This window comes from Globicephala melas, chromosome 1 (assembly GCF_963455315.2).
Source record: "Globicephala melas chromosome 1, mGloMel1.2, whole genome shotgun sequence".
Classification (NCBI taxonomy): domain Eukaryota; kingdom Metazoa; phylum Chordata; class Mammalia; order Artiodactyla; family Delphinidae; genus Globicephala; species Globicephala melas.
The window spans coordinates 113,566,305-113,689,027 of NC_083314.1; the positions used below are offsets into that span (position 1 = coordinate 113,566,305).

Consider the following 122,723-nt stretch of genomic DNA (forward strand, 5'->3'; position numbering starts at 1 on the left):
GGATGATCAGACATCACCTGGGGAGTGGTGAAGGATGAGGAACCTGATCACATCTTGGAGGGGTGGGAGGGGCATGGAGTGGTTCTAGTTAGACTGACTTAGCAGGGTTCTTGCTAAAAGCGGATTTTACAAGAAAGTGCACATGTGAACCTAAGAGAAATTTTCAGGAGCCTGACCGAAGTCTGGCCAAGCAAAGAAACTTTACTTCGAGTGTTTCCAGTCACATTTGTTTTAAGAGCTTTCCCAGGGCTTTTTCAGACCCGGAATCCAGTCTAGAAGAGTCTAGTCAACAGTCCACTAATTTCATAGCAATTCTCCCAAACTGGAAGGCCTAGAGAGGGTACAAGGCTCATGCTTGAAAAATCTTACCCTTCCTGATTTCTTTGTATACAAAACTTAGAATAGGGCTTCCCTGGTGGCACAGTGGATAAGAATCTGCCTGCCAATGCAGGGGACACGGGTTCGATGCCTGGTCTGGGAAGATCCCACATGCCGCGGAGCAATTAAGCCCATGCGCCACAGCTACTGAGACTGTGCTCTAGAGCCCGCGAGCCACAACTACTGAAGCCTGCGTGCCTAGAGCCCGTGCTCTGCAACAAGAGAAGCTACTACAATGAGAAGCCCGTGCACTGCAACAAAGGGTAGACCCCGCTCACCGCAACTAGAGAAAGCCCGCGTGCAGCAACGAAGACCCAACACAGCCCACCCCAAAATAATAATAAATAAATAAATAAATAAAAATTAAAAACAAAAAACTTAGAAAGCTGAAGGAGAGGACTGCGCGCTCACCCGCTTCCAGGCACTTTACCTCCAGCCTGTCTCTTTTACCCCCGCGAGCAGAGAGTGGAAGCCGGGAACCCACGCACTCGCACCTCCCGGGTCCGCAGCTCCTGGCCAGCCCGAGAAACCCGAGGAGGGTGGAGCGGGTCACCTTACCGGTACAGGGAGGGAGCGAAGGGAGAGGCGCCCAGAGAACGGCGACACCGCCGGGCTCCTTCAGGTGGCCTCCTTCACCGCAAGTCCTGAAAGACGGCTCCAGAAAGGGCGTGGAAGGGAGCGGAGCGCTGCGGCGGAGGGTCACGAGTTCAATCGGCCGGAGGAGGGAGGATGCCAAAGGCTGCGGCTCCTGACCACCGGGCTCACTTCGGGCCCCGGGATGAGCTGAGCCTCAGAGGCTTCTAGGGCTGCTCACCGGCCGCGGACAGAAGGCCGCCCCCACGCTCACTAGCCGGCGCCCCGCTTCCCCTCCGCGCGCCGCGGCCGCAGGTGAACCGAGCCCCGAAGCGCCCGGAGGCATCAGGTGTCGTGGGAACGGCGCCCGCGGCGCGAAGGGAGAGCCCGCGACGTCTCAAGCCGTCGGTGAGACACGGCGGGAGGGTCGGGCCCCGGACGGCGGCGCCATGGAGGGGACACAGGTGGGAGCGGGGTGCGAGCTGCAGCGGTTCGGCCCCGCGCCCCCTCGGCCGCCCGCCCAAGGTCAGTGGCGGCGCCCCCCCGCCCGGAGTAGCCCGTCCTCAAGCTGCGGCGCCGGGAGACCCTGACGCGCCACCATCCCCCCAACCCCGGGAAGCCACCTGTGGGCGGGGCCTCGCTTGGGAGGTCTGAGAAAGGGGCGGCCGTCGGCCTGCGGCCGGGGGCCGCGGGAGGGGGGAAGCTCGGAGACACTCTGCAGCTTTCGCAGCCAGACTGTGCAAGCCAGACTTGACTCAGTGTCCCTTTATTAGAGGGTAGGGGGAGGATGGACTTGGGGCCCAAAGCCGGCGTCCCCGCGCTGGGCGAAAGCAGCTTCCAGCCGGGTTCGGGTCGTGTAAGGAGCTCGCGTCCCTGTCATCAACTGTGAGGCTTTTACTCTTTACACATATTTCTCGGTTTTCTTTAGTTTTCTGCAGTTCATTCCAGTTAAGCCCCTCCTCGCCGTGAATAAGGAACCTCGGTGTGTTTGTAGATTCTAAGACCAGACATAGTATCGCGGACTTTCCTGACCCGCGTCTCCACCGACCCTGCATCCTGCGCTGCCCCCCGGGTGGGTGTACAAGAGTGTTGGGCGACACTCTGTCAGCGGCTAGGGGTCTGGACAGTCTCAGTTTTTAAAGTGCACCTTCAGAAGGCCTTCTCTGACGGTAAACTAAGGTTTGCAGAGAGTTTAGCGGTCAGTCCTTGTGAATGAAATATCTTACGGTTCGGGACAGCTTGGTACGATGTGCTAAATAAATTAATTGTGGTTGGTTCTTTTTCTCTTTGTTCCTGTGGGTTACTGTTACACGGCGTGTGGCTAGTTTGTTTACAGTTTAATTTTACCTGTATCAAAATACAAAGGGCTGAATGTGACCTCAAATCTGTCATTCACCAACATGCTGTGTTATTAAGAGCTTCATTATTATGTTACTGTTCATATGCGAGTTTCCATGAACTCGCGTGAATCATCTTCCTTATAAATCCCACAGGTAAAGTCTCCTTAAATGCTGGTGAAAAATATACCTTTTTGAAGAAGGCAATAAAATGTTCTTGAGTGAAAATCCTAAGGGATTAACTTTTTTCTCTCCCTATGTCTTTATCTATGAGTTATTGTACTCGGACTTTGACAGGCATTTTAACACCCACGCCAGCCATACTTTAATGAGTTCTATCATAATTATTTCATTTTGAAGGTACTGCATATGCTACTGTAAATATGTTTCATGCTCCATTGACTCAGCAATATCCTTCTTTCTTTCTTTTCTTTTCTTTTCTTTTTTCTTTTTTTTTGTCTGCGAGGCATGCGGGATCTTATTTCCCCCACCTGGGATCAACCCGAGCCCACTGCAGTGGAAGCACGGAGTCTTAACCACTGGACTGCCAGGGAAGTCCCCTATCCTTATTAACCTTTTCATTCATCAAGAATTTTAAAACCTTCCCCATGGATAGTTTTTATAGCCAATATCTATTTTTGGAGATGTTGGGTTTGCCAAGAATGTTTGATTTCAGAACCAGATGTCGGATTCTAGACTTGGAAAGCACCTAAACAGTGACTTGTTAGATATTGTGTTAGTACAGTTTGAATCCTCCCCCCACCCCATCCCAGTCTCTGAGTAGAAGTTATAGTAAAAGTATCAAACAGAGCCAGCCTTACTATTCTATAAAAAAGAACTCTCCTCTCCGTGGTGGTTTGGGGTATTTCATTTTGAAAAAGTTTCCATGATATCAATATTAGCCTGAGGGAAAATCCAAGACAGTTTCCAGTTTCTGGAGTAACTTCTTTATCACTTTGGATAAGCTGACTATGAAGACAATAAAACCAACCCTATCCTCTGCAAAGGGATTTAAAAAAAAAAAAGTATGAAGTGCTTTGAAAAGTAAAATGTGCTACATAACTCTAAGGCCTTCAATAAAAAGCTAATACAAGTGATGTTGCTGATCGGGACTTGGACTTAAATTGAGATTCTGAGTTCTCCTTTTCAGACCTCCTTTGTAAGTCCCCTGAAGCTCACACTGTCTCTTAAGAACCTTGTTGGCTGTTTAGGAAGCTGCTCTGTCTGCTGGGGCTGTAGGGAAAGTGAGGCTGCTTGTTTAGTGTTAGACCCTATGCAAGGGTTTTATTTGCATTTTCTCACTAGAAACACATGAGGGTAGATATTCTTATTCCCATTTTGCAGAAGAGAAAACTGAGGCTCAGACAGGCTGAGTGACTTGCCTAAGGTCACAGAAGTGTCACATTGTAGAACCAGGATTAGAAACCAAACAGGATCTGGTTCTCTACATCAGCGGTCCCCAACCTTTTTGGCACCAGGGACCAGTTTCGTGGAAGACAATTCTTCCATGGACTGGGGAGGAGGGGGAGATGGTTCAGGCTGTAACGTAAGCAATGGGGAGCAGCAGATGAAGCTTCCATTGCTTGCTTGCCGCTCACCTCCTGCTGTGTGGCCCGGGTTCCTAACAGGTCCCCGGAGCTTGGGGACCCCTGCTCTTCATCACATCTTTTACCTTTAACTCAATGGTTTAAAAACTTTTTTTTGATAATCTGATGAAACGGTAAGTATCTCCCCAGGAAAAGTGGCCATATCCATATATCTACAAAATTTTGCATATAATTTCTGAGTCCAGCCTACTCTCTGACACCTTACCAGTGCTTTCAGGACACCCTGCTCTAACTATACCTGTTACTGAATGAGGCAGAAAGCATATAACATTCTCTATATAGGTACATATAGTCTTTTATTAATAGCAGCCCTTGAATTTGGTAGTTTTCAATTGGGTAAAAATTCACTCAGTAACTGAAACCAAAAGAAAAATCACGTTCTATGTTCTAACTGATTTTGTAAGCATCAAAAGTGCAGTTTATTTTTTTGTAATTGTAACCACATTCTTTTTATTTATTTATTTAAACCCCACATTTGTTTATTTATTTATTTTTGTCTATGTTGGGTCTTTGTTTCTGTGCAAGAGCTTTTTCTAGTTGTGGCAAGCGGGGGCCACTCTTCATCGCGGTGTGCGGGCCTCTCACTATCGTGGCCTCTCTTGTTGCGGAGCACAGGCTCCAGACGCGCAGGCTCAGTAGTTGTGGCTCACGGGCCTAGTTGCTCCGCGGCATGTGGGATCTTCCCAGACCAGGGCTCGAACCCATGTCCCCTGCATTAGCAGGCAGATTCTCAACCACTGCGCCACCAGGGAAGCCCCCTCTTTTTATTTTGTATTTAAAAAATTTTTGTTTTATATTGGAGTATAGTTGATTTACAACGTTGTGTTAGTTCCAGGTGCACAGCAAAGTGATTCAGTCATACATATACCTATATCTATTCTTTTTCAAATTCTTTTCCCCTATACGTTATTACAGAATATTGAGTAGAGTTCCCTGTGCTATCGATATCCTTGTCGATTATCTATTTTGTATATAGTAGTGTGTATATGTCAATCCCAACCTCCTAGTTTCTCTCTCTCTCCCACCTTTCCCCTTTGGTAACCCTAAGTTTGTTTTCTATGTCTGTGAGTCTGTTTCTGTTTTGTAAATAAGTTCATTTTATCATTTTTTTTAGACTCCACATATAACTGATACCACATGATATTTGTCTTTCTTTGTCTGACTTCATTTAGTATGATAATCTGTAGGTCCATCCATGTTGCCGCAAATGACATTATTTCATTCTTTTTTATGACCGAGTAATATTCCATTGTGTATATGTACCACATCTTCTTAATCCATTCATCTGTCAATGGATGTTTAGGTTGCTTCCATGTCTTGGCTATTGTAAACAGCACTACAGTGAACATTGGAGTGCATGTATCCTTTCTAACCATGTTTTTCTCAGAATATATACCCAGGAGTGGGATTGCTGGATCATATGGTAGCTCTATTTTTAGTTTTTTAAGGAACCTCCATACTGTTCTCCATAGTGGTTGTACCAAATTACATTCCCATCAGCAGTGTAGGAGGGTTCTCTTTTCTCCACAAGCCGGCATTTATTGTTTGTAGATTTTTCAATGATGGTCATTCTGACTGATGTGAGGTGATATCTCATTATAGTTTTTATTTGCATTTCATTAATAATTAGCAATGTTGAGCATCTTTTCGTGTGCCTCTTGGCCATCTGTATGTCTTTGGAGAAATGTCTATTTAGGTCTTTTGTCCATTTTTTGATTCAGTTGTTTGTTTTTTTAATATTGAGCCACATGAGCTGTTTGTAAATTTTGGAGACTAATCCCTTGTCTGTCACATCGTTTGCAAATATTTTCTCCCATTCTGTGGGTTGTCTTTTCATCTTGTTTAGGGTTTCCTTTGCTGTGTAAAAGCTTTTGAGTTTAATTAGATCCCATTTGTTTATTTTTGGTTTTATTTCCATTACTCTAGGAGACATTGAAAAAGATGTTGCTGTGATTTATGTCAAAGAGTGTTCTGCTTATGTTTTCCTCCAAGAATTCTATAGTTTCCAGCCTTACATTTCGGTCTTTAATCCATTTATTTGTGTGTGGTGTTAGAGAATGTTCTAATTTCATTCTTTTACATGTAGCTGTCTGGTTTTCGCAGCACCACTTATTGAAGAGACTGTCTTTCCTCCATTGTATATTCTTGCCTCCTTTGTCATAGACTAATTGACCATAGGTGTGTCAGGTTTATTTCTGGGCTTTCTATCCTGTGCCATTGATCTTCAAAGGTGCAGTTTAGAACAATGGTGCTTATTTGAAAGCTGATCTTTTGTCTGGACTTCATCAACTATCCTGCAATAGCAAAGAACATAGATGTTGCCTTCATTTACAGTTTTTTTTTTTTTTCCTCCTAGAGATGGCAAATCCTGAGGCTGTTATAAGTAGCTGCAGCTCTCATGAAGAAGAAAATCGTTGCACTTTTAACCAGCATACATCTCCCTCTGAGGAGCTTCTATTAGAAGACCAGATGAGGCGAAAACTCAAATTTTTTTTCATGAATCCTTGTGAGAAGTTCTGGGCTCGAGGTAGAAAACCGTGGAAACTTGCCATACAAATTCTAAAAATGGCAATGGTAACCATCCAGGTAACGATCTCAGATCATGAGATTAGCGAAGTCTACTTTTACTAACAAAGAGAACTATGGACAGTTTTGTTTTATTTTTTATAACTTTTAACTGTATGCATAATAAAGAACAATAATTAAGGAGATATGCAATCTTAAACCCTCCCACTTCAATATTTGTGAAAGAAGACTTTGGTTTTTTTGTTTTCTCTAACTCTTTTCCTTCTCATCTTTCATGAAGTTATAATTTTACTCACAATGTAATTGGTTTGCAGGAAAAGAAAATTTTAATATTTGGCTTCCAATCAAGAAGCTTAGCTGAAGGTTTCTAAATCAACTGTGGAAACTAGCTATTGCCCAACCAGAGGATTCTTTTTTTTCCCCTAGTTAGTTTCCTGAGAATTTCTGTCTCTTCAGAAACTTCAGGATTTTTGTTAAGAGTATTTGGATTCTCACGTCCCTGTGATCATGGGAGCCCTGAGGTGGAAGAATGTGGAGTTGATTAAAAGGAGTAGCATAGGTAGTGAAATATGAGACTTCATTTCAGGAGATGTTGAATCTCATTTCCTTGCCTTCTCTTAACATTTTGGGGGGAAATTATATTTTGTGATTCTTTATATATACTTATGATTTACTCTTGCGAAGGTATGTTTTCCTGCTGGTGAGAGTAACTATCTCTTGTTAAAAGCAAAGGGGCAAAAATAAAAGATTTTAATAGGAAAAATAGATGTGATACGTTTATTTTTATTAATACTTTCTCGTAATTTGGTGAAAAATGCATAAGTACATAAACAACTGGTATTCAAGGAGAATTTTTTTAACTCCGAAATTGCTAATCTTAACTGATAATTGAGAACAAATGCTTGAGGTGTTAGAAGCTAAGGCTATTTCTACAGTCATATGAAGTTGGTGAAATTCTTGCCTACGTTTCTGATGCTAGGTGTTGTGTAAAGGAAACTGACATTTGAGTGATTATTTTGTTCCAGGACATTATTTCATTTAATTTCAACAATACTTTTATTGGATAAATACTGGAATCCTTTGGTTTACAGAATAAGGAACTGATATTTATAGAGCCACGTGATTAGTACTGACTAGTACTGCCACTGGCGGAATCAAGACTTTAGAGGCACGTGTTCTCTCCCTCTAACATATCAACATAAAAATGGATGTTCAGTTCTCAGTATATTTGGCAAGCTGGAATTGAAATTCTTAACTTCCAGCTGATAATGTGGTGTGTCACAATAGTGAAAATATTTATCTGTGTTATTTCTGATAAGTTGGAGGGAAAGCCTGTGTCAGTTGAACATGAATATTTTCTACTTAGAATGATAGGTACCACTTGTGTGTTCACTGTGTTTCGGCCTAAACATTTTATATCATCACATTCAATTCTTAAAACAAATCAGAGTTAGGTAGTAGCATCCCCATTACACAGATGAAAACACAGAGGCTTAGTGAAGTAAAATAACCTGTCATAGTCAGGAAACTAGAAGAATAGAACTGAGATTCAAACTCAGATTCTATTCCCTCTAAGACTTATGTTCTTTTTTTTTTAATTTTTAAACATCTTCATTGGAGTATAATTGCTTTACAATGGAGTGTTAGTTTCTGCTTTATAACAAAGTGAAGCAGTTATACATATACATATGTCCCCATATCTCTTCCCTCTTGTGTCTCCCTCCCTCCCACCCTCCCTATCCCACCCCTCTAGGTGGTCACAAAGTACCGAGCTGATCTCCCTGTGCTATGCGGCTGCTTCCCACTAGCTATCTATTTTACGTTTGGTAGTGTATATATGTCCATTCCACTCTCTCACTTTGTCCCAGCTTACCCTTCCACCTCCCCATATCCTCAAGTCCTAAAAGATTTAGGAAGCTCATCTAACTTTCCTGTGTTTCCTAGGGTGGTCAAGAGGAAAATTGACTAACAGTTTAAGATGTTAAGCCTGTTAGTAATAAGCATATAAAAGGCATTTAGGTAAGTTTTTTTAGTAACTGAGGGTTTTTCTTAACTGTGATGTTTCCTTAATCTACATTGGAACAATCAAACAAATATTACATAAAGACTCTGTAATTGAGCAAATGAGGGTGACTTGATGACAGATTTCCTCTTTTCAGGGAAAAGACAGTGGTATTTCTGTTAAGTTGGAGATTTTGTGTCTGCAGCAGCAAAAGAAAGATGGCTATGATGATAGGCACCCTACTAAAAGTTTCATTTTCACACTGCCTGGCTCAGTCTCTGAATTATAGTAGTTCTCTCTGCCAGTCGTACTCTTGTCTGCCCCTAGGCCCTTGAAGGCAGGAACTGTGTCTTCTAGCTCGGTGCTGGCTTGTGAAGGTATTCATATATTTGAATGAATCGGTAAAAATACCTTTGGGAATTCTCTGGAGGCTTTTTAATCATCAGCTTCGATAGATGTAAAATCCCTGGAATATCAAGCTATCATCTTACTGAGATTTAAATAGGACCCAGCTTAAAGAGGCTCTTTAGAAATGAGAGTCGAGTTAGGTAGAGAGTGATGACATGTGTGGGATACAGGGCATATGTCACAAGGGGAGGTGAGAGGTGAAAAGATTGGTCTACTGTCTCTATTTTTCCCTGATCAGACCCTGGATACTTTGTGTAGCATGAGCTTGGATAGGTTAGAGCTTGGATTTAGTCTGTTAGACTTGGGTTAGAATTTTGACTATATACTTGCTACTGATGTGACTTGTAAAAATTATTTAACTTCTCTGAGTCTTCATGTATGCATCTGTAAAATGGGTGTATTAGAAACTATGCTGTGGTATTAGTATGAAGAAATTTCCTGCAATAGTGTATGGAACATAGGTTTTCAGTGTTGTTCCCCTTTTCCATATAAAATATATGTTGCCCCCCCTTACTCTGCTATCTAAGTCAAAATATATGTTCTAAACTTACAGCGTGCACACACGTGTGTGTGTGTGTGTGTGTGTGTGTGTGTGTGTGTGTGTGTGTGTATGGGAGAGAGAGAGCAAGAGGACAACTGAGTTTCATGTAAAACTCTGGGGTCAATCCTGCATGAATGTTAAGGATACGTTACGTTAATATATTTTAATTTAGAGATGAGTTGAAATAATATTTTTATTTTTGGCCTTATTGTCACAGTTTTGGTAATTAGACCTAGGAATATAGTTTGATTATAGGACTTAAACTTATGTAAGATATTTCTTAGGTTGTATTGTACACCTGCTTCAAGACCTTTTTGTTCTACAGAATTCATTTTGAACTCTTCTATTTGCCATTCAAGCCCCTGCACCATCTGACTCCAGTCTTTCTCTTCACATTTTTTCTCACTATTTCTCTCATTGAATTATGCTGGTGTCCTCAATGTCCCCCCAAAGTGCTAAGTTCAACTCGACCTTCTTGGCCTTTCCCCCGTGTTCCTCAAATGTCCCCTGACCAAGTTATGCACATATTTTAGGGTTTCTATTATTCTTTCTTCCTTAGAGAAACCTTCCAACTTCCTTAGTCAGTTACCTTGCTTCTCTGAGCTAAAGAACTCCTAAAGGGCTTCTCTGAACTCCTAAAGCTTTTGTTGGTAGGGAAAATGTCATAAGTGGGATCGTACATGAAAATAAATGTTGAAAGTATGCAAAATCACTTTCTTTTATTTTAAAACTAGAAACCCACCTTATCTTTAAGGACAAATTAATTCACAGCTGCCAAACTTTTAATTTCTATTGAATATATTCAGGATTAATTAGGCATTGAATCTTGAATAGATGAATTGATCATTTTGTAGAGAACTTTTATTTCATTACTTTTTGACCCTCTTACTTTTTCTTTTTTTCTTTTAAGCTGATCTTTTTTGGGCTAAGTAACCAGATGGTGGTAGCTTTCAAGGAAGAGAACACTATAGCATTCAAACACCTCTTCCTAAAAGGATATATAGACCGAATGGATGACACATATGCAGTGTATACACAAAGTGATATATATGATCAGATCCTCTTCGCAGTGAACCAGGTAAACAAACACATGCATTCTTCACTTGGGAAAAAGATTAGACTGGAAAATTGTTAGCAATGTACATAATAGAAACTGGCATTCAGTTGTACAAGGGTGAACATTTTTTAATGAAATATGTAAATGACATGTATAAAACAGTTAAATTTTTTTTAACGTTGCCAACAACCTTTAACAAAACTAGAAGTTGAGAAAAGCTTTTCTTTAGTAACAGAAAGACAGAAACTTTAAAGACTTAATTGAAAGAGTCAGAGCTAGGGCTTGGCATGAGAACCTCAAAGGTTTAAAATGATTAACCATGACCTTGGCTGTAAGTAGTCATTAAGTCTTCAGAGCTTATACTTTCAGGGACCCTTAACAAATAATGAGAATATTAACTTTGCAGAGTGTGTATAGTAACCAAGACCTGAAATTTCATTTAAAAAATAAGTAAGGCCTTTATGTCATACATGACAATGATTTTATTGTAATATTGATTAACTGCCTCAAAAAGGAAGCTTGTTTTTCATACAGATGATTCAAGTTTCTATTCAGAGTTTCTGATCAATTTGTTTTTGCTACAAATAGTACTTTCTCAAGTCCAAAATCTCCTATTTTGTGGGAATCGTTGGAAGCTTTCTTGAAGTCAGTATTTCTAACCTGAGTTAGTCTGTAGATAACATTTCAAAAACATTACAACTCTTCTTCAAAAAATTATTATAGTCCAATGATGGCTCTCCTTATCCTGGAGGCAAACTATGCACAGTGAGATAAAATACATATTTGTGACGCTAAGGCTTTCTGATTGCATTCAGATTACAAAAATTGGCCAGAAATCTATAGTAATAGAAGTAAGCTAAATATGTTGTTAAATAGAAATACGCCCTACAATTTGTAAGGTAAAAAATAGTAAAATGCTGGAGATATTCAGCTTTGACATTCTTGTTTTAAGATTATTAAGTTCATCTAAAGCTACGCTGAACCAAATTGGTAGTTTGGTTTTGGGCGGGAGGGGCGGGTAGAGGCAAGATGTAAACAGTTCATTAAATTCCTCCTAAAACATTTTTACCTTTTTTATATAGTAAGCCTAAGAGCAGTCTTAAAAATATAATATTTGGCAGTCAGGCCATTCTGTTTATCAGATTTCCGTGTTCTTTACAGAATTGCATGTAGATTCCTTCTGCTAGTATATAGGTAGATAATATTAATTGGGGTGGGGTTTACTTAGGGCAAGTGACTCCCTACCATCTTCTGAGCGCTATCAGGCATTTTATTTTATTTTTTTTTGAATTTTATTTTCTTTTATTTTATACAGCAGGTTCTTATTAGTTATCTATTTTATACATATTAGTGTATATATGTCGATCCCAATCTCCCAGTTCAGCCCACCACCACCACCCCCAGCCCCACTTTGCCCCCTTAGTGTCCATACATTTGTTCTCTACATCACTATCAGGCATTTTAAACTGAAGGTAAAAAGTGTCTTGAGGGCTTCCCTGGTGGCACAGTGGTTGAGAGTCTGCCTGCTGATGCAGGGGACACGGGTTCGTGCCCCGGTCCAGGAAGATCCCACATGCCGCAGAGCGGCTGGGCCCGTGAGCCATGGCCGCTGAGCCTGCGCGTCCGGAGCCTGTGCTCCGCAACGGGAGAGGCCACAACAGTGAGAGGCCTGTGTACCGCAAAAAAAAAAAAAAAAAAAAAAGTATCTTGATCACAATATTCATAAATAAAGTTTTAGTTGTTAATGAGGTCAGTTATTCTACACGATTCCAGAGAACTGAATAGAGAAAATATAGACTGATATGAAAGAAAGATCTTTGTTTTCTGTAAGGAAATCTCTTGATAGTTGCGGTGATAGTCACCAAGGAGAATGAACAGATAAGACAGTAGCTTCTCAGTCCTTAGAGCTAGTTCCATGACTAATTAGTTTTCCTGAACAGTAGAGCCCTAAAATGCCATCTAACTGCATAACCTCTAGGGTTCATCCTGATCCAACACTGGTTATAACAGCATCACTTTGGTTTAGTATATATGTTTATATATTTGAATATCAAAGACCTAGTTATTTTTATACTATGTCCTGGCTCTTAGCAATCAGTCATGTTTGGGCCATCTTTACTGGGTTCCTTCTTTCATCCGCCCCTTCAATTAAGGCAGTCCTCAAAGGTTTGTCCTTTTCCTACAGAATTTCCTCCTCTACACAGCCTCAGCCACTGCCAGGAGAGGTGACCCTGAACCATTTGCTCACACTGCTGCATGCAGACAGCTCACGAGCACCTCAGAACCACTCCGACCAGAACGGGTTCCTGTCCTCTTCCCACCTGCTCCCCAGACATGTTTCTCTTTCTGATCACTTGCTTAGATTTAAAGGTCTCAGGGTCTTGGAACCATTTATTCTTGCAGCTCAAACATAGTCTGTATATCCCTACTTCTGGTTGGCTTCCCTCCTTTCCCTCCCTACCATTTCTTGACTGTTTTCTAAAGGATTCATCTAAAATCACAGATTTGATTGCATAATACTCCTCATTTTATACATATAACAGTGTTAAGTGCCACATATTAATATATTTATTCCGGGAAGGTGGAGGTACATCCCAGGCACTCAGATGTTTGTGAATGAATGAAAGAGCTCAAAAGATTCATGTGTTGAGATCAAGTGATCACAGAGGGGCCACAAAAAATCCATCTATAATCAAGGAGCAATCGGTTTTAATCTGCTTTACTTTGGGTGCCACATTACTCAGGTAAGGATCTTTAACGTGTTTTTATATTGTCTTCCAAAGGGTGACCTGGGGCCCATGGATCTGCGTGAAAAACTACTTCCCTCAAGGCAGAGCTGCAGAGGCAAGTAGGGACAGATGTCCAGCCTGATTAATGCCCCACAGAGGCCATGGCCGGTTAGGTGCCCCATCAGTCAGTCCTACAGGTCACCTGCCTTTCAACAATAGTCCCACACCACATTCCGGTCCCAGAGTCCTCTGACTCAGGCTCCAGAGCTGCCCTTTAGCTGGACATGGTCCTGCCACTTGCCCCTGAACTGAAAAAAATGCATAACCTAAAAGCTGAGAACTATGTTTTATTCAAGGACATCGCTGCAGACTACAGCCCGGGAAGACGGCCTCTCAGATAGCTCTGAGGGACTGTTCCAAAGAGGGCTTTTGCTGAAACAAAACAAAACAAACAAACAAACAAAAACCCATGTAATGAAACATCAAAAGATTACTGCTAATCATAAAAAAACCCAGATATCTCAAATTAATGATTTTAGTGCCTTTCTATGTATGGGAAGATGCAAGAGCCTGGGCTCATGGCAGTTATTCCTTTGATATGCATCTTAACTATCCAGGACCAGTAATCTGTTTTTCTCCATCCTGAATTCCCCTCAGAGCACACCCGTGATGCCACTGCGGTGGCTGAAGGCTTGATGGCAGGCAATACTTATTGTTTATTGGAGTGGCAGGCAACACTCTTTGCCTACAACATCCATCTCCTGCAGGTGCTCAGACCTCCATGAGGAGCCTTATTAAGATAGCAAGGAAGTCTGGCCGTAGCATCACTTATAACGTTAGCATGTACCTGAAGCCCTGCACTTTGGATCTTTTGTGTCTCAAGGTCTTACAAGGTTTAAGACTCAAGTTTCTAAGGTAGGAGGTTCAGATCTTTAAGTAAGTCCTGTGGGGACTGCCTCACAAGGAGCGGGTGCTCAGAAGGGCTACAGGGCCCCATGTAGGTGCGACTGCTTCATGACCCCTGCTTGCCTTTCTGGCTTTACCTCCCAGTATACACATCCCCTATTCCAGGCACCCTGGTACTTTACCGCATTCAATAACTTTTACGTCTTTTTTCATTTAATGTACTGTTTACCTCTTACTCCCCGACACCCCAGTGTAAAACTACCAGTTTGACTCAGAGTAGCTTTATAAAGATTTAAGACACTTATTTCCTTGTATGGAAAACAAACAGCTCAAAACTGAATATCTCCAGCATTATACTATTTCCCCCTATATGTAGGACATAATGCTGTTTAATGAGTGATGCAGCTTAATTATATCACTGTAGATTTCTGGCTCATTTTCCCAATCCCAATGCTAGCAGAAAGGTTGGTGCCATAATCACAAATCGTATCCGAGCAACTTACCATCTTGGTGTGCATAGATTAGCTCTAGCGAACAAAGATCTACTATCACAGCGGTCCCTAACCTTTTCGGCACCAGGGACCGGTTTCTTGGAAGACAGTTTTTCTACGGACCGGTGGCGTTGGGGATGGTTCGGGCAGTAATGGGAGCAATGGGGAGCGGCAGATGAAGCTTTGCTCACTTGCTGCTCACCTCCTGCTGTGCAGCCTGATTCCTAACAGGTTGCGGACCGGGGGTTGGGGACCCCTGCACTATCACGTTATAGTGATTTTCACCTCACTGTTAATTTGACTGTGTCTCATACTGTTACCTGAAAACTGGGTTTGCCTCTTGGTGGATGTCACACCAAAAGACACAACCGAGCCAAAGGTCAGGAGAAGGAAGAATTTATTACTTGCAGCAAGTAAGGAGAACACCAGGGATCTTTCCCAAAGCAGTGTCTCCTCAAACAGCAAAATTGGGAAAGTTTTAAGCTAAGGGTACGTGTATAATCATGAAGGAGCTTGGGCGGTCAACAGAGTCCAAGTTTTAGTTGATTGAAGTCACGAGGGTCAGAAAAGGTTAACATCATCATCCCTTAGATTTCAGTTGACCTGGCAGTTAAGTGTTTTGGGCTAATCTTTACCATGGAAACAGAACTGGGAATCTTTACAATTGATGTATTATCTTTGCTGTTGTTACTTCTCTTGCCTGTTTCTGCATTCTATTGTTCCCTTAATATTATTAATTACTGAGACCTGTTCAAGGACCAACATTCGATCACAAAAAGGCTTAGGCCAAAAATGGCTTCTCTTATATCAAGAAAGCCATGCCTGTTCTCTTTCTCCAGGGACCTCCCCTACCCTATCTGCCTACAATACCGTTCTAAGTGCTGGGGTTAGAGCAGTGGACTTGATAAACTCCTTGCCCTGTGGAACTTACATTCTAATGGAGGAGATGGATTTTAAACAAGTTTAGCCAAAATCAGTTGATTTCCAACAGTGATGAGTGCTATGAAAAAAAAAATTAAGTGGCATAAAATATTAACAATGGACTCAGGATGGTCAGAAAAGACCTCTCTGGGGACTTGAAGTCTGGGGAAGAATATTTCAGGTTGAAGGAGTGACAACAGCAAAGGCCCTAGAGGCTAGAAAACATTTAGTATGTTTAAGGCAAGTGTGCAAAGGAGTAAGGGAAGGGCCAGGGATAGGGCTATAGGTCTCTCAGGGCTTAACAGGCCCTGGAAAAGAGCTGTGAAGTTTATTCTGAGAGAGAAGAAGCCATGGGGGGGCTTTCGGTAAGAGAAAATTGCTATAAAAGTGACCAAGCTGTGTTCTTACAAAGATAAAGATTTAAAAAATACATTATTTTTAGACAAAGTTTTGCTGGTTACCCTGGAACAATTTTATCCCATTTCCTATATTATGGTAAAGCAGAACTCTGACTTTATAGTAAATAGTTCAAAGATAAATAAAATTTATATTCACATTAAATGTAAAAGTCAGTTCCTAAACATAGTTCTTTAAAGGAGGAAAGAACCTGAGAATTTATTTAAGGTTAAATTAAGCCTTTAATTTTGCAGATAAGAAAGCAGCAGCTCATAAAGTCTATGACTTGCTCAAGGTCACAGAAATGAGACCTGAACCCAGAACTCTAATTAATTCAAGAGTGCTCTTTGACCTCTGCGGTTCTGGTGCACAGTAGCATGTTAATTACTCTGCATATTAGCGTGCAAGTCTCCACATGGACAGGAGGTGGGAACCTGCCGTTTCAAAGGCAGGGAGGGAGGGGAATCATGGCTTCACTTCCACCTGTCTGGATGTTCCACTTTTTCTGTTTCTCTTTTTGGTTGAAGTACTTGCAGCTACGCAACATCTCAGTTGGGAATCACGCTTATGAGAACAAGGGCACGGAGCAGTCAGCCATGGCCATCTGTCAGCACTTCTACAAGCAAGGAAACATCTGTCCTGGAAATGATACCTTTGACATTGATCCAGAAATTGAAACTGGTGATGTTCTTCTATAAGCTAGAACTTCCATTTTTAACTCCTTGATTTGTACTTATTTATAAATCAATTTATACTTATTTATACTAATTTCATCTCTGAAAACATTGATTTGGCCTGTGCTATTAGGTCATAGTAAGAACTTTATCAGAGTTGTGTCAGGTACTTCACTATAACTCATGATTCTTAAAACAAACAAACAAACAAAAACCCCCACAAAAACCAACGAGGCAAGTTTATTATTATCCTTGTTTTATAGAAGACTGAAGTGTGGCTCAGAAGGTTAAGTGATCTGCTCATGATGGAGCTAGTAAGAGGCAGTGCTGAAATTTGACCCAGGCCATGCCCTTAGCCACTTTATTCCACAGCCTCTCTGCTGGATAAGCCAGTTAAATAGACAGATATTGTCCTTATAAAACAGTTTGCTTGCAAATTCTTGATGTATATAAAACTCTCTCTGCTCAACAGCACTTCACTATTCAGTGTCTTTGGGGTAGGCTGGGCCTGGGGGGCCAGGCAGGGAATGAAAACCAGAACTTAGAATAGCACAGCTTATTCTTATTAGCAAAGTTCTATTTGCAGTTTGTATCTAAAACATTAACTTAGGTCATCGAGTCAAAAAGTAAGTACTTTTAACAATAGCCACTGGGACTTTTTCTTTGAGAAGAATAGTAAAGGGTATAGTACTGACTAGTGAAAATCTTCTAATATGCTATCTTCCTTTTTTAAAACAGTGTTTATTGAGGGAAAATTGTCAACATAATATTTTTTTAAAAAGATCCTTTAAACGTAGAAAATTTTATCTTAGACGCTACAGATGCTTCAAACATATGCTTAGGATACAAAAAGGAAGAAGGGCCTCAAAGTTTAAGCTTAAAAAGACAGAAAGGAAGATGACATTCTGTAGAAAACTAGTGAGATAGAGTTCAGATCTTTCTCTACCCCCATCCACTCCAGAAATGTTATAGTCACGTATTAAAAACAAATAAATCACTGTAACCACGTGGTATGGATGTTTAGCTTTAAAAATCTTAATTTACAAAAATACCAGAATCTGAATATCTAGTTTTAAACATATGATCCTTTCAAGATGCAGTTTTCTATATTTATTTTAGGCGCTATATTATGGTTTGTTCCTTTCTATGGCAGAATGTTTCTTTGTGGCACCAGATGAACCTTTTCACGTTGGAACACTAGAAGAAAAACTCAAGTTACTGCTGGACTTTCACAGGTGAGGGAACAGATGGGAGTGTAACTCATGTTTGTGTGTATACGTTTTCACTGCACTGAAGTCTCCTGTCTTCTAGACTCATAACAGTGGATCTGCAGTTTAAATTGAAGGCCATTAATCTGCAGACTATTCGTCATCACGAGCTCCCGGATTGTTACGACTTTACTCTGACTGTAAGTGTGGGCTGGGCTGAATTTGATTCCTATCTGGAGAAAAATAGTTTTATCTAGTTACAGGCTTATTTACTTGTATTAAGGGGTGATCAAATGTATAGGATGTTCCCATCCCACTTGGATGTGCACAGGGGAAGCATTGGTTCAGCTAGCTCTATTTGGTTATGAAGTAGTCCCTTCTTATCTGCGGTTTTGCTTTCTGAGGTAAGTTACCCTAGGTCAACCTCGGTCTGAAAATATTAAGTGGACAATGCCAGAAATAAATTTTAAATTGCATGTCATTCTGAGTAGCATAATGAAAAATTTCTGACCCTCCCCAGATATGAATCATCCTTCGGTCCAGTCTATCCTACCCGTGAGTCACTTAGTAGCTGTCTCAGTTATCAGATCAGTTGTCCCAGTATCACAGTGCTTGTGTTCAAGTAACCCTTATTTTACTCAATAATGGCCCCAAAGGGCAAGAGTAGTGATGCTGGCAATTCTGATATGTTAAAAGATTCCTTTAAGTGAAAAAGTGAAAGCTCTCAACTTAATAAAGAAAGAAAAAAAATGTATGCTAAGGTTGCTAAATCTACAGGAAGAAGAAATCTTCTATCCATGACGTTGTGAAGACGGAAGAAGAAATCCATGCTAGTTTTGCTGTTGCACCCCAAACTGCAAAAATTATGTCCAAAGTGTGTGATAAGTGAGTGGTTAAGATGGAAAAAGGCATTTAATTTGTACAAGACATTTTGAGAGAGCGAGAGAGACCACATTCACATAACTTGTATTATAGTATATGTTATAATTGTTCTATTTTATTATTAGTTATTGTTGTTACTCTCTTACTGTGCCTAGTTTATAAATTAAACTTTATCATAGGTATGTATGTCTAGGAAAAAAACATTGTATATAAGGTTTGGTATTATCTGCGGTTCCAGGCATCCACTAGGGGTCTTGGAATATATCTCCTATGGATAAGGGGTGGCTACTGTACTAACTTGTTTACTTGTTATTTATCTGTCTTCTGTACCTCAGTGTAAGTTCTCCGAGGGCAGGGACCTTGTCTTGTTCACCGCTGTGTCTTTAGTACCAAGGTCAGTGCCTGGCACAGAGTAGGTGTTCAAATACAAAAGGAACAGAGGTTTGTAGGCTCTGTATGGTCAGCTCTCAGCAGTCAGTGGCAGTCTGCTTAAGGTCATTGCCAAGGGTTCTTGCTACCCAGTTTCCTCACTGTGGATGTTTGTAGCCTTTGGGTTTTGCTCACAGTGCCTCCCTTGTGCTGCCTCTAATGCTCTGGTTAGCTTCCTCGCCTTCAGCCTACCCTATCACATCTATGTTCTCTGTCTTCCAGTTGCAGATGGAGCTTTTGATGCTCTCTAGGCAGCACAAGATGCCCCTCATGTGAGTTCATCACTTCACGAGGATCTGAGTCAGTAGTAACACAATGCTGTATCGGCATATGCAGGACAGCATTTGATAACAGCTTGCCTTCATGTGGTCCAAATTTCTATTACTTCAGCAGTAGTTTATATCAAAAGTTATGTCCACGATACTCAACTGATTGGCTGTAAGAAATCAAGTTTTCAGAAATGGAGGTTAAAAATATTTTCAGAATATAGGACAATGTAATAATTATGCATATTACTTAATAAGAAAAAGCACTAATTCTATAAGACTGTTTTTATTTGGGCTACAGATTTTGATCTTAATATTAACCAGCAAGTTATGAATTTTCAAAATTACTTGATTTTTAAAAAATTGAGCTATTATACACAGTCTTCTCTCTTCTCTATCTGTATCTCTGTCTGTCTGTCTGCCTCTCTCTTTCTCTCTGTCTCTCATGGAAAATGATACTTTTCAGAAGTCTTATAATCCTTAAAGGCTTTGGTCAACTGACAGCTCCTTCATGGACCCTTTTGTGATTCCTCAGTTAGCAATACATTCTGTGTTCTGAACTCCCAGATTTTGTTTTCATTTTTATATTTTGTATGTCTTACCACCTTCTCCTTTGTTTTAGAATTTTGTAGGTCTTTATCATCAACTCTACTAGACTGAAAGCTCCCTGAAGGCAGGAACCATTTTATCTTTTCATCCCTCAGAGAACATAGTAGGTGACTCAAATATTTGTTGATTGAGTAAACAAAACACTAGATCCTTTGTCATGACTCACTACATCAGTAAAAGCAACTTGGCCTTTAGCCACAATCAAATGTAATATTTTTGCCATTCTTGTAGAATTATCCCAAGCTATATCTGTGCAGTGTGGATTTAGCAGTGCATCTCACAGAACTGTGGTGGAACTTATATCCTATCAGGTAGTTTGATGATAAAAGCCATTAGTGCAACTTCATTGCCATAAGTAAACATGAACTGGGGCAGCATGCCTGATATAAAATGCAAGGTCTTTGGAGTCAGACAAGCCTAGATTTTAATGTCAGCTCACCAGTAAGTAGCTATGTAACTTTAGGCAAATTACTTAATTGGTTTGAGCCTCAGTTGTCTCATTTGTAAAACAGAATTAATGCCTACCTACCTGACAAAATTGTTGTTGAGATAGAAGATAACATATATGAAGGACCTACCAAAGTATATGGTATGTAGTAGATATTTGATTCATTCAACAGCTGTTTATTAAGCCTATCCTGTGTGTGCCCAGTTGGATTTATAATGTAAAAGTAGTGCATTAGCGTTCATTCATAGTAGTTTGATAAATTCTTTCATCCTGTATTTTGAAGCTCTTTATTAGGTGTATAAACATCTAGGATTCTGTGTCCACTTGAGCTGACTCTTTTATCATTATGAAGTGGCACTCATTAACCCTAGTCATATTCTTTGCTCAAAAATTTACTTTGTCTGATGTTAATATAGCCATTCCAGCTTTCTTTTGATTAGTGTTAGTATGGCATATCTTTTCCCACCCTTTTAAACTTATTTGTGTCATATTTAAAGTTGGTTTCTTGTTAGGCAGCATATAGTTGAGTCTTGCTTCTTTTGTCCAACCTAAAAATCTCTACCTTTTAATTAAGGTGCTTATTACATCATTTAAATTGCCTGTGATTGTTAATATGATTCCTCTCTTTTTCTGCCTTCTTTTGGATTGAGTATATTTTAGGATTCCATTCTATCGCATATGTTGTCTTATTAACTATAACTCTTTGTTTTATTATTTTAGGGTTTCTAGTACACATATATAACTTATTACAGCCTACCTTCAAGTGATGGTATACCACTACATGTATAGCATAAAAACCTGACAGTATATTTCCATTTCTCCCATCTTGGCCTTTGCGTTATTTTTGTCATACAATTTACTTCCAGATATAAACTGGAACAATACATTGTTATTATTTTCACTTTAAACAGTCAGTTATCTTTTAAAGCAACTTAAATAATTAAAAGTCTTTATATTTGCCCATGTAGTTATCATTTCAAGTGCTTCATTCCTTTGTGTAGCTCCAGGTTTCCATCTGGTATCATTTTCCTTCTGCATGAAGGGCTTCCTTTAACATTTCTTATAATGCAGATCTGCTGGTAATAAGTTCTTTCAGCTTCTATATGTCTGAAAAAAGTATTTCACCTTCATTTTTTAAGGATAGTCTCACTAGGTATAGAACTCTAGTTTGACTGTTTTTTTCCCCAGTACTTTAAAGATGTTGCTCTTTTACAAACTAAAAATACAAACAATACAAACTGCTGTCACTGCTAAGAAATCTGCTGTCTTCTTCATCTTTGTTCTTCTGTATGGGATGTATTTTCTCCCCTCTGGCTTCTTTAAAATTTTTCTCTTCATCTCTGATTTTAACAATTTGATTCTGATATGCCTTGATGTAGTTTTCGTGTTTCTTGTATTTGGGGTTCATTGAGTATCTTGGATCTATGGGTATATAGTTTTCATTATATTTGACATTTACTCAGTGTTATTTCTTCAAATATTTTTCTGTCTCTTTCCCCCCACTCTTCAGAGATTCCAATAATATGTATATTTGGGTACTTGAAGTTGTCCCACAGCTCTCTTTCTTTTTTTTTTTTTTTCAGTCTTTTTTTTTCTCTTTCTTTCATTTTGAATAGTTTTATTGCTGTGTTTTCAAATTCACCAATCTTTTTTTTGTCTGTACTATCTAATCTGTTGTTAATTACACCCAGTATTTTTTCTTCTTCATTTAAAGAATTCAGCTTCTTCTAAACCTTACTTAGATGTGATTGACATTAAGCCAAAATTTATTTAATGAGCACCTACTATTTGTAAGACCCTGAGACTTTTTTTGTGGGAAAAGCATGGTTTTTCCTTGGCAAGGATTTCTGACTCATTCAAATAATACTGAGCATCTTCCTTATGTGAGGCTGTGGGCTGGTTCCCTCAGCAGCTATGGAGATGGACAGACACTAGCAATGTCCTTGGTTGCTGGTCAAGGGAAGAAACTTACAGTCCAACATGAGGAGAAACAGAGTAACTAAACTTATTAAGTTTATTTGAAATCTTATATTTGAAGTGGTATCTGATTACCGCACACGAAGATTTTCAATAAAACTCATTTAAATGACAGACTTTAAAAGAACTTTTCTTTTTCTTTAGGACTTGAGAGAAGAGGCACCAAAAACAAAAACAAAACCCCCAAACCAGACTAATTTCCTTAGCTTGCCTTCTTGGTGTATGCAAGGGGAAAGTGGAAGGAGCTAGAAGGGGAAGACAATGGAAGAACTATGAAAGGTGTTCTGGCATGGCTTTGGTGCCTGGTGTCCCAAAATGGTTATCGTTGAAGCCAGACATGCTGTTGGTTCCCTGTGACCACACCTTTTGTAATACATATGGTTCTATAGTGATAAAGAAATCTGGTCCTAGAAGGAAAATCAAAAAAGCTCCATTTGAAATGTTTCAAGACAGAAATAATGAGCATCTGTGTTAGTAAGAATTACAACAACATTAAAAATCTATCCCTAGCTGAGGCTCTGCTGGAAGGCGGAGGAAAACATACTTGTACTCGCTCTTGCCCATTGTAAGAGGGCATCTAGAGGTGCTTAGAATGGGAAGGAGGGGGAAATTCTTTTGTTTTATAAGTGGTTCAGGGCTTGAATACTGTCCTGGAAGCAGGATTGTAGAGACTAAATGTTCTCTATGGAAGATCTAGTTCAACTTTCTCAGCTCACAGAGAAATAAAAAGAACTTCCCAAGGTTGAGCAGAGTTAGCGACAGGTCAAAGATGAGAGTCTGGGTCTCCTGTAACTTTGGAAGAATTGTTTCCTAATTAATGCATAGAGGCATCTTGGCTTTAAAAACTATAGGTATGGGCTTCCCTGGTGGTGCAGTGGTTGAGAGTCCGCCTGCCGATGCAGGGGACACAGGTTCGTGCCCTGGTCCGGGAAGATCCCACATGCCACAGAGCGGCTGGGCCCGTGAGCCATGGCCACTGAGCCTGCGCGTCCGGAGCCTGTGCTCCGCAACGGGAGAGGCCACAACAGTGAGAGGCCTGCATACCGCAAAAAAAAAAAAAGAAAAAAGAAAAGCTATAGGCATGTTTTTTACCCTTTTCCTGTTCTTCACAGATAACATTTGACAACAAAGCCCACAGTGGAAGAATTAAGATAAGTTTAGATAATGACATTTCCATCAGAGAATGTAAAGACTGGCACGTATCTGGATCAAGTAAGTGATGAATTTTACTAGTTTTAAAGATGGTTATTAAATAATATTAAATGGTTATTAAATTACTTGTCCCAAGGATGTGTGGAACATTAAATGAAAGAATTGGACCATACCCAAGTCCCTAATTCTCTGCAAGTAGATCAATTCATTGTAGTTGTCTGATGTTCCAAGTAATTCCCAAGTTATTAGTAATCACAATGGCTTTTCCTGCCTTCTCCATGTGCCCTCACTGGCCTATTCCTTACCAAAAAGAAAAAAATGCTTATAATCCCCCCAGCAAAAAGAAAATCACATATACTCAAACCAATGTTTATCGAGTGCTTATTGCATAAGTATAATACTTCCACCTACATCTTCCTCACTTCAATATTTTAAAATATCTTTGAGCTAGGTAACATCCCTATTTTTACAGATGAAGAAACTAAGGCTCAGTGAATTTTGGTGTGTATGGGGTCATACAGCCAGGGAGAAGTCAGGTAGGATTTGACCCTGAAGTATCCCACACCTTATAATTATCTTCTATCTAGGTCAAAAAAGTAGACGAAATAAGGAAAGGGTGCATTCCTAGAAATATGGACACAAACTCAGGTATAAACTGAGTATCACTGAGAATTTTGGAGCTGAACTGGATAAAACTGACTGGGAAGAATTGATCTAATTTCCTAGTCCCTTATATTGATATGTAGTGGTGTGTTGTGCTAGATTTTAATGATTAGGTCAGAGGGTCTCAGATTCTATTGAAAAGAAGCATCATTCTAAGTACCTGCTAAGATGCAGTTTCTCCAGCTTCATACAAGACAGTCTGTAGATCTGGGGGTGAGACCCAGGAATGTGCAGGGAATCCTTATTCAGACCATACTTGTATAATAATTGCTTTAGGGTTTCCTACTAATGGATTCACGAAGTTCAGATGTAGTAATGAGATAGTATGAGTAAATAAAATAAAATAAAATGTCTTCATTCTTTTCACTAATAGGTAACTTCAAATATATGAAGATCTTGAATCACAAACTTTTATTTCAATCACAAAGTTGTTTATTTGAAACACAAGCCTGTTTTGTCATCTGTAAACATTGTAATACTTCTCCACAAACTTGAGAATAGGGAAAATGAGAGCATATGAAGGTGCCTGGAACATAGGCTTTCTCTCAAATGTTTGTTTCTTGAATTTTAAGTTTTTCTGAAGTAGATTTAGTCCTTCGTGTGACAATTAGATGCCTCTTGACAAAATTATGGAATGCTTCATTTCAGAATAGTCTTGAGTTCTTTCTATCAGCATAGAGCAGTACAACTTGTTAAGTAAAGACACGCTCTGTAAGAGAGCATGTGACGGCCAGCCCTCTGCCCACCTCTCTTCACCTGGCTCTGCTTATGCTGGGAGGACTGATTCCCAGAATCTCTGCATGGGTGGCTCTGCCTTGTCACTCAGGTCTCAGCTAAAACCCACTGCCTCTTTGGTGAGGCCTTCCTTCATTGTGCGGTATAAGTGAACCTTTCTTTTCCCCATTCCCCCACCCAAAGCTCCCTCAGCAATGGTGGTCAAAATTTAGTGTTACCTAGAGAGCTTAGGAAAACACAGTTTCTGATTCACTGGGTCTAGGGTAAGGCAGGAGAATGTGCATTCCTAACAAGTTCCCAAGGGATGCTAAGAGCCACTAACACAGAGTGATGGATGCTGGAGACAGACTGCAAAGGTTTGAATCCTGACTTTGCCACTTACTGGCCGTGGAACCTTGGGCAAGTTCTGTGAACTCTCTGTGCTTCAGTTCTCACCTGCAAAGTGGGATAATCACATCTACCTCGTGGGTGTTGCTGTGAGGTGCAAGTGAGTTAAAACCTATAAAATTCTTAGAACTATGCCCGGCAGGAAATGCACTCAATACATGTTAGCTATTTGGATTTACTTTATTCATATCTCTTACTCCTGTCAGAAAATAATTCGTTCATTTACTTGTTCACTTTTTTCTCTTATATCGCTGGAGTAGAATAGAAGTTCCACAAGGTCAGGGGCTTCGTCTGTCTTGTTCACCCATTATACTCTCAACATGTAGAAACACACCTGATGCTTAATAAGTATTTTATACCTAGATAAGTATATTTAAATAGGATATGCAGGAACCCTAACGGTATTAAGAACAAAAGACTACAAGTTGATATATAAAGATCTTTGATGGATGGTTGTGATGATTTTTAAAAGAAGGACTTTTAGTCTTTAAATACTCATGGAAGAATCTGTATCTGAGCCTTTTCTCTTTGTTGTCTTTGTGCAAAGAATGCTTGAATTATTTAAATTATTCTAAACATAGTGTGAAGGATCCGTATAAAACTTGAAAATGCTTCTGAAGGATGCAGAAAGAAGACTTGAATCAATTAAAAGGCACACTATGTTTTTGGACAAGGGATTCAACATGATGAATATGTCAAGTCTTCCTAAATTAATCTATAAATTCAACGTGACTCCCCCCCAAAATTACCTGTAGGATTTTTATTGGAATTTGACAATCTGGCCCTGAAGAATATATGGAAATATAACAAGCAAGACTAGCCAGCAGAAATTCTAGGAAAGAGTAATGAGAGGTATTTTTCTTAGGCGTTACAACACACGAAAACGTCAGAAGGGTAAGATATGGTACTTGAATACAAACGGCCATGTGATACATGGTAAAGACGGCATTTCAAATCATTTGCTCTTTTAACTGGCAAAAATTAAAGAATATGGAGCAGATGTGGAGGTATGTGTAGGTATGTAAACTTTCATGATCTTTTTGGAGAGCAATTTCTTAGATCTTCTTTTAGAAAGATGCATATGCCTTACCCCAACAGTTCCATCTTTGGATATTCATCCACCTAAAGGATCACTTGCACCTGTGCACAAAGAGGACCTGGAGAATGATTTGTAGCAGGGAAAACCAGATTCCAATCCAAGTGTCTTTACAAATACAGTATTGTACATCTATACTGAAGTATGCAATGCGGCCATTAAAATAAATGAGGCTAAAAATGAAAAGAAAAATAAGAAGTATATGTCACCATATTAATGTTGCACTGCATAAGCAGGTAATCCACTTTCCTTCCAGTTCAGAAGAACACTCATTACATGATGATCTTTGATGCCTTCGTTATTCTGATATGCCTGGCTTCGTTAATCCTGTGTGTTCGATCTGTGGTGAAAGGACTTCAGCTTCAGCAGGTAGGGATCTCTGCTTTCTAGGAATGTGATGGACATTTTGATTGATAGAGAAATTCACCGTGCCTCCCTTCTTTTCCCGAAAGGAATTTGTCAATTTTTTCCTCCTCCATTATAAGAAGGAAGTTTCTGTTTCTGATCGAATGGAATTCGTCAATGGATGGTATATTATGATTATTATTAGTGACATATTAACCATTACTGGATCAATTCTGAAAATGGAAATCCAAGCTAAGGTAAAATTTTTTCCTATTTATGTCATTGTTAGTATCAGATTTGCATGAACGATCATTTATTTTTTCCAAAACGTTAAGAATTCACAGAGTAAATTATTTCTTTCAAACATTTTATTGAGTAAACCTGAAATAACAGTAACTTGTAAAAATCTAGTCCAGAAATCTTTTAGGCTGAGTTTTCCAAAGTGTGATTCACAGTCCTCTGCATCAGGATCATTTGGGTAGTTGGTAAATACCCCACGTTAGACCTATTGAATGTGAACTCTGGGGGTGGGGCCTGTGAATTCTTACACACACCAAAAGCCATACACACTCCAAGGTAACTAAAGTAAAAGGTGTTTTTTGTTGTTCTTACAAGAAATACCAGAATCTTCAACAAAAAGAGTCGGCTGGGGGTAGGTGGAGGGAAGTGAGGCCAAACTACTATTGTGTGAGTCCTTGCAGTTGTTCCCTTTGTCCATTTAAATGGAGAATATTCCCATTTTCCTACTTTTCCTATTTATGTACTACAAGATTTTCCATTTTAAGTTAGGACTAATCCAGCCTGGATATCAACCCTCCCCGAAAACAAAAATAAAAAACAAGACAAAACAAAACGAATACTGTTCAAACTAATCTTGTTCAAATTTATATTTTTCTAGCCTGACTACAACTAAATATGAGTATGATCCGTGGGGAGCCTCTTATGGTTCAGATTCCTGGGCAGAGACCCCAAATGCAATGGCTCAGTTAAGACAGGAGTTTATTTCTCCCTCATGTAATAGTCAGGGTGGATTTTATGTGCTGGCAAGTTGCTCAGCTCCACACCATTCAGGAATCCAAGTTTGTCCCATCGTTTTCTCTGCCGACCATTAAGGGCTCACCCAGACTGCATGATTGATGCTGGGTTGCCTCACAAACAGATTGCAACCCATGGAAGGGAAAACCTGGTATGGTAGTAGGTCTCTCACAGTCTTATAACCTGGCTCAGAATGGCAGCCTTCATTTCTGTTCAGTCCTACTGGATAGAATTTAGTCACATCTAACGGCAAGGGAACTGGGGGAGATAGCCCAGGCATGTACCTCAGAAAGAGAGAATGGGTTTAGGAGGCCATGGAGCAGCTGTCACTATATGTCAATGTAGTATATATCATTAGAATAGATGTTTAACTGTAGGGACCAAAAAATGAGGAGTAGGGGGAGATTTACAGCAAATCTTTATTTTTACCAACCTCACCTACCATTAACTTCAATGAGCCTTTAATGGTGTCCAACAATCTTTCTGCATTTTTCTAAGCTATTCATTTCCCCTGTCTTCTAGCTGATCATTTCATATTTCTTCTCTTTTGAAGCTTGTAATACTCCCTGCCCCATCCTCACTCTCAGCTGATGACCTCACTTCCTATTTCACAAAATAATGGAAACAAAATAGGAATTCCACAAATTCCCACTTCACTTATATACCTGCCAGCATCAGTGCCCATATGCTTTGCTTTTTCTCTGCTACTGTAGATATATTATTTAGGTTACTATCCAAGGCCAACTTCTCCACCTCCTGCCTTTCAGATGCCGTCCCTGCTTGCTTACTCCAGGGCATGGGTCCAGCTATTCTTCCTCCTTTTCTCATGCATCCTCAATTTCTCATTCTCTACCAGGACATTTCCATCAGCATGTTTTTTTTTTTTTTTTCTCCTTTCTAAAAAGGCAAAATCTCAAACTATTCTCCCTCCAGCTACTTCCCCATTTCTCTGCTTCCCTTTATACAGCAAAATACCTCAAAAGAGTATTTAATCCTGTTTCTGACTCTGCACTTCCCATTCCCATTCAGGCTGCCCTGCCACTCCAGGGCAATGTTCCAATGACCTCTCATGTTGCTACATTCAATAATCAATTACTTATCCTCATTTTGACCAATCAGCAGCTTTTAGCACTGCAAGCACGCCCTCTTTGTTGATGAACTTTTTCACTGGCTGTCACTTACCTGGTTTTCCTCCTAAATCACTGGCTGGTCTTCTGACTTTCCATTGTTGGTTCCTTCTCATCTCACCAACCTATGAAAGTGACAGTATTTCAAGGCACGGTGCTTGGACACCTTCTTTTTCTGCCACCGTCTTGGTGATCTCATCCTGTCCCATTGTGTTAAATAATGTCTATTTTCCAGTGATTTTCAAATCTCTATCTCCAGCTTGGAATTATTCCCTGAACTCCAGTCTCAAATATCCAACTGTCTATTCCACATCTCCACCTGGATGTCTACCTGGCCTCACAAATTTAACATACCTGAAACAGAACTCCTGAAATCTCCACCTCCACAGTCCAAACCTGCTTCTCCATGGCCTTTCTAAGTTCAGTTAATGGCAACTCTTTTCCGTTGCTCAAGACAAAAGCCATAGATTCATCCTCAACTCCTCTCTTTCACTAACCCCTCTCCTCCATATCTCATCCAAGAGGAAATCCTATTTGTCTCCCTTAAAAAAATCACCTCATCACCTTCACTGTTGCCATCCTGGTCCAAGGCACCGTCAGCTCTCATCTGCATTATTGCAGTAACCGTCTCACTCTTCCAACAATCTGCTCCCAACATATCACTCCTGTTCAGAGCCTCAATCTCCCCAGTCTATTCAGAATAAAAGGTAAAGTTTTTAAATTACACTCATGGGGCCCTAAACTACCTGCCCCCTCACCTCTGTGACTGCACACTCTCCCCCATAGCTCACTCCAGCCAGACTCACTATCTTGCGAGGTGCCCTCCTGCTTTGGGGCCTCTGCCCTTACAGGTCCCTGTGCCTGGAAATCTTCCACAAGGTTTTTGCTTGGCTTGCTCCCTCACTCCCTTCATGTCTTTACTCAAAGGCCACCTGTTCAGTGATCAGTCCATGCTATTTGAAATGCAACATACAGCCTTCCCTTATCCCCTCCCCTGAATTGTCTCCTCAGCACTTACCATCAGCTAATGTACTGAGGGTTTTGCTAGTTTATTTCTGTCATCTCTCTCTCCACACTAGAATATAAGCTTCACGAGGGCAGGGAATTTTGTTTGTTCACTGCTTTGTCCTTAGCATCTAGAACAGTGCCGACTCATTGCTACTCAACAAATAATTTTTGCCCCAAATGAATTTCTGCTACATAACTGATTATTTTTTCCACTCTGTTTTAGAGTCTGACAAGTTATGATGTCTGTAGCATACTTCTTGGTACCTCTACCATGCTCGTGTGGCTAGGAGTCATCCGATACCTTGGTTTCTTTCAGAAATACAATGTAAGGAATTCCACGGTCCTCCAAGCTGCTGGTATTTCTCTTTCAAAGTTATTGCACTGCTTTGTCTAAAGGACAGAGGGGTTCTAATGACGTCTCTTACTTTCCCAGCTCCTGATTCTCACCCTTCAGGCAGCGCTGCCCAACGTCATCAGGTTCTGCTGCTGTGCAGCTATGATTTATTTAGGCTATTGCTTCTGTGGATGGATTGTGCTGGGGCCTTACCATGATAAGGTACTGGTAAACAATTTTTTTTTCTTGTTGTTATTAAGCTCTCAGAGTAGTGCCAGTGGCTCGTTATCCTTTTAAAATAAGCTCCTTTTACTTTGTGGCTCAGCCTTAAAATGTTGTAGGTAATGTATCTATTGCCAAGTTTATAAATTGGTAAGGTAAGACCACCTTGAGAGGATAACTGATTCACTTGACTGCCTCAACTCCTTTTGTGGAATATGGCAGATAATTAAGTCTTTCTTACCGTCAGCGAAGTCAAACTTGCCAATCTGATTCATCGATATATACTAGAGTGGGCTATTTAGTTAAGTCTTATTGAAATTTGACTTTATTTTAAAAAGTAGTATAGGGAGAAACTTGAAGAAATATTGAATATTTTGTTCACCAGAGTTATAGTCTTGAGTGTAATGCCATCATCTTAAATGGCATGAACTTTAAAATGAGAAGCATGAGGATGCATGGTTGGGACCTGTGTTTCTCACAGAAGCATTTCAAGGATCTCTTTCTACCAAAGTAAATGGGAGGGTAAAGCTTGACTCAGAAAAGCACTGAAGGTGCAGACCAGCTCTCCTATCTTCAGTTCAGGCTGCTCCTATTAAGAGGAGCGTCTGAAGGAGCTGCTTGTTCCAAGAAAAACAGTAGGCATGTACATGTTACGTACATCACAAGACAAATGCCTGGAGGAATGACTCCATCTTCCTGGGTGTCTCCAATGTGTACATGTTATCAAACTTTGGTGTGATTTTCTCTTGTTAAAAAAAAATGCTTGTGGTTACCCCAGGTTATTTGTTTGAAGGGGTAACTTGAGATATCTAGTCCCACTATTTTTAATATGGTGTCATGATCAGTGTCTCCAATGGGAAGGAACACCTAGTAAAGTGAACTTTTCTTTTTTGTTTTTCCAGTTCCGTTCTCTGAACATGGTCTCTGAGTGCCTTTTCTCGCTGATAAATGGAGATGATATGTTTGCCACATTTGCAAACATGCAGCAGAAGAGTTACTTGGTCTGGCTCTTTAGCAGGATTTACCTCTACTCATTCATCAGCCTCTTTATATACATGATTTTAAGTCTTTTTATTGCACTGATCACTGACACGTATGAAACAATTAAGGTAGGTTCGTCAAGAACAAGGAGGAGCAGCATTTTCCTAGAACTTGCAGAGTGGCAATAAAATACAGTACCTGGGGCTTCCCTGGTGGCGCAGCGGTTGAGAGTCTGCCTGCCGATGCAGGGGACACGGGTTCGTGCCCCGGTCCGGGAAGATCCCACATGCCGCGGAGCGGCTGGGCCCGTGAGCCATGGCCTCTGAGCCTGCGTATCCGGAGCCTGTGCTCCGCGACGGGAGAGGCCACAACAGTGAGAGGCCCGCGTAACGCAAAAAAAAAAAAAAAAAAAAAAAAAAAAAAATACAGTACCTGAGGGGGAGGGGATCAATGGAATGGTAGTTTCTTCAGGGTAGAGAAGAAGGATCTCAATTTTAGATACTAAAAACAGAAATGAAAGAGAAATAGAATTTCTAGAATGTTGAAAGTTTTGTCTCTGAGTAATTGTGCTCTTTCAGACAGGGTTTCAAATAGTTTATTAGAATTATAAGGATCAGTAGATACTGAGTGAGTGAAACAGTCAAAATTTTGTGGGAGCTTTTAAAATCCACTTTTCATAAAAAAAAATTGACCTCTTCATTTGGAATGAACCCCTGCATGGGACTACCCCAGAGGCCTGGTCTCCAGAACAGTCAGGGGATTAATGTGTCAAGTATGAGCCATGTGTGTGTTACACAGTCAGAAACATGATTTGAAAAGCTGTTATTCATATTGTCACTCCACATTGAATATTTAAAAATCAGTTTTAGCCCTTTGAAATATGGAAAGGCAGAATAAATATCCATCTGTATTTAAATTTCTAATAACATTATACTGTTAGGTATACTATCGGCATAGACACTTCCACTTGGGGACTTTTCTTTCTGAGCATGAGAGGCGTAATGAAACATGATGCCATGCGAATGTAAGGAGAAAGACCATCAGGAGTTGATGGATTATGAATTGATAATTACAAATACCTTGCTCACGAAGCCCGGGTTCTGACTTCATTCTTACCGAATCAGATGTCAGGAACCGACTGTCCTCAATACTTGCTTGGCAGACTTGCTTAGAGTCACCAAGGAGACTGGGAAAGAAGGTAGTTGTACCTGTACAAATCCCTTTCCATGGTGCTCTAAAAATTCACTACCTTCAACTCTGCATGCAGAGAGCTATATATATATATTATTAGAGGGTGACATCTGAGGTCTCAAAGAATAACATGAGTTGACAGCTCTGGATGACACAAGCCTAAAACTCGTAGTTTAGATGTTAACCTGCTTCCATGGTCTCAGAGCACTTGTCAGATGGGCGAGTCCTTTCTGATCCTTGCTGGTCAGGGCCCATTCTAGAGATCTTAGACTCCCAAACTGATATAAATATTAGGCCTTTAAATAAATCTGTCTGTCTGGAAGACAGACTCCATAAGGGTGTGCAGGCTGGATTTTACCTGGAAGGAGCTCTCAGATTCAACATGCCCATCTGGGGTTGAATCAGACCCACAAAAGAGAGCAGGGCACTGCAGGATCCTAGACCCACTTTTCCTTAGCCAAACCTAAGACTGGCTCTAGAGGCTACATCCCCACGAAAATACTTGGAAGCAAGTAAACTATCCCTTTAGAAAAATCCCCACCTGTGTAGCTAAATGATCCACTTTGAATTTGAAATAAAGCTGTTTTCAGGGGACTTATTAATGAAAACTTTTTTTTTTTTATTCTTCTGTATAGCATTACCAACAAGATGGCTTCCCTGAGACTGAACTTCGTGTATTTATATCAGAGTGCAAAGATCTGCCCAATTCTGGAAAGTACAGATTAGAAGAAGAGCCTGCAGTCTCTATATTCTGCTGTTGTAAAAAGTAGCTATTAGGCTAATCTATGCCCTGGAGGGAACTATAATGTGTAGCTGAGTTGGGAGACAAAATGGATATTTTAAGATCAGATGTAGTATGTTTGAAGACTATTATTTTGAGCAAATTGATGGCTGTAATTCATCAAGAACTGTGTTTATATTTTAAAGCAATATTTAATGTCTTTGCAGCTTTAGGCTGGGCTTATTTTTTTTTTTAAACCTAACTTTGATGAGGGAAACTCTTGGATTCTTGTCCTGTTTATTTTTGCCATAGCTTTAGAATGTGTTTTCCATACCCTTCTCTACTCTTGCTTCCAGTTATTCTGACTGTGTCATCAGTGGAAACCATGCCTGAACTGACCTCAGACAACTCACCAACCCTGGCCTGGACCATTCTCAGGGGCTGTCCTTGAGAGAGAGGATGATTGCTGTATATCCAGTAATCATTGCATTTTAAAATCTCTTAAAGGAAAGAATAAGAAAGAAATAAACATCACCAGCTAACAGTCTTGTATTTGGCTATGAAGGACAACTGTTATTTGATACCGCTTTTAGTTCTGGAGCAGATCAGGTTTTTTAGTATAAGTTTTCTCTTTTCCTTTAGTGTTAAAGGACAAAGTTGAAGGAGTATTCTATACACCTATGAAAATTAAACTGCATACCAAATGCATATTCGATCCCACAAGGATTGTTTTATTGGTACTTGCACAGCCTTGTGAAAAGTGCATGATGTGCTGTGCCCCTCCTAGGCACATTCAGTCTCACAGAAAAGGGTAGCATTTTTTTCCTCCACATAAACTTCACTGTGAATATTGTTCTTGTCTGCCTATCCCAGAAAATTGTTGCATTTTTACTATTAGCCTGTCTCATGTTTTCTAGACTCTTTAAAAAATCCCCTTTAACATCGTAAATCAGTGAAAGTTTTATATGAAGGCAACCTGCTAGAGAAATTCAAGAAAAAGGTGTGTAAGTTTAAACTTCCATGTTAGAGTACATTATTGAGCAAAAGATTCTTCTGTTATTTGGTTATTGATCATTATAAATGTGAATCAGGGTACAGAACTCTTTGTACTGTCATATACAGAACAGAACATAGACATTTGAAAGGAACAAAGCACAGCACAAAACAATGACTATTACCACCCAGTGAGAAATGAGCCAGGATCTTTGCCATAAACAAATGATTTTTTGAAAGTGAAAAACATAATACCTATTGTGAATTAATTTACTAATTTAGAATTGTTAGATTTGGTGCCTAGAAACTATAATTCATATCTTAGTATGTGTGATATTCACAAATTTCAACGATCTGACTTCAACTATCCTTAAGTTTCATACTCCTCCCCTCTTCCCCATCCCCAGTTCCCTCAAACATGCAGGTGAAATCTTTCCTAGAGCCTTGCTATTTAAAGAGTGGTGAGTGGACCAGCAGTTCCAGCAACATCTTCTAGTTAGAAATGCAAGCCCTCAAGTCCCATTCCAGACCCACTGAATCAGAGTCCGTTTCAATACCATCCTCTGGCGTTTCATGTGCACATTCAAATCTGAGATACTTGGAGCTGCCTTTTACAACTATTTCTCCCTCTATAGTGTTTTATAAGAACTTACCTACGGTTTATTTTTTAAATGATACTTTTATGTCTATCAATAATATATGCATCACCAATTACAGTTATTTATGTACATGTATCTCTTCTCTACTTTGCGAAACTAGTTGTAGATTATTACAGATGTGAAACTGTTTACAGAAACTGGTCCAAATTAGGAGAGCTACTGAAGTGTAGCAGTGGTTAGTCATGTCTTAGCAGTGTAGTGGTGTGGTGAGAATAAAGGTTTAGGAGACTGAAAGACTGAATACAAATCTAGGACCTACTACATATTCTATGGGTGACCTCAGGGAAGTAACTTAAACCTCTCTGAACCCATGTCCTCATTTTGATAGGGAGATGACAGTACACAGAATGCTGAGCATTCAGTGAGATAACGTATAAATCAATCTTGGTACCTAGTGGGGCTCAGGGTTTCTTCTGGCCCCTTTGAAGCACAGGGCCCTTGTACATGGTAGATGTTCTTAATAAATGCAACGTTGACAATGGATTTGCCTTTTAACTACCCACTGGTAAGTTATTCAGTAGAATTGCCCTGCCTTTAAAAAACACTTATAACAAGAAGTTTGCTGATACAAAAAGATGTTATCCCAGTTTACAATCCCCTTCTAAAGGGACTGTGGTCCCTAGTGGAGTCCTAGTATTTTGAAGTTAAGGGTTGTCCCTTTATAGTGGCTTTTCTTTGAATTAAAAAGGCTTAAAAATTCTTTAGCATAAAAATTGTATATATAGATACTATATATAATATATATAGTATCTATATATGCTATATGTATAAATATAATATTTCTTATACTTCCTCCAACACTCTCCAATGAAGTCACAGTTTGCCTCTTTACACCATAGTCCACATCCTTCCCACAAGAACAGTGCTGTAACATTTCCTCTCCTTTTCTTCTAAAAAGGAGTCATGCCACCGTGGCACCCACCTGCAGGGACTGTGACTACACAAACGGGAACTTCCAAGCCTGTCTGTACCCAGTGGGCATCTCTGATGAAACGGACTCTAAAATAAGGCATTTGCCTAATAGCCTACTGGAAGTGATTTTCAAAAGGGGGCGTAAAGAAAAAATATGTTGGGACTTCCCAGGTGGTCCAGTGGGTAAGGCCCCGCGCTTCCAATGCAGGGGGCCAGGGTTTGATTGTTCATCAGGGAACTAGATCCCGCATGCATGCAACTAAGAAGTCCACATGCCGCAACTAAAAAGATCGTGCATGTGGCAATGAAGACCCAGCACAGCCAAAATAAATAAATTAATTAAAAAAAAATCTTAAAAAAAGAAAAGAAAAAAATGTTGCCTGCCATTTCAGTTTTACTAGGATCAAGCCATTAGCCACTACAGTCGCCCATGGACAGTGCCCCCTGAGGGGAATTCAGGATGGAGAAAACTAGGGAGCATTCTGGGCTTTGTATACACCTAGATAGTTAAGATGCATATCTAAGGGAAAATTTCAGTGACCCCAGATTCTTTTCATACATAGAAAAGCACAAAAATCATTAACTTGAGATGTCTGTTCTTTGTGATTAGCAGTAATCTTTGGATGTTCCAGGACATGTTTTTGTTTTGTTTTGTTTTTTCCCACAGCAAAAAAATTCAGGCATATCCTGGCTCCTCCCTTACCTCGCATCAGCTACTCGGAGCTATCTGATGGACTGTTTGCAGGGCTATAGTCCTCAGTAAGGTCCTTGAATAAAACTTAACTCACAACTTTTGAGTCGTGTGTTTGTCTTTCAGTGGACAGGGGTGTCAGTTATGTATGCTTTTATATACCTTACGTATTTCCAACTGCTTCAACCTGGCAGAATATTCTTTGCCTTGTTAAACCCAGAGACCTTTTAAACATTTGCTGATTGAAACAGCCTGGAACTCGCGGACTTTGCTGCTGCTGCTGCCACCAATAGGAATAGGCCTCCCTGGAAAAGAGGCTATTGGCTCGTCGGAACTTCCAAGTCAACATCACCCACAGCTGAAAGTGGCATTTGGGTAAGTGACCGCGACCCTCATCTCTAAGATTCATGTCCCGTTTCCGACAGGCGTCTTCCTTTGAAGTTCCGGGAGGGAAGAGCAGCAGTGGCTGCAGACCAGCACGTGGGCTTACCGAGTCCCAAGGCTCGGGTCTTGCAGGTCTGCGCCGTCCCTCTGTGCCCGCCCCGGCCACGTGGACACTCACTCCCCGCGCAGGAGGCCAGCTTCCCCGCGCGAGCTAACAGCGATTCGTTTCTCTTTCCCTTGTGCGCCCGTAGCACTTTTAACATCTCCGAAGCATGACCCTTGTCACAGAGTTTTGTGATCGTGCACTTCAGAATAAAAACACGTCAAAATGAATGAACTTTTCATTTAACGTGAAGTCCTGGAGGGAAAGGATCTGGTCTTTCTTATCTCGGTGCCCACAGTACTCAGCCCTAGGCTTGGCATTCAGTGAATATGGCCTGTGTCTTGAACGCATCAAAATACAAATGACTTTTAAAATGGGCAAAGGAATGGATGTAGGAAACAAGAAAAGAATGCCGAAATCAAGGAAAGAATGTAGAGTCAGGAGCCCCGCAGGGCAGGGAGTGCACAGCCCGGCCGCCCGGGGGCGGTGTGGAGGGCGCACCGGCAGCCCAGTGTTCCACCGCGTGGGCCCCTTTTGAAGGCGCTTCTACCCGGCCCTACAGCCCGGCCGCCACCCAGGAGGCCTCCTTCCCCCGTCGCTCCGGGCAGCACCATGGCTCGTGGCGTGGAGGCGCTGGACCTGCAGGTGTGGAGCAGAGCCTCAGGTCCGTCCCGGGGGCCTCAGTGCAGGTCAGTACCCCAGGGGCGATCGCCGTGGGGCCCCCCTCCATCCCACGGCCGTTCCTCTGGCGCCCACCGCCATCCCCTTCCCGGGCTGCTTTCCCCCACGGGTCTCCTGACGCGCGCACCTCTGCTCTATCTCCCACCGCCCGCCGCCTTCCACCTGCCTCCCGGGGCTCACAGAGGCCAGCTCGCTGACTCGAGGAAAAAGTGCCCCAGGGCACCAAGTTGAGACGCTCTCCTCAGGCTGCTCAGCCCGGGCGGGAGGCGACTGGGGGGAGGTGGGGACTCGGGGCGGGGCGGGAACGCCCGGTCACGAGCCCCTTCCTCGCCGGCGCGCAACGACCCGCCCGGCAGCCCGCCGCCGCCGCCGCCGCCGCCGCCGCCGCCCGAGGCGGGCAGCCGCGCCCGCGACTCGCCGCGCCTGCCAGAGGGCCGGGGTCTGCGCGCCCCGGGCGGCTGGTAGGAAGGGTGAGAGAGAGGCGCTAAGAGGAGGGGGGCCCGCCTAGGAGGGATCCGACTTCAGGGGAGGCGTTCCCGGCAAGGCTGAAACGCGTGCAGTGAACGGTTTCTCCTGCTCCGAATCCCGAGAGCCGTGGAAAGTTTTGAAGGCGCAGGCCTGGGCCGGCAGCCCCGTCCTTTTCCCCAGGCCAGGAAGCAGAGGAAAGACCAGGTGATTTCAGGTTAACTGTCAGATGAGGCGCCTGAGCTGTGTCTTTCTGGGTATTGGACTCTGGAGAAACCCTCATCAAGTGGATGGCTTTCCTGTTCTAGACTAGAGCTTTCTTGCTGCCTTGCTTATAGTAACTGCTTGCAGTTAGTTAAATCAGGCTGGGCTTTGCCTTCCGGAACAAAGAGGCCTTTTCCTCAGGTGGGAGGGTGATAGCGTGTTTAACCCCAATTCCTCTGCCTTTATGAAAAGGCGTACAGTTCAGCCCGGTGGCGCTGCCCGTGGGCCCCAACTTCTTGGTCAAAGCTCCAACCACCCAGCCGTGCAGCTGAGCCGGGGGCGGGTAGTGCGTACAAACAGGCCTTCGCTCCCCTCTTAAAGCTCGCAAAACAAATACAGTGGTGGGTGGTTAAACTTTCTTAAAATAGCGTGGAGACTTTCCTGCATAGCGCTCTCGGTATTAAATACAAATGAACTTAACGCTAGCAAGGAAAGCCAGAATTCAAGAGGAGGATTTATTTGATCTCTGATCACTGTCCAGATAAGTATTTAACGAATACTTATATGTTTTTTGTGGTATATGTTTTTTAGACTTTTGAAAGACCAATTTTGAATTAGAAGACAAAACTTTGGTGCAGCTTTTTTGGACAACTGGATACCTGTGAATGTCACCTCAAAATGACTGGGTATCGTGTAATTTATAAAGCATCTCTCTTAATGCTAAGTGTTTATTTTTAATAGAGCAGAGGGGTAGAAGTTATACACTGTTTCCATCTACCGTAGCCCTAAAATCACTGTCCTAAAAGGTAGGGAGCAAATTGACCCTGGGTTTATTTACTATCTTTTGCTTGGACTGATAAACAGGCTTGTGCTTATGGTAGGTATGGTGTGTATAAACTTTTTTTTTTTTTTTTAACTTGAATTTAGGTTTTTTCTTAGCACATTTCCTCAGGACTTAAATGGTTTTATCATGTCCAGTGAGTATCTTCAGAAGCTACCATTCTTAGAGTAGAGGAAACACACTTGGGTGTGCACATAAGTAGGTTTTGAACGGATTCTAATTTTAAATATACATATGTCTGGTTGTACAGTACCGGTGGGAGACAGGATTTTGTTTCGTCACACACTGCGAATGGAATAAGTCCATAAGAAAGAGGTAGGAGAGGTTGCCTATGGATGTTAGGATGCAAATTCTGATACGTAATGTTGAGGGAATCAACTATATGGTTCTCCCAGATGTGGGATGTGGACTTCACACTTCAGGACCCGCTCACCATCTCTGTGTCCCAGACGTGGGATGTGGACTTCACACTTCAGGACCCGCTCACCATCTCTGTGATGCACTAACCACACAGCACAAGTTTGGGGGAATCTGGTAGCTTCTTCCTGTTGAGTCAACATTCTCAAGATTTTAGCTCATCTTCCTCTAAATACTTTAAGGTGAGTTAAACTCCCATTACTGTGAACTCTCCCTTCTTCTTTAGCAAACCTTCTGCAAAGCAGGTTCTGTGGCTTGGATCCTTTAAAAACAGGCACATTTCCCACACGTCTCCTGGCCATTTCCATGCACAGGCCATCGTAATAGTGCCAATTGTATGTAGTCTCCTGCACATAAAAACAGGTAAATCCTGATGAAGTGTTTGAGGGGGCCATGTTCTTTTCTCCCAAGGAGAAAGGAGGAGCTCCAAGGAGGAGCATATAAATGTGTTGTTTTTAACAATAAACTAGTGCATATAACATGTCTTAATGAAGCAAGTAGGAAGAGTAGGGAGACAAATTTTATACAGAATGGCAGAGAATACAGAACTGAAAGTCAGGGATGATTGTATATGGCAGCTAATCACTTTGGCTAGGTCTCAGTGAAGTGAAACCCAGACTAAGACAATTTTTGAAACTTAATGAAAAAACAGGTGTCTTCCTGTGGCTACAGTTTTTAAAGTGGCCAAAATTGTGGCCAAAGAAAGCCTTTTTGGCTATGAAAATTAAATGTGGAGTCTTCTCTGAGGCTGAGCTGTTCTCTCTAGCTGAGGCCTGGAGTCCAAGCCCCACCTGTCAGTTCCCAAGAATGAGATCACCCTTCAGTGAGCTCTTACATCATGTGTTCTGGGCTTCATAGAGAAAAGTAATCTTATTTCCAGACCTCATTTTCTTTATCAAACTGCAATATTCTTTTCAGTATCAAATGCGTAAAGCCATGTTTTGGTCTGTTTACATATTTGTTTGCTTTGGCAATCTTCTGGGGTTTTTCCTTCCCACTTTCCTCTGCCTAACCCTAGCTGAGCTTTCTACTCTGTTTTGAGCTTGGACCCCATTTTCTCTTCCCTGGTGTGAGGAGAGAGCTTTCGGGATATTTCTTTCCCCTCAGTTGGGGGGACCGCTTCCTTTTTTCTCCTTTGAAGGTTGTATTTTGTTATCTCCCCTTGAATACATCTAGTGGTTTCAGCTTAAAAAATCCTGTCAGGCAAGAATTGGTGACTAGTGAGGCTAACTATTCTGGAAAATTGTCCTTGGTACAATTCCAGAAGACCCACAATTTAAGGGGTGAGCTTTAAAAAAAATCCCGTCACCTATAGCAACTAGAGGGAATTGCTAGAGATAGTGTGCATCTAGGGGTTCCCCAACTGGCCATGAGGTGGGCTTGTCCAAAGATAAGTTAAACTCATCCAATGGTTTGAGGAAAAATGATTAATTATAACTTTAGTTATCATTTTATAACTTTTTTTATGTTCCAATAAACCTTGTTTACAAAAGCAGTCTACTGGCTACATTTGGCCCTTGGTCCACAGGCTTTATACCTTCTTCTAATTTTACTTTTCCTCAGGGAGAGTCACCAGTATTATTGAAAAATTGAGCACTTATTGAAATTGAGCACTTAACTGAAAGTGTTAGAGAAAGCAAAATGTAAGGAATGCCGTAATTCCAGTCATCTTCTCCAGATTTAACTGCATGTGGAATCCTGTATTGCTTAGAAATGGAGTTTTGCTTTACTTTCCTCTCTGATTCAGGGAGCTGATGCTTCAGGATATGTTTTCATAGGAGGTATGACTTGTTCAGAACGAGCACTTTTAAGAGGTCAAGTCCTAGTTCTGCTTTCCTGCTGGCCTGAGGCAGCAAAGTGCTGATGAGAGATGATTTTATAGGAACTTGGTGGCACAGTTGTCTTTAGGGAAATTCCTGAAAGTTGTAGCATGCTCATCTTTTAAGGGTGGCTCCACAGGAAAATGAAAATCCCCTACAGTCTTTTTTCTGGGTATTTCTCAGAGTTAGAATGACCATGTCATTTATGTTCTGAGAGCTGTGCTGAGAAGGTAACTAAGGTTTCTTTCTTTGACCTTTTTTTTTCTTCTCTTTAACTTCCTTTAACTGGGGCCCAACTACCCAGAGCCTGAGCTATCTGAACATTTTTCTCTCTCTCATGAGATTAGCAAACCATGAGAAAATCAGTTCATTGTAGGAACTGGAGTGAAAAGAAAAAACAAAGAAAAAACCCATGTGGGAGTTTGGGATTGGGCTAAAATCTTCCATCCGCCAGATTGCCCTGGGACATTCACCCTACATGAGCATTGCTGTAGAAACACCGAATTTTAGTCTCTGAATTTACTTCCCCTGACTCTCCACTTCCCATCCACCACACACAAACTAAGGACAAGGAAATATTTGATTACCTGATATGTATTATTAGACTCTGTGAAATAGCTTATTTTAACTCATAATGATAACTCAAGAATTCATGTTAATCATCCAAAATCAAGAAAATATGGAAAACTTGAAGAAGAAAATTAAGATTACCTATGATACTACTTCACAGAGATTACCAAAAATTTTTTTTCTGGATTATGTACTTCTAGACTTTTAAAATATCTACATATAGAAATCAATGTCCACATTTTTGGAAAAATGAGATCTCAAGGTGTTTATTTTGTAACTTTGAAAAAATTTAACAGTATATCATAGACATGTTTGAGTCAACACAGAGTTACAAATAGGTTTGCAATGAACATTTTTGTAACCATCCTTTTGACTGGTTATTTAAACACTTGTAAGATAAATCCATAGACGTTTGATTCCTAGATCACAGATACTCTTCTGATCTCATTCTCTTCTACTGCCAAGTGCCCTTCAAAAATTTACATTTCCCTTCAATAGAGGTGTTTTTTTGCGTTATTGATAAATAAAATTTAAGATAGGTAGATTTTCACCATTCTGACTGTTAGTAAATTTGTTGTTAAACGTTCATTGGCCTGTTTGGGTCCTTTATATATAACAGGATAAATATTCAGTTGACTTTCTCTTATTAATAGTTTGGAACTCTCTACAGGTAATGGATAGTAAACTTTTGCCTGCTTAACTATATTGTAGACATTTTTTCCCAGTCTGTCTTTTAACTTTTTGAAGTCTTAATTTTTGTTAAGATCTGTCAGTTATTTTCATTGGCTTCTGAATTTTCTCATGCTTAGAAAGGCATGTTAAATTATATTTTTAAAAATTCTAAATCCTATGCGTCTATCAATTTTATTTTTTAAATGTGTCTAAGTTTTAGTTTTGCATTTGTTTTCAAGGAGGGCTCTAACTTTCTCTCTCCCCAGTGGATTGCAAGTTTTCATAACAATTCATTGAATAATTCATTCTTTGGAAAGACTTCAGGAATATTAATTGAAACAAAATAGGGTTTTTATCAGCAAACCAAGCAACTAAATTACCTAAAACCCTCTAATGTATCTTGGCTAAGCAAGACTTTTCAGTACATTTTTAACATAATTTTTCATGTCAGTTATTTTAGATTTTCTATTGTTTTGTTGTTTTTATTATATTTGTTGTTTTATTATTATAATTTGATCTCAGTGGGTACCGGCTAAGGAAAAGTTCACATAGTTGGGGTTGTCATCTTTTTCACTGATTCATTTCTTTTTTCCAAAAAATTATTCACTGAACACCTATTATGTGTTAGGTAGTCTGCTTTATGCTGGGGATATAGTCATAAGTGAGACCAGGCCTTCATGGAGTTCCCTTGTAGGGAAGACCGGCAAAGATTGCAGTCTCAGTTATGAAGGAAATTGATGAGAGAGGCTGTGGGAAAGGCCTCTTTTAATAGAGTGATCAAGGAGCCTGCTCTAAAGAGGTGCCACTTGAGCTGAGACGTGACGGTGGGAAGGATCCAGACATGCAGAGCTGGGTGAGTAGCAGTGGGGTAGATGAAACAGCAAGTGCACATGCTCAGGGCCAGGAAGGAGGTGTAGTGGGGTAGTGAGGAGGGGGAAGAGAAGGTATGGGAAGGAGTGGGCAGGAAACTTTCAGGCCATGGTAAGAGGATTGGATTTTAGTCTAAGAGCAGGGGGAAGCCATACGGGATAGGGAAGTGATGTCTGTCTTAACACTTTTAGAATTACCCCTCCGGCTACTATGTGGAGAATTGGGAAACTGTTGCAGTTGTCTGGTGAGAGTTGATGCTGCTGCTGGGACCAAGAAGACTGCAGATGTAGAGAGAAGGGGACCACTCCATGTTGTGTTTTGGAGGAAGACTTGATTGAGTGGATGTGAGGGTTGAGGAAAAGGGGAAATCAAAGCATGACTCTGGAGCAAAAGTTCCTGTACTTTGCTGCACATTAGAATCACCTGGAAAACTTATCAAACTCTCAATGCTCAGGGCTTCCCTGGTGGCGCAGTGGTTGGGAGTCCGCCTGCCGATGCAGGCGACATGGGTTCGTGCCCCGGTCCGGGAGGATCCCACATGCCGTGGAGCGGCTGGGCCGGTGAGCCATGGCCGCTGAGCCTGCGCGTCCGGAGCCTGTGCTCCGCAACGGAAAAAAAATCTCAATGCCCAGCTTATACCTAGGCATCAATTAAATCAGAATGTCTAGGGTTGGAAGCCAGACACTGAAACCTTTAAAAAATTCCCGGGTGACGACTATGCAGCCAATGTGGAGGACCATTGACAGAATGAGGGATTGCAGCTGAAACATGTAGATAAGAGTGTGTGATCAGGCGTTGAGCAGATGTGCAGAGAAGAGGGTGGAGGGTTGGTATGAGAAACCTATTAGTCATGTGGGTGGAGTTTCAAAGAAGAGGTCGGATAAGGGAGTCTGTTCAAGAGAGAGATTTGCCAGAGGTGCAAATGTGAAAGTCCACATCCTGTGGATAGTATTTAAAGCCACAGGACTCCATGAACTCTTCTAGAAGGGAGGATAGAGGATAGAAGTGCCCTGGACAGTCCTGAGGCACTCTGGCATCTGGAAGTCAGATGGAAGAGGAGCGAGTAAAGGAGAGCCAGAGAAGCCCAGTGAGGCAGGAAGCAAACTAGGTGAGTGGGATATCCTAGAAGTGGAGAGATGAGGTTGTTCCAGGGACGTGGTGGGTAGCTGGATCAAGTGCTACCAAGCCACCAAGCCGAGACCTGAGAAATGGCCGCTGGAATCTGCAGCCGGCGATGGTTCCCTCTGAGCGGGTTTAGAACGGAAACCCAGTGTTTGCTGTGGAGAATCTGAAGAACAAAAGTACCTCGAGGAAGTTAAATGCTGGATTCATTCCATCATGGCTTTACTTGCTTTTTCCTTTTCCTTTCAGTAACATTTAGAAGTCTCCTGAATTTACGGACTAGGATGCTGTGGTCTGCCAAAGTATCACACTGTTTTAAATAAGAGAAATTATGTTGGAAACATTTGTTTATTTGAATGTAACATTTTTTTCCTTCATTCGTGACCATCTTACAGGCCAATGCCCTTTAAGAAATATTAATTCAGGGATCAGAAGGAACACTGGACAAGGATTCTTATTGGATTCTTGGATCCAATTCTTATTCTAAATTGGATCCTTATGGTTGGGGGCAAGTCGCAACCTCAGGGCACCTTAGTTGCCGCGTTTGTAAAATGAGGAGATAGGAACAAGTAATGTCTAAGGTAAGGATTTCAAACTGGATGCATGTTAGAATCACCTGGGGAGCTTTTTAAATACCCCCATGCCCAGGCTGTGCCCATACCAATCAGGCCAGAATCTCTGAGGGGAGAAGCAGGGCATCAGTACTTTTTTGAGGCGCCCCCGGTGACTTGGTGTGCAATCAGGTGTGAAAACAATGATCTGAGTTCTTGTCTAGCTCTAATACTTTGAGTTGTTCTGTCCTGGGTATAAATACGTTCCTGGGGCTTCCTTGGTGGCACAGTGGTTGAGAGTCCGCCTGCCGATGCAGGGGACACAGGTTCGTGCCCCGGTCCGGGAAGATCCCACATGCCGCGGAGCGGCTAGGCCCGTGAGCCATGGCCACTGAGCCTGCGCGTCCGGAGCCAGTGCTCCGCAACGGGAGAGGCCACACCAGTGAGAGGCCCGCACACCGCAAAAAAAAAAAAAAGTACGTTCCTGCCTTAGACAAAATCAGAAAGAAGGGAGGAATGAATAGACACTGGGTGGCAGCTAGCAGTGTCTGTCATGGGAGGTCTCAAAATTTACCTTCCAGACTTCCTCTCACAGGAAGGGATTGAAGGATACTCTCCACAAAAATGAGGGAGTAAAGAAAGAGGTGGAAATGGGATCCAGGAAATGCTTCTACTTCTAGGACTGCTACATCAATACATGATACCTATATGGGCCTGATAGGAGAATGCAGAATCCAATTTAGGAAGGAGGTGAAGGGAATTCCCAAACTGATGGCTTTGAATAAGGGTTAGAAAGCAACCCATGTAGTTGGAACAGGAGGCTGAGGGCTCCAGGAATGATGTCCCTGGGAGAAGGGAGTTGACAGGATGCCCAGCTTGGTTGACTGTACTGAAAGGAGCTGGCAGATTCAGCTGGAGTTTCGTGATAAAGTCCTGGTTGGTATATGGAAAACCAAGCAAATGGAGAAAAAGGCAATTAACTCCAGAAAAAAATTTTTATAAGAGAGAATATAAAATCATAGTGTACTGGGGGCTTCCCTGATGGCGCAGTGGTTAAGAATCCGCCTGCCAATGCAGGAGACACAGGTTCGAGCCCTGGTCCGGGAAGATCCCACATGCCGCAGAGCAACTAAGCCCGTGCGCCACAACTACTGAGCCTGTGCTCTAGAGACCGTGAGCCACAACTACTGAGCCCGCATGCCACGACTGCTGAAGCCTGTGTGCCTAGAGCCCATGCTCCGCAACAAGGGAGGCCATCGTAGTGAGAGGCCCGTGCACGGCAACAAAGACCCAATGCAGCCAAAAATAAATAAATGAAATAAATTTATTTAAAAAAATATATATATAAATAAAAATAAAATCATAGTTGTACTAGCTCAACTCTGAAGAGTATTTGCATGTTCACTTCATAAGTTCTGAATGTTAATTTATCTGAATGTTTATTTATTATCAAATTTTTATTAAAACTTTGTTGGGACAATGAGTGGGGAGGTGAAACGTGTGTGTTGGCTGGGGAGGGCAGCCATAAGAGCTACATCCCTATTTTCCATAGGAGGATATAAATTGATAATATACTAAAGAGGAAAAAATAGTGAAATGGTATCATTTAGAAATGTTAAATAACAACATCAACAAAGCAGATAAAAGTGGTTGCCCCTAAGGGGCAGAAATCAGAAGAGGGGTTCATTATAGTCCATTTAAAATGAAGTACACACTTAAGTTTGGGGGGAAAATGACAGTGGGACCAGGTCATGCAGAGCTACACAGATGTCGGTTCCGAGAAGGCAGCCTGGTGGTACTGTTCACTGTGATGAGGATGCAGGAAGAAGAACAGATGTGGGAACTGGTTCACCCTGCTTCCCCTGCCCCATCCTCTGTGACTAGGAAGTGCTAGTTGTGGATTAGAAAAAACATTCTACTTCTAGTGCTACTACATCTGTACATGATACCTATACAGGCCTGATAGGAGAAGGGTTGCCTATCAAGATTATTTTCCATTTATTTGTTGGAGCTGGGGGAACAGACACCAATTTCTCTCTAGCTAAGGAGTTTATAATATCAGCTGGGATGACAAAAGAGAAACCACATCTCAGGTGTGGCTGCAGTTCTGAAACACTAGAATTAGTCCCAAATATTTTTGATAACTTATCCCCACCAGTTAAAAGAACATCTACTCTCTCTGAATGGGTATTTATTTGTATACTGTATGTAAAACCATATATACAATAGAACAGGTAAAATGAACATTTTAAGGGCTGAGATAGATAAGGATGTTAAGAAAAAATTGCTAAATGCAGTGACTTCATAATATCCTTATGACTTCACAGTATCATTACCTAATATCTTAGGTGCAATATATACACTTAGGGCAAGGTTCAACAGTAGTAGATTTAGTCAATACTATAAGTACTTTCTTGATAAATCTGGGTTTTTTTCTTTTCGGATCAGATTTGCTTTTCATCTCTTTTTAACTCATGGCCAACAAAGGTTGTATTAGGGTAGTGTTAGCTCTCCCATTTTCTTGATGTTAATTTAGGCTTATGTTAGTTCTACAAGGAGTCTAATGATTTGCAAGAATCTTTATGTCCATTTTGTGAGGGTTAGCTAAAGTGGATAATATACTCTAACAAATGCTTAAATGGGCCTATGTAAACCCTAAGTGATGGGAATCTGCTGGAAAGCAATGAGGGCACCATACTTCGGGAACGTGCACTCTTCCCCCAGATTGCCTTGTGCACCTAATCGAAATACAGGCATCTGGCTTTCTGACCACATGAGGGTATGTTAGGTGTATAATTCATACATTGTAGCTTGTAAATCTTAATTTACTTTTGCTTGGTTAATAGAATTAGAAGCCCTAGCCCTGTCTTCTCACATCCCATTGGATGGTCTTGCATACCCTACTTGTGTGCACGCACCCCACCTTGGAGGCCACTGCAGTAGAAAACAAACTTCCATCCCTCTTTTTGAGTAGGGTAAGGGTCATACAAGCTGAAAATCAGTAGCAGTCTGAGTTGGTTAGCTTATTTGCTAAGTAGATCGTGCTAATGGGAACAAGGTACCATCACTGAAACTGATGTGTGCATTTTTCTGAGGCAAAGGTCAAAAACCTTCACAAGTTCCTTGAGGTTAAGAATTTTCAGTAATTTGTTCAGTTTTGCTTTTTTCAAAACTTCAAGCTTCCATAGACTCTTTTGGTCATTGATTTGATAAAGCTGGAGTTGCCCTTTGGTCATATGATAGGCTTCAAATTAGCTGACATCACACAGTCCTGATTATCTAGGCAAAGAGTAGATTTTCTTAATAACTGATGGTAGCTCTGATGGGCTTCCTTCCTGACTTCTCCCCACAGTACCAGTGTCAGGCTTCCTTCCTAAGTCCAGCTTCTCTAGCTTTTATTTAGCCCACTGTGTGGATGACTTTCCATTCTATTCCAGATCTTGTTTTTACTCTTACAAATACTGTGTTTTTTTCCTTTGACATTTGGGTATTTGTGCCATATATTAAGCTGATACAAATCTATGTTTCCTATGGTTTCGTGAAACAAAAATAATCCATAAGAGTCGTGATTGCTCTTATTTATTTCCTGCAGTTTCAGTTGCGTGACTGCCCTGCAATTGATGGATCAGTGTAACTTAGATCTTCATGGATTTCTGTTCCTTAACTGTTTTTATGGTGTAGTCACTTCTCCTGGTTGTGTTCCCACCACTTAGCAACTCTCTGTCCTTTTCTAAACCTGTTGGTGATTTTCATCGTTTTTGATGGAAGTTGCAATATTCCTCCTGCTGATCTAATTCTTGCTTACCAAGTTGTGATTGCAGCTTTCAAGCCTCCTGTACCAAACATCCAGCCTGGTGCTCAGCCCTAGAAGGTGTTGGATAAGTATGTGTCAAATGCAGGAATATTTTAATGTTTTAGTCTTATGATATTGTCCTGTCTCTCTTTTGTTTTTTAGTGTTCCCTCTTTTCACTTGGCACTTTTTTTTTTCGGCACTGTTGTATTTTTGATATAGTGATAAGATGTGTGGTTGTGTGTGCACCTGTGCATGCCCATGTTTAATACCCTTCATCTACTGGGGAACTAGGGAAAACCCACAAATTGAGAAGAGTGGGGCAGTAAAGTGCCTTCAGAAATGTAGAGTTTAGAAAGCTTACACATTTGCATTTTCCTTGAGATACCAGAATTTTTGAACCAAACTATCATTAATATTTTTTCTGTATTTTTATCGTTGTATCATCAGTTGATCACATTTGACTAGTACCATCCTATATTTCAGCTATTGGCTCCTGCACGCTTGAGGGGAAAGGTTTTCATGCTAGCTTTTTCATTTTTCTTTTTATTCTCCACAGTGGTATGAGTACTGCAGCTGTTCTCTAAACACCTAAGTGAAAAACTTTGGGAGGTTTTTAAATAATTAGTGTAAATAATTTAATACAGTGAGTGATCCCCATGTGCATTATCTGCTACTTTGCCTTTTTTTTTCTTGGTCGAGACTTACCTTCCTAATCAGGTTTCTTAGGGTACTATTAAGAGCAGTTATCATTTCCTGATCATGGAGTGGCCATGTTAGTTGAGGAAACCAGCAGCTGGAAGAATTACTTGAAGCCTCTTGGAGCAATTGGGCTGCATCAATTCCCTTCTCTTTGTTCCAGGGCCCTCAAAGCATACTTCAATTATATCACTTGACACATTTTATTATACTTTTATCTCTTCACATCTCTCCCTTCCACTGGACTGAGCTCCTGGAAGGCAGGAAAATGTCTCTGTCAGAGCTTGGCTCACAAGGTGTTCACCAAGCACTTGACCTGCTACCCTGTGTTTCACGCCACTGTTTTCCAGGAAACAACTTCCTCTTTTCTTCAGTACAGTGTTTCTCACACTAGAGGCCGAGGGTATGTTGGGGGGAGGAGTTTCTATGCCTTTATTCTCAGGGTTCTATCACAACTTTTCAGATGTCCTTTTTATCTTACTAAATGAAAAGACATTGTGAATCACCAGGATGAATACATTAGCAACCCAGATCCACTGAGGTAATGGTGGTTAACGCTGAATTTGGTATCACTCAAACATGCCCGCGAAGCTTCCACAGGCATGTTCTCAGGGGTCTGAAGGTTCCTATTGGAGGATGTGGCTCTTAGGCACAGATAAGATGCCACCTTCTTCTTGGAAATGCCTCCCTTGATCAATGCTCTTCATCAAGTGCTCCGTAGCACCTGCCACTCCGTGTATTAGGACATGTTACGGGATTCCCCCTCTGGCTCTGAACCTGTCTCCCCAGAGGCAGACCCCTGCTTGCATAATACTCTGTATACTTATGGTACAGCAGCCACTGAGCTGTTTGATAACCTGTGAATTTGCACTCCCAAGTCTGTCTCTCCTACGGGACGCTGAGCATCTATTCAGCTTTGTGGCCGGAGCACCCAGCAAAATCGCTCAGCACAGGAAGTGTTCAGTAAGTTGGTTAGATGAAATCAGGAGGTAACTATAGCCGCTGCAGGGCAAACACATTTAAAAAGTCTTCTTATTCTTTTGAAATGAGACCCCTTTTGGTCATTGATTTTTCATTTTTTTTTGTTTTTCCCAAGGTTTTCTTATAGGTATTTTTACCTATATGTCTTTAAATATGGTAAGCATGGTTGTTTTCTAATCTGCGTCTGATTCTGATATGCTTGACCCTGTTTCTGCTGTTTCTGAAATTAGTTGACTGCTTCATGCTACTTGGTTTCTTCGTGGGCCTGGTATGTATTAGTACCTGTTAGTCAACGTGTTTTACAAGTTATTTGTCAGAGCTCCCCAAGTCCTAGGATGAGCGTCTGGAGAGGTCTGCATGTGTTTGCTAGGAGACGAGGGCAATTCCAGTCTGGAGCCCCCTGAACCAAGCAAGCTCACAGTGTAACATTCCCTGGCTCACCCAGGCAAGAGGCTCAAAGGGCTGGGTTGTGACCATCATTTCTCAGTATGGGTCCTTCCCTTCCTTTCCCTCTCCCTCCCTCCCTCCCTCCCTCCTTCCTTCCCTCCCTTCTTCTTTCCAGCAAAATAACCTGGCCTACTAATTCTGGAAATAGGAGGTCTAAATATTAACTTAAAAATAGAAAATCATTAACAACTGAGTATAAGGCTTAAAAAGTCTTAAAATGAGCCTTAATATAGTCTCTCTATTTTTATTTTTTCTTTGAGCTTCTTTTAAATTTGTTAGTCAAGCTAAATGACATAGGTCCTAAGTCAATATAAAAATGTCATTAAGATATTTTAGGTGAAAACCCCCAATTATAAAAACTTTCTAAGAAATGAGTAACTTGAATGATCGGCTAAACTTAATAGAGTTTATTCATTAAACTTACCATCAAGATGCTTCCTGTTTCAAGAAACAGAAATCAAACTTAAACAGGCTTAAGGTCCAAAGAGTGTTTATTGGCTCAGCTTGAAAGTCTTGGAATCATGACTTCAGGCACAGCTAGCTCCAGGAACTCAAACGTTGTCATTAGGCAATCTTAACTGCTCTTCTGTGTTAGCTCCACTCTTTGGCAAGCTCTCCTATGCTGGCTTCCAGGCGAGATGGTGAGATGACTTCCAGGAATTCTAGACTCAGCCTATGCTTTAAGTCTGTGATCCCCAAACTTTGCTGATTATGCATTCAACAGTAAAAGTTAAGCACATATCCCCAATGTGTATATATTATTTATAAATTATATGCTACTATAGACCACTGTTATTTTATATGGTATATTATTAGCAGAGCTCGTTTTTCTGTTTGTTTGTTTTTAAGATAAAGAATAAAATGGAAGTACTAGTATTTTGTATTCTCCTAGTGGATTGTTTTTCACGCCCCATTTTGGGGACTACTTGGTGGAAAGACCACATCTCTTCCATTGGTTATAATTACAGTCTTGTGACCACATTTCATTGGTTCTTTTTGGCCTAGCTTGAGTCATGTGCCCATTTCTGAGTCCAGAGTCCTTGAAATAGTAAAAGCAAAATTTTGCTAATATATAGGATGACACAATTATATGATTGGGCATAAATAGAGAGATGCTATTTTAACTTTAAAGATATTTATAATTTGGGATCTTATAATCACTGATCTATCATGCAAAAAAAAAGAGACATAATCCTTCTTTCAAGGATTATAGAACAGAGAGTTATAGAACAGAGATTCTCTATTTCCGTAACAATTTAATTCCATTAGTTTGTACTAAATTTCTGTGATTTCACACCTAGCATATCACAAAAGTATCCCACCTAGTTTTTGTTAGTACTCCAGTGACAAGTGAATGCTATCTGTTAGGATGTAGGAATTGACAAGTCTTGCAAATAAAATCCTATTTTTATAATTTTGGTAATGGCCACTTGGAACAAGATGGGTAGCTATACGTAAAGGCAGGTGATAGAAGGTCCTGAATCATTTTCAGATTTCTAAAGTGAAAAGGACTTCACTGGCTGGAGAGAGTTTTGCTTGTAAGAATGGGTAAAGCATGTGAATGGAAAGTATTAATCAGGAGCTTTCTGATGGACAGGCTCTTTTGTGTATTTAAAAATTAATCTTCTTTGGCAGAGATGCAATGGCTCATCTTGATTCTGAGGTGACAGAAGAATGTCTGAGAGAAGACCTGAAGTTTTACTTCATGAACCCTTGTGACAAATTCCGAGCCAGACAACAGATTCCGTGGAAAATGGGTTTGCAGATTTTGAAGATAGTCATGGTCACCACACAGGTAAATTATATTATCAGTTCATTTGTTCTTTTTCTTACCCCAGGATGAAACTGTTTTCCCATGTTCTGCCACTTGACTTTTGTCCTGAAAAGGCCACACTCATGTTCATAAACCTGTAAAATTATATTGATTCTGGAGGGCAGGTGGTAGGTCGAAGTTCAGTTTAGATGCCGACTTTGTTTTAATGAGGGACTCTGAGGTCATCTCTCACAGGTTCTGTAAATATAGATAGTACTAGATCTGAAGGGGGTGTGGGGTTTCTATATCTGAATGAGGCACAGGGCTCATGAAGGCTGCCCAGTCCAAAGTGATCTGTGTTCTTGAAATCTTTTATCTTTATTCAAATACATCTTATATAAATATACTTTGGAAATCTGCATTTTGGACTGTTTTGATTTTGGATTTATAGAATGCTAAGTTTTCTTTTCATCAGTAGCTAAGTGCTTAAGTAAATACTCCCCCACCTTACCTACGTCCCATCCCCTTTCCCAGGCACTATAAGGAGTGTCTAAAGACTACACTGGGACCTTTTGCTTAAATTCATACTGTTAAGCACTTTATTATCAGTTGTCATCTAGTTTTTGGGCCTGTGCTACTGAACCAGTTTTAGGGAGGCTTCTCTGTAGGTAACTATATTTGAAACATGCGGCCTTTTAAAAACAGTACTAATTTGGGATATTAGGCTCCATGGGAAAATAATTATTCTGTCATCAGTATAACAACTGTTTGTAAAGATGTGATTTCTGGAACACAAAAATAAATACCTTTCTAAAAATCACTTCTTTACAGTTTTAGAAATGAGAGAGGCGGCTCCTGCCATAACTGAAGTTGCATCTTTATCCTGTGTTCATAAAGAGGTCTTGTCACTGCATGACATGCTGTACCAGCTCATCACGTTTTAGGGTAAACAAGTTACTTCCAAAGAGACAAAGATGAGAGGCAGGGCCAATGTTAAATGTATATGCTTAGCTATTTTCTTTTTTCTTTTCTTTTTTTTTTTTTTTGTGGTACGCGGGCTTCCGTGGCTCACGGGCCCAGCCGCTCTGCAGCACGTGGGATCTTCCTGGACCGGGGCACGAACCCGTGTCCCCTGCAGCGGCAGGCGGACTCTCAACCACTGCGCCACCAGGGAAGCCCTATTTTCTTTGAAAATTGTTTTCATTTTAATTCTTGGTTTTGAAGTTTTAATTCTGGCAACCTGCCTATAAAGTAGGTGCATTGCTAGTGTGTTTGGAAGAAGGAGAAATAATGTCCCCTTTTGCTATTTGGTTAATTTTAATTTTTCCCCAATTACTTCTCTTGCCAAACCAGCTGTCATTTCAAGTTTCTGATCTATTAATGTTATTAAAATTGTAACTTACCTAGGCATAAAATACCATCACCCTCTTTGACTTACCTTTTTTGTCCTGCTAACTACTAAATCCCATGGAGTCTTCCTTCAAAACTGTATCTCTTTATGTTTTGCCATATTCACTATCTCCTCTCTAGCACAAACTCTTACATTGTTAGTTAATTAAAAATGTGTCTGAAGCACCTCATATGCTCTGCATTGTCTTGGGAGTATAAGCTGTGAATGTTACCACTGCTGACAGCTCACATGTAGCCTAGCCATTCCATGTGCCAGGCACAGTAAGTGCTTCATGTGTGTTAGCTCATTCCATCCTCACTGGAATCCATGAGGTAGGTTCAGTTTTTACCCGCTCTGTATGGATGAGGAAACTGAACCAAAAAGAGCTGAGTAATTTGCCTATGGCCATTCAGCCAGGAAGTGGCAGAGCCGGGATCTGAGCTCTCTGGCAGTCTGGCTCCAGAGTCTGCACTCTTATTCAAATACTGTTTCTTTCTAGATGTTGATCTTCAGAGTTTGCACTCGAGGAATACACATAAGTTAACTAGACTGCTTCTGGAATTCATCTTAGGCCTACCTTTTTTATCTCCATATGCACCAGTCCATTCAATACACGTCAGATTAATTTTTTCTTAGAATGCTTTTATTGTGTCTCTCCTGCTCAGAAACTTCTGTAGAGCCCTATTTTCCACAGAACAAAATTTTGACTCTGTGGCCTGAAATTCACAGATTTCCACAGTCTCCTTCAACTTGCCTTTCCAGCAGCTTTTCATCTCCTGTTTCCTCCCCACATCCCAGACAGATGGACCCACCCAGTGATTCTCATCCCTGCCCTGTTGTCTCTCCAAGTCCAGAGGGATTCTTTTTCTCCCTCATCATGCAGGTGCTATTTGAAGTCCACCTCCCCTGCAAGTCTTGCCTGATCACTCAACGTGTAGTTTTTTCTGGGTTCACCAGTACCCCTTGCTGGCCACATCCCTGATTTCACTTTTAATAGAATATTTCTGGGAATCGATCATTTACTTTTTTGTGTAACTGTACCCGGCCTCCCCTAACAAAATTGTGGTGGATTAAACTTGTGTTCCCCTGTAGGGTCCTTCTAATAAGTTTTGCTACTTGGGTGATATGTAATTGGAACAGATTTCTCAAATATCTTTCTTTCCTTCGAATTCCACTTTTCCCTCCTCCTCTTTTTCTGTCGCTTTTAGCACTCCATCCTCAAGTCTAATGGGATGGGTTCTGTTTTATCACGGTTGATGGGAAGGAAACTTTTTTTTTTAGACATTCCTACCCTGCATTCTGCAGTGATTTATAATCTTGAGAGAGGTGTCTACATTCTTTTGCTAGATCTGCTCTTTCTCTCCCATATTCTTTGTATATTATTAGAGTGGTGTCTTGTTTTTACCTGGTACAGAATATTTTCTCCTTCATTGATTTCATAATCAGGTCTTAAATTCACAATCTTTGCCAGGCTGCACTTAATGAGTAATTATTTTTCTGTCTTATAACCTCAGCAAATCTTAACATCTAGTTAGTGGGGCTAGAATGCACTTTTTTGTCACCCCCCTTTTTTTTTTTTTTTTTTTGGACGCTATTCCTTAAGCTAGAATCCTCCTCCTGTGTCTACCGGGGAACCGTTTCTCTCCCTCCTTTCTTTCTTTTTTTTTTTGCGGTACACGGGCCTCTCACTGTTGTGGCCTCTCCCGCTGCGGAGCACAGGCTCCGGACGCGCAGGCCCAGCGGCCGTGGCTCACGCGCCCAGCCGCTCCGCGGCATGCGGGATCTTCCCAGACCAGGGCATGAACCCACGTCCCCTGCATCGGCAGGCGGACTCTCAACCACTGCGCCACCAGGGAAGCCCCTGTCAGCCCCTTTTAAAAAATGAAATTATTTGACCAATCCTCCATCATCTCTTCACTCTTGCTCTGTAGGGGGTGTTTCGTTCTGCCATCGCAGGAAGGGGACCTCATGATCTCCCCCTCCAGGGTTTCTCTCCTCTGCTGAGAGCTGCTTGGCAAATCCTACCCCCGACCTTATTTGGGGCCATACATGTGGGTCTTTGCTTGTTCTGTGAACAACAGGATGGAGAACACTTCCTGTTCTTGATGCCAGATGGAGGTGGTTCCAAGCAGAGATTATACCTCCATGTTCTCTCATTCCCAAAATGGAGGTAATGAGCTTTGAGTCTACATAAGGTGGTAGCTTAAAATAGCAGCAAATTGAATGCTGCTGTCTTGGTCGAGTTATTCACTCCCCATTCACTTTTTGGGTTTCTTTAGCTTAGCTAGGAGCGTGGGAAGAGTGGCTCTAATATTCCCCACTTCTAGAGTTAAGTTGGCAGCATTTCAGTTTGAGAGGTTGTAGGCCATGTGGTCAAGAGAACAGGTGAGTCAAACAAACCTGGTTTGGATCCCCGCTCTCACACTTTTCTGTTTCAACCTGGATAAAGTATCTGACTTCAGGTTGCAGGTGTATAAAATGGGATGGACAGATTCGGTATTTGACTCTGACATTGTGATGGCCACTATTCCAGTTCCTGAGCCCAAAGTAGTGGAAAAAAGAAAAGAAAAATCCCTGTCCTTGTGGAGTCTAATATAATATCTCCCTCAGAGGGTATTGGGAAATTAAGTGAGACATAAAAGTTGTAAATTTTAGGCACAGTGCCTGGCACTCAGGACATAAGAGCTGTTATTCAGCACTATGCAGTGTCAACCTTGTCCACTTTGTATCCCCGCTTGGCACAGAATAAGCACTCAGTAAACTTCGACTGAAGAACTTGATTCATGTGTGTGTACCAGTTTTTTTTTTCATTTGTATGTCAGTATTTAATAAAACCCCCGAACAATCATGTGTGTATTGTTTCCCTGGTTTACTTTTTTAGCTTTTGGAAAGCAACGTGACCTTTCCTTTTCTGGCAGTTCCTACAGGCACCATTGATAGACATCACATGCTTGAAAGAATCTTCAGCCTTTGGTTACTTAGCTTTGAGCACAGGTTGGATGTTGTGGGACTTCTTATCTGATATTTTCCTTAGAATAGCTGGGTTAAGCAATGGCTCAGTCCTTTGACTTGGTATTTGAGGAATGTGATCTGGTGAGGTTCAGATGCTAAAGAGTGTCATCTACGTACATTCTCAAACAATAGTTGCAGGTCTGGAAAGCTGGCACCTAAATTCTTTAACAGGAGTCCTGAAGTCAGATTTTTCAGCAGATGGAACTCCTGTCACATAATAAAAATGACCTTGGATTTAGGCCTGGCTTTCATTCTAGTTAGGTGTCTTGGGCAGTGTAATGAGACTGAATCTCAGTTTCCACATATGTAAAGTGGGGTTAACAGTATTAACATTTTCATAAGATTGTTGTGTTAGTAAGGGAGATGGTGCGTGTAAAGCAGTTAGTACAGTGCCTGGAGTGTGATAATTGCTGAAAAGTGGTAACTATTTTAAATTATTTAGCCTTTTTAAAAAGTCGGGCAAAATTTAAAAGATAAAAAAAATACAGGGACTTCCCTGGTGATGCAGTGGTTAAGAATCTGCCTGCCAATGCAGGGGACAAGGGTTTGATCCCTGGTCCGGGAAGATCCCACATGCTGCAGAGCAACTAAGCCCGTGTGCCACAACTACTGAGCCTGCGCTCTAGAGCCCGTGCTCCTCAACAAGAGAAGCCATTGCAATGAGAAGGCTGCACACCACAACGAAGAGTATCCCCCGCTCGCCGCAACTAGAGAAAGCCCGCATGCAGCAACGAAGACCCAACCCAGCCAAAAATAAAAATAAATGAAATAAATTTAAAAAAATACAAATCACTAAAAAAATTATGTAAGTTTGCAGGTGCAAATTAACATTTGTTTCATCTGAAAGGTCTGGTAGTTGAACCATGGAGTGACAGCAGGTAACACAAATGTCAAGGTCATCTTGTTGAACTTGCTGGTTTCACACATGATAGCAGAGTCCCAAATTGTTTTGGTGACTTAGCATGGTGAAGGTTTGGGTTAAGTTTTCTGGACTCTCATTGTCTTATAAAGCAGATGAGGAGATAAAGTGGGTAGATGGGGAAGGGTGTGTGGGACAGTGTTTATAAGGGTCTGACTTCTGCCATGGCATGTGTGTGTCTGTATTTGTGTTGATGTGAGAAGGAGAGAGAACGACAGCAGCAGAGCACATGTGAGGGTGTACGTGTGAGACAGGGTGTGTGAGAGTGAGTGTGAAAGAGTATGTGACAGAGTGTGAGTTTGAGTGTGAGTGGAGAGAGAGGCTGTTTGTGTATGGAATTTCCTGGGTTTGAGGGGTAGACATTTAGTGCCTGCTAATTTTCCCTACTTGTTGGATTCCAAGAAGAAAACTTAAGGGCAGAAAGAATACATTCACTTCTGGTGAAGAGAGCCCTTGGCATCTAACCCTGTACTGTGATACAGTATAAGGAGGAATAAGTAGGAGTTTTATCACAAGAAGGTGGGTGCGTGGTGACAGTGTTTGGGTAGACATCATGGAGGTGGAGTGACCCCTGTTATCCTTTGTGGTGCTTTGATGCTGTAGATCTTGGAGACAGGAACTCTTAGGTGTAAATCTCATACGAGTTCTTGCAGAGCTAGAGGAATTGAATTCCTTTGACAACAATTACCTCTTAGCTGGAGGAAGTACTATACAGGCCACTTTTCAAAAATGTTCTTCAAAAGCCACGTGCAAAACATTGTTATGATTTTTTAAAATACTTCCAATTTCTAAATGTGAAATCATTTAGATTTAACTGTCCAATAGCAGTCAAGCACATGAATTAGTGGTTTACTAAGCACAGTTGAGCCTTGAACATAGCAGGTTGGAACCACACAGGTTCACTTATACGAGGATGTATTTCCGTAGTAAATACTACAATGCTACATGATCCACGATCCACGGTTGGTTGAATCCTCGAATTCGCAGGTCGGACTATAAATTATACTTGGATTAATCCCCGCATTGTTCAAGGCTCAAATGTCCATCAGTTTTGAAAACAATAAATTTGAAATGCAAGTATAAGAAAAATAGACCTACTGTATAGCACAGGGAACTGTATTCAATATCTTGTAATAACCCGTAATGGAAGAGAATGTAAAAAAGAATATATATATATATATATATATAATTGAATCACTTTGCCATACGTCTGAAGCTATCGCAACATTGTAAATCAACTATATTTCAAATAAATTTTTTTGAAAAGAAAAAATAGCAGAACTATAAAAAAAGAAAACGGAAAATGGATTCAGACATAACTGACTTGGATTCCTCCTTCCTCTTCTCCTTCCCCATCATTAAAGGCCAGTAAGGTTGTTAGTCGCTGGGAGTGCTCATTTCTTCTAATTTTATGCTATTTTGAATTGCTGATTTAGCTTGGTGAGGTTATTTCTGGGGGGAAAGAGTTCCTGTATTTTGACATTGATATGATTAGTAAAAACCAAAGCAGTGAGATTTTTCTGGCTGATGTTTTAGGTGAGGATTCACGATAATAAGAAGGCATTCGCCTCCCCTGGTAAATGGTAAAATTCATATACTTCTGTTTGATTTTCTTTCCTAGCTTGTTCGTTTTGGTTTAAGTAACCAGCTGGTGGTTGCCTTCAAAGAAGAAAACACTGTTGCTTTTAAGCACTTGTTTTTGAAAGGATATTCCGGTGTAGATGAAGATGAATACAGTTGCAGTGTATATACTCAAGAGGACACCTATGAGAGCATCTTTTTTGCTATTAGTCAGGCAAGTATTTTGTTGTGACTTACCTATACTTTGAGAATATGTTGATCCTTGACCTTGTTGTCTTAGCAAAGAAAAAAATTATACATATATTAACATATTCTGATTTAAGTTTTGCATAGTCTGCCAAAAGTTTATTGCTTTTTCTGTAGCTACATTTCCACACAATAGATTTTGCCTATTTTAAGTTTTTCTTTAAGATTTATGTTTGTATTTATCCCTTCCCACCCGCTACTATTGGGAGATTACCGCAGATCAAATAGCCAAATAGCTAAAAGTAGGCTTGTAATCTCAGAAGGTTTGATGAATGAGAGACCAAATCTAAGATTCTAGCATCTCAATTTTGATGTCTTAGCATTAATAAGCCTAGCTGAACTTTAAGAATATGGAGTAGGATATGATAATATTTGTGTCTAGGTAGTATTGAGAAACCAGATTGGTAGGCCTGAAGAAAATATTTAAAGGAGAGAAATTCTTATTCTTTCTTATTCATTCATTCATTCATTTACTCATTCAGTAAATATTTGGGTACCGAGTATGTACCAGGTACTGTTCTAGACATTGGGGATATAGCATGAATAAAACAGACAAAACTCCTGTCCTTATAGAGCTTAATTCTAGAGGGGAGAGCCAGAGAAATGAAAAGAAGTGAAAAATATAGTACAGAATGCTGACTCCTTGAAAACACCACCAAAACAAACAAACAAACAAACAAACAAAAAAACGCATGTTGGGAAGCAAGACTGAGCTCACTGCTAACAGTGGTAGCAGAGATGGTCCCTTGACCATTCTCCATAGGTTGTAGAGTGCAAAGTCTGGCTATAGATTTTGAAGTCTGGTTTAAGGCATGTCTTTCAATGTGAGGGGAGCTGGATAAGAACTGAGTAAAGATCATCCTATAATAGTTTAGGACTGGTGGGCATAACAAGATGAGGGTTTTGGTGGGGGATGTTCAGAGAGTCTTGGGAGTTATTAGACTACATCTTCAAAATGATCATCTATTTAAATGAGGTTTGGGGCTGTTCCTGAAGTAAATAATACACTTACTTGCAATTTTTATGTTCCTGGGCAAAAGTTTCCTGGAATAATAAATTCATATTAATGAAGATAGGGGCCAGTAAAGCCCTGGTAGTACAGATAGGCAGATGGTAAAGCTGTGTTAATGTAAGCGGTGGGTGTGGATGGCTTGGGTCCTCAGAGGTATGTTGAAAATGATAACTGGAATAAAGCAAGGGAGGAGACTGGACTGCCTGGTGGTGCCTGTGCACTGGAGATGGATGTTTGCAGTTTTCTTTGGGTGGTAAGGAAAGGCCTCATGGAGGCGGTAATATTTGAGTCAAGGTCTGAAGACGTGAACCTTGCAGATAGGTACCTGGGCTTCTAGGCGGAGGGAACAGCAAAGGCCCCAGGCAGGAGTGTGCCTAGAGAGCTCCAGAACTGCCTGGAGGTCAGTGTGGCTTTGGAGGTGGCGGGGTGGAGCCAGTGGCCAGTAGTGGGCTGGGAGTTCAGAGAGATAGGCAGGACCTTGACTTTGGCTCTGAGTAGGTGGGAGCCTCTGGCTGCACTTTAGTTTCGAGTTCTGTGACGCCGTGTGTTTCTGCTCAACCCAAGAAGATTACCTTGTGGTGTTTTACATTGGGGAGTTCTACTGAGGGATATGAGACAAACAATAAAAAATAGCTAAAAGTATATTCCATGTGCTGTAACTTCTGATGAAACTTGTTAAGCTCATAAATGTCTTTATTTAACTATTTTTAATAGTTTCATCGGCTAAGGAATTTATCTCTGGGGACCCTTGGTTATGGAGAAAATGAAGACAACAGAATTGGATTAAAAGTCTGTAAGCAGCATTACAAGAAAGGGGCCATGTTTCCTTCTAATGAGACGCTAAATATTGACAGCGACATTGAAATAGGTAATACAGTGATAATTTCATTATATTTCTTTATCATCTTCTGTGGTAAGAGCAAAAAACACCCTCGTGCGCCGGCAGCCCAAATGAAACAACTTTGCTTTTGTGACGGCTGACCTATCTGAGGCTTTAACGTTTGCCTGCAAAGAGCTTTGGCTCAGGAAACTATGGGTGTGCTGTGACAGGACCAGGAACATTTGTGCATCTCTTTGGTGCAACTCAAGATTTTTGGTTTTGGGGGGTAAATGCACAGGTGTTTCCTGTTTGTTTAATTTTTTCCCTCCGTGAGGGGGGGATTAGGCTTTTTGAAAAAAAATGAGACTGTATTTGTTAAATGAAATAATGTGAGTGAAAATGCTGGGTACTCTTGCTTTTATCATTTGTTAAATATGTTAATGCTCTTCAGAGATGAATTGTGATTAATAACTCATTTTCTCTGTTTGGAGATTGGCAAAAAGTTAACATGTAATCAAGTAGAATTGTTTTGCGACATTCTGTTAAGAATTTAAAAGCATTCCATATATAAATGCAAAGTATCTGACCTGAGGCTCGGGAGGTTTTGTCTTTCATTCAACAAACCTTTGGTGTACAGTTATCACGCCTAAAGCACTCCCTGTTTTATGAACTGGGGTTGCAGAGATTAACCAGTCATGGCTCCTCAAGGAGCTAACAGGTCAGAAATCCGGGTCCTAGTAGCAGTGTAAATTTGGAGTGGTTTTATTAAAAAGAGAGCTCCAGAGTTCATTTGACCATATTTCCTATAACCCGATTTTAAGGTGCCTTGGTAATACAATAGAAGAACATCCCTGTGAAGTAAAGGTTCTAATTCATTTCCCACAGGCTACCTGTTTAGAATCTTTTCAGGAGTAAATGTGTCCTACCCTCTTGACTCTAAAAGAAACAGCCCATAAGCCAGCACTTGTCAGGGTCCCCAGGTTGCTTCCAGAGACCCATCAGTAGCTTGGTTCTGTGGCCAGCAGCCTTGAAATGTCCCTTATCTTATTGCCCTGCAGGCTCTGCTATCCTGAGGTCTGTGTGGTAGTCAGTCTGCAGGGGCTGATCCAGTTTCACCCTGCATGTTTCTCCTGCGCTGTCAGCTGTGCTCCCCGCCGTGGGCAGTTCCTGTAACTGGGAGTACTGAGAGGTGGAGCTGAAAGCTTGTGCAGTGACCCTCTGCTCCAAAGGAGCCATGACCACTTGTCCTCTTAAAAATGTGAGCCTTAATTGGATGAATCATACGACTATTTTCCAGTGATTCATATGTTGTTTCCTTCAACTGATTTTTCTTGGAAAATTGATTAAAGAAATGTGGCCAAAGTCAGTATCAGTGGCTAGGCGAGACAGAGCAGAAAGCAGGATTTATTCCCTGACCATTGGACATTGGTGTCCTCGGTCATTTCCTTTCCATCATATGGAATATTTTTAACCAAATGGAGAGAAGTTGACTATTAATTTGACTTTACTTTAAGAGAGACTGTTGAAGCAAGCTAATTATATTTTTTGACTTATTAAATTAAATACAACTTATCAAAGAGAACTTTTTGATGTATCTATTCAAAAGGTGTAAAAAATAATCTTAAAAATGCTTGATACTGGATTTTAGACTTTCTTGTCTTGGACACATTGGAGGAAGCCTGCAGATGGTATAAATAGGGATTGAGTTTGTCTTCATTGGTGTGGCATTATAGTTTAAATAGGTGAATTAGCAGAAACTGTTCTAGATTACCTATTTATGAATTTTGTGGTATCTTTATGATTAAGAGAAGCATCCTTCAGTGTGCTCAGCGCAGAGATCTGCCTGTGTGCTGCTTTCCTGGTGGGTTTATGTTTAGCTGCACGATTGATTGTACAGTTCAAGCTAAGGGTTTCCCCTAATTCATGCTGAGGGCCTATCCCTCTGTCCCTGCCTCTAGACCTATAGCTTTACAGTTCAGTTTCACTGGGGGTACTGTAATGAATCCTGTTAAAAAAAATTTTTTTTTACAACATTTAGATGGATATCATTCTACTACAGTGTTTCACTTTCTATAATGCAGATTTTGAATTTCTTATCTTCTTTCCACGTATTCTTAGCATGAAACATTATGACCATTTCATCATTTTACCTGCCATTTTAAGAACATATTGAATCCACCCTCCCTTTGTCTCTGAGAGGGTTGTTATTTCATTCGCTGGAGTGTTCTGCCTTGTAAATGAGATTCATTTGAGTGATGAGGCTGCTACTCCAATATCAGTTTGTTCTGTTTGAAGTTTGATGTTTTACTCGGGGCTTTTGCCATGCTTTAAAAAAAAATCTCAGTTCTTAGGTTTTGCTGCCACCAAGTGCTTGGTGGCCTCATTAGCAATGACTGTAGCATGAGATATGGCAGACTCCAGAGAGTTCTGAATGTGCATGTAGCTAAAGTGTAGTCCTCCTATTACAATTACAGGATCTGAATAATCAAATAGACTTTTATAAGGCAAATTTTACAGATAGTGTAACATTAACTAACATGTGCTGTCCTATTTCTCTGAATCCGTCATCAATTTTTAAAAAACGCACCTGTTTTATAAACATTTGAAAGTGAAAAAACTTAATGTCTTTTTTCATTTAAAAAAAAATTTTTATTGGCGTATAGTTGCTTTACCATATTGTGTTCGTTTATACTGTACAGCGAAGTGAATTCATGTCTTAGAATGAATGAAATACAGGAGAAGAAGACCTAGGACAGTATCGGGCACACAGATTTTTAACAAATTCCTCCTTCTTTCAGAATACAGTCATTTGCCCAGATAAGTTTAATTTAAATATTATTTTTTCCTTTTCCTTTACTTTAGAATAAGAATGTTGAAGGTAGAAGGGCCTTAAATAGCCTCAGTTTGGCCTTCACTTTAAAGTTGAGGAAACTGATGTTCAGTCAAGCTTGGTGACTAGGCCAAGGTCATGCAGCGATTCAGTGACCGTGGGTCTTTGCTACTCTAAACTCGGTAACATGGGCATCACCCAGGAGCTTGTGAAACATGCAGAATCTCCAGGCCCCCCCTAGACCTGCAGAATCCAAATTTGCATCTTAACGAGATCCCTGAATGACATATACGCACATGAAGCTTGGGAAGCGCCGGTTCAGTACTCTGCAGCTGCGGTCTTTGACTTCGCACAGACCTCTCTCTCTTTTACCAGCTTCACACATTTTATACTGTCCATCACCATCGGCCTTCAGTGCCCCCTGTACCAGCTTGGACACCTCTGTCCATCAGTATCACTCCCTTACAGAAGCGGTTCGGGCACTTGCCTCTCCCTTCTTTCTCACCTGGATCCTGCCAGCCGTCACCTCTGTGGCCGAGCCCTGGTGCCCCAGCTGCTGATACCTCCTGGAGAAACGGGCCAGAGCAGAACACGCTCACACTGCCACACATCTGCAAACCTCTGCACACAGCACCTCCAGCAGGCTTCCCCGTCAGCCTGGTGCTGCAGAGGCGAGGCTGCGGCCAAAGGCCTCCCACAGCACCAGGGCCCACCCCTTTCAGCTCTGCGAAGTCGCCTCCCTCTCTCTGCACCCAAATTCGCATCTCTGAGCTCCGTTCCTCCCTGAGTTCCAGACTCCTCCTCCATTCAGCCGGCTGCTTGACAAACCACTTGACAACCCCCTCTGTGACTCTAATAGGGATTTCAAACCTGCTGTGTCCAAAACAGAACATCTCAAGCCTCCTCCACCCCCTACCCCTGGCTCAACCTGTTTCTTTCTACTCTTGCCCATCTCGGAAAACGAAACCAACATTTTCACATCATGCCATCATACTCCCAGTTGCTCAAGCCCCAAACTTGAATGTGTTGGTTTCTCCATTTCCATTGCCACCTCTGTAGTCCAAGCCGCTGCCGCTCTTGCTTGGACTGGTCTCCACCCCCTGCCCTGCCCCTCAGCAACCAGAATGATATTTTTTAAAAAATTGGCTAAATTGGGACATCTCATTCCCTGGGCTAAAAACCACGAGTGGCTTCCCATCTTTTTAGAATAAAACCCACAAGTCTCTGTAGGACCGGCCACCCGCCTGTCTCTCCAAGCCCCCGCTTCCCTGGTTCTGCCTCCTTGCTGTTTGTTGAACAAGTCAGGCTCTTTCTTGCCTGGGACTTAGTGCTTACTTTTGTCCTGCCCGGAGCGCTCCCCCTGGATCTGTGCTCAGCTGGGTCTCCTTCCTCCCTCAGGTGTCGGATTAAACAGCCCCAGTGCCTCAGAGCCCTTCCCAACAGTTCTCCTCAGGTAGGGCCTCCCCACCCTCCATCACTTCACTGTGTCTTGGCAGTACTGTGCACACCGTGAAATTGTCCTGTGTATATTTTTTCACTCTTGGTTTATCTCCCCCACTACAGTGTGAGCTCCATACAGACCTCGTTCTGTCTCGTTCATCGCTCTACCTTCAGTGCCTGGCACAATGCCTGGCCCCTGAAAGCTTTCAGTAAATATTTACTGAATAAGTGAATGAGTCAGGTAGGGAGCCTGGGCCTTTTGAGTTTCCGAAATAGGTGCTCAGAGGTCAGCCTCATCAATGTACTGGTGAAGAGCTCAGGCTCTGGAACTGAGCACATGTGGATTTAAATTCTGGTTGGTTAGGGGCTTCTTCCTGGTGGCACAGTGGTTGAGAGTCCGCCTGCTAATGCAGGGGACATGGGTTCGTGCCCCGGTCCGGGAAGATCCCACATGCTGCGGAGCAGCTAGGCCTGTGAGCCATGGTCGCTGAGCCTGCGTGTCCGGAGCCTGTGCTCCGCAACGGGAGAGGCCACAACAGTGAGAGGCCCGCGTACTGCAAAAAAAAAAAAAAAAAAAAATTTCTGGTTGGCCACCAGCTAGGTGTGTGACCTTGAGGAAGTTTCTTGGCCTCTCTGTGCCTCGGTTTGTCCATCTGTAAAATGGCAACAATAGTGTATGTCTCACAAGGTTGCTTCGGGGGGTTAAACAGGATGATGCATTAAATGAGAGAACCTATAAAGCCCCGAGCACAGTGCCTGGCAGAGAGTAAGTCCCTGTATGTTTTTGCTATCTGTATCATTCTATCTTTAGTTTCCTATAAAAAAAGCTTCTTTTGATCAACTGCCCTCACTGTATCAATCAAGGCCCAGTCAGGAAAACCAACATTGAATTGTTTCTTGATACTCATGGTCCATTTGCCAAACACAGGGAGGCACCCCCTCTGACACCTGCCTTTCTTAAACATTGTGGCTGTTGAGCTGTCCATTCAGCTCCGTGTCCTTGTTTTTGGCCCAGGATACCTGATTGTCATAAAATGTGTGTCCTCCATATTTTGAGTGTCCTATATACTAGGCAATGGGTGTTCAACGGCCACAGCAGTCGTGCCCTTGCTCTCAAGCACCTTATCTTCTAGTTGAGGAGATAGATAAGCAAATAAAGAGTCAAATTGTGAGAGAAGATTCTCAGAGAACAAGCCATAGGGCCTACCCGGGTTCTCAAGCACCTACTGAGTGTCAGGCACTGCAGGAGGCCCTGACTTTTCCATTCTTGAGGCAGCACAAAGGGGGCAGCAGCAGCCCAGGTGAGAGTCAGCCAGGCTGGTTCACACCACTTCTGGCATCAGGGCTGAGTGACCTTGAAGGGCGTTGACCATGAAAGGTGTTCATTGTCTCCAGACCTCCTCGGTTTCCTGCCAAAGTGTTAGGCTACACAATAATGAGACTTATTTTTATGTGCGGCTCTTGGAATCATTCTTTTATAGTTTACAGCTCATAATTTATTTTTATTTGAGTACAATCTAAGTTCCTTTCTTTCTCTTATTTTTTTTTTTTGGAAAAGTATCGGACTAAACAGAAAAGTTGCCAACTAGCACAAAGATGTCCTTGTATGGCTTTCGTCTAACTTTCCCAAATGCTAACATTTTACCACATTTGCTTTATCATTCTTCCTACATAAAAAAATTTCTCCTGAAATCTATGAGACGAAGGTGCAGACACAAGGCCCCTACCTCTAAATACTTGTGTGCATCTCCCCAAACAAGAACGTGCTCCTCATAACCACCGAACAGTGCTCAAAAGCATGAGTTAACGTGGATGTGATACTATAATCTACAGACCCTATTCATATTTCATCAACTGCCCTAACATTATCTACAGCAAAAGCCATGCCTAACCTGCCTGGTCCAGGATCACATATTGCATTTAGTTGTCATGTATCTTTAGTCTCCTATAATCTGGAGAAAAATTGAGTTCTTGGCTTTTTTTTTTTTTTTAAATGACCTTGACATTTTTAAAGAGTAGAATGTCCCTCCCTTGAGTTTTCCTGTTTTTTGTTGTACGCGGGCCTCTCACTGATGAGGCCCCTCCCGTTTCGGAGCACCGGCCCCGGACGCGCAGGCTCCGGACGCGCAGGCTCAGCGGCCATGGCGCACGCGCCCAGCCGCTCCGCGGCATGTGGGATCTTCCCGGACCGGGGCACGAACCTGCGTCCCCTGCATCGGCAGGCGGACTCCCAACCACCGCGCCACCAGGGAAGCCCTGTTGTGTGTTTTTTTTTTTTTTTTTTAATTAACTTACTTATTTTTGGCTGTGCTGGGTCTTCGTTGCTGCACGTGGACTTTCTCTAGTTGGCGGCGAGCGGGGGCTACTCTTAGTTGCGGTGCGCGGGCTTCTCATTGCCGTGGCTTCTCTTTTCTGCGGAGTACGGGCTCTAGGCATGCGGGCTTCAGTAGTTGTGGCGCACGGGCTTAGTTGCTTCATGGCATGTGGGATCTTCCCAGACCAGGGGTCGAACCTGTGTCGCCTATATTGGCAGGCGGATTCTTAACCACTGCGCCACCAGGGAAGCCCCTAGTTTTCCTGTTTCTTTGTGCCTAGATTGAGGTTACGCATTTGGGGCAGAAATACCACACAAATGGTACGTTATTTCAGGAGGCACATGATGTCTCATTATCTCAATCCTGGTGATGTTAACTTTGATCACTTGGCTAGGGTGGGATCTGCCAGGTTCCCCACTGTAAAGTTACTGGTCTCCCTGTTGTGATTAATAAGTATTCTGTGGAGAGATGCTTTGGAACTTGTTGAGTCCTCTGCTCTCATCACACTTCAGCCCACTGGTTTTAGCATCTGATTCTTGCCTGACAGTCACTGTGGTTTTTTCATGGCCCTAGACTGCATTCACCTAGACCTCCAGACCCTCTCCAAGAACCCTCAGGACTGGAAGAACTCATCATTCTTCAGACTGGCATTTTATCGGTAAATATGCTTTCGAGTCTCATTGCCCAGGAGACGCAGATGGGGAAAGGAGAGTAGGGGAGGAAGACTATGGCAATTTATACCTTGTAATATTTTCTATTCAGCCTCTTGCAAGTTGAAATCTCCTTTCATCTCAAAGGCATTGACCTGCAGACGATTCATTCCCGAGAGCTACCAGACTGTTACATCTTTCAGAATACGGCAAGTGTCTATTTTACTAAGCCATTTTATCATTTTTCTCTACTCCTTTTGTAGGTGCAGAGTGCAAAGCACCTCTGCCTATAGATGTGTTTGATGCAGTTGTGTTTAAAACAGTTTTAATGCCACTTTATAGCATCGTTGGTCCAGAGGCCGTGACTTCTAAAAATGATACAAGCCCATTCCAACTTTTTAAAACTAGATTTTGGGGTTGAGAAGAGTTTTCAAAGTGGACTTTGACTTCCTACTCTCCGAATACATTTTTAAAAATAGCTTATGACCTGTGTTTTAAGTGCCTATAACGTTTTTCCCACCTTCGAAGGAAGGTCTTTGCAAATGTTGTAGCAAATGTTTTCAAACCTCAAGGCAGAAAGTGCCCCCTTGGTCTGAAGGCTAATCTGCAAAGGATCAATTGCTGCAGCTTTTATTTTGGGAGGGGCAGGCATGTGCCATGGACTTCCTCCCTCCCTCCCTCCCTTCCTTCCTTCCTCCCTCCCTCCCTCTCTCCCTTCCTTCCTCCCTTCCTCCTTTCCTCCCTTCCTTCCTTCCTCCCTCCCTCCCTCCCTCTCTCCCTTCCTTCCTCCGTCCCTCCCTCCCTCCCTCCCTTACTCCCTTCTTCTCTCCCTCCCTTCCTTCTTTCATGTTTCTTGATGGGCAGAACTGAATGCTCAGTTGGACGTTATATGTAGCTGTTGTTTTAGCAATTCAGAAGCATGCTTCATTCAACAACAATCGCTGAATGCTCAGTGAGTCCCTACGAGGCAGCAGGCAAGTTGCCATGCTCTAGAGGTACCATGGCCCTCAGGAAGCTTACAGCCTAGTGGAAGAGATAGAAAAACAAGTCAACAAAAAAATTAATTATAAATTGTGACATGTAGTAAGGAAGAATGTCTCCCCCAGAGAGTAGCATGATTAATCTCCCTGGGGTGACCCACACATTACAAAACGCATTATTAAATCCAAGGCAAGGCAAAGCTTGGAGAGCTGAACGTGTATGTGATCTATGGTTAAACCCACAGGTGCCTGAACATCTTTGAGCACAAGCCACGTGCACATTACACATTCTCAGTGTAATCTAAGAATATCGTTATGACCAACCCAGAGATTCGAGAATTAAGCTATACAGACCTCATTTCTATACCTATGAGCTAGGACCAAACTTCGCTAGCCCTGGCATTCAAGGCCTCATTTTCCCCCAGGAAAGCCCCTAAAATACGCTGCATATTTCACTTATAAACTTTAAATGCTTGAAACATAATGTGGAAGATTGAGGGCATTTGGAAATCTTAAATTCAACCCATAACCCTGGAGCAATCTTTGCCACTTCTGAAAGCCCATGTAGCACTTCTCAAAACATATATATAGCGTTTGAAGCAAATAGAAAAATAATTTCTAGCCTAGTGAACATCTAGAGTTTCATACCCAAAGGACTAAATTAAGGCAAATGCTTGTAAATTCCATTCAGTGTAATAAACGAGGTCTTTGTGTTCTCTTGTCAAAAATTGGTGGTGAATTCTCACGTTTGTTCTTTGGACTAGTTACTGGTTGGCTGTTTTGCTTTAGAATTTCTCTGAATCCGAATGTGCTTTGAGTAGAATTTCATGCATTCCCCCTTTGGACCACATTTTTTCATTAATAATAGGAAGTTGTGAAGGAATCATGGGATGAGGACATTTTCATCAGTCTAACTCTCTTTGGATCTGGATATCTATCTGGATGCCATTGATATTTTAAGCAGAACTGATCTAACCAGTCATACTTTCTGCTGGGCCGTAACCTCTTCGTCAATTTGTATCTCCAGATTATCTTTGACAATAAAGCTCACAGTGGCAAAATCAAAATCTACTTTGACAGTGACGCTAACATCGAGGAATGTAAAGACTTGAACATCTCCGGATCTAGTAAGTATGTTATATGCTTGCCCATGGTGGATTATGGAAGATTTTTGTCACTTCATTTTAGGATTTGGGGTCTATAAATGGTTTATTTGGAGGATGATAAGAATAAAGGGCTCCAAAAAAACACATTTTGAGCATTCGCTTCTGTTAAGCATACCCCGAAGCTTTGCATTTTTGTTCAGTTCAGCAAATGTTGATTACAGACCTTGTAGGAGAGGTCGTGTGGCCCAGCGGTTAAGAGCAGTTTCTGGAGCCAGACTACCTGGGTTCAAGTTTTGGTTCTGTTTCCTGTACCTGTGATCTTGGACACATGGCTTAACCTCTCTGTCTCAGGGTCCTTCTCCGCAAAATGAAGGTAATAATAGTACTTACCTTCCAGCATGTCGAGTATTAAATGAGTATGTAAAGCAGAGCGCTGAGAACAACAGTTGGCACACAGTATTTGTAGGCGCTCTGGAAAAGAAAGAAAACGCCTTCGTGAGGGGCACTGGCATGCTTGTAAAATCTCTAGCGTGTCCTGACTAGGAGTAAGTGGTGGAGGCACAGAAGATATGAGCATCAAGAAAGCAAAGGTTGGGCTTCCCTGGTGGCGCAGTGGTTGAGAGTCCGCCTGCCGATGCAGGGGACTCGGGATCGTGCCCGGGTCTGGGAAGATCCTACGTGCCGCGGAGCGGCTGGGCCCGTGAGCCATGGCCGCTGAGCCTGCGCGTCCGGATCCTGTGCTCCGCAACGGGAGGGGCCACAGCAGTGAGAGGCCCGCGTACCGCAAAAAAAAAAAAAAAAAAAAAAAAAAAAAGAAAGCAAAGGTTCGTTTTGACGGGGACAGAGTGAGACATAGAGTCCAGCAATGCTTCTTGGAGAAGGTATGATTTGATCTGAGCCTGTGACAGTGGAGTGGGATCAAGGCCTTCAGAGCCCAGAGAGCAGCCTGGACAAACCTGCGTCATTTACTCAGTCATTACTCAGGAAATACCTCCTGATCCACAGACTAAAGTGGGCTACTCAGACCCCATTCTCACTGCGGGGGTTGGGATGATGTTAATGATGGGTGATCAGTATTCTTTCATTTACAAGTTTTGTTTAACTGAACCTGCCTTTGACCAGATTATCAGAACAAAATAAAATGTAAAATACCTGGGATTCCTAACTATTTTATATTAGTTTTAAATTAGACTCAATTTGTGGCCTGTTGCTTTTCGGTTGCCTAATATGTCCTGATGATTTTGAAGTTTTGGCTTCTTTTTGGTTTTTTTTTCTTGGTACGCGGGCCTCTCACTGTTGTGGCCTCTCCCACTGCGGAGCACAGGCTCCGGATGCGCAGGCTCACCGGCCATGGCTCACGGGCTCAGCCGCTCCGTGGCATGTGGGATTTTTCCTGATCTGGGCACGAACCTGTGTCCCCTGCATCGGCAGGCGGACTCTCAACCACTGCACCACCAGGGAAGCCCCCTGAAGTTTTGTCTCTTTAGTCCCATTAGCTGACTCCAGCCTCTCACCAGAGTACACAGTTTTAGTTTCTGTTTAAAAGTGGGTATTCTTCCGCAGCAGACACACTCTCCCCAGCAGAAACGCGCAAGTCAGACACGTGTCTTCCAAGTCCGAGTGTAGGCTGCAGCCATTTTATGTGATAAAAGCTAACCCTTGTCAAATAGGAAATGTGGTTTGGTATAGTCATTTGACCAAATAAGTTAGTCAGTCAAACACGTTTGCCAGGACAAGGTTTCCTTCCTCTCCACGGGCATCCTTATAATATTGGGGGAGCTGTCCTCGCCTTTGCTCAGAAGAGAGGCGCTCTGGCTCCCTCCTGTGGCCAGTGAGGAGAAACACAATCTCACAGCTAGAAGCACTGACATTTATATATGCTTCTCCCAGGGCTGCGCCATCACTAGGAGAGCACAAATTTAAGATGATGTGACAAGTCTTAAAAAGCTGAAGTTTGGAAACCAGCTTAGGAAATGGACTTTTTTTTTTCTTGTATAGGAAGCTGTCTGATGGATTGATTGCCCTGGTTCTGGGGAAGTAGAACAAAGGCAAGGGTGAGAGCTGGGGGGATCCTTGTGCTATTTGCAAAACATTCTGAGGTATATTCACATCCACGTGCTGACCTTGAAGCTTCTCTCTCCTTCTTGTCATTACCTATGTTATCTCAAGCGGAAATATAAGGGAGTGCGCATTTTTACATACAAACTTCAAGTTGCCTTTTCTGACTTCTAATACCCATGCCCAGTGTGCCACTAATCTTCACATTAACTTGATTTTATAAATGTAGCCATTTGGGCATGGGAGCTGGAGGAGGTAGGTCCTGATGGACAGGACTCCCCACTGATGGGTGATGTAAACGTATGTCCCAGGGAAATGGGGTTTAGTAAGTGTGGGAAGCCCTGGTTAGGGTCACACAGGCGGCAGTGGTGGTGTGTGTGGGACTTCTCAGGCCCCTGGAAGGACTGGGTGGGGTAGGATTTTCTTAACCACATTTCCAGAGGCATCTCTCTGGACTAGTGTTATACAAACCCAGGTTTAGGAACTGTTCCTGTGAGAATAACATAATTTCAGTAGAAGAAGAAAGCAATTATGATGTTTATAAGATACTTTTTGTAGCCACATCAAACTAGTCTTCTCAATAAATCAAATTGAAACAATACAATACTGATTTCTCTGTTAGGAGGGACGGTTTATCTTCCTAGTTCTGGGCCTCAGTTTTCCCATCTGTAAATAAGGCCCAATTCAAGTAATCTTAGAAATTTTGTTCTAGTCATAGGTCAGAAAGGAAGGTACTCGAGGCTGTTCTTGCATTTTTTTAAGATTGCGGTCCCATCTTCCCAAGAACTGCCCCTCTTCCCTCTGCCTCATTCCATGGCTCCTCCCCCCAAAAATGGTCTTGGGTTTTGGTCAGGTTGTTTTCCTACCTACCCATTAGATGGTATCTCCAGATAACTTAAACTTGTGAAGGATAAAACGGCCAAAGGTGGAGGTAAGTGCTCCGTACGAGGCACTGACAAGCACTCAACAGGGATTGTTTGACCTGATTTCCTGACAGCGCGTGAAGCTGGTACAGCTATGCTCCCCTTTGGTACCCGAGGCATCTGAAGCTTAGCAAGGCTAAATAACTCGCTCAGTGAATTACGTTTCCTTGCTGGTCATGCTCCTAACCCACTTAGGGTTAGGATGAGCTGCCCTCAGACACCCGGGCCGCTGGACACACTCCCATCTTTCTCTTAAATGCCTTCTCTGCGGAGGTGTCGCTGTGGAACACCCTGACTTTAGACTCTCCTGAAGGTTGCCTGTCCCCAGCGCTGCTTCCTTCTCCCCTGGCCTTTCGCCATCTGGTTCCTGAGTGCATCTCCTCTCCTAATTCCCCCGCCTTCCCATCCTTCCTAGTGTGCATTCTGCTCTGTCATCTCTCTGACTGGCTGTGTCCACACCCATGGTTTCAGCTGCCAGCAAGTTGTCCGCTCTTGTCATGAATGTCCAGACTGAGCTCAGTTGACCCCAGACGGAAAGGAGTCATTCTTGGTCAGTCCTTCCTTACTCCCTAAGTCCCATTAAAGACCAGGTTGAGTCTCTCTTCTTCATCTTTCGCCACTTTGTGCCTCATCTTTGTGTGCCTTCTCTGCCTCTGACTTCGCTCAGACCTTCACGAGTTCTGACTGAGATTATTCAGTGGTCTTCCTGTGCTCTGCTGGGGTCTCTGCACTTACCTGTAAGCGTACTGAAGCATTATGGGGACACACATAAGCACAGGCGCTGTCATGCTGAATAAAACACACCCAGTCCCTGCCTCCCAGAGCCAATCATGTCCGGGAGGAGATGGACATTGAATGATATGATAACCACTGAGTTTGCTGTTCTTGTGTGCATGGGGCTGCTCCAAGTGCTTTCATGTGTGAACTTATTTAAGCCTCACGACAGCCCTATAATATAGGTATTCTTTTCATTCTACCCATTTTTTGGATGAGGAAACTGAGGCAACTTCCCCAAGGCTCCACAGCTTCTGAGTGCAGGCTGGAGATTCAGACCCAGGTCTCAGGCTCCAGAGACTGTGTCCTTTTTCATTTCACACTGTCTCTGTGCTCCTTGCTGTGCTGTCTTTGAAAACACAACTATAAGCTCAGTGACCATCAAGCAGAGGGGAGTAAATGGAGATGTAGGTGTGTATACTTATGGGCAGGGCTACGATAGGGTATTGGGGGGAGGGCTGATGGGGATGGGAATTTAGAGAATTGTCCTGTGCTGTTGTGGGGAGGAAGATACTCGGTCTGAAACCCAAAGCTGAATAATCCCCATGTGTGATGGGGAGGGGTGCTGTTCCAGGCAGAGGGATCAGCATGTGCGAAGTCCCTGAGGCAAGAAAGAGAGAGAGGAGAGAGGGAGGGAGAGAGCTCCAGCACCTGGTAGGAGCAGGGAAGGAGGAAGAGAGTGGCCTCAGGGTGGGGAAGCTGGGGACCGGGAGAAAGCAGCAGGCGGCAGCTGATGAGACCACAGCGGGTGAGCAGGGGCCGGGCAGGGGAGAGCCGTGGTTGGGATTTGGGACAATACCATGAAGTCTGAGAGAAGCGAAGGTTAGTTTCATCTTCTTCCAGTGCCTTCCCTGTGTTACTGTGTTCCAAGGCAAAAATCTGATTACTACTCTCCTTACTTTCATTCTGAGAAGTGATTTTTTCCCACATGCAGAAAAAGCGTATTGAATTGGCACTCTTTGCTGGGAAAGTACAGAGTAAGGTTGAGAAGCAGAAATGGGGATTCTGAGTGGTGGGACTTTAAAACGTGTGTTCCCCCATTAATGGAGGACTTGATGTTTGTTTTTATGTGAAAGAACTCAGAGTATGTCAGTAGTTTTGCCTCTTTTGAATGGAGCCCAAATGGACCGCCTTCTACTGAATTCCACTCTAGAGTAAATATTTATGAATACACTTTAGTACATCTCTTAAGAATGTATATGTTTTTAAATGTATAACTCGACATCAGGGAATGATTACCTTGTTTGTGAACCTCTGAATGAGTGCAGCGTGATTTGTTTCTGATGCGTTTATCATTTGATCTTATTTTCCAGCTGCCATCTTGTTTGTAAATTATTCCCAAGTAAGGTGTGTTTGACATTTGAATTCTGTTTTCGTTTCTCAGTTCAGAAAAATACTCAGTATGTCCTGGTGTTCGATGCATTTGTCATTGTGATTTGCTTGGCATCTCTTATTCTGTGCACAAGATCCATTGTTCTGGGTCTAAGGTTACGAAAGGTAAGTGTGTGTCGGAATTTCCTCCCTCCCTTCCTGACCTCCCCCTGCAGTTTGTCCAAACAGTGGGGCCTTGACATTGGGTCATCCTGCCCTTTCTGGGGCCCTTGACTGAACTGGATTCCTTTGAGTGACTGTCCCGCTATGAGGCATTATCAACCTGGGGTGTAGAGAGTGCGTCAAAGCTCCCGGCATGTCAGGTGGAATCAGACGATCATAACTGCTTAAGCCTGAGCTAATAAGCACAGATGCACAGTGGTGAATGGTCAAGCTTTTGAATGCTTCTAGAATAAATGAGACCCTTTTAAATTCAGGAGTGATCTTAAGAACAGAGTAATAACATGGGTGGGTTTCATCTTTTGTCTTCAAATCAGAGTTCATTCTGACAGGGAGGCATGGTAAATGGGTTCTAATGAAGCATAAAAGACTTTATTCTATTATTTAAACTAGTTTAAAAATTCTTCCCTGAGTTTCATTTTACCTTTTTACCCTTTAGGGCTCTTGTGAATGTCTACCCTAGCTCACCACAAATCTTATTCTGGTGTGTGGCATGTACGTGAATACAGACTGGGGTCAGTGGACATAGGAAGTCATCAGAACACCATATGTAGAGGAAAGCCCTGTGTTTCCAGGGCTTGGCCTGTGTCGACTTGTTTTGTAAATATCCACTTCTCTTAGCCACCCTCCCGCACCCCACAAGCCACTTGACATTCTGAATCCAAAGCCGGGGTCTGGGTTCTGCCGATGCGAGGGTGGCACATTGGGAGCACACGCTCGGGGGCCGGACTGCCTACACTCAAGTCCTGGCTTGGCCGCCCCATGTCTCAGTTGCCTCCTCTGGAAAGAAGTGTCCATGGTGCCTAGTTTGTAGGGTTGTCGCCTGGTTGAATGCGTTGAAAATATGTAAAGTGTTTGGAATGTTCTCTGTGTTAGCTATTTCAACAAGAGTCTGTTGGAGGGAGAGCACAGCATTGCGTGTTTGAGTCACTTAGTTAACTGGCATGCTCACCTCTAGCCGGGGTGGATGGTGGAGGAAGGTGTGGGCTGTAATCTCCACCCTCCAAGTGAGGATCCCTCGCATTGGAAAAGGCAATGCCGTGTCTTTGGACAGGCGAGAGCACTGTTTCGCGCTTTTCTCCTTCCAGAGGGCGGTGTGGTTTGTAAGAAATGCTTTTTAAAATGTTTGCCGCAGAGATTCTTAAATTTCTTCCTGGAGAAGTACAAGCGATGCGTGTGTAACGCCGACCAATGGGAGTTCATCAACAGATGGTATATCCTGGTGATTGTCAGCGACCTAATGTCGATAATCGGATCCATATTAAAAATGGAAATTAAAGCCAAGGTAAGCGGCAGCCCATGGTAAACCTTCTTTCTGTTCTTCTGGATGGTCTCAAATACGGTAAGATATGCAGTGCCTCCTCCGACTTGGTTTCTCATGAAGGGAAAATGAAGAAGCGGCTGTTCTGTGGAAGGTGATACTCCTGTGAATAGCCTCTAGGAAACTTGACAGCATCTTCAGAATAGGAACTGAAGTTGGAGAAGACTGGTGGTTTGGGCGGGCTTTGTTTTTGTTTAAGTTGCAAAAGCAGCAGCTGGCCCCTGAACCCATCGCGTCAAGAGCCGAGGTGCCCATCCATGAGTGATGGGGGCTCTGCTGGGTGGCGCAAGGGCAGGAATATTTGAGTGCCTCTAGGCGCCTGGCTCTTTGGGTAACTTAGTCGATGTAGTCTCCTGAGTCTTGACTTCTCTCCTCCGTGCTCTGCCGTCAGCTAGCAAATCTTACCAGCTTTCCCTCCTGACCTCGAGGTACCTCCGTCTTGTCCAGCCTGACTGCTTCGGCTTCCTTCAGGCCGTCTTCCTCTCTGACCTCGATCGCTGCAGCTGCCTCCTTGCCTTCCCTTCCCGCCCTCGCTCTCCCTGACCCTTCAGTGCCGCCCCTCTGGCCCGTCTTGCGAGCTCTCAGCACTGGGCCCTGTTCAGCCTCTCTCCGTTTGCTTGCAAGACTCCCCTAGCCTGTCCTCCAGGCCCAGCACTGCTCAGGGGTCACGCCCTCGGGAAGCCCTCCATGACAAGCCCGGCATTGTGTCACTGCACACAGCGTATTGTATTAGAATTACGCTTGTGTGTGCGTCTCCTCAGTTAGAGTCCTTGAGAGCAGGAACTGTTGGCAAATCACGCTGGAGCGTTCTTTCAAAGGTAGCTGAAAGGTATTGTTTGATATTTAACAGACACCATTAGTTTATGTGCTTTAGTGCCTAGGTCAGTGGTAAATGCAATTTCTATTTCAGGATACTATTTGACTAAGAATTCAGTTCAACCAATCTTAATACTAAAAGGAAATGAGGAACACATTTGGAATTTGTGCTCTGTATTATTTCCTTCTTCAGTGTGAAAACTCTCAGAATCACTGTAGAGAGGCAGGCGGTCCCTTCTTGTCAGTTTAGAGCGAGATTCATAAGCTGAGTGGAGTAGAATATTTTACTCATGCCTGTTTTTTTCATTCCCTAGAATCTCACAAATTACGATCTGTGCAGCATTTTGCTTGGAACATCTACGCTCTTTGTCTGGGTCGGCGTCATCAGATACTTGGGTTACTTCCAAGCATATAATGTAAGGATGTGGCTGTTGGGTAGCACCACTGGGGTTGAGGTCCATTTCTTTGGGCTCTAGTAGCTACTTTTTAATTCCCCCCCATTGTGCTGATTTTTTTCAGGTGCTCATTTTAACAATGCAAGCCTCACTGCCAAAAGTTCTTCGCTTCTGCGCGTGTGCCGGTATGATCTATCTGGGTTACACCTTCTGCGGCTGGATTGTCTTAGGACCGTATCATGACAAGGTGTGTAGCCTCATTCTTCCTTCTACACGTGAAGCACTTGAGACCCTTAAATGTGGGTTTCCAGCACTGACCTTCATCCCACTTTTCTCCAGCACATAACCTGGACATCAGTAAGCATGTATCTTTGCATCAGTTTTCTTTTTCTTTCCCTTTTCCGGATATTGAAGTGGCTTCGAGATATTGAAACAAGAACTGCAGGGAACCAGAAAGCGCATTTCCTGGTTGTCTGGGTCTGGCTTAAGGGGTCACATATGAACCCAGCCTGTCACCAAGTAAGAAGTGTTTGGATGTGAGATCACTGTAATAAAAATGAACATTAAATGAGGAAAAGTATTACAAAATCTTTCTAATTCAAAGTATTAAGGTTTTCATCCAAGTTAACTGAGGAGACTGGAGGAGGATAAAGACTGGCCAGAATGACCATGTTAGGTTTATGATTAAAATGATAACACATCTTGCCTTTGCAGGTGGTTTTGATTTCAGTGTCCTCTTAGTGCCTTATTAAAGGTCAGTATCTGAATTCTAAACTATTGCTGGACTTCAGTCAGTATCATAAGCTCAAGGACATCAAAGTTATGTTCAGCTGTTCTTGTTTTAAAATGATAAATTTGATTCAAAGATACAGCAGGAAATGAAATGAGGTAGGCCTTGTTTTCAAACCAAAAAAAGTAAAAGCAATGACTGCATCTCACAGTTTTTCTTCCATGGGCCTCTGGCAGTCGGAACAACAGAAACAACAAAAATAAAACTAATAGCAGCTAACACTTGATGCTATACTAAGCATTTCTCTCTTCTCTCTCATTTAATCTCGTCGATAGCCCAGAGTACTGTTATCTTGGCTTAGGTGCTCTACCAGGAGAGAAGTAAAAATATAATGATGCTGGTATAACAGCTCAGCCTTAAGTTTTGACCGTGGTCGTTGCATTAAACAAAACACAGTCAAATCTAGTTTACAAACTCTTCACAAAAATCGAGCAGTCCACAAAACTCAAACGTTCGGTATTGTCCTACTAAAATAAATCTTAGTAACTTGGCATCCACCCAGGCTTGCTCCTCGTTAAGTGTTTCATTTAATATGGCCAAAGAGAATTACCGTTTTCCTATCTGAGAAACTGTATAATCAACAAAGTGCTAATCTCTGGGTTACTAGTAAATCTTGGTAATCTTATTGCTTTCCAGTTCCATTCCACTGCTTTAAAGGTGACTCATGAGTAAAAATTGTTCTTCGATGTTATCTCTCTGATCCGGAGAACTGTCTTGGTGCCCAGGAAAATGTACATTTTTCTTCCTCGCTTCTTTTATGGTCTGGCTGCTTTGCCACATTTTTGCCACTAGAGGGCAGTGTTGCGCCACGCGGCATAAATACTGAGCCTCCGAGGCCCGTGAATCAAGCGGTCCTATCTCCGCTGCCCTCCGCCTTCCCTACGCCATCATTATTTTGGAGGGTGCTCAGAAAATGTTGCTTGAATTTCACTAAACTAGCTACCATTCTGAAGTGCTGTGTGCTAGGTAGATATGGTGCCCATGTTCTTTACCTCCCTTGCTAGGTTAACCCTTCCAGTAGCCCTGTGGAGAAATATCCTTTGACAGAAAATAGCGATCTTAATATGTTAATTTTCCTGAGGTTGTATAGTTAGTGAATGGCAGAGATAGGACGCACACCCAGGTCTGCCTGACCCTAATACACATGCTTTGAGCAATACCCCGTAGGGCTTTTCTTCTTTTCTTGGTATTATCTAAAACAGACCATTACAAGAGAGCATTCAGTCTGACTCAAGAGTAGATCAGCCGTGAGAGGAAAGCCAAGTAATCAGTCTTATTTCTTTGCATCAAGGTTACCTTGTGAACAATGATGTTGTTTGCTTTGTGAGTCTGACTGCATTTTCATATGTTCAGTTCTGTTCGAGCCATGTCTATCCTTTTAAGTTTTCTAGTAGTCACATTAAAAAAAATTTTTAAAGAAACAAATGAAATTGATTTTCATTATGTATTTTATTTAACCCAATATGTTTAAAATATTACTTCAGCCTGTATGCAATATAAAACATTGAGATATTTTACATTCCTTGTTTTAGGTACTTAGTCTTTGAGATGTGGTGTGTATTTTATCCCGACAGCATATCTCACTTTGGACCGGCTGCGCATCAGATGCTCCGTAGGCACCTGTAGCTGGTGGCTGCCATATTGGACGTTTCACCTCTTGACTTGTGTCTCTTACTTAATGCCAGCCTTTCACCTCTCCCCCCGAGGAGTAGAGAGATAAGAACTGTATCTCTGGGGTTGTCTAGCAGGTCTGTTTATGGCTTCCGTCTCCCAGCTCTAGCCAGGCTGATATATTGCGGAAATGGAGTTGAGTTAATTCAGTGAATGCACTAGTCAGTAGCATGAGAAAACCTTCAGTCTGGATCTGGACTTATGTGCTTTTCTTCTCTGTGTTACTTCTTCTTTGAGTCTGAAGTTAGAAATGTTTACTGCCCCTGCACGTCCCTCTCCAAATTAACCCAACTTGTCGGAATTTTCAGGTTCTGCCAGTCAGTCAGTATCTGTTGAATCAGAAGACCTTCAGGATTGCCTGGAGCCTTGAAAAACAGCACCATGAGCATTTTCTAGAATTTCTAGAACCACAGCTAGCTTGGGTGTGGAAGCTAACTCTTTCTTTAAAAAAACAAACAAAAAACTCTAAAGAGGAGGTATCAGGAAAACTAGAATTTCACCCTGCTGTTTATATGGCAGCAGGAATCTCACATTTCAGCTTTGAATTTTCTGGTTAGACGTCGGATTTCAATGGTTCAACTGAAAGAGTATAAAAATACAAGAAGTGTCCCACCAATGTTGACTCCAGCACTAATGGGTGTTGGCACAGCGCCCTTTCAAAATGTCTGGGCACGGCGGGCTGGAGACTGTTGATGTTTAATAATTCAAGATGAGGGAAGGAGGAACATTACTCTCATGTGGCTTTGACGTTTCCCCGAGGACTTTCCGAGGAATAAACCATTGTCTTGCGTTCATTGTCCCCATTTTACAGATGAGAAGGCAAAGCACTGAAAAATCGTTGGACTTGGCTGCTGCCCTCGGTAAAAGTTCAGCAGCACCCGTGTTACATTTGTGCTCTCAAGGCCTCTGCTTTTAGCCAAGCACCTCTCTTATTCGAAACAACTATTAGCTGGTTAAAACGTTTTATCTGAATGCTGCATGAGGTTCTTAGCACCAGCTCTTGAAGCAGATTTTTATGTCCTTCTCTGACATAAGCCATTGCAGGTTATGTTTTCATTCAAATGAAAGTTCTTTTTGGCTCAACTGCAAAATTATCATTTGTGGAACAAATGCTTGGGTTCTCACTATGTTCCTCTGGAACCTGGGAGGACCCTTTATGGAGATATTCATTTCATATTTATTAAATGTCTACTATGCACCAAACACTGTCGGGTTCTTCTAGCCCAGGTTCTTGGAGGGCAGGGACCATGGATTATTGCTCTTTGTATTGCCCGTGTTGAGTGTGGTGCATAGAGCATGGTAAGGACTCAGCAAGTTTGCTGAGTGAACCAGAAACAGAGACACAACAGTATCTGCTTTCCAAGGACTTACAAGCTTGTAAGAACCAAAAAACAATTTCCTATGAATGCAGTCCTTCTAGACCAGAAGCGCATTAGGACCTTATTTCTCCTTACCTTGGGTATTTTTTTTTAGTCTCTAATTTTTTTTATTGAAGTATAGTTGATTACAGTGTTTCAGGTGTACAGCAAAGTGATTCAGTTACACACACACACACACACACACACACGTATTCTTTTTCAGATTCTTTTCCATTATACATTATTATAAGATATTGAATATAGTTCTCTGTGCTATACAGTAGGTCCTTATTGTTTATCTGGTTTATATATAGTAGCATGTATCTGTTAATTCCAAATTTCTAATTTCTCCCCCCCGCCCAGCCTTTCCCCTTTGGTAACCATAAGTTTGTTTTCTGTGTCTGTGAATCTGTTTCTGTTTTGTAAATAAGTTCATTTGTATCATATTTTAGATTCCACATGTAAGTGATATCATATAGTATTTGTCTTTCTCTGTCTGACTTACTTCACTTAGTGTGATAATCTCTAGGTCCATCCATGTTGCTGCACATGGCATGATTTCATTCTTTTTGATGGCTGAGTAATATTCCATTGTATATATGTACATCTTCTTTATCCATTCATCTGTCAATGGACACTTAGGTTGCTTCCATGTCCTGGCTATTGTAAATGGAGCTGCTATGAACATTGGCGTGCACGTATCTTTTCGAATTAGAGTTTTCTCGGGATATATGCCCAGTAGTGGTATTGCTGGATCATATGGTAACTCTATTTTTAGTTTTTTAAGGAATCTCCATACTGTTCTCCACCTTGGGTATTTTAAAAGCTGATTTCTACTATGGATTTTGGCCACTGGAACTGGCTCACAGCCACTTCTTGTGGGACGAAATGATAGAGTATGTTCCAATGACTTACCTTATTGGGTCTCTGTTTAACTTTCTGGTGGGTTAAAATAAATCTCACATGCCCAGAGAAGAGGGAGCTGAATAACATTAATGCTGAGATGGATTTTGTGTCTAGACTGATTCTAAGTAACTACACAGGAAACTAAGGGATGAATTTGCTTTGTGCCCACCAACTTGCAATTCTGGAACCCGAAACACAGACTTGTAGGGGTTCTTGACACTACAGAAAGGAATTGGCCAGATTCCAAAAGAAACTCTGAGAAATATGAATGATTAATGGTGCTGTCAGAGTTGTAATTGACGTCCATAGAAACCAACTTGAATTTCATTGTCTTAAGGCTAGTGGTGGGGATGGAAACTATTTAGTCTGGGAACTGGCTGTCTTACTGGTAAATTACCTGCATATTAATAAGTGATTTGCTCAGATGGATGTTCCCTCCAGATCTCTGTAGAGAGCGACTTTAGTACTGCTGTTCAGAGAGACCATGGGCATGATTCTTGTCTGGGGTACATTTATGTACTCTCCCTTGGTTACAGACTTTACCCCATGCATCCAGCCATGGAGCAGGGAGGGTAGGACCTGGTGTTTGCTTGTTGGCTGGGGTACAGAGAAGCGTGTAGAGAACAATCAGAAGACCAACCAGTAGTTTCCTCTGTGGTTCTTCCTGACACAGAGAGCAGGCTAGAGCTGCCAGGGCAGTCTGTCTTGATGCAGACTTTGAAATGGCCCTTCAACGTTGGCTTCATCGGACACAGACAACAACGAACATACCAGATGAAGAGAATAAATCCCATGATTTAAAGACGGAGAAGATGGCTGGGTGTTGTGAGAGAAGGGGGCACACACAGGATGTTAATACTGCCATGAAGGGATGGAATGAGGCCACACAAAGGAGGAACCTTACTCCAAACTTCTTGGTTTGGATTTCTGCTTTGCCTCCACACTTTGAATATTGTTAAGCAAGAGACATGACCTTGAAGGCTATATTCTCTGAAGTTTAGATTTTACTGCAGCTTGAACTGGAAGCTGAAGAGACTGAAGTAAAGAAGGCTTCCTTGGAGGTTTCTGTAATAAGTATGTAAGTGTTGACATCAGAGTGGAGTAGAAAGAGTGGGTCAGAGAAACATCATAGGAACGGACAGACCTTATTAGATTGTAGAGCAGGGAAGATAAATGGATTCAACGTACAGTATTTTGTTTTATAAATTCATTTATTTATTTATTTTTGGCTGTGTTGGATCTTCATTGCTGAGTGCAGGCTTTCTCTAGTTGCGGCGAGCGAGGGCTACTCTTTTTTTTAACATCTTTATTGGAGTATAATTGCTTTACAATGGTGTGTTAGTTTCTGCTTTATAACAAAGTGAATCAGCTATACATATACATATATCCCCATATCTGCTCCCTCTTGTGTCTCCTTTCCACTCTCACCATCCCACCCCTCTAGGTGGTCACAAAGCACCGAGCTGATCTCCCTGTGCTATGCGGCTGCTTCCCACTAGCTATCTGTTTTACATTTGGCAGTGTGTATAAGTCCATGCCAGCGGTGGCTACTCTTCATTGCAGTGCGCAGGCTTCTCATTGTGGTGGCTTCTCTTGTTGCAGAGCACGGGCTCTAGGCACACGGGCTTCAGTAGTTGTGGCTCATGGGCTCTAGAGCGCAGGCTCAGTAGTTGTGGCACACGGGCTTGGTTGTTCCACGGCATGTGGGATCTTCTCGGACCAAGGCTTGAACCCGTGTCCCCTGCATTAGCAGGTGGACTCTTAACCACTGTGCCACCAGGGAAGTCCCTTTTTTTTTTTTTTTTTAATGGAGTAGAACGAGTGGGTCAGAGAAGCATCATAGGAATAGACAGACCTTATTGGATTGTAGAGCAGCGAAGATAAATGGATTCAACACACAGTTTTGTGTTTTTTAAATTGAAATATAGTTGATTTGCAATATTGTGTTAATCTCTGCTGTACAGCAAAGTGATTCAGTTATACATACATATATATATATATATATACATTCTTTTCTCAATATTCTTTTCCACTATGGTTTATCACAGCATAATGAATATAGTTCTCTGTGCTATATAGTAGGACCTTGTTGTTTATCCATTCTCTATATAGTAGCTTACATCTGCTAACCCAAACCTCCTACTCCATCCCTCCCCCTTGGCAACCACAAGTCTTTTCTCTATGTCCATGAGTCTGCTTCGTAGATAGGTTCCTTTGTGTCATATTCTAGATTCCACATATAAGCGACACACAGTTTTAAGCACCTGATTATTTTGGAGTAATTTTTCTTTGGTAGGAGACTGGAATCACTGACAGAAATAGGGAAATTTGGAAGGACAGCACGTTTTCTGGGTTCAGGTGGTAGGAGGTTTTATTGTGTTGCATGTGAGCTAGTAGCACGACTGCCAACTGGAAATGTCCCAGAGACATTCATGAGGGACTTGGCTGCCCCCAAAGCCACACTTACTGACTTGATGGATGTATAGGCCCCCACCACTAAGGACAGAATTGGTTCCCAACTCTACAGTAACTTGTTGCATCTGCGTTTCTGAAAACTATATTGCCTTTTGCCTATTAAGTCATTATCATTCTTTACATAGAAGTTTTTCGCATTCATCTAATATTTAACCCTCTGACCCCAGAGATGTTCATTCATTAAGCACCTGCTGTTTGCTTTTAGTCGATGTGGCAGTCATTTGTCAACCACGTAAGCCAGATGGGGGCTGAGGGATTCCGGGGACATTCCACACCGGCCCCTGCTCAGCTCTGCCCCTCAGGGCTGTCACGTGTTCAGTCAGCCTCCAGCTAACTACCTCATGTCACCGCTTCTACCTGGCCCCTCAAACTCGCCTCGTCTAGAACTAAGTCCAGCAGAGATCCCTCCCCCGCCCCCTTCTGGACTTACTTTCTCTCCAGTTTCCTCCTCAGTTTCCTGTGGATTCCTTGCAGTCCTGGGCCCCTGCACTCACTCTCACTGGCATCCAGGCCCTGGGCTGTTCTCATTCTAGGAGATCTTCACAAGCCGTGGTTACCATTTAGAAACCCAGATTAGATACTGTCCCTTGTCTTTTTGTTGTTGTTCTGGAATTTATTTTTATTTTTTATTTTTTTAACATCTTTATTACAGTATAAGTGCTTTACAATGGTGTGTTAGTTTCTGCTTTATAACAAAGTGAATCAATTATACATATACATATGTCCCCATATCTCTTCCCTCTTGCGTCTCCCTCCCTCCCACCCTCCCTATCCCACCCCTCTAGGTGGTCACAAAGCACCCAGCTGATCTCCCTGTGCTATGCGGCTGCTTCCCACCAGCTATCTATTTTACGTTTGGTAGCGTATATATGTCCATGCCACTCTCTCACATTGTCCCATCTTACCCTTCCCCCTCCCCGTACCCTCAAGTCCATTCTCTAGTAGGTCTGTGTCTTTATTCCCATCTTGCCCCTAGATTTTTCATGACCTTTTTGTTTTTGTTTTTTTTTTAGATTCCATATATATGTGTTAGCATACGGTATTAGGTTTTCTCTTTCTGACTTACTTCATTCTGTATGACAGACTCTAGGTCCATCCACCTCACTACAGATAACTCAGTTTCGTTCCTTTTTATAGCTGAGTAATATTCCATTGTATATATGTGCCACATCTTCTTTATCCGTTCATCTGTTGATGGACACTTAGGTTGCTTCCATGTCCTGGCTATTGTAAATAGAGCTGCAATGAACATTTTGGTACATGACTCTTTTTGAATTGTGGTTTTCTCAGAGTATATGCCCAGTAGTGGGATTGCTGGGTCATATGGTAGTTCTATTTGTAGTCTTTTAAGGAACCTCCATACTGTTCTCCATAGTGACTGTATCAATTTACATTCCCACCAACAGTGCAAGAGTGTTCCCTTTTCTCCACACCCTCTCCAGCATTTATTGTTTGTAGATTTTTTGATGATGGCCATTCTGAACGGTGTGAGGTGATTTCTCAGTGTAGTTTTGATTTGCATTTCTCTAATGATTCATGATGTTGAGAATTCTTTCATGTGTCTGTTGGCAATCTGTATATCTTATGAGAAATGTCTATTTAGGTCTTCTGCCCATTTTTGGATTCAGTTGTTTGCTTTTTCAATGTTGAGCTGCATGAGCTGCTTGTAAATTTTGGAGGTTAATCCTTTGTCAGTTGCTTCATTGCAAATATTTTCTCACATTGTGTGGGCTGTCTTTTCATCTTATTTATGGTTTCCTTTGCTCTGCAAAAGCTTTTCAGTTTCATTAGGTCCCATTTGTTTATTTTTGTTTTTATTTCCATTTCTCTAGGAGGTGGGTCAAAGAGGATCTTGCTGTGATTCATGTCCTAGAGTGTTCTGCCTATGTTTTCCTCTAACAGTTTGATAGTTTCTGGCCTTACATTTAGGTCTTTAATCCATTTTGAGCTTATTTTTGTGTATGGTGTTAGGGAGTGATCTAATCTCATACTTTTACATGTACCTGTCCAGTTTTCCCAGCACCACTTATTGAAGAGGCTGTCCTTTCTCCACTGTACATTCCTGCCTCCTTTATCAAAGATAAGGTGACCATATGTGTGTGGGTTTATCTCTGGGCTTTCTATGCTGTTCCATTGATCTATCTTTCTGTTTTTGTGCCAGTACCATACTGTCTTGATTACTGTAGCTTTGTAGTATAGTCTGAAGTCAGGGAGCCTGATTTCCTCCAGCTCCATTTTTCATTCTCAAGATTGCTTTGGCTCTTCGGGGTCTTTTGTGTTTCCATACAAATTGTGAAATTTTTTGTTCTAGTTCTGTGAAAAACGCCAGTGGTAGTTTGATAGGGATTGCACTGAATCTGTAGATTGCTTTGGGTAGTAGAGTCATTTTCACAATGTTGATTCTTCCAATCCAAGCACATGGTATATCTCTCCATCTATTTGTATCATCTTTAATTTCTTTCATCAGTGTCTTATAATTTTCTGCCTACAGGTCTTTTGTCTCCTTAGGTAGGTTTATTCCTAGATATTTTATTCTTTTTGTTGCAATGGTAAATGGGAGTGTTTTCTTGATTTCACTTTCAGATTTTTCATCATTAGTATATAGGAATGCCAGAGATTTCTGTGCATTAATTTTGTACCCTGCTACTTTACCAAATTCATTGATTAGCTCTAGTAGTTTTCTGGTAGCATCTTTAGGATTCTCTATGTATAGTATCATGTCATCTGCAAACAGTGACAGCTTTACTTCTTCTTTTCTGATTTGGATTCCTTTTATTTCCTTTTCTTCTCTGATTGCTGTGGCTAAAACTTCCAAAACTATGTTGAATAAGAGTGGTGAGAGTGGGCAACCTTGTCTTGTTCCTGATCTTAGTGGAAATGCTTTCAGTTTTTCACCATTGAGGATGATGTTGGCTGTGGGCTTGTCATATATGGCCTTTATTATGTTGAGGAAAGTTCCCTCTATGCCTACTTTCTGCAGGGTTTTTATCATAAATGGGTGTTGAATTTTGTCAAAAGCTTTCTCTGCATCTATTGAGATGATCATATGGTTTTTCTCCTTCAATTTGTTAATATGGTTTATCACATTGAGAGATTTGCATATATTGAAGAATCCTTGCATTCCTGGAATAAACCCCACTTGATCATGGTGTATGATCCTTTTAATATGCTGTTGGATTCTGTTTGCTAGTATTTTGTTGAGGATTTTTGCATCTATGTTCATCAGTGATATTGGCCTGTAGTTTTCTTTCTTTGTGACATCCTTGTCTGGTTTTGGTATCAAGGTGATGGTGGCCTCGTAGAAGGAATTTGGGAGTGTTCCTCCCTCTGCTATATTTTGGAAGAGTTTGAGAAGGATAGGTGTTAGCTCTTCTCTAAATGTTTGATAGAATTCGCCTTTGAAGCCCTCTGGTCCTGGGCTTTTGTTTGTTGGAAGATTTTGAATCACAGTTTCAATTTCAGTGCTTGTGTTTGGTCTGTTAATATTTTCTATTTCTTCCTGGTTCAGTCTTGGAAGGTTGTGCATTTCTAAAAATGTGTCCATTTCTTTCAGGTTGTCCATTTTATTGGCACACAGTTGCTTGTAGTGATCTCTGATGATCCTTTGTATTTCTGCAGTGTCAGTTGTTACTTCTCCTTTTTCATTTCTAATTCTATTGATTTGAGTCTTCTCCCTTTTTTTCTTGATGAGTCTGGCTAATGGTTTAACAATTTTGTTTATCCTCTCAAAGAACCAGCTTTTAGTTTTATTGATCTTTGCTATCGTTTCCTTCATTTCTTTTTCATTTATTTCTGATCTGATCTTTATGATTTCTTTCCTTCTGCTAACTTTGGGGCTTTTTTGTTCTTCTTTCTCTAATTGCTTTAGGTGTAAGGTTAGGTTGTTTATTTGTGATGTTTCTTGTTTCTTAAGGTGGGATTGTGTCGCTATAAGTTTCCCTCTTAAAACTGCTTTTGCTGCATCCCATAGGTTTTGGGGCGTCGTGTTTTCATTGTCATATGTTTCTAGGTATTTTTTGATTTCCTCTTTGATTTCTTCAGTGAACTCTTGGTTATTAAGTAGTGTGTTGTTTGGCCTCCATGTGTTTTTGTTTTTAACAGACTTTTTCCTGTAATTGATATCTAGTCTCATAGCATTGTGGTCAGAAAAGATACTTGATACGATTTCAATTTTCTTAAATTTACCAAGGCTTGGTTTGTGACCCAAGATATGATCTATCCTGGAGAATGTTCCATGAGCGCTTGAGAAGAATGTGTATTCTGTTGTTTTTGGTGGAATGTCCTACAAACATCAATTAAGTCCATCCTGTTTAATGTATCATTTAAAGCTTGTGTTTCCTTATTATTTTCATCTTGGATGATCTGTCCATTCGTGAAAGTGGGGTGTTAAAGTCCCCTACTATGATTGTGTTACTGTTGATTTCCCCTTTTATGGCTGTTAGTATTTGCCTTATGTATTGAGTTGCTCCTATGTTGGGTGCCTAAATATTTACAATTGTTATATCTTCTTGTTGGATTGATCCCTTGATCACTATGTAGTGTCCTTCTTTGTCTCTTGTAATAGTCTTTGTTTTAAAGTCTATTTTGTCTGATATGAGAATTGCTACTCCAGCCTTCTTTTCATTTCCATTTGCATGGAATATCTTTTTCCATCCCCTCACTTTCAGTCTGAAGTGGGTCTCTGGTAGACAGCATGTATATGGGTCTTGTTTTTGTATCCATTCAGCCAATCTATGTCTTTTGGTTGGAGCATTTAAGCCATTTACATTTAAGGTAATTATTGATATATATGTTCCTATTCCCATTTTCTTAATTGTTTGGGGTTTGTTATTGTAGGTCTTTTCCTTCTCTTGTGTTTCCTGCCTAGAGAAGTTCCTTTAGCATTTGTTGTAAAGCTGGTTTGATGGTGCTGAATTCTCTTAACTTTTGCTTGTCTGTAAAGGTTTCAATTTCTCCATCAGATATGAATGAGATCCTTGCTGGGTAGAGTAATCTTGGTTGTAGGTTTTTCTCCTTCATCACTTTAAATATGTCCTGTGACTCCCTTCTGGCTTGCAGAGTTTCTGCTGAAAGATCAGCTGTTAACTTTATGGGGATTCCCTTATGAGTAATTTGTTGTTTTTCCCTTGCTGCTTTTTTTTTTTTTTTTTTTTTTTTTTTTGCGGTACGCGGGCCTCTCACTGTTGTGGCCTCTCCCGTTGCAGAGAACAGGCTCTGGACGCACAGGCTCAGCGGCCATGGCCCACGGGCCCAGCTGCTCTGCGGCCTGCAGGATCTTCCCCGACCGGGGCATGAACCCGTGTCCCCTGCATCGGCAGGCGGACTCTCAACCACTGTGCCACCAGGGAAGCCCTCCCTTGCTGCTTTTAATATTTGTTCTTTGTATTTAATTTTTGATAGTTTGATTAATATGTCTCTTGTCGTGTTTCTCCTTGGATTTATCCTGTATGGGACTCTCTGTTCTTCCTGGACTTGATTAACTATTTCCTTTCCCATATTAGGGAAGTTTTCCACTTTAATCTCCTCAAATATTTTCTCAGTCCCTTTCTTTTTCTCTTCTTCTTCTGGGAACCCTATAATTCGAATGTTGGTGCATTTAATGTTGTTCCAGAGGTCTCTGAGACTGTCCTCAATTCTTTTCATTCTTTTTTCTGCTCTGCAGTAGTTATTTCCACGATTTTATTTTCCAGGTCACTTATCCATTCTTCTGCCTCAGTTATTCTGCTATTGATCCCTTGTAGAGAATTTTTAATTTCATTTATTGTATTGTTCATCCCTGTTTGTTTGCTCTTTATTCTTCTAGGTCCTTGTTAAACGTTTCTTGTATTTTCTCCATTCTATTTCCAAGATTTTGGATCATCTTTACTATCATTACTCTGAATTCTTTTTCAGGTAGACTGCCTATTTCCTCTTCATTTGTTAGGTCTGGTGGGTTTTTATCTTGCTCCTTCATCCGCTCTGTGTTTCTCTGTCTTCTCATTTTGCTTAACTTGCTGTGTTAGGCGTCTCCTTTTTGCAGGCTGCAGGTTTGTAGTTCCTGTTGTTTTTGGTGTCTGTCCCCAGTGGCTAAGGTTGGTTCAGTGGGTTGTGTAGGCTTCCTGGTGGAGGGGACTGGTGCCTGTGTTCTGGTGGATGAGGCTGGATCTTGTCTTTCTGTTGGGCAGGTCCACGTCTGGTGGTGTGTTTTGGGGTGTCTGTGGCCTTATTATGATTTTAGGCAGCCTCTCTGCTAATGGGTGGGGTTGTGTTCCTGTCTCGCTAGTTGTTTGGCATAGGGTGTCCAGCACTGTAGCTTGCTGATCGTTGAGTGGAGCTGGGTCTTGGTGTTGAGATGGAGATCTCTGGGAGATTTTTGCCATTTGATATTACGTGGAGCTGGGAGGTCTCTTGTGGACCAGTGTCCTGAACTTGTTGGCTCTCCCACCTCAGTGGCACAGCCTTGATGCCTGGCTGGAGCACCAAGAGCCTGTCCTCCACATGGCTCAGAATAAAAGGGAGGAAAAAAAAGAAAGAAAGAAAGAAAGAAGATAAAATAAAATAAAGTAATTAAAATAAAATATAAAAAATAATTATTAAGAAAAAAATTTTTAGGGGCTTCCCTGGTGGCACAGTGGTTGAGAGTCCGCCTGCCGATGCAGGGGACACAGGTTCATGCCCCGGTCCAGGAAGATCCCACATGCCGCAGAGCGGCTGGGCCCATGAGCCATCGTTACTGAGCCTGCGCGTCCGGAGCCTGTGCTCTGTAATGGGAGAGGCCACAACATTGAGAGGCCCGCGTACCGCAAAAAAAAAAAAAAAAAAAAAAAAGAAAAAAATTTTTAAGTAATAAAAGAAAGAAAAAAAACAAACAGACAGAACCCTAGGACAAATGGTAAAACTAAAACTATACAGACAAAATCACACACAGAAGCATACACATACACACTCACAAAAAGAGAAAATGGGAAATATATATATATATATCGTTGCCCCCAAAGTCCACCTCCTCAGTTTGGGATGATTCGTTGTCTATTCAGGTATTCCACAGATGCAGGGTACATCAAGTTGATTGTGGAGATTTAATTCGCTGCTCCTGAGGCTGCTGGGAGAGATTTCCCTTTCTCTTCTATGTTCGCACAGCTCCCGGGGTTCAGCTTTGGATTTGACCCCGCCTCTGCATGTAGTTCACCTGAGGGCGTCTGTTCTTTGCTCAGACAGGACAGGGTTAAAGGAGCAGCTGATTCGGGAAAGCCTGCAACTAGAGAAAGCCTGCATGCATCAACGAAGACCCAATGCAGCCAAAAAAAAAAAAAAGTTAATTGCTTAGACCTAGTAATAGGAAAAAAACATTATGCTAAGAAACGTTCATTGCATTGTTCTTTATAATAGCAAACATGACTGGCATGTCCAGTGAAAGGGAAATAGTTAAATTTGACATTTCCAAGGAGTGGTTCCATTATCTAGCAAATGCTAAGTATGAATAACATAAGACTATGTTAAATAGAAAAGAAAGAAGAATCTGGATCCAGAATTGTTAGATGATATGACCACAAATATAAAAAGTGCAAAGGAAAAAAACTGAGGGAAGTGTCAAGAGATGATCTTTGTGAGTGTGGAGGAAAGTTTTGAGTAACGCTTTCCTACGCGTGGTGTTCCAGATTCCCTAAAGTGAATGTTAATAACAATGGCAGCAACAACTTCAACAAAACCAGCTAACTAGATACTTCTCTGCTTCTTTGGCTAATATGTCTCAAAAGCTACTTTTGGTCTCCCCCACACAGTTTGAAAATCTGAACACGGTTGCTGAGTGTTTGTTTTCCCTGGTCAACGGTGATGACATGTATGCGACCTTTGCTCACATCCAGCAGAAGAGCCTCTTGGTGTGGCTGTTCAGTCGCCTGTATTTATATTCCTTCATCAGTCTTTTCATATATATGATTCTCAGCCTTTTCATTGCAATTATTACAGATTCTTATGACACCATTAAGGTAAGCAGTTATTATTTCCTGCCAAAAAACTATTGCAAATTCTGTATAGATCAGAACATGGGAAAATACTATAATATTTTACTTACTTAAAATACTGTAGTTTTACTTAGATTTTGAGGTTTTGTAGAAAAGAAACTTTTTAGATGCTGGAGGTTAATTTAAATATGCATTTAGGACATTGTCCCTGGTGCCCAGTGGATTGGTTTGGAGGTGTGGTGGGAAAGAGAAAGGAAATGGGTAAAGATGGGCTGAGTTTGGTAAATCAAGTAGTTGGGCTGTCGGTCTTGGCACTGACAGGTGTACCTGCCTGTCCCGGAACTTAGACTTGGAGTAGTAAGTTTCAGTGATAAGGGGTGACCGTCATCCTGACAAGTGTCCAGATATTGGCACACCTCATACACTGGATGCCGCTCGTGTGGTGCAGGTTTCCTTTACATTTTAAAAGCTAAGCCTTTTGTGGCTGTTTAGCCTCCTGCCTTCCTAAGCCACCTGGTGGGTTGTGTGTCCTTTCAGACTAGGTCCATTTAACTTACGTGTAGCATGAAGGAAGCTCTGCTGCCTCGGGGGCAGTGGTGTCTCCGCAGCAGATGGTCATGCTCAGAAAATCCTGTTTCGGGGCCAGCATCTGAGCAACCAGGGGTGCCATGTCCGTGTCTTGGGGTGTTGTCCTCTTCTTGAACCCTTCTCAGACTATCTCAGAAGAAGCCAGTCCATTGGAAATACTTCTGAGCACTTTGTGAGCAAGGAGATGCGTGTTCCTGTGGGAATGGGTGGTTGGCTCCACAGCGGGGCTGGCCGTGGGGGGATGAGCAGTGCCCTGCTCACAGTGGGAGCCTGTCCTTGACGCGGCCGTGTCCCCGTGAGTGCGCCAAGCCTCGGTGACCTGGTGGATGACCTCGCTAAGTGTGAGGGGAGGGGTCTCTCAGGGTCTTTATGTCTGCTTGGAGGGACCTACTGCCTTCTACCTCACTAAGTGACCAACTTCTACAAAAGTAGAAGAAATGGGGATTACTTCCCAGCCAGACTCTATGGGCAGTGTGGGGAAGAGGAGGTCTTACCTGGTCTTGCAATTAACGTGAAAGCTTTAGACTTCTATTTCCTTCACTCCTTTAATTAACACACCTCTCCCCTGCCCCACCATGGCTTGATTTCTGGAGTTTTCCTCTGGATGGCTCTTTGTTCCCATGGCTCTCTGTTCAAGCCATGGTGACCCTGGCTTGGCTTTCAAGGGACTGATAGATTGATTGATGATTGATCATTGTTAATGTCAGTTCTTGGATCTGTGCTAGCAACGTGGGAGAGTTTTATTTTAGCAGAGATGGATTTGGTTTGTTGACAAGAAGCAATTTCTCTCAGTATAACTAAGGTAACAACACTGTGTACTTTTTAAAGAAATACCAACAGAATGGGTTTCCTGCCACGGATCTTCAGGAATTCCTGAAGGAGTGTGGTAGCAAAGAGAAGTGTCAGAAAGAGTCATCAGCCTTCCTGTCCTGCATCTGCTGTCTGAGGAGGTCAGTACTGTGTTCAGTCGGGTCTCTGTGCTCCCGGGATGAGACGCCCTGCTGCCTTAACAAAGGGTCCTCCCAGGTCAAATGCTACACTCAGGAATCAGCTGACTGGGGGAAATAATGCATCCCTCTTTGCTTTCCTCCCACTGTAATTGACTTTAGAAATGAATTGTTTCTTATAGAACAAGGTAGAAAGGTACATGACATGGTTGAAATCTCTTGGGAATATTATGAGACTGTTTTGAGAAGGCATGAGCTATGTCCCTGAAGTCGAGAGGGTGAGCTGGCCAAAGGAAGAGGTCAAAGCTCTTCTTTTTAGAGATGGAGTTCTGGGAACGTCAAAGGTGTTTTCCCCTTTTCGCAATCTGTGGTACAAATAACCTTCCTTGAGCAGAGCAGGAAACCTGCTTGAGAGGAAGCCGTACGTGTCCTTGGCTGCAAACAAATCAGCTGATCACCTGCTGTGTGCTCGCCATTCATCAGTGCACGGGCAAAAATAGTCTGGACCTCAGTGGCAAAGCCTCCACATAGTGGCTTGGGGGACTAGAAAGGGGGTCAGATGAGGATAATTTTCTTAATTATGCCCATGTTTGTTTTCGTCTGAAGTCAGGAGTAGGGGTTGTTAACTGCAAGTACCCCCTACTCATGTGTTTCGAGAAGGATTCTCTAAACCAGATTCCTGAAGGAAGATGGGAGAACATAATTGCTACTTAAAATCCCAGGATGTATTTTCCGTTAATCAATTCATACTGCAACTTGGGATTTGAAATGGTATGTTGGAGCATTTCCAAAGAATGTCTGGTAAATATGAAATGAGGTCTTCTGAGAAGAGTTAAGTTTTTACAATCACAGTTTATCCTCTCAGAGCATTGAAGTGTTGCCATGGAAGCAAGGATAAAGGGAAATTACTTTTCTTTATAGGCAGCTGCCTCCTAGGAGGCACCTTGTATTATAAGGAAAGTCTCTCAAAGTTGCTTTTCTAATATGTAGTTGACTGTAAAGAAAAAAAAAAAAAAAGCATTTGAGAATGTGGTTGTGAATTCTAGAAAGTAATGGATAGGTTTTGGTGTTTGATTTTTGGGCCTCAGTTTATACCACAAAAAGCCCTGGGAGGTTGTTAAATGGTTTCTTTGCAGCCATATGGAATGAGTGAAAGATTTAAGGAGTGAACTTGGAAGATTGGACCTGAGTGGTGAGAAGAACAGAGCAACGTCAGCAGACAGTCTTCCCTAAGACATGCTAAGGGTTGTAGAAAGGGTGCCTGGTGCGGAGGCAGGTCTGCCCATTGTGAGGAATGAAAGGATTAAATGGAACAGAAGAGTCCACCAAAGGAAATCAGCTGAAGAACTAAGATGCTGAAAGTTTTGAAAAAAGAGGATATCAAAAATAAAAACAGAAGTGGTTGAAGGTCGTCATGGGTGAAGTCAGCTAGATCAGTTTTAGCTGAATAATCAGATCAAAGCCTGGAACCTAGGGCAGTCTGGATGGACCCTGCAGAGAGTCAATGAGGGTCATAGGGCCTGATGAAGGAAATGGGTTGTACTGGGGCCTTGGAACAAGTGATGACTTTGAAATCACCAAAAATTAAATACACCTGGATGTGTTTAACAGCCGGAAACCTAAGAATGGAATAAAATTGAGGAAGGCTATGAATGGAGAGTACGTATTGGAGACAGACCTCACTGAGGGAACCTGGGGAATAAGGGCATCATAAGACTTGGTGTCTGGGCGCCCCTCCAGTGCCCATGACATGCAACCCAGCGATCACAGCTCCACCTACTCTGGAGCGTGGCCAGGTTGCTCTTTTTCAACCAAGCAGTCCAGCAACCACCACAGATTCCATCTCCCACAGACTGATTCTCCCTTGAATAGTTGACTGAGCCCCTAGCCTGATGGTCAGAACACCTGGGTTTTCATTTGGGACCCTGCCAATTACTGAATGTGTCCCCTGACCTTTCCTAAACCTCTTGGTTCCTCCAGTGTCATCAGAGTGGAACAGGTAGCCTCTGCAACCTCTTCTAGTTCTAACGTGATCTGGTTCTTGGGAGAGATGTGCTTGGTTGAGCAGATACAGAGTTAACCTTTCTTCTCTACCACAAGGAGGAAAATCTGCAGTTCTAGCCATTGAGAAGCTTTGTCAAAGGGAGATGGAGGGTAGGCAGCTCCTCAAAATGACCAAAAGCAACTAGTCAAACCTCCAATAATGTAAATTGTCCTTCTTAAGTTTTCTTCCTCTTAAATGTCACACTCAGCATGCCAATAACCTATGTATGCCTACATGATAGAGTATGTATTCCTGTTCCATCTCAAAGATTTTTAAGCCATTGTTCTCTTTTCTCTTTCCTTGCCTTCCTTTCTATTACAGGAATGGAAGCGATGACCACTTGATGCTTATTAACTAAAATCCTCCTGCTGAAGATAATCGGGTTTCAGGTCTCCATATCAAGTGACAATGAAGAGGGCCCCCAAATGGCTTGGACCAGCACTTCCAAAAATACTGATTGTGGAGTGGGAAAGAGGACTGGCTCTGAGCTGTCTGAATAGAACTGAAGTTTCAAAATTCCTTTTTATAAACTTGGATGATGAAGACTAGACCACAGTCAACTACTGGGCATTGGTGTAATAGAGCAGTGCTGGTGAAATTCTGTATTAGTCTTTTAATTTATGACATCACAATGTTGGGATGGAAAAAAATCACATTTCAGAGTGTGCAAAACAATGGTGTTTAAAGCCATGCATTTGAAGATATGAGTTTATCATCAAATACGGGTTTGTCTTAAAAGTGATTCTTGGGTTAGAAGACATTTGTTAATTCATGGTCTGCACAAAACTGAAATTGGTTGCAATAACAATTTAGGCACTCAGAGCTGGAGAACTGTTAAGCTTTGTGAAGATTACACTTAAATCAACAAAAAGACCTCTTGCAATGGACATTTCTTGGCTTATTTTCCTGTGGTCCTCTTCTCAGCATGATATGAAACTGTCGGCAAAGTCAGTGGGATAAACTGGAAACAGTCATTTGGACACCTTGTTACTACTTGTGCTAATTGTTGATTGTACACACATGACATGTGGACATTATACTACAGCAGTGGTCATTCATTTTAACAACCAAACTCCACCGTGGTGGGGATTTACCCTTGTCAAGCGAGGAAGATGGTATTTTTTCCCAAATAAATTAAATTAACTTTTATCATAACATATGGAACTCCTACTACTTCTTAAAAATGTATTGTCTCTTAACATCTACTTAGTGAAAAATTCGGATCACATCTCTATCAGCTATCTGGTCTCCAAAAGGGATTTCCCACTTTCTTAAAAGCAGTGAAGGAGATATAGGGGCTAGTTATTCAAGAAATATTTATGAGAATGACTTCAGATTAAGATCACTTCATGCATAGATTTAGTTCATACCTGAGCTATTTTAGGGGTCAACTATTTTAAATTTACTGGTGAAGAGTAGGGTTTGAATTAAGTAGGACTCTCATCCCAGGGCTCTCCCTCTTTTTATCCTCCTCCCCACCAAGCCCCTGCCAGAGTCCCTCTGGTGCCCCACTCCTCTTTCCATGCCCCCATACTTTCTTCATGTGCCCACACCAAATCTAGGCCAGGAAAGTCTTCCAGTTAAGGCCATTAAAGTCTGTAGGTGGGTGACTCAGGTCTATACACAAAACACTTTGCTAAAATTATCATTTTAGTTATAAACTACTTACCAAAAATGTCAAGAGTTATATTCAATTTTTTTTTTTTTTTGCGGTACACGGGCCTCTCACTGTTGTGGCCTCTTCCGTTGCAGAGCACAGGCTCCGGACACGCAGGCTCAGCGGCCATGGCTCACGGGCCCAGCCCCTCCGCGGCATGTGGGATCTTCCCAGACCGGGGCACGAACCCACGTCCCCTGCATCGGCAGGCGGACTCTCAACCACTGTGCCACCAGGGAAGCCCTCAATTTTTAAATTAAGAACCATTTATCCCGTGGTTCTAGGGTCATTCCCATGACTCCAAAATCAGTGTGCAGTTAGATCACTTATTCACCTCTGAGTATACCCCCAGTACATCGTTTATCTCTGAATAGAATTGCTATTAATGCATTTTATGTAATCTGCCGCTGTGATGCCGCTGTGACTACCATTTGAAGTGAAGATTAATGACGGTCTTCTATGCTTATATTTTTCTTTTATTGGCTTTCATGTTTCCTTTTATTTCTTTTCCCTCCAGCTGGACAAAACCCTTTCAGGAAGAAAAATCTTTTTTCAAGTTTACCCTGTATCTGTGGAAACATTGTTTTCTCTCTTTTTAATAATTTTAAACAATTGTCATCTTGCCAACTGTATTATCTATTTGGATTTTATTGAACAATGTTTTCTCATAGCTCCGCTAATAGACACATCTGGGACAATCCACTTTCTCTCCTTCCCTAGGCCTCCACTTGGAGAGTTCACTGTGAAAGTTAGGAGACACATTCTTTCTGCCTATTGGTTTCATTATGGGATCTCCTGTTCTTTTCGAACGTACCTCCTTGGCTTGCAGTGACTTGCTGAAAGCCAGATGCAGCATCCTTAAGCCTGTTGACTTGGGGTGGTAGAAAAGATCATGGGCGTGGAGGACATCTAGACAGACTTGAGTCAAAATCCCAGTTTATCCTGTAGCTTTGGGGCCCTGGGCAAATTACTTTCTGCTTCTAAGTGATGATGACAAACCTTAAACTGTGGGATTGGCATTTAAGTCAGGTAACTCATGCAAAGCCTGGCACTGAATTGAAACTTGAGCCATTCTTTTCTTTTGATTTTCTGCCATGTTTGTAAGTAGGTTCCATGGGATCGTGGAGGAGTGAAGATGTTAAGACATTTAGTCTGCCTGGGTACCTGTCCTCCTACTATTCAAGTCTCCTTGGACAGGTCATACCAGCCTCAGTTTTCTCATCTGTAAAGTGGGGCTTGCAAGGATTAAATGAGTCAAATTTAAAGTGAGTAGAGCAGGGCATGACTTATAAGTGCTCAGTGAATGTTAGATCTTCAAAAAGCTTTTCTTTCACAGTCTACAAATGTACAAATCTATCACGTGGGCCAGCCAGGAAGATCTTTGCTTTGAAGTGAGCTCATCACACACTTTTGGCGGACTTTGTTAGGACTCTGAGTGTGTAGACACCCATATCCAGCCCTGTCCTGGAGGCAGTGATCAATTCAGTGTCTAAAGTTCACGCAGTTGTACAGGAGCCTGTGGACATGAACAGCCTAAATGCCCTGCCTTCAGGGGCAAAGCTGTCAGTCCTGACGAGAGGGTAAAATTCCCCGAGGTGTACAAGTGTCGCGAATCCCCAGTCCTTCACCTTGGGTGAGACCCTCTGTCCTCAGCTAGGAGCCCACCGTCTCAACCAAATTTGTCAGAATGTGTGACGTACAGGTCAGCTATTGCTGATCTGGGGTAGCAAATGTGAAAAGGTGAGAAAGGATATTTAGGAAAAGGTCTTCAAGAGATTCCAGTCACCGTCTCCAACCCCTGCTGAAGGCTCACATAATAACAATCGTGGGAGGGTTGCCTGACCCACCCTCCTGCCCGAGGAGGCCTAGGCTTAGCATCTAAGGTTTATGAAAAGCACAGCGATCCAGCCTCTTGATTTAGAGGTTACTAGCTAGTCACCCTATAGTGCCCGAGGGCCTCCCTGTAAAAATAGCCCAGCACTATCATTGAGGTTCAGGGGCCCTAGAGTCATTGGGAAAGTATGTTTCCCGACCTGCTGCTATGGTCTTGGCCATGGATTGCTCCTGACGATATAAAGAGCCGTGATGCTTAGAGATACGATCCCGGATATCTGTATCACTCATGTGTGTCGGCCAATTATTCCAATAACATTGAATAACTAGACCCCATTTTACTACTCACTGGTTCACCTTTATTTTCATGTAACTTGAGCAAATCTTGTTTTGCTACCCCTGACTTGAAGTTTGAACATCTCGACCACGGTATTCCAATGACGTAGAGTCTTCCTCTAACAAAGATCTAGAATTTCACATAACTGTAGAACATGCACGAAGTCACTCCTGTGTGACAGGATGATTGAGGACCTCACAGGCGAAACCCCGAGCGCAGCATCCGGGTCTTAGGCGCTTTAGGAAGGACAGCGAATGATGGCCTGGGAACTGGTGCTGGAGCTCGTGCTGAACACCTCTGCCTCCCCTCCTTGTTTTTTTCTAATTGAGAGGTTCCGAGCTCTCAGTACGGATAAAAGGCAGCTTCGTGGCTGTGTGACCTGTGCATCGGAAAAAGTTTAATGCTCTGCCCTCAGAGTCTTGAAATTCTCAATATTTTTTTAACAGAGGGCCTCACAAGTGATGTAGCAAATTCTGATGATGGGACTGTATAACTCAGCGACTAACAAAATGATTAAAGCATGGCCTTTTAGGAAAAGACTAGGATCCCAGCCTTGTACATTTTCTTTAAAACAATTGAAATGTAACAAAAGGAAAGAGTGAAGCTGAGTGGGAATGCTTTTTGTTGTTTTGTTTGTTTGTGGTACGCGGGCCTCTCACTGTTGTGGCCTCTCCCGTTGCGGAGCAACAGGCTCCGGACGTGCAGGCTCAGCGGCCATGGCCCACGGGCCCAGCCGCTCCGCAGCATGTGGGATCTTCCTGGACCGGGGCACGAACCCATGTCCCCTGCATCAGCAGGCGGACTCTCAACCACTGCGCCACCAGGGAAGCCCAGGGAATACTTTTTAACAGACTTTTGGGTGCACCATTTTTCTCAGTTTCTATTCTCACAAGTAAGTGGCTGTGGGGCTTCTTCTCATCTCACATCTTTGTTTCACAGATTAAACTACTGTAGTTGGTGATATTGGCCAATATCATTTGCATGTCACGCTGGCAGGTTGGAGCTGGGCTGCTCACCTTTACCCCCTTCCCTGTGCACCGCCCTGCCCCCCTACCCCCCATCAATGAAGAGCCTCATTTTCCGAATTTCCACTTCATGTTTTTCCCTTAACAGAGAGTCAGCTTAGGGTGGTTCTTCTAAACTCGAGCATGTGTGCCTAGTTGCCATATGACCTTCCACCTTGCTCAGCAAAGTCCTTTGGGACCTGCTCGACCCACTGGATAGTCAAGCCCTCGCTCCAAGATCTTTGCAGTCATTTGCTTTTAGGACGAAAGACCCATCTTTGAATGGGAAGCTGTAGAATTGTTCAGCATGCTGTGTATTGGAGAAAATAACATAGTAGCACTGGGAAGATTTCAAGATGAACCAAATCTCAAAACAGACACTCAAGCTGTTAGGGAAAAACAATACAACTCACGGCAATTCCACCATAGGCTCATTTACAGCAAATGAGGCTGCAAACCAGAGGATGAAACTGATGGCCAATGTTTCTCTTGCCATCTATCTCTGCCAGAGAACCAGGGAGTGAACGAGAAGATAAATGGGTACACATGAACATTTCCACACCACCTTTTGTAATAAGGACAGCAAAATTCTGACTTCTTAAAGATCTCTGGGAGCTATCAGCTGTGGTGGATGGAAAAGACAATTTGTTAGCGTGATATATGTTCCTTAGTTTCTAATGATACATAAATTATCCCATGAGCCATGATACATATGGTCTACAGAGAATTTTAAATGAAAGCAATATTTTTTTTCTAGCAACACTAATTGCCTAGCAGCAGTAAATTACTCATCCCCCGCTTCCTGTGGGCTACAGTCATTACTCTCTCCTGGCGGTTGAGCCCATGTCCCCCAAGAGAAATGTTTGCTTTGACAAAGTGAATTTACATCCTCACTTGTGAGCCTGCCATGCCGGGTCTACAGAAGGAGAGGGTATTAATAATGCCTGATTTCAGACCTAGCGCCGAGTGTTTGTGTTATCCTGCACGTGTTATCTATGAAAACAGGACAGTGTGTTGGGTCTTAGCTCTTGGCTGCCTTTGGAGAAAAATCAGGGAGCTGCTATCAATATTTAATCTTTTCCAGCTTGGGGGTTTAAAAGGTAGACTTAGATAAGAAGCATGGACATTTCCAGAATGACAAGTTAAGCAAGGGAAGTGATAAGCACCATTAATTTGGGGAAATATTAGATAATGAGGTGTGTAGATGGAAAATGGTGATGCTATTAAGGACTGTAATTCAATACATATTTGTTGATTTCCAACATTGTGCTGGGAACTTAGGAAGTAAGGAATGAATGACACGATCCCTGCCCTCACGAAGTTTGGTGTCTAGTGGGAGGGACAACCATGTACCAAGCAAGGATAATACAAGGTCACCCATGGTACTAAATGAGAGCAGAATGGCAGTAGCTCCTGCCTGCCTGGAGTATAAATGAAGGCCTCTGAAGGAGAAGTAGACAATGCTAGAACTGAGACTTGAATAACACATTTTATTCGACTAGATGGCCGTGGTGTAGGGTGGGGGGGTAGGGCTTTCTGGCTAAAAGGAACGCTGTGGCAATGGCTTGGACATCTGAGAGAGAACCCAGCCAGTTAGGGAAACTATGTTTTGGGGCGGTCAGAATATAGGTCACATGTTGGGGAAAGTGATAGAAGACAAAACTCGAGAAATGGCAAAGGAGGGCTTTAGACCTGGGAGGTACATGACCAGAGAAGGCAGAACTGGGAAGGATGGATCAGGGTGGTAGGAGATAAGCAAGGAAATCAGTTACAAAGTGGCTGCAATCATCCAAATTAAAAAAAAAAAGAGAAAAGAAAGTGATGCTATTACCCTGTAATTAAACTCAAAAACAAACACAATGAGAAACTGTCTGAAAACTGTCTCTGAGGAATATACCAGCTCTCACATATATGTGTTATCTATCTGTATGTATATTTTTTCTTTCTTAAAAGGTTCCTCTGCTAAATACCCTGTCATTTCCCTGAGAGTTTGTGCTTTTAGACTATGCATTTAGAGGGAGGGTCTCTTTTCATAACTTCTATTATTGAGAAATGTATTTATTAGGATGAATGTGTTGAATGCATATTTCTATCACATGGTATTTCTCCTTCCCACATATTTAAAAAGAAGCTTAGGGCTTCCCTGGTGGTGCAGTGGTTGAGAGTCCGCCTGCCGATGCAGGGGACACGGGTTCGTGCCCCGGTCCGGGAAGATCCCACGTGCCGCGGAGCGGCTGGGCCCGTGAGCCATGGACGCTGAGCCTGCGCGCCCAGAGCCTGTGCTCCGCAACGGGAGAGGCCACAACAGTGAAAGGCCTGCGTACTGCAAAAAAAAAAAAAAAAAAAAAAGAAAGAAGAAGCTTATCTAAGACTGTCTCCACATCATCCCTCCCCGTCTATCCTACACACACACACACACACACACACACACACACACCCCACTCTGCAGCACCCTGAACTTGACCAGCCACAGTTTGTGTCTGTAAAGGTGGCGAGACTTGTAGGTGTGACCGCTTACAAAGCCAGCCTGACATCTATAGTCTGAAGCTTACGGGTGGCACACAGACTTTTGGAAGTTTCCATCTCCCTGCCCCCTACCCAGGACAACCATCAAGATCACAAAGGTCAGACTGAGTGTGGCCAACTGGGAAAGCGGTGTCACTGGGAAGTGCTTTGCCTTGATGCCTCCTTAGGCTAGGAAAGCGTGGCAGAGGGGTGTGGAGAGGTTGAGGGTTAGGGGATGGCGGGGTGAACTGATTAAAGGACTCTGAGAAGAGACTGTGTGATTTGGAGGTCTGTAGTGAATGTGGTCATGTTAGAGGAATATTCCTGGGCTCAAGTAGCCTGAGACTGGGAGGAGAGCCAGGGCGGAGCGGGTGGCATAGCTTCCATCTCACAAATGTAGAAAACCTGGCATGTACAAGTGCCCAGGTGCACTCTTTCCTTCCAGACCCCTGCAGAGAAGGTCAGCAGTTTGTGCTGAGACCAACCCCAGTCATTCCTCCTTTCAAGGTCTACCTGCTCCAGTGAACTCACCTCATGAGGACTAGAGGTGGGAGACTCTTAACACTTCCTTAATTCATGGAATGGGTGAGGGGCAGGGAGTGGGAACCCTATCAGGGGTTTCCTCACCTCTCAAAGTAGGAGGTCAGAGAAGCCAGGCTGGGCGTTGGTGGTGAGAGAGAACTCTCGAAGCTCTGCAGGCTGGGCATCCTGAGGGGCACAGTGGGCAGCCTGGCTCGGCCGCTGGAGGTTCACTCTCTCAGCATGCCCAGAGGGCCAAACCGTGATCTTCAGGCACTCTACACCAGCACTGTGACCCTGGGTGACCAGCAAGACACTATGCAGGCAAACTGTCTTGTCCACAGCTGTTCCTGGACAGTGAGGCTGCCCAGCCCGAGTCTGATCTCTGGGGAAAATGCATTGGAGTTTCCAGGCAGACTAACTCGGAGACTGTTTCCTGTATCTTTTCTCAAGAAAGTCAAGTTCCTGGAACAGTACTTAAGGAACCATAGTAATGGACTGAGGAAAGGATGGGTGGATCAGTGATGATTCTTCTACTAGACTTTTCTCTCCCTTGCATAAATGGCCCCAGAGTCCACCTGGGAAAGATGTGCACATGGGAAGAGATGACAGGCAGGTGAGGGAAGTTTGTGTGCAGGCATGGTTATGGCTAATGGGTGTTGACGGGGCTTGATCTCTCTCACACTTTTCTCTGGGCTTCAGGAAGCCCTAACCTTTAGCCCTTATGCAAAATATTCTGTCACAGTTTCCACATGCATATGATTGAGACAAAAGAGTTGACATTTGTTATTCTGCATTAAAAATGAAGCAACTAAATGGGATAAACCCCGTAGATATATATTTCTGCCCCATGGGCCTTTTCCAAGAAGGGCAATTCACGTTCACAGCAGGCAGTTCAGACAGTAAGTTATTGAGATAGAAATGCGTACAAGCCAAATGAGCTAGTCTCATCAACCAGCATCATCAGGAACGTGTCTTAAAAAAAGATAACCTTGCAACCATGTAGCCAAATAAACTCTGGATGGATTAAAGATTTAAACATGAAAAATTAAGCCTGTAAAAAACTAGAAAGAAATATAGATGAATATTGATCTGACCCAAGAAGTAGAGAAGGGCTTTCTGAGTTTAAAGCTGCCAATAAACCATAAGAGAAAAATCAGACAGATTTACTACACACAAAGGGAAAATTCCTGAGAATTAAGAATGTAAACAAAAATTGTAAAGTGCCCTGGGAAAAAAGAATTGCAGCATATACGACTGGCTTAGTATCCTTTCTCAGAGAAGAAACATTACAAATTTCTGGAGGGTGAGCCCCAAAGGTAAGGACTAAATTTTTTGTGTTTCTGTATTTCATGTGTATAGCATTTTTGCTGACGAGTAACAAGCACACAAAAAACAGTACAGTTTTGAAAAGCTATACTCAGCTGGATGCCTACTATGTACACCTATTATTGCTACTCATCCCAACAAACTTACAGCTTATGTATCAGGATTTCCACTTTACTGAAGAGAAAACTTCGGATTAGGTGACAGAGCCTGGCTTCAAATCCAAAGCCTCTGACTCCAAAGCTCTCTCTCATCTCCCCTTTCTTCTGCCTGCTTTCTGAATAATGCTGGCTGAATAGAACTGAATGGCAGGAAAAAAATGTTTATCCTCCTTAATGAGAAATGTGACTTCTATTTTCAAACAACACCCTGTTAAGCAACATTCCTTGAACTCACACAATGCTGGTGCTAGTGGAAACTAACCCGTATCTTTGTAGGAGAGTTAAAAGCTCCATAGGAGTTCCCAGTTCTTACATTAAGTTGCCAAGTGATTTAAACAAGTTGTCAAGATGCTCGAAACCTGAGAATCCTTATCTTTAATACAGAGCTAATAAAATTGAGACTACAGAGAGGTCAAGTAACTTGTGCAAGGTCACACAGCAGTAATCACCAGAGCTGGGACTCAGACCCAGGCAGTCCATCGTTAGAGCTGGCTAGCTCACAAAGTTGATGTAATGTCTAGGAGATAAGGGATGTCAGCAAGGTTTGAAAAGGATAAACTGGATACATTGGGTGAACGGAGATAAAAATTAAAGTTATAAACCTGTTTTTTGTGTGTGCAAGAATTGTGAAAATAAGAGCTTGATAGGGACATCTCAGATGTCTGGGTGTGTCCTTCTTGACCTAGTATCTATTTTAAAATTTCTACAGCATAAAATGTACACTGGCAGTCTGATCATCCCCTCCCTCCCATCCCCTTTATGTAAACCAGTATGGCAGTACTGATTAATGGATTAAAGACAACATGCCCACACTTAGAATCGTACTCAACTAGCTTTTTCAAAAGAAAAAAGAAAATGAAAATAAAACAGATAATTGCATCCACTGGGGTGGAGTTTCTGGCATGTGCAATGATGAATCACCATATAGTTGTGATTGAGAAAAGATAGCCACCCCATAAAACCTCGATTCAGCACCTCTTTCATCTCACTGGCAGGAAGCCAGGAGAGTCAGTGTTAAAACCTGTTTTAATATTGTTCATGTGCTTTTCATGCCTCCATGCAGTATTTGATCATTGACAAAGTCAGCAGTTGTATGTGCATCTCAATCAACGTACCTTTCGGAAAACGCCTTTCATATTCTGTCTCTCTAATTTATATGATTTATTTTTCTAAACCATTTGAGAGATAGTTGTATATATTATGTCCCTTTATGCCTTAAGACTTCAGTGTGTATTGCCTAAGATCAAGAATAGCCTCTTATATACAAGGATATATTGTACAACACAGGGAATATAGCCAATATTTTATAATAACTATAAATGAAGTATAACCTTTAAAAATTGTGAATCATTACGTTGTACACCTGAAATTTATATATATTGTACATCAACTATACCTCAATTAAAAAGCAAACAAAAAACAAAAAGAATAGCCTCTTATATAATCATAGTACAATAATTAAATTCAGGGAATTTAACATTGATACAATGCTTTTATCAAATCTACAATCCATATTCCAGTTTTATCAATTGTCCCAGTGATATTCTTCATAACATTCTTTCCCCTCCAGCACAGAATCCAATCCAGAGTCTCTACTGAATTTAGTTGTCATATCTCCTTAGCTCCCTTTCATCTAGAACACTTTCTCAGACTTTGTCTTTCATGACACTGAGATTTTTGAAGAATACTGGTCATTATTTTACATACAGCCCCTTAATTTGGATTTGTTGATGTTTCTTCATGATTACATATAGGTTATATATTTTTGGTAGGAATACCACGGAAGCATTGTGGTGTCCTCCTCACGGTATCATATCTAGAAGCACATGACACTGGTGTGCTCCTCATGGGTGATATCTATTTTGATCACCCTGTCAAGATGTTGTCCGGTTTCTCCATCATTATAGTGGCCATAAAAATGCACAACTCAGATCTCCCAGCGTGAGAAGCCTAACTGACGACTGTCCCGGCTGCTGTGCACAGAATCCATCTGTGTGGAGATCCCACTTTCCACTGACTGCTCTGGCCAGTGAGTGAACACAGCAACAATCATAAGGCAGGCCTTTTCCTGCCAGACGGGGACCCCTCTGATGGGCTCCCAGCAGCCTGGCTGAATTCCTCTTCGAACTGGGTTGCATCTAAGACTCTCCTACCCAGCACTTCATCTTCTCCCTCCCTCGTGAGGTCAGACTGGCATTGTCTGCCAGCCATCCCTGCCACCTGTGGCTCACTCGCCTTTTTCCCTCACAGCCTCTCCCTCTCCCTGCAAATTCCTTTGCATTTCCTGGCATCTGCCTCTTGGAGGGTCTGAATTAACAGAAATTGATACAGAAAGAGGTGGTTGAAAACAAGTGTTAAGATGGAGATTTGGGACTGGTTAACTCATCCCTGGTGGGTGAAGAGGATACCTTCCTGAGTGGAAGGTGGGGCACACATAGTCTCTGATATAAGGTGGTGGCCCAGTTGCCAAAGATTTCACTACCGGTGACCTGGGAATGCGTCCCTGTGGTCAGGAATGCCATTGCAGCTGCGATGATTCAGGATGACTCAGTCATTTTGAAGATATGGGGAGAAGAATGCTTACAAAGACAGTAGAGTTGGCTGATTACTTCTAAGTTGACTGGCCCTCTGCAGAGAGGTGAGAAACTAAGGCTGAGAAGTAGTTAAAGGCCTAGTGTGAGAGCCAGAGGTCTTGGTGGTAGCTTACAAAGAGCACTTGATCTCCTGAAGTGCAAAAGCAGACAGACTGAGCTGTGGATTGAAAACCCTGTTTAGTAGACTTTCTTATCCTTATTTTATATATGGGAAAATGGAGGCTCAGAGAGATGGAGTGACTTGCCTTTATTCACCCAGCTCCCAGCTTTTTGACAGGTCAGCGCACCTACTCTTTCTGCAGATATGTTTGTGTGAATCCACAGACTTCACAGAAAGAGAAGGCGGCCATTGCTTTTGGAGGGAACACTGCTATATCATATCCACTGCATATTCCATCTCACCCCCTCATCACTACTATTTTGACCACTTTTTTTTTTTTTTTTTTTGCCAGACTCATGTCTCCACCTCAAAAATTCAGGGTCACCTAAATACGAATGATGGGTTAGATGTTCTAACCAAACTTACAAGAGCTACAAAACCAACCACTAAGAAAAAACACTTCTTTACACTAAACACTGAAACAAGTTTTCTTTCTCTTTGGCATACATGTAACTCCAATGTATGCATTTCTAGTGAGAGAGAGATGAATGGTGAGAATTGTTTTACTGGGCCATGATTTGCTTATATGTGTGTAACTGTATGAAAGGGAATAGTTTTACTCTTGAACATTAGACAAAGCACAATAACAGATAATTGAGATTTTACAGGCATGTTCAAGAAATGGCGAGTAAAGCTAATACTAGGTCCATCCTAGGACCATGGATTCATAATAACATCTTACATTCAATAGTAAATACTAAAAGGTTCGCAAAGGGCTGTCACATGTATTATTTAGTTTTATTCTGACAATAACCTTGCACTAGGTAGAGCAAGTTTTATTATCCCTATTTTATATATGGAGAAATTATATTCTTTCACAAATAGAAAAACTAAATAAAGAAAGTTAATTGAAATGCCCATGCATTATAAGAAATGCATCTGAAACCTGGCAAAAGAGGAACTCAGTTTCTGAAACTACCTACTGTTCTGCCTGGAAACTTTCATTTCTTCTATAATTTTTAATATTTAATATAATTGCTGATACACTATAGTCAGTGTTCCCAACTTGCAGAGAACCCTCACTTAAACCTATAATTCCTTTTGCTGCTCTGTGTAATCAGGATTTAATGAATAAAATAATACGAGCACTCAACATGATTTCCTTTTCTTTTGACATTGCTGAAAATTGCAAGCAGCTTAAAACCTTTTAAATTGCCATGGGGTTAATTTAAAAAGAAAGATAAAAGAACTAAACTTAGCAATTTCTAGATCTAATTTATTTGGGAGGTGGGATGGAAAGGGGTTATTATTATTATTTTTTTTCCCAGTAGAAATACTTCTCTAAAGGTTGCAAGGGAAGTTAGGAAAAAAACAGTTTTATAGCCAAAACTGTGCTTTTTTTTTTTTAACATCTTTATTGGAGTATAATTGCTTTACAATGGTGTGTTAGTTCCTGCTTTATAACAAAGTGAATCAAAACTGTGCTTTTTTATTTAGCAAAGTAGTTTCTTGGAGAATAATTTATGTATGTGAGGATTCTCTTTATCTCAAATACTTTTTGCCTTAAGATCTCATTTGTTGGATATTGATAGAGTTACAGAGGCTTCCTTTTTTTTTTTTTTTTTGCGATACGCGGGCCTCTGTCACTGTTGTGGCCTCTCCCGTTGCGGAGCACAGGCTCCGGAGGCGCAGGCTCAGCGGCCATGGCTCATGGGCCCAGCCGCTCCGCGGCATGTGGGATCTTCCCGGACCGGGGCACGAACCCGTGTCCCCTGCATCGGCAAGAGGACTCTCAACCACTGCGCCACCAGGGAAGCCCCAGAGGCTTTCTTTTGGTTAATCTTTGCTTAGTATATATTTCTTATCATTATGACTTAAATATATCTCATTCAAATAGCATGAAGCTGGATTCGTTAGCTCAATCAAAGCATCTATATTTAAACTGGATAGTTTATTTTGTTTACGCTGCCATGACAACAGACATATTTGGACGTATTTCTACAATCCTAATTTTTATTTTTCATAAATTATGCTTTTTTTTTTCTCGTTTCTTTCCCCCTCCTTTCCTTCTGTTGGATTAGTGGAGCTTTTCTTTATTCCTTTCTATTTCTTTTCTTTTAGTATTTACTCTTAACTTTTGAACCTTTTACCTGACTTAGAAAAGTCTCAAGTTAATAAAATAAATTTTTAAAAAAATATTCATTGGGCTGCACTGGATCTTAGTTTTATGTCACGTGGGCTCTTAGTTGCATCACGCAGGCTCTAGTTCCCTGACCAGGGATCGAACCCTGGTCCCCTGCATTGGGAGCATGGAGTCTTAACCACTGGACCACCAGGGAAGTCCTTCAAGTTAAACAAAATTTTAATATTACTCTTTAATTGCATAAGAACTTTGGTCTTTTGCCTCAGGTCACCCTCATTTTCCATTTACTGTCTGTCTTACATGATTTTCTTGTCTAGTAATTTACTTCCTTTTTCTATCTCCTTTCCCTCATTAATTGTTATTTTTACTTATTGTCTGGTACAGGCAATGTTTATTCAGATTTACTCATAGTTTTACCACTTGCCTTAGTAAAAATGCTTTTTGCAAACCACTTCCTCTTTCTGGGTTTAGTTTCCTTTTTTCTTTAGTAGGTCTTTTATCGAGTCTGTCTTCATTTGAAAAACATCTTTATTTCACACTCGGTTGTCAATATGTAACTCTTTAGCTGGAAATTAAATTAAATGGTAATGGTATTCCACTGCCCTGGTCTCTTGCTGTTGAGCAATGTTATCAGTCTAAGTAAACTGTCTTTTCTCACTGGTTGCTTTTAAGATTTACTCATCTTTAATACTTCAGCATGTGTGTGTGTGTGTGTGTGTGTGTGTGTGTATTTTTAAAATTTACTTGTTTGAGGTAGTCGTGGTTCTTGAATCAGAAAATGTATGTCTTTCTTCAATTCTGAAGGATACTGAGTCAGTAGTTTAAAAAAATAGTATTTCTGTGCTTCCCTGGTGGTGCAGTGGTTGAGAGTTCACCTGCCGATGCAGGGCACACGGGTTCGTGCCCCGGTCTGGGAAGATCCCACATGCCGTGGAGCGGCTGGGCCCATGACCCATGGCCGCTGAGCCTGTGCGTCCGGAGCCTGTGCTCCGCAACGGGAGAGGCCACAACAGTGACAGAGGCCCGCGTATCGCAAAAAAAAAAAAAAAAAAAAAAGTATTTCTTTCTGCCCATTCTTTCTTATCTGGCTTCCTGAAACTCTGATTATAAACCTATTGAACCTTCTCTTTTTGGTATCTCCTAATCTTTCTTTCATATTTTAATCCCCCCTTTTTCTTTCTGCTACAGTGTAATGAATTTCTTTAGGTAATATCTTTCAGTTCATTAATTCTCTCTTCAGAGGTTTTAAAATTTTTGTTCAAGTGGTTCATTGAATTTTTCTGAAATTCAAATGACTCAATTTTTCATTTCTAGAAGTTCTTTTTGGTTCTTTTTTTTACTGTCCTATTTTCTTTTAAAAGTGTCTTGCTATATTTTCAACTTCTTGTATGAGCAGGACTCATAAGATATAAACAGATTATAATTGTAATCTTTCCCCAAATTCCCATTTAAGCCTGCTGTATAACCAGGCCTTTTCCCTGCCTTTTAGGTGAAGTCATAGGCAAGTCTCATAAATGTCCTACCTTTTATTAGATAATTGGGCATCCTGTGATTACTTTTAGACACAAGAGTGATAATAAAAAGACAACCCAATTTTAAAGTGGGCAAAATACTTGAACAGACACTTCAAGAATATAAATGAATGCTAATAAGCACATGAAAAGATGATCAAAAGTCACCAGGGAAACACAAATTAAAACTGCCATGAGATACCACTTCACACACACTATAATGACTAAAATTAGAAAGGCTAAGGATACCAAATGTTGGCAAAAAGTGAACCAACTGGGAGTCTCATATATTGCCAAGAAGAGTATAAAATGGTACAACCTTTTGAAAACCTATTTAGCCATTACTTACACATTTAAACATACACCTGCTCCATGACTCAGCAATTCCACTTACAGTTATTTACTTAAGAGAAATGAGAACATATGTCCACAAAAAGACTTGTTTAGCAGTATTCACAGCAGTCTTATTTGTAGTAGCTAAAAACTGGAAATAACACAAATGTCCATTAACAGATAAATGAATACATTTTTAAATATCCATACAATAGAATACTACTCAACAAAGACACCAATAAGTAATGAACTACTAATACAACAACAACCAGGGTAAATATCAAAAGCATTAAGTTGAGTGAAAGAAGCCAGATATAGTATATGATTCTATATATGAAGTTCTAGAACAAAGAAAGCTAAGATATAGTGATAGAAATCAGAGGGTCAGCGATTCACTGGAAGGGGCTCCAAGAGAACTTCTGCTCTTCTTTTTCTAGCTTTTTAAGGTAGAAGTTTAGGTCATTGATTTTTAAACTTTATTTCCTTCTATTATCAGTAATTAAAGCTATAAACATCCCTCTAAATACAGTCTTGGCAGCAGCCCATAAATTTTGATATGTAATGTTTTCACTATCATTCAGTTGAAAATATTTTCTAAATTCTCTTGTGATTGCTTCTTTGACCAACAGGTTATTCTTCTATATGTTGCTTAATTTACAGATATTTGAGGATTTTCTAGATATCTTTTTGCTATTGGCTTCTAATTTATTACCATTTTGGCCAGAGAATAATTTCAGTCCTCTTAGACTTATTGAAACTTGTTTTATGATTCAGAATATGGTCTGTGACTGTTACATGTGCACTTAAAAATATATGTATTTTGTAGTTGATGGGTCTAATGTTTAATAAATGCCAACTAGGTCAAGTTGCTCGATAGTGTTGTTCAAGTAATCCATAATGTAATTTTTTGCCTACCTATCCCATAAATTACTGAGAAACAGATGTTAAAATCTCCAACTATGACTCCCTCTTGTGAAAGCACCAGAATCACAACTAACTGCTGAACAATCATCGACAGGAAGACACTGGAACTCAGCAAAAAAGATACCACACATCCAAAGACAAAGGAGAAGCCACAATGAGATGGTAGGAGGATGCAATCACAGTAAAATCAATTCCCATAACTCCTGGGTTGGTGACGCACAAACTGGAGAAGACTTATACCACAGAAGTCCACCCACTAGAGTGAAGGTTCTGAGCCTCACGTCAGGCTTCCCAACCTGGAGGTCTGGCAATGGGAGGACGAATTCCTAGAAAATCAGACTTTGAAAGCTAGCGGGATTTGACTGCAGGACTTCGACAGGACTGAGGGAAACAGAGATTCCACTCTTGGAGGGAAAACACAAAGTTGTGTGTGCATCAGGACCCAGGGGAAGGAGCGGTGACCCCATAGGAGACTGAAGCAGACCTACCTGCTAGTGTTGGAGGGTCTCCTGCAGAGGTAGAGGGTGGCTGTGGCTCACTGTGAGGACAAGGACACTGGCAGCAGAAGTTCTGGGAAGTACTCCTTTCCGTGAGCGCTCCCAGAGTCTGCCATTAACCCCATCAAAGAGCCGGGTAGGCTCCAGTGTTGGGTCGCCTCAGGCCAAACAACCAACAGGGAGAAAACCCAGCCCCACCCATCAACAGACAAGTGGATTAAAGTTTTACTGAGCTCTTCCCACCAGAGCAACAGCCAGCTCTACCCACCACCAGTCCCTCCCATCAGGAAACTTGCACAAGCCTCTTAGACCACCTCATCCACCAGAGGGAAGACAGCAGAAGCAAGAACTACAATCCTGCAGCCTGTGGAACAAAACCCACATTCACAGAAAGAGAGACAAGATGAAAAGGCAGAGGGCTATGTACCAGATGAAGGAAACAGCTAAATCAAGTGGAGATAGGAAATATTCCAGAAAAAGAATTCAGAAAAATTATAGTGAAGATGATCCAGGACCTCGGAAAAAGAATGGAGGCAAAGATTGAGAAGATGCAAGAAATGTTTAACAAAGACCTAGAAGAATTAGAGAACAAACACCTAGAAGAATTAAAGAACAAACAAACAGAGATGAACAATACAATAACTGAAATGAAAAATACACTAGAAGGAATCAATCGCAGTATAACTGAGAGAGAAGTACAGATAAGTGACCTGGAAGACAGAATGGTGGGATTCACTGCCATGGAACAGAATATAGAAAAAAGAATGAAAAGAAAGGAAGACAGTCTAAGGGACCTCTGGGACAACACTGAACTCAACAACATTCACATTATAGGGGTCCCAGAGGACAAGAGAGAGAGAAAGGACCTGAGAAAATATTTGAAGAAATTATAGTCTAAAAGTTCCCTAACATGGGAAAGGAAATAGCCACTCAGGTCCAGGAAGCATAGAGAGTCCCAGGCAGGATAAAAGCAAGGAGAAATACGCCGAGACACATAGTAATCAAATTGACAAAAATTAAAGACAAAGAAAAAATATTGAAAGCAACAGGGAAAAATGACAAATAACAGACAAGTTAACTCCCATAAGTTTAACAGCTGATTTCTCAGCAGAAACTCTACAAGCCAGAAGGGAGTGACATGATATATTTAAAGTGATGAAAGGGAAGGACCTACAGCGAAGGTTACTCTACCCGGCAAGGATCTCATTCAGATTCAATGAAGAAGTCAAAAGTTTTACAGACAAGCAAAAGCTAAGAGAATTCAACACCACCAAACCAGCTCTAAAACAAATGCTAAGGAAACTTCTCTAAGTGGGAAACACAAGAGAAGAAAAGGACCTACAAAAACACACCCATAACAATTAAGAAAATGGTAATAGGAGCATACATATTGATAATTACCTTTAACGTGAAAGAAATAAATGCTCCAACCAAAAGACACAGGCTTGCTGAATGGATACAAAACCAAGACCCATATATATGCTGTCTACAAGAGACCCACATCAGACCTAGGGACACACACAGACTGAAAGGGAGGGGATGGAAAAAGATATTCCATACAAATGGAAATCAAAAGAAAGCTAAAGTAGCAATACTCATATCAGATAAAATAGACTTTAAAATAAAGAATGTTACAAGAGACAAGGAAAGACATTACATAATGATCAAGGGATCAATCCAAGAAGAAGATAAAACAATTATAAATATATATGCACCCAACATAGGAGCACCTCAATACATACGGCAACTACTAAGAGCTATAAAAGAGGAAATCGACAGTAACACAATAATAGTGGGGGACTTTAACACTTCACTTACACCAATGGACAGATCATCCAAACAGAAAATGAAAAAGGAAACACAAGCTTTAAATGACACAATAGACCAGATAGATTTAATTGATATTTGTGGGACATTCTATGTAAAACGAGCAGATTACACTTTCTTCTCAAGTGTGCATGGAACATTCTCCAGGATAGATCACATCATGGGTCACAAATCAAGCCTCAGTAAATTTAAGAAAATTGAAATGATATCAAGCATCTTTTCTGACCACAATGCTATGAGAATAAAAATCAATTACAGGGAAAAAAATCGTAAAAAACACAAACACATGGAGGCTAAACAATACGTTTTAAAATAGCCAAGAGATCACTGAAGAAATCAAAGAGGAAATTAAAAAATACCTAGAGACAAATTACAACGAAAACATGACGATCCAAAACCTATGGGATGCAGCAAAAGAAGTTCTAAGAGGGAAGCTTATAACAATACAAGCCGACCTCAAGAAAGAAGAAAAATCTCAAATAAACAATCTAACCTTACACCTAAAGGAACTAGAGAAAGAAGAACCAACAAATCCCAAAGGTAGTACAAGGAAAGAAATCATAAAGATCAGAGCAGAAATAAATGAAATAGAAACAAAGAAAACAATAGCAAACATCAGTAAAATTAAAGCTGGTTCTTTGAGAATAATAAACAAAATTGATAAACCATTAGCCAGACTCATTAAGAGAAAGAGGGAGAGGACTCAAATCAATAAAAATAGAAATGAAAAAGGAGAAGTTACAACAGACACCGCAGAAATACAAAGCATCCTAAGAGACTACGATAAGCAACTCTATGCCAATAAAATGGACAACCTGGGAGAAATGGACAAATTCTTAGAAAGGTATAACCTTCCAAGACTGAACCAGGAAGAAATAGAAAATATGAACAGACCAATCACAAGTAATGAAATTGAAACTGTGATTAAAATTCTTCCAACAAACAAAAGTCCAGGACCAGATGCCTTCACAGGTGAATTCTATCAAACATTTAGAGAAGGGCTTCCCTGGTGGCGCAGTGGTTGAGAGTCCGCCTGCCGATGCAGGGGACACGGGTTCGTGCCCCGGTCCGGGAAGATCCCACATGCCACGGAGCAGCTGGGCCCATGAGCCATGGCCGCTGAGCCTGTGCGTCCGGAGCCTGTGCTCCGCAACGGGAGAGGCTCGCATACCACCAAAAAAAAAAAAAAAAACCCAAAAAAACATTTAGAGAGGAGCCAACACCCATCCTTCTCAAACTCTTCCAAAAAATTGCAGAGGAAGGAACACTCCCAAACACATTCTACGAGGCCACCATCACCCTGATACCAAAAACAGACAAAGGTACTACAAAAAAAGAAAATTACAGACCAATATCACTGATGAATATAGATGCAAAAATCTTCAACAAAATACTAGCAAACAGAATCCAACAACACATTAAAAGGCTTATACACCATGATCCAGTGGGATTTACACCAGGGATGCAAGGATTCTGCAATATACGCAAATCAATCAATGTGATACACCATATTAACAAATTGAAGAAGAAAAAACATATGATCCTCTTAATAGATGCAGAAAAAGCTTTTGATAAAATTCAACACCCATTTATGATAAAAACACTCCAGAAAGTGGGCATAGAGGGAACCTACCTCAACATAATAAAGGCCACATATGACAAACGCACAGCAAACATCATCCTCAATGGTGAAAAACTGAGAGCATTTCCTCTAAGATCAGGAAAAAGACAAGGATGTCCACTCTGGCCACTATTATTCAACATAGTTTTGGATGTCCTACCATGGCAATCAGAGAAGAAAAAGAAATAAAAGGAATACAAACTGGAAGAGAAGAAGTAAAACTGTCACTGTTTGTAGATGACATGATACTATACATAGAGAATCCTAGAGGCCACCAGAAAACTACTGGAGCTAATCAATGAATCTGATAAAGTTGCAGGATACAAAATTAACGCACAGGAATCTCTTGCATTCCTATACACTAATGATGAAAAATCTGAAAGAGAAATTAAGGAAACACTCCCATTTACCATTGCAACAAAAAGAATAAAATACCTAGGAATAAACCTACTTAGGGAGACAAAGGACCTGTATGCAGAAAACTATAAGACACTGAGGAAAGAAATTAAAGATGATACAAACAGATGGAGAGATTTACCGTGTTCCTGGATTGGAAGAATCAATATTGTGAAAATGACTCTACTACCCAAAGCAATCTACAGATTCAGTGCAATCCCTATCAAATTACCACTGGCATTTTTTACAGAACTAGAACAAAAAAATCTTAGAATTTGTGTGGAGACACAAAAGACCCCGGATAGCCAAAGCAGTCTTGAGGGAAAAAAATGGAGCTGGAGGAATCAGGCTCCCTTACTTCAGACTATACTACCAAGCTACAGTAATGAAGACAATATGGTACTGGCACTATAACAGGAATGTAGATCAGTGGAACAAGATAGAATGCCCAGAGATAAACCCATGCACCTATGGTCAACTAATGTATGACAAAGGAGGCAAGGATATAAAGTGGAGAAAAGACAGTGTCTTCAATAAGTGGTGCTGGGAAAACTGGACAACTACATGTAAAAGAATGCAATTAGAACACTCCCTAACACCATACACAAAAATAAACTCAAAATGGATTAGAGACCTAAATGTAAGACCGGACACTGTAAACCTCTTAGAGGAAAACATAGGAAGAACACTCTTTGATATAAATCACAGAAAGATCTTTTTTGATCCACCTCTTAGAGTAATGGAAATAAAAACAAAAATAAATAAATGGGACCTAATAAAACTTAAGAGTCTTTGCAAAGAAAACTACAAACAAGATGAAAAGACAACCGTTAGAATGGGAGAAAATATTTGCAAATGGACAAAGGATTAGTCTCCAAAATATATAAACAGCTCATGCAGTGCAATATTAAAAAAACAAACAACCCAATCCAAAAATGGGCAGAAGACCTAAATAGACATTCCTCCAAAGAAGACATAATACAGATGGCCAAGAAGCACATGAAAAGCTGCTCCACATCACTAATCATTTGAGAAGTGCAAATCAAAACTATAGTGAGGTATCACCTCACACCAGTTAGAATGGGCATCCTCAGAAAATCTACAAACAATAAATGCTGGAGAGGGTGTGGAGAAAAGGGAACCCTCTTACACTGTTGGTGGGAATGTAAATTGATACTGCCACTATGGAGAACAGTATGGAGGTTCCTTAAAAAACTAAAAACAGAATTACCATATGACCCAGCAATCTCACTACTGGGCATATACCCAGAGAAAACCATAATTCAAAACGACACATGCACCCCAGTGTTCATTGCAGCATTATTTACTATAGCCAGGACATGGAAGCAACCTAAATGCCCATCGACAGATGAATGAATAAAGAAGATGTGGTACATGTATACAATGGAATATTACTCAGCCATAAAAAGGAACGAAATTGGGTCATTTGTAGAGACATGGATGGATCTAGAGACTGTCATACAGAGTGAAGTGAGTCAGAAAGAGAAAAACAAATATCATATATTAATGCATATATGTGGAACCTAGAAAAATGGTACAGATGAATCAGTTTGCAGGGCAGAAATTGAGACGCAGACGTAGAGAACAAACGTATGGACACCAAGGGGGGGAAAGTGGCTGGGGAAGTGGTGGTGGTGTGATGAATTGGGAGATTGGGATTGTCATGTATACACTAATATGTATAAAATGGATAACTAATAAGAACCTGCTGTATAAAAAAAATAAATAAAATTCTAAAATTCAAAAAGAAAAAAAAACAGCTCCCAAGACCTGAAACAGGATCAAATTGCTGGAAGTTACATATGGAGACAGATCTGGCCCTACATAAAGAAAACTTTTCTAACATTACATCTGTTCTTAAATTGGATGTCCTGACTTATCATGTCAGGAACTCTCCAAGTTCTGGTCACCTTCAACCAGATACTTGAGGCCTAGACTCATCCTTCAGGAAGAATTTCTGTCCTGGGTGGGAGGTTGGAATAAAAGTCACCACCTAACTCTTAAAAAAAAAAAAGAAATCTCCAACTATGGTATGGATTTGTCTATTTCTCCTTTTAGTTCTGTTAATTTTTATTTCATACATTTTGAAGGTCTGTTATTTGATGAATTGACCCTTTTAACATCATGAAATAACCCTGTTTTATTTTTCTAGTAATAATCTCATCTTTAAAAAAATTACTATAGTATAATATTTCTTGTTAATTTTCACTGCAGTTTGAGGTAGGTACATTATTACATTTATAGTTTTAAAGACTGAGTGAAACTGGCCAAGTTTGTATAACTAGTGAATATGGTAGAGTATACTAAAGTTTTTGAACTTGACAGCAAGTCTCAGAAGTTATAGGTACTTTAATTCAAACAATCTTCTATGATAAAGTCCTATAACATGTCTTTAAAAATTTTTTTGGTTTTCACAATATTTATTTATTTAATATTTATTCCTACACACGAGTCAGTATTCTTCTTACTAATATTCATGCTTCTCTCATTGTTCTTTGCCTCCACTATGTTCATTCCCACCTTAACACAACATAATCAAAGTAAGCCATGACCCAGAAATTAAAAGGAGCTGAGAATTGAGCCTTCTAAAAAAATCTTCAATTATAGCAAAATAATGTATCATGACGTATTTTCTTGTTTGTAAGAAAGAAATATTCATTAATGATTGTAAAGCCAAGTATAAAATTATGTGATGTAGTTATTACAATGTGCTTCTTTCATAAAATCACAGAACCCGACTTTATTTTATATTTTTTGGTTTCAAAGTTTACTACATTAAAAAAAAAAGAATGAAAACTTCTCTTGGTCTTCTATTTTGAATGAATCAATCCTCTGTTTTAAATTGAGTAAAGGTTAATAGCTCAGATTGTTTTTATAGTCTACTCATGTCTCAGTCTTCTGTATTATTATTCAAATTATACAAAAAACATTAAATATTAACCCAAAATCCAATTGAAACTATCAATCCCTGAGATGAGAACGTTAGGGTCATATTACAGCTTTCCTTTGCAAAGCAAGGAAAAAATGTTTAGTGCATGGAATGCAGAAAATCCTGACAAGATTTATTTACAACTATTTGCTTTTTCTTTTTCAGGTTACCAGAATAAATATTTGTGCAGCTGAAAGTGTTGCTAGTAGCAGGTTCTTGATGGCTTCTCAGACAGGGCAAATATCTAGTCATAGCTTGAGTGTCAGGTTTGGGAGCAAAAACTGGCCTATTATATAAAGTGTTCTCATTGTCCATGCATGGCTTTAGCTTTGCCGGCCTAGACTCTCAGCACCCCACAGTGGTTGAATATATGCAACCTCCATGATGTGTTCTTTTTTTTTTTTTTTTTTTGCGGTACGCGGGCCTCTCACTGTTGTGGCCTCTCCCATGGCTCACGGGCCTAGCCGCTCCGCGGCATGTGGGATCTTCCCGGACCGGGGCACGAACCCGCGTCCCCTGCATCGGCAGGTGGACTCTCAACCACTGCGCCACCAGGGAAGCCCCATGATGTGTTCTTAAAGTCTCTTGGTGTAGTATGTACACATTTCTCAGGCTGCAAACTGAGGCAGGCAAACA

At 41.6% G+C, this 122,723-nt stretch overlaps 2 protein-coding genes across 4 annotated transcripts; both read left to right on the forward strand.

Moving 5' to 3' along the window:
* Positions 1 to 6,253: 6,253 nt before the first annotated feature.
* MCOLN3 (mucolipin TRP cation channel 3) lies at positions 6,254 to 33,713 on the forward strand. The gene is made up of 12 exons (XM_030866188.2): positions 6,254 to 6,481; positions 10,283 to 10,450; positions 16,400 to 16,553; positions 17,700 to 17,781; positions 17,858 to 17,954; positions 23,478 to 23,577; positions 26,655 to 26,767; positions 26,851 to 27,000; positions 30,137 to 30,238; positions 30,347 to 30,469; positions 31,372 to 31,578; positions 33,277 to 33,713. The coding sequence occupies exons 1-12, from the start codon at positions 6,254 to 6,256 to the stop codon at positions 33,409 to 33,411; spliced, it is 1,659 nt and encodes a 552-aa protein (XP_030722048.1). The 3' UTR covers positions 33,412 to 33,713.
* Positions 33,714 to 37,681: 3,968 nt separating this feature from the next.
* Positions 37,682 to 98,998, forward strand: MCOLN2 (mucolipin TRP cation channel 2). 3 transcript variants are annotated; one of them, XM_030866097.3, is made up of 15 exons: positions 38,178 to 38,457; positions 39,691 to 39,894; positions 52,871 to 53,030; positions 59,931 to 60,104; positions 61,863 to 62,016; positions 69,127 to 69,211; positions 69,316 to 69,412; positions 71,211 to 71,310; positions 76,429 to 76,541; positions 77,731 to 77,880; positions 79,047 to 79,148; positions 79,252 to 79,374; positions 94,088 to 94,294; positions 95,687 to 95,808; positions 98,171 to 98,998. In XM_030866097.3, exons 3-15 carry the CDS (start codon positions 52,878 to 52,880, stop codon positions 98,205 to 98,207), a joined length of 1,617 nt encoding a protein of 538 aa, XP_030721957.2. In that variant the 5' UTR covers positions 38,178 to 38,457; positions 39,691 to 39,894; positions 52,871 to 52,877; the 3' UTR covers positions 98,208 to 98,998. The 3 variants fall into 3 exon arrangements, with proteins under 3 accessions (XP_030721951.2, XP_030721957.2, XP_030721961.2); XM_030866091.3 differs by lacking the exons at positions 38,178 to 38,457; positions 39,691 to 39,894 and adding an exon at positions 37,682 to 37,793; XM_030866101.3 differs by lacking the exon at positions 39,691 to 39,894.
* The last annotated feature ends 23,725 nt before the right edge of the window (positions 98,999 to 122,723 follow it).

What these genes read in the sequence shown, in the direction of transcription:
- MCOLN3 (XM_030866188.2), top strand. Translation starts at nt 6,254, where the DNA reads ATGGCAAATCCTGAGGCTGTTATAAGTAGCTGCAGCTCTCATGAAGAA. An exon ending in CTGGCACGTATCTGGATCAA is followed by an intron (nt 23,578 to 26,654) that starts GTAAGTGATGAA and finishes CTTTCCTTCCAG; the next exon opens with TTCAGAAGAACACTCATTAC. An exon ending in ACACGTATGAAACAATTAAG is followed by an intron (nt 31,579 to 33,276) that starts GTAGGTTCGTCA and finishes TCTTCTGTATAG; the next exon opens with CATTACCAACAAGATGGCTT.
- MCOLN2 (XM_030866091.3), top strand. Translation starts at nt 37,717, where the DNA reads ATGGCTCGTGGCGTGGAGGCGCTGGACCTGCAGGTGTGGAGCAGAGCC. An exon ending in GTTACATCTTTCAGAATACG is followed by an intron (nt 69,413 to 71,210) that starts GCAAGTGTCTAT and finishes TTGTATCTCCAG; the next exon opens with ATTATCTTTGACAATAAAGC. An exon ending in ATTCTTATGACACCATTAAG is followed by an intron (nt 94,295 to 95,686) that starts GTAAGCAGTTAT and finishes TACTTTTTAAAG; the next exon opens with AAATACCAACAGAATGGGTT.